The following is a 141,698-nucleotide window of genomic DNA, read 5'->3' on the forward strand; positions in this document are numbered from 1 at the left end:
GGGGGAACAATGGTGAGGCATTCCTCTCCCCTGAGAACTTAAGAATATGGTGAACAATTTTTTAAAAGGTGGCTCCCCAAGAGAGAAATACCAAGGTTAACACATGGCAGCACAGAGCAGAGATGTGTAGGGACCAAATGGCTTCCTGGTCTCTCAGACCTAGTAGCCTTCGGACTGCTCTAGTGTGCCACGGTAGTCTCCCTCTACTGGATGTATTTCCCTGCCCGTGTAGATACAGATGCTGCCTGTGGAACAGATGTAATTCTCATTGTCAGGTCATGATCTGGCATTCTGATTTTCGATTGATCCTGTGGTATGGATAAGGTGAAATTTTCCCAATAGGAAGAAGTGAGTTCTCTCTTGGTGAGAAGAGAGTCTGATCTCAGCCTAGGAGGATGGGGACTAGCATGGGTCAGCTTGCCAAGGCCTCTGGGAAGAAAGTCATTGGCCCAGACAGAGGGCCATATCCCTCTACATCTCCAGGTGGCATATGGCCTTTTGCTTTTTTGGAATTTTTATAAACTCCTATACTGCATTTAATTTCTATGTATCATATAGTTTAACCTTGCATTTGTATCTATGTGGTTTCATTATTTCTCCTCCCCACTGAGATGATAAGCTTTTTGAGGACATAGACCAGGCTGTGTTGTGTTTTGTAGTGGACAGTCATGGTGTTCTAAGAAAGAAAGATGAGGCGTTTTGTCGATTCCACAATAAGGAATAATGCAACCTATTATTTATTTGAAGTAGCATACAGAGTAAAGCAATAGACTGACCTGTGTGTTCTTAAGACTTTTGAAATGTCACCTTTTACTATTTTACTCAGTGGAAGAAAATGAATAAATGGTTATAGAACAGCTACCTAACTGTTTGATATGGAAATAATAGCAGATCTCTATTTAAACAAACATAGTCTCATAATTTTTTTTTAAATGAGCCTGTGAAAGTACTAAAAGAAAAAAGAAGCAGTATTTTTATGATCTGGTGCTGGGAAAGAGCTGAGCTTGATACCATAGGCAGAACTCTTTGATAGTTTGGACCACCTTGGCTGTGACACTGAAATTCAGTGAAAGCCTCTGACAGGAGTAGTAAGCTAAATCAACAGGAAGGAGACAACCAATCAGAGGGAGAAGAGGGCCAGGGCTGTGGAGAGTTTAGGGCAGTGGGCCCCAACCTTTTTTGGGCCACAGACGGTTTAATGTCAGAAAATATTTTCATGGACCGGCCTTTAGGGTGAGACGGATAAATGCACAAAATAAAATTATGCAACCGGCGTAAAAACTGTGGTATTTTTAAATATAATTGTCGAATTTACGATATTTATTGGGCTAAGTTAAAGGAGGAATAAGCATGTCCTCATTATTCAGGCTATATTTAAATTTGTTATTCTGACAACATTTCATGTTATTTATTCTTTCTCTGCGGACCGGTACCAAATGGCCCACGGACCGGTACTGGTCCGCGGCCTGGGGGTTGAGGACCACTGGTGTAGGGTATGTGTTGACTGTCTGTCATTGTATCTGCCAGTATCATCTCATATGCAAATATGTGTTGTCTCTTTCTTCCCAATTCTTCATTTTTCTTATTAAATTGACGAGGACCTCCTCAACAGTGATGAATAGTAACAGGAATAACAGGCATCCTACTCTTGTTCTTGACCTTAAAACAAAGCTGCTGTGTGGGTTTCTGGTTCTGGTAGGTACTTTTCTTTTCCTACTTCTAAGAGTTCTTATAAGGGATTACCTGCTGCTTATTGGCTCTCTAAAACAGCCAATAAAAAGCATTGCCAGCTGCATGTGAGACCCTAAGTTAGGAACTGTGGAAGAGTCAAAGGACTATTAAACAGAGTTCCTGACCTCAAAAAGCTTATCTCACTTAAAAGGGAACCAAAAGATTTAGAGATAATGGCCATTTGATGAATAATCATGATGTTGTTTTCTTCCAAAACAGATTTATTGTCATAGAAGAGCATCAAAGGAAGGTAAAGAACAAAGCTCAAGGTAAATATTAGGCAGTTTTTTTCTTTTAAAGCTTTTATTTATTGACCTTAGAAGAGGAAAGTGGGGAAAGTGGGAAGCATCAACTCATAGTAGTTGCCTCTTGTATGTGCCTGAACCGGGCAAGCCGGGGGTTTCAGACCTGCAACTTCAGCGTTCCAGGTCGATGCTCTGTCCACTTCGCCACCACAGGTCAGGCTAGTCTGGTAGTTTTTAAAGCAGAATATTAGAACTAGAGGAGCTTCTTCTTCTGGTAGGCTGTGAAGTGACCTCTGAAAATGGTTTGCTATTCACTTGACTCAAAACCCCACAAAACCATGCAAATCAAGAGGTTCAAATCTTTGGGTTCATTTTAAGAACACTCATGAGAACTGCAGATCCAAAAAGCCACCAAGTAGCTGGAGGATGTCACTTTACAGAAGCAATGTGTGTCATTCCAAAGTTACAATGATGGAGTTGGTAGGTGTGCCCAGGCCAGGAAGTGGGGATGGACACAGGGTCAGTGGCTCAAAAGAAGTGCTAAATTTTTGGTGCACATGCTTAAAAATGCAGAGGGTAATGCAGAGCTTAAGGCTTTAGATCAGGAGTAGTCAACCTTTTAATACTTACCTAGTAGTAAAATTTTCTAACCGCCCACTGGTTCCACAGTAATGGTGATTTATAAAGTAGGGAAGTAACTTTACTTTATAAAATTTATAAAGCAGAGTTACAGTAAGTTAAAGCATATGATAATAATTACTTACCAAGTACTTTATGTTGGATTTTTGCTGTTTGGCAGAATAAATCTTTTTTTTAATTTTATTTTATACAGGGACAGAGAGAGGGATAGATAGGGACGGACAGGAATGCAGAAAGATGAGAAGCATCAATCATCAGTTTTTCGTTTTGACACCTTAGTTGTTCATTGATTGCTTTCTCATATGTGCCTTGACCACGGGCCTTCAGCAGACCTTGGGTCCAAGCTGGTGAACTTTTTGCTCAAACCAGATGAGCCCGCGCTCAAGCTGGTGACCTTGGGGTCTTGAACCTGGGTCCTCCACATCCCAGTTTGACGCTCTATCCACAGCGCCACCACCTGGCCAGGCCAGAATAAATCTTTATAAAACAACTTACTATAGTTAAATCTATCTTTTTATTTATACTTTGGTTGCTCTGCTACCGCCCACCATGAAAGCTGGAACGCCCACTAGTGGGCGGTAGGGACCAGGTTGATTACCACTGCTTTAGATGAAGATTCTCTGGTCTTTGAGCACATCCAGGTGAACAAAGCTCTCAAGATCTGGAGGAGAACTCACAGAGTTCACAGGCAGAGTAACCCTTACATGAGTTCTCCCTGCCACACTCTCATGACTCATACAGAAAAAAAAGCAGACTGTTCTTAAGCCAGAAGAGGAGGCTGCATAGAAAAGAAGTTATCCCAGAAAAAAACTGAAGAAACAAAAACTTACAGCCTGAGAGCAAATTCATCATAAAATAAATGATGATAAAAGTAAAAAAGAGAGAGAGAGAGAACTAGAGGAGAACTTAGAACTCATCTATTATTTTGTACTGAGGAACCAAATTTGGAAAGAGCACGAATTTACCCTGATGCTTTGCCTGGATTTTGCAAAATTAGCTTCTAGCCAAAGCTGAGATAGAATGAGACTGGCCCAGATGTGTCTGCTGTCACCAGTCCTCTCAGGAGACAAGGTGCGGGGGGAGAGGTCTCCCTCAAGGCTGATGATGAAAGGCAGAATATGAGTCCTTCCTGTAAAGTAGCAGGAAAGCTTCCCTTATCCTCCTGATCTTTAGGCCCCTGCTTTTTTCTGTTCCCTTTATCCAAGTATCATAGAATTTTAACTGGGAGAGACCTTAGACGGTAGTTTGTCTTTCCCTTTAACAATAAGGAAATGAAGAGAGGAAGGGAAAATATCTTATCCCCTGGTCACACCGCTAGTGAGTGTCAGAAGATGGTTCTTTTCCAGTTGGGGACTTCTCCTTTGATTGTACTGTGCTTGGGCTGTGAGCTACATTTTTTGTCACAGCTCAGTATACACACACCATATAGACAGAAATAGTCCTCAGACAAAATTATTATACACTCTGACTTGTTTCTATTCTCTGTGTATTCAAAAAGAATATCATTAAAAAAAGAGTATCTTGTATTTAGTGCTGGCTATAAGTTTTAAACTGATTTCACAACTCACTCACTCATCAGTGACAGCCTGCAGTATGGAAGTCAGCAAGCTATATAACTTTGCTAGTTGGACTTGGGGATTTAGTTAGAGTGATTTAACTACAGGATAAAGCAGCTAGGAAAATAAAAAGCACCTTCTCCCCACCTCCCACCCCCAGTGAATGATGCATGGAAGGCTAAGTCCACAGGGGACGGAAATAAATGCTTCTGGAGAGAGTAGTCTGCCTCTGCCCGGGGTGGTTGTACATTTCTTTGCGCTGCATGAGGCTCTTGACCAAAGGCAGGTGAGTGGGGCTGAAAACCCTGCCTGTTCTCCATGCCAGACCGCATACAGAGGTCTCCCCAGGGACACTGCGGGCACATTTTAAACAAAGAACTTCTGGAAGCCCAGCATGCAAGGAATCATTCTCAAGGTCCCCGGTCTGTGGTGATTTTGCTAGTGGGTATGGACCCAGGTACCCATTTAATCTTCATAAGACCAAGCTGGACAGGAAATGGCATAAATCAGTGGTCCCCAAACCCTGGGCCGCAGACCAGTACTGGTCCATGGGTCATTTGGTACCGGTCTGCAGAGAAAGAATAAATAACTTACATTATTTCCATTTTATTTATATTTAAGTCTGAACGATGTTTTATTTTTTAAAAATGACCAGATTCCCTCTGTTATATCCATCTAAGACTCACTCTTGACGCTTGTCTCGTAAGTTCGACAATTATATTTTAAAATACCACAGTTTTTACACCGGCCGCATAATTTTATTTTGTGCATTTATCCGTCCCACCCTAAAGGCCGGTCCGTGAAAATATTTTCTGACATTAAACCGGTCCGTGGCCCGAAAAAGATTGGGGATCACTGGCATAAATGACTAATTGTCGGTATGCATTTTCCTCCAAGGGGCTCTTTTGTCCAATTCTCCGGCAGGAGAGATGCTCACGGGAACGCAATGTGGAGGTAAACTGAGGAGGAAGTACTGTGGTGGGAAAACAGGGGAGACGCAGAGTTCCTCTTTCCCTGTCTGTTTCCTAGGAGGACGTCCTCTGGAGAAGGCAGCCGCTTTGGCTTAGGGATCTGTACAGACCTGTCAGTGCCACACACATAAAGAACATGGCACAGAAGCTGTGTGACAAGGATACGGCTGCTGAGGACGAACTGTTGATTGGGAACAATTTAGAGTTCTTATCTGAAATGAGGAAATAACGAATAGTTTAATTGTTCCTTTCCAGAGTAAAATCCCTGGCGTTGCTCTTCCCCCAGGCTGCGTGGTGAATTCTCAGTGTTAAGGGTTGCTGCTTCAGACTCAGCTGCTAAGAGTCAGGTGACTCACAGCACGTGACACTGCCACAGTGGTGGGTTTCAGCCAGTTCACACCAGTTCAGCAGAACCAATACCTAATTTTTTGTTGAGTTCGGTGAACCAGTTTTTAAAATGGCATTTGTAATCAGGGTTCTCGCTAAGGTGGGCGCCTGGACAGTCACCCAATGTGGGAATCACAACTTTATATTCCTTACTCTTTTTTTAGCATTCATCTGTGCCACAGCATATTCTAAGCGCCCCTAGTAATGTTCATTCCATCCAAAGGTGAAAAAAACTGCAAGAGAGGGTGCCAAACAGGAAGCAATATGGAAATATCTTAACAGTTTTATTGGGTTTTTTTCAGGTATTATTTAATAATTTTTTTATAAATATTTTAAAACTCTTATAATCTAGTTTTGTTACCTCTTTTATTATTCTTATTTAAGTATTAAATGCATGAAATAAACTACCTTTTGGTATATTGTTTTTTTATACTTAAAACGGCCATTAGGGCAGAGAACCGGGTGATAAGTTATTTGAATCCCACCACTGCACTGCCACCAAGGGAGCCCCATCCTCAGGCTACCTGCAAATTTCATTGAACTATGTGTACAATAAATTGTGTTGTTGTTAGTTCATTATGCTGTGATTTTTTTTTCTAGTTTTATTGAAGTATAATTGAAAAACAATAAAAAGTTAACTCCATTTTTAAAAACAGAGAAACAGCTTCCTACAGCAGAACCTAGAACATTAGCTATTCCAGTATCAAGAGAGAGGACTGCATTAACACAGTGATGGATTCCGATCAGATGGCCAGGAACGATATCTCTGGGATTCAAGCAAGATAGGATCTCACTCCAGCGCTCAGAAGAGCAGCTAAAGGCGGGGATTGACTGGCCTGGAAAGGAGAGAATTGCCAGAACTGTAACGATAATAGCTAGTCATCTTCAAGTGCTTGCAACAGACCAAAAACTGTCCTGAGGATATTACTTTATTTAATCCTCACATCAGCTGATATCTTCCCCAATTTACAGATGAGGAACTGGGGCTCAGGGACATTGTGGAACTTCCCTGCGTTCACACACTCTGACCCCTCTTCCTGAGGCTAAGGGGCCGTGGGTGGTGAGACTTGACTTCTCTTTTCTGATCTGAACATCAAATTCAGTGACCTATGAAAACTAGACACTGTGGCAGTTGTCTTAGCCTCACGCTTACTGGGTTGCCCTAGGCCCAGAAGACAGCCTGGAGTAGAGCTGGGATTCAAACCTAAGCATTCCTGGCTCCAAAGCTCGCTTGCTCTGTTACTGAGGGAACTATACCACTTCTCCAACTAGAATCAGGAAGAGCTGGGTGAGAATCCTGCTTCTACCATTTATTAGTTGTGTGGTCTTGGGCCCCAAGTTGCTTCTCTCAAGCCTGTTATCTTATCCACACTAATGGGGATAAGAAAGGCACCTACCTTCCAGGTGATTGGTAAGGACAAATCACTGTTCTTACCTGGCAAACAGTAGGAACTTCTGTTTTCCACGAATGTTACATCTCTGGCCCCTCATCTCCTAGGTCAGGGCAGAGATCGTCATTTTACAAAGTGTTTATTTCTAATCTTCCTGCTCAACCATTAACTGTAGTTGAAGGCACTGAGCACTCACTTCTCTAGCCTAAGACATGGCGGGGGTGGGGAGCGGTTTTCATTCTCGGAGAGAGAATTAATTACTCCAAGGGAGTCAGGGCCCAACAGTTGATTTTGTAAGTGGAAACGCGCACTGGGACCTCGACCTTCGCGGAGACATGAGGGACGCTTCCCACAAAGGCCGATGGCGCATAGGAGTCCCGGGCAGATCAGTGTAGCTTCCAAGAACTGGTCTGTTCCTCAGGCAGCCCTGAGGCCACCCACAAGGACCCCTGGACCTGCCTCCAGCGGGACCTCCGCATCTCTGCTCACACTTGGGTCCCAGCTGACCAATGCCTGAGTCCCTCTGCGTCTGAAGCACCGCGGTACAGCCCCTGCTATTTTTGTTTGAGTCCATTTGAAAGAGAACTGTCACTTCTACGATGGATATCAAATTGATCTGCATAGCTACTGGAGCTTTGTGTTTCCCAGCTGATGGGCGGGTTGCCAAATGCCCAAGGGTCCTCAGGGCGCTTCCTTTTGGTGTAAGCAGTGGTCAAAACATGTGTTTTCCCTGAGAGCTTACAGGGAGCTCCAACCTGGACCTGAGCTCTGCCCGGGGGCTGCGCCCACGCCACCGCGGAGGCTAAAAACACGGTAGGCGTTAGTGTCCCGTTCCACAAGTGGACAACCTTCGCCGGAGGCAGAAGGAGAGCCGCACAGCGACGCAGGCGGTGCTGGGGCCAGGCGAGGTCGCGAGCCCCGACACCAGAATGTAGTCTGACGCAGACGCAGCGGGCAATGAGGGCCGGACGTGGGCCGCGGCTTTCCGCATCCCGCTCTGGTAACGGGTGCTGAGCCTCCTTAATTCACTTGGGAGCTGGGAACCCCGTCGTCCAGGAGCGCTAGCCCCGCCCCGCCCCGCCCCGCCCCCGTGCTCCTCGAGCCCCGTGATAGGCTGCACGGCCGGGGGCGGGGCGGGGCCGAGCCTGCGTGATGGCGTCAGGCGCCCTGGGTGCAGCTTGCTGTTGTCAATAACCTGGAGGCCGCAGCGTCCCGGCCGAGTTTCGGGGGCTGCCGTGGCCGGGAGTACGCCCGGTCCCACTCCCCGCACCCTTTGGTGAGTTAGGGGTCCGGGCCTGGAGGGCAGCAGAGGGACGGCGGGCTGAGACGCGAACAAGCGACGGGCCGGCAGCCCGCGCCGTGATCCCAAACCCCTGGTTGCCTTGACACTACCCTGCTTCGGAGCCCTCACCCTTCCCAGCCCAAACCGCGTGCTCCCGACTTCCCACTCCCACCCTAGCGTCTGGTCTGCAGTGCCACTGCTACTCGTCCTATCCCATCGTCCCCCACTCGTGACCTGACCCTACCCCTTCACCACCGGTCTTGCGTAAATGCAGCCTCACCCTTGACCCCACTCTAAGCCAGTTACAACCCCAGTCTGAGCCACGGCCCTCCGCCTCCAACACATCTCATCCTTTGGCATTCCTAAGGCCACACACGAATCTACTTGAGACCCACCATTCTGGTTTGCCTTTTTCTGGATTATCTTTCTTGTCCCAATCTCCCACACCCCGTGGTCTGCTCCCCAAGGTCTGCTCATCCTAAACACCCACCTCTAACCCACTCTCATTCAGGACCCACTACTAAAGTAGATGTGCTTTGAGTTCACCCCTTTCTTCTTGATACCTCTAACCACAGCCCTGTCCCAGGTCTTACAAGTATGTAGCTTCTTGTCTTCACAGACTCAACCCTAACTTCTTAGCTTATCATCTACTTCCTTTCCATCTCCAACCATCCTGAGGATTTTCTCCATCCATAAGTCTTGGTTAAACGGCCTCCAGCTCATGCTGTCCCAGTTCCTACCACTGTCACCCAATCTTATTTAAAACGGGGTCTCCGTATCCTCTCGCCTCTGCTGTCCCCACCTCATCTCTTCACCCCAATCCTGCACCCATTCTTCCCTTGACCCAGTCCCCATTCAGTCTGAGATCTTCGAGTGCCCTGCCAGCCCCACCAGCTGCCCGTCAGCCAAATCTAGGAGCTTGCTCAGAGCAGGGCAGTTAGACACTGGACAGCCTGACTGGTGCGTGCAGGGCCTCAGATGGTGAATAAGTGTGGAGGAGCAGAGATGCCCTCTTGGGCCAGGGGCTTTTCCTAAGTGTCTGGTCCTCTGTCCCAAGGATTATGATTCCAGCACTCATATTAAATTACTTGTGCTGGCTGCTAGAATGGTAGGTATCTTCCAGATGCCTAGAAGGTGAGTAATGGCCACTCATCCAGCGCATTCAGCCTACGGCAGCAGAAGCCTTCACCCCCCTTTGGCTTCTTTTGGCCTTGAAGAAACTCAGTACCTCTATACAGGATTGGCTGTGGTTACAGAACCATGTCCCCGTGTCTTGTCCTGGCACTTGGAAAGGACACACACAGAGTGCTCCTCCGCACCACACCTGATACCAGATCAGTCCCGGCACTGAACACGGGACACTACGGTACCAGAGGTGATGTTACATGTTGTAAAGAGTGTAGGTGAGTGGGTCCTGGGGAGGTGAGGCCTAGGTGGGTATGGAGGCTGTTGCTTCACTTCCTCTTTTGGCCGGGGCTGCCTCATTGACTTTGGCCACCTTAGTTACCTATGAACACAGGGAGCTGAGTTACTGCAGAGTAGCTGAGGTCGAGGGACATTCCTGAGGCATCCAGGCCCCATGCTCAGCATTTATAATCTGGGCTTTTTCAGTGCACATTACCTCCAAATTCTGGTGACCTGGTTTCAGAGGGTTGGCCAGTTGATAGCAATTATAAAGAGCCCCAAACAGGACCATTGCCTTTGCTCACCATTTGTAGTCTTGTTCCTTTGAAAACTGAATGCCCTTCTTCCTCCAGTATCTCCCCATTAAGGTGTGATAGATCTGAATGGTTTTCAGCCTGTTGGCAGCTTGGTTTAATGGAAGGAGTCCCCACCTCGGAAGAAGTGTATACATAACTTTCTGTAGTCTATGAACTGGAGATACTGCCCTGAGCCTTATTTTTATTTTATTCATCAGTTCGTTCAGCAAGTATATTTTTGAGCACCACTGTGTGCCATGCACTGTTCTAGGCACTAGAAATGCAATGGTGAATGAGTTGGGCAAAGTGTCTGTTTTTATTCACTCAGAGTTTGGCCCCTGCTAGAATCCTAACATATGTGGGACAAGAATACGGGGGAGATGGTCATTATTGGGTGGAAGGAAAGAGGAAGAAAAAAAAAGATAGCCGGTGTACACGGACTTTACAATGTTAGCGAGAAGTTTCTTTCCTTCCAGCTGGTATTCAGTTGCTTCTAACCACACACACCATAGGACATTGGACCAGAAATGCAATTTCCTTGGTGTAGGAGGTACTGTTTACTCACTCATCACTCACATGGCTGAAAGATCAGCTGCCTTTGTGAATCAGAAGATAACTTTGTCGTTGTTTTCCAGTTGAAAACCATGACTCATCAATTAGTACAGTTGTAGCTGGATGGCTTAAATGCCAGGCTGTTGTCTGAAAAGCCAGGTACAGGATTAAATTCAGGCTGCAGAGAGGAGATTGTTGGGAATGACTGAGAAGTCTCCAAGGAGGGGAGGTTGCTGTTTATTGATGGATGGAGTGTTTTGAAAGTGATGAAGCTGGGTCATCCATTTCTGTTTTTAATGTAAGTCTGGTGTAAGCCATTTTTCTCTTTTCTTTTTCCCTTGGTTTCTGGAGGAAGTGAAATTGGACATATTTAGAGAGCCCGGCAGTGTAACGAAAAAAAACAACCAGAACAATGCTTCCTAATTGTGTGTTAGAATGTTTAAGAAAGGACAGCTCTGAAACTTGGGTAAGGTGGACAGAACCTGGCCTCAGCTGGTTGGAGCTACAGATCTGATCAGCAAGATTGTTTCTTGTTGATTTTAAGCCTTATTTGATGAATGGAGTTTCTGAGTGCCTCTGAAGGGTCTGTAAGTAATAAGGTTGCCTGAAACTCTTTGAAACGAAGCCCTGAGTCAGTTTGGTCTGGTGAAAAGCGCAGGACTTAGAGCAAGGAAACCAGAACTCTGTTCCTTACCTGGGGCCTATTTGTAGTGAGCCTCAGTCTTCTCTATAAAATCCTCTCCCAGGACTGTTGTAGGAGCTAAAGAGATTACAGAAGCTTGCAGGGCTGTGTCAGGGTGAATCAGTACTTAGGGGTAGAGGTAGACTTAGCAGGGTTTGGGGTTTCCTAAAAGGATGAAGTCACCCTTTCTGGTCTGGTAAACTCCCCTGGTGCTGTTTGAAGAGCCCTTCGGTGGGATTGCTCAAGTTCTCTTTGCTCCCTTCGGCCTACGTCTCCTTGAAGCCACCTCTCTCTTTGGCTTGGTTCTTGGAGTCAGTGAAGAGTGTTCTGAGGACAGGGAATGAAACCAGCCCTATAGGACAGTAGACTGGGGCCGGGGCCAGCAGGAGAGTGATGCAGCGCTGACTCAGTGGTCAGGAGATCCGAAGCCCCAATCTGGTTCCACCAGCGGCTTCTCAGTCACAGGTGGTCAGCTTCCTGCTCCTGGGAGGTATTAGGGAACGCAAGCCACAGGTAGGAGGGTCCTTTGCCTTCCTGCGACAGAAGATGTGCCCTGGATTGTGACCCGAACTCCAGAGTTCCTGTCCTATTTTGCGAATTGTCCAGTGGCTTTCTCTTGTATTCCTCGGTGCTGTGGTCCTTTGTGGCTTTTCTTACACTTTGTTTTGGGTGATAGTTACCTGTCTCTTATCTGACCCTCTTTGACCTCTTAATGTCAGTTTACTTTGGTTTTTTAGTCAACTTTTACTTGGCCAGAACACCCACTTGTTCATAAGCTGCCCTCCCTCCAATGAATACACTATTATTTTCAGCTAATTAGTTAATGAGGCCTTCAAAGAGCTCAAGCTGAGCAGTCTGGTCCAGTGCCCAGTGTGCCTCGCTGGTTAACGGCACATTGAGATTAGAACCCGTGTTGTTCCCCTTTGTACGAGTTTCTGTGCTGCTCAAGCTTGACCCTCACCGCCCAGAGGAGAAGCAGATGTGTAGGAAGAGAGTCTCCCCTCTGAAACTGTTTCACTTGTACTTTTCACTGCTGTGCAGTAGAACCTGGACTGGGACAGGAGTCGGGGTGATTGCGACGCCCTGGCCCTGAATGTGACTTGTGAGGCCTGCTTCCTGCTCCCTGCGGGTTCTTTGCACCGACGGCTGCAGCACCCCCTTGCACCCTCGGCTCCGAGTCCAGATCCTCAGCCTTTCATTTCCTGCTTTTTGTGCCAGCAAAACCCCTTTCCGCCCACTCCTTGTGGCGGACCAACCCCTGGCACACAGCTCCTCACCTCCCAAGATCGTGCCCTCAGACTTTCTTCCTTCCTTGTTTCCTCCCTTCAAATCCACTCTCAGTTTTCACCTTTGTATTCAAAGGCCTTTTTTCCGTTGCAGTTGGAGTAAAATGGGCTGACCTCCTGCTGCCTGCTTGGGGGTGTGGGGATTGGCTGGGGGTAGTGGGTTGGGAGCTTGCTCATCTGGCCGCTGTCTGTCTCGGCAGGTGTCATGTGATTCTCCTGGGGAGCTGCTGCCTGAGTGGAAATGCTCTCAGCGCTGGAGAATGGACTGGACCCCCGGGCTGCCATCCCGGTAGGTGGCCGGGGAGGCCCAAGGACGGGGAAGGGCTGCACAGGACGGCCACTGCATGGGCACTGTCTGGGAAGAGGCCTCAGGAGGAGAAAAAGTGACTGTAGAAGCAAGCTCTGAGGAGGTCCTGCCCTTTCTAGATCATCTTATTGGTGATAAAATGTGAATTTACAAAAAGAAAAACAAAAAAAACAAAACAAAACAGTTGGGATCTAATATAGGTTCCCTGAAGATTAAGGATTTATCCAGAGAGATATACAAGTGACCAGTAAGTGCAATGTAAACCAAAACCATAATGAGGCCCTGGCCAGTGCGTCATCCTGAGACATCAACATTACAAGCTTGATCCTCAGTCAGGGAGAGACCAGTGAATATGCAACTGAGGCACAACTAGTGGAACAACAAATGAATGCTTCTTTGTCTGTCTGTCTCTCTCTCTCCTCCTCTCACCCTCCCTCTCTCTCTCCCTTTTCTCCCTTCCCCCTCCTCCTTTCTCTATCTCTCTAAAAGCAAGCAATAATAATAATTTAAAAAAAACATGCCTGACAAGGCGGTGGCACAGTGGATAGAGCATCGGACTGGGATGCAGAGGACCCAGGTTTGAAACCCCAAGATTGCCGACTTGAGTGCGGGCTCATCCAGCTTGAGTGCAGGATCACCAGCCTGAGCGTGGGTTGCTGGCTTGAGCGTGGGATCATAGACATGACCCCATGGTCACTGGCTTAAGCAAGGGGTCACTCACTCTGCTGTAGCCCCCCGGTCAAGGCACATATGAGAAAGCAATCAATGAACAACTAAGGTGCTGCAACAAAGACTTGATGCTTCTCATCACTCTCCTTCCTCTCTGTCTGTCCCTCTCTCTTGTCTGTCTCTCTCACAAAAAAAACCAAAAAACTCAAAAAACAAAAAGCATAATGAGATAGTTCTTCACACCCCCTACGATGGCTATAATGGTGACAATAACAAGTGTTGGTGGATCATGGAGAAATTGGCATTGCTGGTGGGGATGTAAAATGGTGCAGCCATTGTGGGAAACAGTTTGATAGTTCCTCAAAAAGTTAAACATAGTGTTACATACTACCCAGCAATTCCACTTCTAAGTATTATACATACCCATGAGAACTGAAAACATGACATATGTTTTCACAAAAATTTGAGCATGATTGTTCATAACAGCATTGTAGCAAAAAGTAGGAACAACCCAAATGCCTATTAAACCACGAATGGATAAATAAAATGTGGTGTATCTGTGCAATGAAATATCATCTGGCATAAAAAGGAATGAAGTACTGCTACATGAAGAATGCTACAACATAGAGGGGCTTGAAAACAAGCTAAAATGAAAGAAGCCAGACACAGAAGGCTGCCTACTGTATGTCTCCGTCTCTGTGAAATGTCCAAAATAGGCAAATCCATAGAGACAGGAAGTAGATTAGAGGTTGCCACGGTTTGGGGCAAAGGAGGGTAAAGGGAGTGACTGCTAATGGGTACAGTATTTCTTTTTAAGGCAACGACAATGTTCTAAAATTAGATAGTGGCCATGGTTGCACAATTCTGTGACTATACTAAAAACCATTGAACTGTACACTTGAAACCAGCGGACTTTATACTATTGTAAATTATGTCTCATGAAAGCTGTTATAAAAAAGAGACATTTAACTCTTCAAAGACCGTGAGCTGTTTTGTCTAAAAGAAAAAACAAAACAATAAAATATTTATTCAGAATCCTGTCACCTAACAATTCAAGCCAGATTTTGTTTTTTGCAATCCCTTTGAGTCCTTTTCCAAACACTTAGGTAGTTTTTTTTGTTTTGTTTTGTTTTTGTTTTTTTGTATTTTTCTGAAGCTGGAAACGGGGAGAGACAGTCAGACAGACTCCCGCATGCGCCCGACCAGGATCCACTCGGCATGCCCACCAGGGGCAACGCTCTGCTCACCAGGGGGCGATGCTCTGCCCCTCCGGGGCGTCGCTCTGCCGTGACCAGAGCCACTCTAGCGCCTGGGGCAGAGGCCAAGGAGCCATCCCCAGCGCCCGGGCCATCTTTGCTCCAATGGAGCCTTGGCTGCGGGAGGGGAAGAGAGAGACAGAGAGGAAGGAGGGGGGGGTGGAGAAGCAAATGGGCGCTTCTCCTATGTGCCCTGGCCAGGAATCGAACCCGGGTCCCCCGCACGCCAGGCCGATGCTCTACCGCTGAGCCAACCGGCCAGGGCCACACTTAGGTAGTTTTGACACATATTATGACAGAACTCTCTTTACTCTATATTTCCAGAGGACTTATATACTTTATTATTTATTTATTTATTTATTTTTAGAGATAGAGAAAGAGAAAGGCAGGAAGGAGGGGTGGGAAGCATCAACTCCTATGTGCCTTGACCGGGCAAGCCCTGGGCTTTGAACCAGCGACCTCAGCATTCCAGGTTGATGTCCTATCCACTGCACCACCACAGGTCAGGCAGGACTTATATATTTTATAACTTACTCATTTACAAACATTTATTGAGGAACCATGCCAGTGTTGAGGACAAGTTTGAATTAAAACCTAGTCCAGCCCTGGCTGGTTGGCTCAGCGGTAGAGCGTCGGCCTAGCGTGCGGAGGACCCAGGTTCGATTCCCGGCCAGGGCACACAGGAGAAGCGCCCATTTGCTTCTCCACCCCTCCGCCGCGCCTTCCTCTCTGTCTCTCTCTTCCCCTCCCGCAGCCAAGGCTCCATTGGAGCAAGGATGGCCCAGGCGCTGGGGATGGCTCCTTGGCCTCTGCCCCAGGTGCTAGAGTGGCTCTGGTCGCAACATGGCGACGCCCAGGATGGGCAGAGCATCGCCCCCTGGTGGGCAGAGCATCGCCCCTAGTGGGTGTGCCGGGTGGATCCCGGTCGGGCGCATGCGGGAGTCTGTCTGACTGTCTCTCCCTGTTTCCAGCTTCAGAAAAATTCAAAAAAATATATAAAAATTAAAAAATAAATAAATAAAGAGTAAAAAAAAAAACAAAAAACCTAGTCCAGTCCTCAAAGAGGACACCTCCTCAGCCCCTGTGCTATAGGGCAGGAAGTATTATTTCCATTGAACGGGTGCGGAAATTGAGGCTCAGAGCGGTTAGATGAAAGGTCTGCGGTGATCCAGCTGGTGGCTGACAGGGCAGAGACTAACCCTCAGCTGCCAGGTCTAGGATCTTTCTGGATGCCGACTGCTCCTGTTTTGTTGATCTTTTCATTGTTCTAAAGCAGCGCTTTTTGCCGCTTAGCTCCTTGTTTTCGTGTGGAATCTTGGTCACGTAACTAAGGTGGAAAGCTTCACCTCTGTACTAGATGGATTTACCCAAGTCCCATTGCTGTGACTATGATGGAGCCAACATTTAAACATTTATATGGTGTCATTTAATTGACATTCGGTTTAAAAAAACAAAATAAAGATACATAAATATCTTTGCACAAAAATGACAGCAGTACCTTTGGATGGGTGTGATTTTCCTTTTCTTCTATATGCTTTGTCTTTATTTTCTATAATTGACACATGCTAGTTTTGCAGAAGGCATATACAATACATACATACAGGTGTGTGCATGTGTAGTTGTGCATGTATTTTGTGACAGAGTTATATTCCAGGGGTCGTCATAGGACCTTCTAAAAGCATGTGTTATGTCTGACCCCGCCTAGGTCATCAAGAAGAAGCTAGTGGGATCCATGAAGGCATTGCAGAAGCAGTACGTGACCTCGGACACAGTGGTCACTAGCGAAGACGGAGATGCCAATGCCATGTGCAGCGCCCTGGAGGCCGTGTTTATCCACGGCCTGCACGCCAAGCACATTCGAGCCGAAGCCGGGGGGAAAAGGAAGAAGAGTACCTACCAGAAGCCTCTGCCTCAGCCTGCCTTCTGGTCCCTCCTGAAAGCTGTCACCCACAAGTGAGATCAGCTGGGGTGGTTTGGCTTTGGGAAGGAGCTCTGGGGTGTGTGACATTGGGCTCTTCATCCCCAGCTGTGTGGGAAAGCAACAGGCACTCTGTGTTCTAGAACAGAGATGGTCGAGGTAGGGGTTATGGTTAGACCAGCCCTCAGGAGCCCCTCATTTCTCTGGGACTGCTTCGAGCCCCTGGGCTGGTCACCTTCAGCAGATGCCGTCTTTTTGCCATACCCTGGTGGAGTTCGGTTGTTGCATAGAGGTTATGTGGCCTGCAAAGCCTAAAACCTTTACTGTCTGGCCCTTTTACAGAAGTTTGCTGACCCCGCCTTAGAGTGTTTGAACATCTGTGTGCTAAGTATTATACTCATCACAAGGTATGGGGGGTTTGTTTTGTAAACAAGTAGAATCCAGATGGAACGTCTGAATATTCACTCTGAGACACTTGTCTTTGTAGCCCTGCCCCTAACTGCCTGGGCTTTGGAGCAAGTAGCGGGCACTGTGCCTCCACGGGCTATTAAATGCCTCCTTCAGCTAATGGTGCCTTGTCAGTCTCTAATATTCCTTTCCATGCACCTACTGCCATTGTCCTATCTCAGATTTTGGGGTTTTTGTTGTTTTTTTTCTCGAAGTGAGAAGTCGGGGGGGAGGCAGGCAGACAGACTCCTGCATGTGCCCGACCAGGATCCACCCAGCATGCCCACCAGGGGGTGATACTGTGCCCATCTGAGGCATTGCTCCGCTGCAATTGGAGCCATTCTAGCGCCCAAGGTTGAGGCCATGAAGCCATCCTCAACGCCCGGACCAACTTTGCTCCAATGGAGCCTTGGCTGTGGGAGGGGAAGAGAGAGACAGAGAGGAAGGAGAGGGGGAGGGGTGGAGAAGCAGATGGGTGCTTCTCCTGTGTGCCCTGGCCGGTAATTGAACCTGGGGCTTCCACACACCAGGCCTACGCTCTACTGCTGAGCCAACTGGCCAGGGCCTATCTCAGGTTCTTACCTCACTCCTGGGTAACAATGGCTTTCGAATTGTCCACCTTATGTCATTCTGTCTTATCATTTACTGAGCTTAAGCTAACTGGAGCCAATCACCAAGTCCTACAGAGCATGGTCTGCCCTCCCATGGAGGAGACGTGAGCAGGGGACTGTGATAGTCACAGGAGGGTCATAATCAGGTCGAAACATTCAGCAACTGAGTTTGGTACACCTGGCGTCTGATCTTATCCACAGAAGCCTGTCTGCAGGAGTGAGTACCTCTCCTCCACTCCTGGTGGAAGTCTGCCTAGCTGAGGTCAAGTCACTTTCCTGTGACTCAGTTGGGGTCCCAGAATCTGTATCCTGACCAGGTTCCCCAGGTGAGGCACAGCCAGGTGTGGGGACTATCACCCCGCTCCGCCTTACCTGGCTGTGCCACCAAGTCACCTATCCCTCCTCTCTACTCCTGTTATGGGTCACCTGCTTTTCTAACCTTTATGCCATTTTTTCTGTTAGTTCCATGTGCCTAGAAGCCTAGGAGGTCCTCCTTGCATCTTGAAATCCCTCGAGGCCCGGCTCAGATACGGCCCTCTCTGGCTTCTCTTTGTACTCCAACCCAGAAATGATTATGCAGTCCCCACCCCAGCTCTTCAAGGGCAGCAGGTGTGAAAGCAGTTACCTGGGCAGAGGGCAGGGACCATGTCTTTACCCTGTGTCATCACAGCACCAAGGACCTTGCACTTAAGGACCCAGCAAACATGTTCTGGATGCAAGCAGATGTTATCCGGTGCCCAAGGGGTAGTTGTAATGAAAACGGCAATTTTCCTTCATGACACCAACCTCAAAACGTTGGGGATTATTGCTTAATATTTCTCAATTCCCCTTAAAACGCTGTTACCTAAGAATTTTTCATGCCTATATATATCTGCAGTCATTGTCATTGGCTCTCGCCAACCAGGGTAGAAAATGACACTTCAGAGATTCAAAGTCATTTCTTGAAATAATTCTGTTCTCCCCACGCCCAGACACACCATCTCGGAACTGGAGCACCTGGTGTTCGTGAGCACGGACGTGGGCCGCTGCCGGGCCTGGCTGCGGCTGGCCCTCAACGACGGCCTGCTGGAGTGCTACCTGAAGCTGCTGCTGCAGGAGCGGGCCCGCCTGTGCGAGTACTACCAGCCCAGCGCGCTGCTCCGAGACGCCGAGGAGGGCGAGTTCCTGCTCAGCTTCCTGCAGGGCCTCACGTCCCTGTCCTTCGAGCTCTCCTACAAGTCTGCCATCCTAAACGAGTGGACGCTCACCCCACTGGCCCTCTCTGGGCTTTGCCCGCTCTCTGAGCTCGACCCTCTCACTACCTCCAGCACCGAACTGCAGCGGAAGGAGTCTCTGGACTCCATTTCCCATTCCTCGGGCTCAGAGGACATCGAAGTCCAGCACTCGGGCCATAAGATCCCACGGAGCAGGCAGCTCACTGCCTCCTCCCTCAGCCTGGACACGGCCAGTTCGTCCCAGCTGTCCTGCAGCCTAAACTCCGATAGCCTCCCACTCCAAGAGAATGGCTCCAAGAGTCCAGATCATTCTGAGGAGCCCATGTCATACGACTCAGATCTGGGGCCAGCAAATGCTGACGATTCAGACCCGTCTCTGCAGGAGTGAGTACCCCTCCTCCACTCCTTCCCTCTCTTCTTCCCTCCCTCTTTTCCTCCCTCCTTCCCTTCCTTCCCATGCCATGTGATTGCTGTCCCTGAGCACTGGACTCTGAGGGCGTAAGGAAAGGCGAAGGAGCTTCTCCTGTGTGTACTGTCCCTTCCTCGGGGACTGGAGCTGCTGGGAGCTGGGCCTTGGGGCAGAGTGTGGCAGTGAGAAGAGTGGATTCAGACAGGGCTCAGCGCTGGTCCAAGCTCCAGCTTTGTCCTGGGTGACTTTTGACAAGTTATTTAATCTCTCTGGGACCCCGTATAAAATATTATTTTCTTCTTTATCTAGAGAAAAGGACACTAATAGTTCAAATCTGTATTTACAGCTTCCTTAAAACACAGTGAAACATGATGTATAAGGGTGATTTGCGACCTTACAGAGGACACAACCTGGATGAGGCCTGGAGGAAGTGGTAGACAAATGGGCCAAGCCCACATGTAGCACAGGAGCACATGGAGCGATGACATTGACTAGAGAAAGGGACCTGGACAGTGCCTTCTTCGCTGAGGCTTTTTTTTTTTTTTTTGTATTTAAGTGAGAAGAGGGGAAATAGTGAAATAGTGAGACAGACAACCGCATGCACCCCAACTGGGGTCCACCCGGCAACCCCCGTCTGGGGTCAATGCTCGAATCAACTAAGCTATTTTTAGTGCCTGAGGCTGACGCTTGGACCAACTGAGCCACTGGCTACAGGATGGGAAGAGGGAGAGAAGGGGTAGAAAGGGGGACAGAGAAGCAAATGGTGGCTTCTCCTGTGTGCCCTGACTGGAATCAAACTCAATCAGGATTGTACATTGGCCTTGTCAACAGATGGTATTATCAGACTTTGGATGTTTGCTCATCTAATAGGTAAAAAATGGTAACCTTTTTAAAGCATTTCCTTCCGTTGGGTCCATGCTCCATCAGCCTGTACCTCCTTTGTCACTCCTGCTGTTCCCCACCACCTCCTACCTTTGGTTCAGGTCTTTACAGGGCTCCCACCTGGTATGGGAATAATACCCGTTTTGGATAGTGTTGATTGGCTTGGAGCAGATCTAGTTTCAGGCCCTCTTCTACCACTTCCAAGTCCAATAATGTCAGGTTCTGTTTTTTCATCTTTAAAATGGAGTTCCCCTCGTAGGACTGTTTGAGGATCAAATCAGATGCTTGTTAGTGCGTCGCATACAACAGAATATCTGGTAGGCACCAGAAACAGCTTCTGAGCACTGAGCACATTAGATAGAATTTTCAAACGTCAAGCAGAAGGATTTAGATAGAACATATTGGGAAGGAGCTGTCCCTGCCCCGGCATTGGCTGGGCCTGTGGTGTGACTTAGGCTCATTCACATGTCTCAGTCCTTTGTTGCCTCTCCCTCCTCCAGCAGACCTGCCAGCCTTCTCTTTGTCATGTATCTCGCTTTTATCTTTCATGAGTCTTGTGATTGGAAAATTCCAGCTTAAAGTCATTGAACTAGTGCCCATCCACCCCGTGAGGTTATTATGGGGAACTCAAGGGACGAGGGTCAGGATGCACAGACCAACACTGCACAGTGATGTGAGAACCCAGCACACACTGAGCCCACAGGGGCACAAGCAGCACACGTCCAGCCTTCTTGCAGCTGGGCTTGGCGTTAGTCTGTGAGCATCCACAGAGACCAGCATTTCTTGGAGTGTCTGTTTTGTTTTGTTTTAATTTTTCCATTGATTTTTGAGAGACAAGAAGGGAGAGGGGGAAGGGGAAGAGAAAGAGAGAGAAGCATCAACTCGTTTCACTTGTTCCATTTAGTTGCGCATGCTTGGAGTGTATGTTTTAAGGGTAAAGATTCGCAACAATACGTAAGAGTTCACTTAAGCTACTTTCTTTATATTACTTAATGTAACTTATAATTACGTAAGAGTTCACTCTAGCTACTTTCTTTATATTATTTAATGTAACTTATAATTAGACATAAATACCTTGTTCTTATAACTCTTACAATGGTAAAATCAAAACATTACAAATTAAACAAAATTAAATAAAGTACAAAACACTAACATTCAGAAGGAAATGTGTTGATAAAATATTTTACTGAAACCAAATGGCAGTTTGCCTGTGAATAGAGGATTGACTGTCCTAAGTGGCTTCTTTGTGTTTGCTGGGTCTGAATTACAATTATCACTGAGAAGTGAAGGCAGAAGGCACCTTCTAGTGGTCAGAATGTGGACTCAGGACACAGACTGTTAGAGTCTTCCTTAACCCGCTTTTTGACCTTGGGCAAGTTACTCAATCTCTATGGCCTTGATGTCCTCACCTAAAATGGGGTTAAGAATGTTTCAGAGGAGTGCTGAGAAGATTAAATGAGTTAAGGTAGTGCTTAGAGCAGTTTCTGACACATGACAAGTGCCCAATAGGTGGTGTTATTGTCATTTACTGCTGAGTACTCTTTTTTTTTTTTTTTTTTCAATTTTCAGAGAGGAGAGAGAGAGAGAGAGGGAGAGAGAGAGAGAGAGAAAGGGGAAGAGCAGGAGGCATCAACTCCCATATGTGCCTTGACCAGGCAAGCCCAAGGTTTTGAACCGGCAACCTCAGTGTTCCAGGTCGACGCTTTATCCCACTGCGCCACCACAGGTCAGGCTGAGTACTCTTGAGAACTGATGACACCAGTTCTCCCACTACTTGCCTCTCTAAGCAGTGCTGCAGATCGGGTTAGCGAGATTTGTCAGGTGTAATCATGAGGCCTTCCTTTGGGGGAAATGACTCTAAGCACATACAGCCCACCTCTGTACATTTATTAGTCGCCCTTGAGTGCCATGTACCACCAATTCAATAGTCCACGTGTTCAGGAAAACCACAGGCTCAGAACCACTTGGCTGGCCACCCAGTCTCCAGGCCATGCTTTTTGTTTATTTCATACACACCACATAGATACAAATGCATAGAATACACACACTCTTTCGGATTGTTTTCTTTTGTATGTGTGTGTGACAGAGACAGAGTCAGAGAGAGGGACAGATAGGGACAGAAAGACAAGAACAGAGAGAGATGAGAAGCATCAATCATTAGTTTTTCGTTGAGACACTTTAGTTGTTCATTGATTGCTTTCTTATATATGCCTTGATGGGGGGGGGGGGCTACAGCAGACCGAGTAACCCCTTGCTTGATCCAGCGACCTTGGGCTCAAACCAGATGAGCCTGCGCTCAAGCTGGTGACCTCGGAGTCTCGAACCTGGGTCCTCCATGTCCCAGTCCGACGCTCTATCCACTGCACCACCACCTGGTCGGGCTCTTTCAGATTGTTTTCTAAGTAAAAGCACAAGGTTTTAATTTTTTTTTTTTTTTGTATTTTTCCAAAGCCAGAAAGGGGGAGGCAGTCAGACAGACTCCCGCATGCGCCCGACTGGGATCCACCCAGCACGCCCACCAGGGGGCGATGCTCTGCCCATCTTGGGGCGTCGCTGTGCCGCAATCAGAGCCATTCTAGCGCCTGAGGCAGAGGCCACAGAGCGCCATCCTCAGCGCCCGGGCCAACTTTGCTCCAATGGAGCCTTGATTGTGGGAGGGGAAGAGAGAGACAGAGAGGAAGGAGAGGGGGAGGGGTGGAGAAGCAGATGGGCACTTCCCCTATGTGCCCTGGCCGGGAATCAAACCCTGGACTCCTGCACGCCAGGCCGACGCTCTACCACTGAGCCAACCGGCCAGGGCAGGTTTTAAATTTTTTGAACAGAACATTTTTGAAAACCACTGCCCTGAGCCAAACAGAAGTAAAAAGACTAACAGTTTCCTGGTTTCATTTCTTTGTTGTATTTTCTTCACATTTTTTCAGAGTTTTCTTTCTTTTGCCTTTCCTTCAAAATCTCATCTTTAGCGCTTTTTCCAGTTGAGGTTCCTGTCTCTCTTATTCTCATTGGGTCTTGAAGACCAGAGCTGGTTCTGATGAAGCTCTGTGAACTTGATTTCACCTTGATCTTGGTTTCCAGTTGGTAGAAGTTCTAATTTATCACATGAGCTTCTTGCTTTTGGGTGGGATTTCTTTCTGCATAAGTCACTCATTCTAACACCCAGTCTACTCTAGCATTCAAATCTTTCCTATAGATTAGGATTCATTTATAACAACCATTTTGGTAATGCTAGTGAGTATTTCCATAATTCTCCTTTCCTTCCATTATACTCATGTTCCTAGAGGCTAAGCAGTCTTATCGATGATAATAAAAACAGCTACCACAACAAATTAAGGTTAACGTTTATGGAATATTTAACTTGTGCAAGATACTCTACTAAGCATTTCACCTATATTATCTCATTTAATCTTTGTGACAGTTATAAAAGTGAGTGCTGTTCCATGCCTGTTTTACAGATCAGGGAATTAAATCTGTGAACTTTAGGTACCTGTTGTGGGGCACTCGGCAACGTGCTAACCAAGGCCAGGAGGGCTCTGGGTCCCTGCTTTTAATCACACCACCTCCCACGAGCCCATGAGGAGCTGGGACTTCACAGGGGACATTGTTAAAAATCTGTCTCTAGTTCTTTTTATAGTGTGGCCCCATTCTGTCACAGTGGTTTGGACACATACAGCTGGTTGGCAAATGTACCTTCCTCCTTGGCCTGTGGAAACTGACCCTTTGCTCCAGAATGCACTGTTGCCTGTTCCCCGCAAGTTGCCCTCCTGGGTTTTTATCGGTCTGTTTTTAGAGTGAGGCCATAGAGCAAGAAGTGGCATGCCCTGCCTTCCCCACAACTATTCCACAAACACATTTACACCTTTCTCTGGAAGGTCACCTTTTTGTTTATGGAGATATGATTCACATATCAAATTCACCATTTTAAAGTGTACAGTTCTGTAGTTTTTAGTATATTCACAAGATTGTGCAACATCGCCACTATCTTATTCAAGAACACTTTCATCACCCTGTAGGGAAACCCCTTATCCATCAACCATGGATTGACTGGTTTTGGTCTTGTCATATCAGTGGACTCGTATAATACACGGCCTTTTCTGAGCAGTTTCTTTCACGTAGTAAGTTTTCACATTTTATCCATGTTGTAGCATGTATCACAGCTGAATATTCCATTGTGTATGTTTATACCACCATATGTTTATTTATCAGCCCGTGGACAGTTGGGTTGTTTCCCACTTTTTGGCTATTATGAATAATGTTAAGAACATTTGTGTACAAGTTTTTGTGTGAACATATGTTTTTAATTCTCTTGCGTATATACCCATGGGTAGAATTCCTGAGCCATGTGATAATTTTATGTTTAACTTTCTGAGGAATTACCAAACTGTTTTCCATGGAAGCTACACCATTTTATATTTCTACCAGCAGTGTATGAGTGTTCCAGTTTCTCCACATCTTTGCCAACTCTTGTTATTCTGGTTTTTTTAATTGTAGCCATCCTAGTAAGCGTGAAGTAGATCTCTGTGGTTTTGATTTGTACTTTACTGCTGTCTAATGATACGGAGCATCTTTTTTATGTACTTATTGGCGATTTGTATATCTTTTTTGGAATAATATCTAGTCTTATCCTTTGCCTATTTTTAAATTGGGTTGTCTTTTTTAATATTTATTTATTTTTAGAGGGAAAGGAAGGGAGGCAGACACAGAGAGTGAGAAACATCTGTTTGTTGTTCCATTTATCCATATTGTCATTGGTTTATTTTTATATGTGCCCTGACTAGGGATTGAATCCACAACCTCGGCTTGACAAGACGTTGCTGACCAACTGAGCTACCAGGCCAGGGCCTGGGTTATTTATCTTTTTCTTACTGAGCTGTAAGAGTGCTATATATCAGTGGTCCCCAACCCCCGGGCCACGGACCGGTACCGGTCCATGGGCCATTTGGTACCAGTCCATAGAGAAAGAATAAATAACTTACATTATTTCCATTTTATTTATATTTAAGTCTGAACAATGTTTTATTTTTAAAAAATGACCAGATTCCCTCTGTTATGTCCATCTAAGACTCACTCTTGACACTTTCTCGGACTTACTCTTGACGCTTGTCTCGGTCATGTAACACATTTATTCATCCCACCCTAAAGGCTCGTCCGTGAAAATATTTTCTGATATTAAACCGGTCTGTGGCCCAAAAAAGGTTGGGGACCACTGCTATATATGCTGGATACTAGACCCTTATTAGCTAGATGATAAGAGTTGCATATAAAATAAGCGTGTATTTTTCCTGTTCTATGGGTTGTCTTTTCACTTTGTTGTCAGTGTCCTTTGGAAGTATGAAAGTTTTTTATTTTGATGAAGTCCTGTTTTTATTGGCTGTTTATGCATTAGATGTTATATGTAAGAAACTGTTGCCTGACCCAAAGATACAGAGATTTATACCTACTTCCTTCTAAGAGTTTTATAGTTTTCACTCTTACCTTTGGGTCTTTGATCCATTTTCAGTTAATTTTTTAACATGGCGTGAGATAGGGGTACTACTTCATTCTTATGAATATTCACTTATCCCAGCACCATTTGTGGAAAAGACTGTTCTTTCTCCATTGAAATGTCTTGTCTTGGCACCCATGTTGAAAACTACTTGCCCACAAATGTGTGGTTTGGTCATCCGTTGTTGACTAGAATGTCTTGAAATTTTGTTTGGGGTTAAGATGGTATAGATAAGAGCAGAGTTCGGCCAGAAGATGATCAAGTAAAAACTTGAGTTCTAAAAGTTTGCTTTCCATAAACCTGCATTAAGGCAAGTTTGATGTGTCTTCTGGACCCAGTGTAAGTTTTGCGGCAGATGTGTGCAATCTCTTGGGCTCCAGACAGCTTTGTTGTCATCTGACCTGCATTTGTCCATGATGGACTCAGCTGAATTCATAAGCAGAAGAGGAGCCAGCAAATAGGTTCACTGCAGAAATGGAGCTTGGGTTCTCAGAAGCCTCAGGAGAGGGAGGGTGGAGCAGCCAATAGCCAGTGCGCATTGCAGATGGCCCAGAAGTATGTTTTTGTGTGCGTGTGTGTGCATGCATGTGCGCACGTGTGTGTGTGTACAAAGGCAGTAACACTAGCTTCCTGTGGCCCCAGAAACACCACTTAAGGACAAGAAGAGCTAGTCCCACTGGGAGGAGTGAGCAGGTGCACACCTTATGTATACTTGTATGCACACTCACACACCTTGTGTACACTGATCCCCCACTGCAACTTCCGGGAACAGGAGCCTTCTCTGACTCTGCAGCCAGTCCAGCTCTGAGATGGATGTGGACCAACCTTGCACCTCATCCTAAACCTGCTGCCCAGTTACTGTTCCAGGAACAGAGTGGGTCCTCCCTTCAGCTGAGGCTGTGTCTCAGGGGTGTAATCTTGGTGCCTCAGTGCTGTTGGGAAGCCCAGCCCGAGACGCTCTGTTCACAGGACTGTGCCACGGTTGGCTTGGGGAAATAATTGCCCATACAACCATTTCTTTGGCCGAGCAAACTTTCCAGGCCCACAGTTAGCCTGTGCAGAAAGTAAAGGTAATCAGTTCCCATTCACATCAAGTCCTTTTTCTCTGCTTTGTGAACTTTTCACCTGAATCCTGGGTAGCACACTCACCTGCCTGCCCCATCGGCCTCAGTCCCAGGTGGGGAGAAACTGATGGGGGATGTCAGGAGGAGGAGGGCTGTGTGTGAGCGAAGGAGTGCAGTGGGCGACGAAGTGTTATTTCTTCTTCTTTTTTATTCAGTGAGCGGAAGCGAGGCAGAGAGACAGACTCCCACATGTGCCCCGACCAGGATCCACCTGGCAAGCCCACTAAGGGGCAATGCTGTGCCCATCTGGGGCCCTTGCTCCCTTGCTCAGCAACCGAGCTCTTCTTCAGCACCTGAGGTGGAGGCCATGGAGCCATCCAGTGCCCCGGGCCAACTCACCCCAATCAAGCCATGACTGCAGGAGGGGAAGAGAGAGAGAGAGAAGTGAGATGGGGAGGGGTGGAGAAGTAGTGGGCACTTCTCCTGTGTGCCTTGACCAGGAATCAAACCTGGGACATCCACACGCCAGGAGGATGCTCTTATTACTGAGCCAACTGGCCAAGGACTATTGGTCATTTTTAAATCACAAAACGACAGTTTTCCATTTTTACCACTGCCCCAGTAACTTTGGGTATTCTAGCTCTCAACCTGTCACATAGGCTTCTTTGTTTAAAAATTTCTAGGGTGTTGTCGGAGTTCAGCAAAGCCCAGGTAAACTCTGTGCCAACCAACGGACTGAGCGGAGAAGTGGAGACCCCCACCCTGCGGGACTCGCTCTCCCTCCACGGCCTCTGCCGCGACCCCAGTGCGAGCCTGCACCTGGATGTGCCTGCAGGGCCCCTGTCTGCCCAGGCAGCCTCTGGGATGCCGGATGGTGGCCACAAGCAGGAGCTGCTTCCCCAGGCACCGGGCATCCTGGGCTTCCAGCATCTGGGCACTGCCCACGCTGTCACTTCAGGGCGGCCTTCTGACCAGCAGCCTCCTAGTCCTGTGAAAGCAGTCAGCCGAGGGAGCGGCCAGCAGAAGCCGTCGATGGGTGACGGAGCTGGACTGAGCCTCGTGGTATCCTCGCCCACCAGTCCGGTGAGTGGTCTTGGTAAAGTGTCTCAGAGCTGGGCAGGGTCTCCCCACCTGGTGACCCTGGTAGTCTCTGCTTTCTCCCCTTGTCTCCCCCTCTCTGCATGGTGTTCGTGTTCATAGCATCGTGACGGTGGAGCTCATGTGTCTTGGTGTGTAAGTAGTGGATATGAGCCAGGCACTGTGCCGATCACTTCCCCTGGGTACCTCCTGTCATCTTCACAATGACCCTGGGAGAAGATAATTCTCATTTGGCCACAGACCCTGTGCTCTTAACCATTGCCACTCAACAGCTTAAGGTCTTGGGCAAGACACTTCACCTCGCTGAACCTTAATTTCCTTCTCAGTACTTGTTACTAATACATTAATATTTTTATTTAATACCTTTGAAAATACTCATTTTGCAACATGATCCAGATTTAGAACCGTGCTCTCCAATTTGGCAGCCACTAGCCACATGTGGCGACGGAACACTTAAAATGTGGCTAGTCCACAATGAGCTAGGTGCTGTAAAACAAACTGGATTTTGAAGGCTTAGTTGTGGAAAAAAGAATGTAAAATTTCTCATTAAGGATTTATTGATTAAATATGAAAATGAAAATATTTTGATACAGTGGGTTAAATAGAATATATTATTAAAATTAAATTCACCTGCTGCTTCTTACATTTTTTCAAACGTGGCTACTAGAACAGTTAAACTGGCATATGTTCCTCACATTGTATTGCGGTTGGACAGCGCTGTTCTAGAATTAGCCAGTTCAGTTGGTGGATGACCTGAGGAAGTCCGCCCCGGGACTGTCCCGGAGAGCCGTGGGTGATGAGGCTTGCGCACTGCCGGCCCAGGGGGCAGTGGTCAAAGCCATGAACCCAGGCTCTTTGGCCATTGCAGTTTGTTCTTGTGTCATGGGACGCCGAGGTCAGAATTCGCTTGCACAGGGACACACGAGTCCTGGAGTTGATCCCAGCTGCAGTCTGAGGTTCATGTTGAGACATGGTCTTACTCTTCAGCTCCTTCCGTGCGCTTCCTTCCTGTGGCCTGCAGCTTCTAGATCCTATACCTCTGGATGGGACCAGGGCCTGAGACAGACTAAATGAGGCACACACACACATACACACACCCTTTTTAAAACATCTTTATTGAGATATAATTTACATATCATACAATTCACATAAAGAATATCATTTTTTTTAGTACATTCACAGGGATTTGCAACTATCACCACAATCTAATTTTTTTTTGTATTTTTCTGAAGTTGGAAATGGGGAGGCAGTCAGACAGACTCGCGCATGCGCCCAACCAGGATCCACCCGGCACGCCCACCAGGGGGCGATGCTCTGTCCATCTGCGTTGTCACTCTGCTGCAACCAGAGCCATTCTAGCGCCTGAGGCAGAGGCCACAGAGCCATCCTCAGTGCCCAGGCCAACTTTGCTCCAATGGAGCCTCGGCTGCGGGAGGGGAAGAGAGACAGAGAGGAAGGAGAGGGGGAGGGGTGGAGAAGCGCATGGGTGCTTCTCCTGTGTGCCCTGGCTGGGAATCGAACCCGAGACTCCCGCACACCAGGTCAACGCTCTACCACTGAGTCAACCGGCCAGGGCCCACAATCTGATTTTTTTTAATAAATATTTATTAATTTTAATGGGGTGACATCAATAAATCAGGGTACATATATTCAAAGAAAACAGGTCCAGGTTATCTTGTCATTCAGTTATGTTGCATACCCATCACCTAAAGTCAGATTGTCCTCCGTCACCTTCTATCTAGTTTCCCTCCCTCCTCCCCCTCCCCCTCTCCCTCCTTCCCTCCCCCTGCCCCCGTAACCACCATACTCTCCACAATCTGATTTTAAAACCTTTCAACTCCCATAAAAGAAATCCCCTTCCCATTAGCAGGCAGTCTCCAACCCATTCACCTCAGCTACCTTACCCCCCTCAACCCGTGGCAACCACAATCTGCTTTGTCTGTAGATACGCTGTTCTAGACATATAGCATAATAGATACTACGTACCTTTTGCAGTTGGTTTCTTTCACTTAACATGATGCTTTAAGGTTCATCCATTATTGTAGTGTGTATCCCTACTTCATTCCTTTTTGTTGCTAAGTAGTATTCCATTGTAGATCTCATTGTATGGATATGTCACATGTTATTTATCCCTTCATTAGTTGGTAGTCATTTAGGTTTTCCCCCACTTTTTGGCTATTATGAATAATGCTGCAATAAACATTCATGTAAAAGTTTTTGGGTGGACATAAGTTTTTAATTCTCTTGGATACATACCAGAAGTTGAATTTTTTTTTTTTTTTTTTTTTTACAGGGACAGAGAGAGAGTCAGATAGAGGGATAGATAGGGACAAACAGGAACGGAGAGAGATGAGAAGCATCAATCATCAGTTTTTTGTTGCGACACCGTAGTTGTTCATTGATTGCTTTCTCATATGTGCCTTGACCGCGGGCCTTCAGCAGACCGAGTAACCCCCCCGCTCGAGCCTTTTTGCTCAAGCCAGATGAGCCCGCGCTCAAGCTGGCAACCCCAGGGTCTCGAACCTGGGTCCTTCGGCATCCCAGTCAGACGCTCTATCCACTGCGCCACCGCCTGGTCAGGCGAATTTTTGAATCATATGGTAACTCTCTGTTTAACCTTTGGAGGAATTGCCAAACTGTTTTTCAAAGGAGCTGCCCCATTTTATATTCTCACCACCAGTGTATTTCTCCCCATCCTCACCAGCAGGTCTTATTGTCGTTGTTATTATTATTATTATTGCTATCATAGTAGGTGAGAAGTGGCATCTCATTATGGGTATTCTTATTTTAGGTTTTTTTCTTTTTTAGTGAGAGAGAGAAAAAAAGGCCAAAGGCAGAGGGAGGGACAGACAGGGAGAAAGATGAGAAGCATCAACTCATAGTTGTGGCATCTTAGTTGTTCATTGATTGCTTCTCAGATGTGCCCTGAGTGGGTTGGGGGGGACTCCGGCAGAGTGAGTGACCCCTTGCTCAAGCCAGTGACCTTTGGCTTCAAGCTAGTGACCTTTGAGGTCATGAGGTCTTGTCTGGCAATGATCCCATGCTTAAGCCGGTGAGCCCACGCTCAAGCCGGTGCCCTCAGGGTTCCGAACCTGGGTCCTCTGTGTCCCAGGCTGATGCTCTATCCACTGTGTCACTACCTGGTCAGGTTCAGTATGGTTTTAATATGTGCATCCCTGATGGCTGATGATGTTGAGCATCTTTTCATAGGCTTATTGTAATTTTTGTGTTTTCTTTGGAAAAATATCAATCAGAATCTTTGTCCAAGGTTTTCTGTCTTTTTATTATTGAGTTATATGTTTTTGTTTTTGTTTACTTTCTAATGAATTTATTGGATGACATTGGTTAATAAAGAGTCATAATGGCTTTTTATATATCCCGGATTCTAGACCCTTATTAACTATGTAATTTGCAAATATTTTCTCCCATTCTATAAGTTGTCTTTTTGCTTCCTCAGTGGTATGATTTGCAGCATAAAAGTTTTAAATTTTGCTGTAGTCTAATTTATCTATTTTTCATTTGTGTTTTGGTGCTGTATCTCTATCCATTTCCTAATCAACACCATCATGATTTACTCCTCTGTGTTCTTCTAAAATTTTTATAATTTTAGTCCTTACATTTAGATATGTGATACATTTTGAATTTTTCCTTTTTTTTTTTTTTTTTTTTTTTGCGAGAGAGACAGACAAGAAGGTAAAGAGACTCATTCTTGCAGCACTATAGTTGTTCACTGATTGCTTTCTCATATGTGCCTTGACTGGTGGGGGATCTCCAGCCGAGCCAGTGACCCTTGCTCAAGCCAGCAACCTTGGGCTTCAAGCCAGAGACCTTTGGGCTCAAGACAGCAACCATGGGGTCATGTCTATGATCCCGCGCTCAAGCCAGTGAGCCCGCGCTCAAACCAGATGAGCCCGCACTCAGGCTGGCAACTTTAGGGTTTCAAACTTGGGTCCTCAGCAACCTAGGCTGACACTCTATCCACTGCGCCACCGCCTGGTCAGGCTTGAGTTAATTTTTTTTTATTATTACTGAAAGACAGGGAGGCAGAGAGACAGACACTTGCATGCACCCTGACTGGAATCCACCTGGCAAGCCCCCTACTGGTGATGCTCTGCCCATCTGGGGCCACTGCTCCTTGCTTGGCAACTGAGCTGTTTTAACACCTGAGGCAAGGTCATGGAGCCATCCTCAGCGCCAGGGCCAACTTTGCTCAAACCATGTGAACCATGGCTGCAGGAGGGGGAAAGAGAGAGCAGGGAAAGGGTGGAGAACTCTATGGGTGCTTCTCCTGTGTGCCTTGACTGAGAATCAAACCCGGGACTTCCACACACTGGGCTGACACTCTACTACTGAGCCATGGGCCAGGACCTTGATTTCATTTTTGTGTATGATATAAGGATGAGGTTCACTTACGTTCTTTTGCATGTGGATATCCAGTTGTACCAGCACTATTTATTGAAAAGACTATTTCCCCCCTTTAAAATGTTTTGAGGCCTGACCAGGCAGTGGTGCAGTGAATAGAGCGTCAGACTGGGATGCGGAGGACCCAGGTTCGAGACCCCGAGGTTGCCAGCTTGAGCGCGGGCTCATCTGGCTTGAGCAAAAGCTCACCAGCTTGGACCCAAGGTCACTGGTTCAAGCAAGGGGTTACTCGGTCTGCTGAAGGCCCACGGTCAAGGCACATATGAGAAAGCAATCAATGAACAACTAAGATGTCGCAACGAGAAACTGATGATTGATGCTTCTCATCTCTCTCTGTTCCTGTCTGTCTGTCCCTATCTATCCCTCTCTCTGACTCTCTCTCTCTCTGTCCCTGTAAAAAAATAAATAAATAAATAAAATGTTTTGAGGAATGATGTATTTAAAGCACCCAGATCCTTGCTGTACACCTCAGTGAGTAATAATATGTGGTGTACATTCTGCAGTCACCATTCAGGTCAAGCTATGGGATATTTCCAGCCCACCAAAGGAATCCATAGATTCATTTTTCCTGTTGTTGGAATCATACAATATATACTCTTTGGCTTCTTTCACTGAACATTATGTCTGTGAGATTCATCTGTACATATAGCATAGGGCTATAGTTTGGTCTTATAGTATTTCATTGTAAGAGTATGTATGTCATAGTGTGCTTCTCCATGCTCCTGCTAACAGACATTTGGGTTGTTGCCATGTTTGGGGCTATTGTAAAGAAAGTTGCTGTGAATGTTCTTGTACTTGTCTTTTGGTGAGCCTGCATACTCATTTCTGTGGGTATATATTTAGGAATGGAATTGCTAGGTCATTGGGTAGGCCTTTGTTTAGCGTTAGTAGATACTGCCAAGCAGTTCTCTAACAGTGCTGAACTAAGTTATCCTCACGTTAGTAGTAAATGACCATTGTCATTTCTCTTCATCCTAGCCAGTGGTGTTGGGACAGGGCAGCTCCACTCCTCAACGAAGCTCTTCTCTGCTCACCAAGTCTTGACCCGCTGGCCTCCTTGCAGCTCCTGACAGCAAGCCCCCTCCAAGCCCCAGGCCTTTCCATCCTCTGTCCCTCTGCTGGTTCCTTCTCCCACTCGCTCCTGTCGCCTCAGCCTTCCCTGACCACCCTGCCTCCAAAGCACCAGTGACTCTCCCAGTCACCTGCTTTGCTTTGTAACACTCATCACTATGTGAAATTATATTATCTCTTTGTCTACTTATTTGTTTTCTGTCTTCCTGAGTAGAATATTGGCTCCATGATAGGAAAGACTGTATCTTCTCACTTTTGTATTGTCAGCTTCAAGCACTGTACCTGGGGGCGAGTAGGAATCAATGAATAGTTCTCGGACTCCCCAGAGACTCCTGAAATACCAGCTTGTAAGTGTTCGCTGAGAAGCGCACCATCAAGTGCAGGGGTGGGCAGGTTGGTCTGACCAGGGCGGGCTCTGCCTCCTCTCAGGCCTCAGGGGAGTCTGCTGGCCCGGAGGGCTGCTTGGCGTTCAAGCCCCTGCTGCCGAGTCCAGTGTGAGTTCTGCAGAGGCTTGTCCCTCCCAGAGCCCATCCTCCCAGGGGAGTTGTGGGTCCCTTCATTCTCCATGCGGTAGTCACTGCACGTCACTGCATGGCCTGTCTGCTCACACGGGCCTGGGGGGCCCCCTGCCTGTGCACAGGCTGGGCCGGGGCCCTGCACACTGCCTCGGTGGGTCCCATCTTTCTGTGCTTCTGTAATGTAGTGACTGCTGTTTTTACCACTTTGGGAAGGGGGTTTACTGTCAAGTTTTGTAACAGCAAGTCAGAAATTCAGTCTTCCTTTAAAATATTTTTAACTCTTTGAATAGTGCGGGTTTTTTTTATGCTCACTGACCCCCGGGAGTAAGTTTTTTTTTCAAGAATGAAATTAATTCCAGTTACAGTTTTACTAACTTAAAATCACGTTTGTTTGATAACTAATTTATGGAAACAGGAAGAACATACATTTGCCTTTTTTTAATGTTGCCTTACACATTTTTAAAACAAATCTATCATATTCTGGATGGTCAGGAGGCACGAGGACGTACATGAACGTTTGTGCTACTCAGAGGGTTAAATTCATTCGATTGAAAGCACGTGCTTGGTCCAGTGATGGGACAGCACAGTCACAGTGTAGTCATAGCTACGCTGTGGGAAGTGCTGGGAAGGAAAATGCAAGGCGTGGTGAGCTCGCCAGGGCACTGTATTTGTGGGATCTGGGGGTGGTTTGAGTTGGTTTCTCAGCTCAATTTGCAGGGGACAGTCTGAATTCTAACAGTTGGCCCTAATTACTGCCCTCAGGGACCACCCTCCTATGGCACGTGGTCCCCTCCTCCAGGTAGGGGTACAGGTAGTCCCTTTGCCTGACATAATGAGGACACACTGGACAAAAAGTGCTTTTTTGAAAGCAGTCCAGAGACCCTGGTATCTCACTCCTCGGCCAGACTCCTCTCTGGGTTTAGCTATTATATAAAGTGTCCTAATGCCTTTTGTGACCCCTAATGGCATTCCTCTGTCTTGGGTGTCCCTGGTGGCAGGTGCCATTCTTTATCCGTGGTGACTTTTCCCCATTGTTAAAGGGGTAGGCCAGATGTGGGCCTCTGAGTGCGCAGGAGGTTGGGAGGTGGCATGAAAGTGGAGGGAGAAGGGAGACAGTGGTGCGTTCCTCGCTCCCCCACGGCCCTCCCCACTTTATAACCGGGGACCCTGGTGTGGGGCGCCGCCACGGGGCTTAGTCCAGGCCCGTGTTTAGAAGCTCCAGGAACCCAGTGTTCCCACTGTTTTTCTACGTTGCTTAAGAGAACAAAAGGTTTTCCCTGGAGTATGACTTCCGGGTGGCTGACCTGTGGTCACTGGAGCACGTCGGGCCATTTCCTGGTAGCCCCCCTCTCTGCTGCGGACAGAGGAGCCCTCACCAGTGAGCGTACACCGTGTCAGAATCTGCGTCTGTCTCCGTCCTTCCAGTTTCCTCACCCCACCCTTGTTATCTTATCTTAAGGATGTTGTGGGGAAGTCAAGATTTGTTCTTTCATCTGTTATAACTCTATGCCAGGACAAAGAAAAATGACTGTTCCAAACAGCTTTGTAGGTGCTAGGATGGGGCTAAGTTCAGAATGCCGTGGAAGCCCAGGGTGGGACAGGGGTTTCCTCGCCCAGGCCAGGGATGGGAGGTGGGTGGGCTGGGGACAGGTAAGGAAAGCTTCCAGGAGGGGGTGGTAGGTGACCTCTGAGCTGAGTCGTAAGGAATAGTGGTGTCTCCCATTAGTGCCATTAGCAGGGCCTGGGAGGTCACAGAGTGTCCCAGTGTGTGTGCTAGGCCCCATGAGGCTGCCTAGACAGCTAGCAGGTTGCTCCGGCCCCTTTTCCTTGGGGAGTTCCCCTGAGTCTCGATGACCTATGACTTAGGCAGGCTTTGTTCAGGAGCCTGTGTTGTAAATGGTCCCCTGGAGACACCCTCGCTGACATGTTGTCCTATCGCTGGCAGAAGGAAGCACCTGCCAAGTCTGAGGGTTTTCAGAGGAAGCCCTGGAGGCCCAGCTCTGTGAGCCCCCACCCCCATCCCCCAGTTCCTGGCTCAGAACTCTCACTCTTGGCTGAAGGAGTCTAACAGCATCTGAATGAATTAAATGATGTAAACCAATCCTGGGGGAAGCCCCAGTCCTACTCCCCTTCCCTGTCTAGGGGAACAGGGAGGGCAGCCTGGATTTAAGGGTTGGAAATAGCAACATCAGGTTGAGGTTGGTGGTACTCACAGAACAGCTGGGCCGGTCCCACTCCCTGTGTGACTCATTTCCTGTGTGTAGACAACCGTGTCCTGTGGCCCAGCCAGCTTCCTTACCTCTGCGGTTACACACTTAGGCACAGAAAGGCAGAGAGTCCTTGAAATCATGAAAAAAATAAAGCTAGAATCCATTCTCAAAGCCCCTGACCCCAGACCCACTCCACTTCCCCCAGCCAGTGAGCAACTTCAGACTCGGAGAGAGAGCAGCCGAGGGAAAGGGTCAGCCCGGCTGCGGGGGCCGGGGGGCCTCCTCGGGAGTGCAGAGCAGAGGCAGGGGTGGCCAGTGAGGACTCTCCTTCCTGCGGAGAGGCGTAAAAACAGAAATGTAGTCTCTGCTACAAGTCCAAAATCCACGTTAGCAGGGTTGATTTCTTCCGGGGTTCAAGAAGAGTCTGTTCCGTGTTTTCTCTTAGTGTCTGGAGCCACCTGCAGTCCTTGGCATTCCTCGGCTTGCACATGCTTGAGTCCCGTTCCACCACATCCCTCTGTGAGTCTGTCTTCACTTGGCATTCTTCTCTCTGTGTGTGTCTTTTCTCCTCTTGCAAGGACACCAGTCACAGTGGATGGAGGGCCCACTCTAACCCACTATGACCTCATCTCAACTAATTGCATTTATAATTAGTTAAACCAGTTAAATTTGAAATTTGGACCAATTTCCAAATTAGGTCACAAAGTAAGGTACAGAGGGTTAGGATTTCAAGATATCTTTGGGGGAGGGACACAAATTTAAACCATAATACCATACAAGAACAAAAATATAAATAAACCAATTTTAAAATGTACAAAGGATTTGAATAGACATTTCTCTAAAGAAGATATGCTGGTGACCAGTAAGCACATGAAATGATGCTCGGTGTCATTAGACATTAGAGAAACGGAAATCAAAATCACAAGGTTGTTCTGCGCATCCGTCAGGAAGGCTTAAGAAAATAAAAAAGAAACAGATAACAAAAGTTGGAGAGGGCGAGGAGAAATTGGAACCCTCATATGTGTGTGGCTAGTGGGAATGTAAATGGTGCAGCCACTTAGGAAAAACAGTTTGGAAGTTTTTCAAAAAGTTAGACCTAGTTGCCACATGACCCATTGATTCCACTCCTAGGTACGTACACAAGAGATTAGATGACACATCCATGCAAAAATTTGTGCATGAATGTTCACAGCATTATTCGTAATTGCCAAAAAATGGAAAGAAACCTAAATGTCCATGAACTGATGAGTGGATTAACAAAATGTGGTACATTCATGCATCCTATTAATACCTGGTAATGAAAAGGAATGAAATACTGGTCCATGCCACAGCATGGGCGAGCCTGGACCTTGTGCTAAGGGAAAGAAGCCACATATTTTAAGATTCGATTTATACAAAATGTCGGAAATGGGCAAATCTGTGAAAACAGAAAGTAGATTCTTGGTTGCCTAGAACCCGAGTTGAGGGGAAATAGGAAGTGATTGCTAATGGGAATGGGGTTTCTTTATGAATAATGAAAATGTTCTAAACTTAGTGGTAATAGTTGCCCAATTCTGTGAATATATGAAAATTACTGAATTGTACACTTGAAATGTGTTAATTCTATGATGTGTGAGTCATGTCTCAATGTTTTTTAAAAAGTTAAAAAGCCTATATCTTTACTTCTTTCCCAACAGAAGAGCAAGAGCTGGATCTCGGAAGACGACTTCTACCGGCCTCCCCAAGAGCGACCCCCAGAGAGCCCTCCAGATGGCGCCATAGCTTCTTCCGGAGGGACTCCCGAGGCCAGGCCCAGTCTCCTCGGGCATTTTTCTCAAGGACCAAGGAAAAGCTCCTCCATGGGGGCCTTGGACAAAGCGTGTGCGCCTTCTGCAGGAAGCACAATGGGCGGGGCAGCCACGGTGCAAGAGCCCAGGAACTTCAGGGTGGTGCACCGCAGGCAGATGGGTAGGTGACAGCAGAGTCCCGGCCTCCCGCAGGGCACCGCGCTCTCAGGAAACGGCTCCCGAGTCCTCTTTCCCAGACCGGTCAGTAGTGTCTTCTCACAAGAGAATCCTCATCCCAAAATGTAATGAGGAACACCCTTGCTGAGTAATTCAAGAAAGCAGGAAGGGTACGGTATTTCCTCATACAATCTTGAAAAGTAATGCCCCAAATTGCCTACAGAATACCAAAGTACTATTTCATATATTGAAATGGAAAATGTTTTCCCAGAAACTACCCCGTAACTCTTTATTATACAGAACTCTTGGGTCTTTCTAGCCCAGAGCAAACTGTGCATCTTGAAGGCCCCTGAGTTGCACGTGCTTCTTCCCAAGGCCTCTGTCTCAGATTGTTAATAACTGATCTGGGGCTTTATCAGACCAGCTGTTTGTTTAGTGCCCTGTATGTTCTGTTTATAGTGAGGCCAGCTCTGCCTGTCCTCCCCACCCACTACTTTTTTTTTTTTTTTTTTTTTTTTACAAAGACAGAGAGTGAGTCAGACAGAGAGGGACAGACAGGGACAGACAGACAGGAATGGAGAGAGATGAGAAGCATCAATCATTAGTTTTTCATTGCGCGTTGCAACACCTTAGTTGTTCATTGATTGCTTTCTCATATGTGCCTTGACCGTGGGCCTTCAACAGACCGAGTAACCCCTTGCTGGATCCAGCGACCTTGGGTTCAAGCTGGTTGGCTTTTGCTCAAACCAGATGAGTTCGTGCTCAAGCTGGCGACCTCGGGGTCTCGAACCTGGGTCCTCTGCATCCCAGTCCGACGCTCTATCCGCTGCGCCACTACCTGGTCAGGCCCACCCACTACTTTTAAGGGCTTGATGCCAACAACTCTCCAATTATCTCCAGCATGGTCCTTGCCATTGAACTTCAGATTCAGATCTCCATCAGCTCCACACATGTCTAATAGGTTTCTCAATGTTGACATGTCCAAAAGTGACTTTCCGATTCTCCCACTCCAAACCTGCTCCCCTCCTGGTGTTTCTCAGCTCATAAAATGGCCAACTTCATCCTCACAGGTCTTGGGCTAAAAATCTTAGAGTTATCCTTGATTTTCTTTCTTTCACATCATGTACAGAATCTGCCAGCAAATCCTGTTGGCATATCCAGAATCTTCCACTTCTTACCACCTCCACCACCTCATGGGGTGCACTGGCATCCCAGCCTGGTTACTGCAGTAGCCTCCTACCTGCTCTCTCTCCCTGTAGTCCTTCCGCACATGAGCGGGATGGCGTCCCCATCTAGAATATGCAGATCATGTGACTCTGCCTGACACTCCGCAGTGGCTGCTGTCTCCCTCAGAGCAGAAGTGGCAGGCTGTGGTCTGTTGGCTGTCATCTTGTCTGCACCTACTACAGGACCTTGGGCTCCAGAGGTTTTTTTCTCGGGTGGTAAAGGGACAGGCCCATTGTCTAACGTGCTTCTTTCTGCCTCCAGGACTGTCCAACCCGTTCCGGGGTCTCCTGAAGCTGGGCACCGTGGAGCGGCGGGGGGCCATGGGCATCTGGAAGGAGCTCTTCTGCGAGCTCTCCCCACTGGAGTTCCGCCTCTACCTTAACGGCGAGGAGCGCACCTGTGTGGAGAACTGCTCCCTGCTGCGCTGCGAGTCTGTGGGGCCGGCCCACAGCGACGGCCGCTTCGAGCTGGTCTTCTCCGGCAAGAAGCTGACCCTGCGGGCCTCCTCCCAGGATGAGGCCGAGGACTGGCTGGACCGGGTGCGGGAGGCCCTGCAGAAGTGCCGGCCTCAGCAGGAGGACGAGTGGGTGAACATCCAGTACCCAGAGCAGCCCAGTGACCTCCCCGAAGGCCCCCAGGGTGGCCTCCCCTCCCACTCGGACCTGCTCACGGAGCCTGAAACCCTCCAGGGCATGCAGTTCGATTGGTCCTCTGCCCAAGTTCCCGAGCCAGACGCTATTAAAGAATCCCTCTTGTACCTGTATGCCGACAGGACCTGGACACCCTTTATTTTTTCCCTGTCCTTGGAATCCCTGAAATGCTTCCGCGTGAGAAACAATGAAAAGATGTTAAGTGACAGCCATGGAGTTGAGACCATCCGAGACATCCTGCCAGACACGAGCCTCGGGGGCCCAGCCTTCTTCAAAATCATCACGGCCAAGGCCATCCTGAAGCTGCAGGCGGGCAATGCCGAGGAGGCCGCCTTGTGGAGGGACCTGGTGCGCAAGGTCTTGGCGTCCTACTTGGAGACGGCTGAGGAGGCAGTGACACTGGGCGGGAGTCTGGATGAAAACTGTCAGGAGGTGCTCAAGTTCACCACCGGGGAGAACGGCTTCCTGCTGCAGTACCTGGTGGCCATCCCCACCGAGAAGGGCCTCGACTCCCAGTGCTGCTTCTGCGCAGGTGCGGACTTGCCCTCCCGCTAGCCGCAGCCTGCCAGCCCCCCTCTGCCTCTGCAGGGGTTCCCTCTTTAGGCTCTGCACCCCTTCCTGTCCCTTCATGAGGGGCCCCATCCCACCCGTGGAATGTTGCAGCAAATGAGACTGTTTGCAGCCATTTGCAGCAGTTGCAGCAAATAGCATCTGCTCCTCCTGGCAGCCCTGCTTGTGGGAGCTTCTGTCCCTTCCCCCTCCTGCCACCCCCGGTTCAGGGGTGAGACTGTGGGTGGCAGCTCCGCAGTGTGCCTCTCTCTGCTCAGGGAGTTCCAGGGAGCTAAGCTCTTCACTCCCTTCGTTATCATATTACAACATTATCATATTTTAGAGCAGGAGCATGGTACCCTTTCAAATAGTTTTGCACATTTTTACAGGTGCACACAATTCTTTTTAATTACAAAACCGGGCTCATCCTACTCAGCACTGTCCAATACAACTTTCTATGAGGATGAAAATGCCCTAGATCTGTGCTGTTCAAGATAATAGCTACAAGCCACATGGGCTACTGAGTATGTAAAATGTGGGTAGTGTGACTAAGGAACTGAATTTTTTATTTTATTTAATTGAAATGGACTTAAATTTAAAAGGGCACCACACAGTCTCATGGCCACCATGTGGACAGCATAGCCATGTATATTCTTCTGCAACTTGTTTTTTGTTTATTTTAACAAGAGAGACACAGGCAAGCAGGAAGGGAGAGAGATGAGAAGCATCAACTTGTAGTTGTGTCGCTTTAGTTGTTCATTGATTGCTTCTCATACGTGCTAGCCAGTGACTCCTTGCTCAAGCCACTGACCTTGGGCTCCAGCCAGCAACTGTGGGGTCATGTCTATGATCTCGCACTCAAGCCAGCAACCCAGGGGTTTTGAACCTGGGTCTTCAGCACTCCAGGTCAATGCTCTGTCCACTGTGCCACCACTGGTCATGCTGCAACTTGGTTTTTTTTTTTCTAGTTAAAAATTATGGATATTATTATGGATATTATTCTAAGTCAGTATATCTGCTATATCATTATTATAATCAAACCTAATTCTTCTATGCTGGGCACTGATGAGATGCTTTATTTGGATTGTCTTATTTAATCCTCACAACCGCCCTGTAGGGATAGGTATTATTATTTATATTACCTGTTTATAGCTGAGGAAACTGAGTCACCAGGCCAGTAAGAACTTGTCCCAGATTCACACAGCTGGTAAGTGGTGCAGCCAGGTGAGGACCATGTTTGTCCCGGTACCTGTGCCCTTCGCCAGGTCCCCACAGGCCCTACTTCCCAGTGTTCAAGGCAGCTGCACATTCTACGCTGACGTCCCTCTTTAGCTCTCCCCCCACCCCCAACCCCAGCCCCGCCTCCCCTCCCAGTACAGCCAGCCATTGCATGGCCCCGGGCCCTCCCGGTGGGCTGTGAGAAGCTTGCCTGCTGCAGGGCCCCAGAGCAACAGATGGGGCTGCAGCGGTTCAGGAGCTGTCCTATCAGGGCAGAGCCCGTGGGGCTGGAGGGGAAAGCCTGCTTCAGGCGTCTGGGAGGAAGTGGTCTGTGGTCAGTGCCCATGGAGGATGGAGGAAGCTAGGCAGAGCAGAGCTTCCTACGGAACACTGCAGGCAGCCCCCCCACCCCTACCCCTGCAAGGCAAGTCACGCTTGGTGTGAATGAATGCTCGCAGTCCCTGATACCCGCCAGCCTGTGGGTGAGACAGGAACTGGGGAGCCTGGGCTTTCTCTCTGTAAGCACAGTGCAGTGGCCAGGCAGACACCAATCACTGTCATTTGGCTTGTATTTCATAGTTTGCAGGGCACTTTCAAAACCTGTCTTAATTAAATATTGTAATAACCCCACAGAATAGCCAGTAGTGGCTGAATTGTACAGATACTGAAATGGAACCTGGCAAAAATTCGGTGAGGGTCAGGATGAGGCCATAGGTAAGCAGAGCAGCCGGTCTTCCTAGTCCTGAGGCCAGAGAGACTTTCCCCTGGCCCCGTGGGAGGCTGGCATGTGCTCAGGATTTAGGCCAGGCCTTTGCTTTGCCCAGGGCACACTGACGCCCACTCCCTCTGCTCCCTGCTTGGAGGGACCTCCAGCTGAGGGTCTGAAGATGGGCCCCACATCACTGTCCTGGCATCCAGCAGCTCTTCAAGCTGGCTCCAGGCAGTGTCCAGACTGCCCTGCCTGCTGCTGCCTTCCTGCCCACTCTCTGTGCCCGGCCCCCTGGCCCCCTGGCCCAGCCCCTTCCCTGCTTGCCAAGGCCCTGGCTTAGTTGCTTCTGTTTCCAGGCCCCAGCAAAGGGACAGACCTAGGAGAGGTTGGCATTTGTGAGCAAGCAGTGGGGACACTGAGGAATGCCGCTAGGTATAGGAGAATGTACCTCTAGGCCCAACCCAACCCAATTAGCATCCCAGCTGTGCTACCTAACCGCTGTGTGGCGGCAAGTTTCCTAACCTCTCTGGGCATCAGTTCCTTCAGCTGGTGAGGAAACTGCGTGTTTTGTTGTCAAGATTAATTATTAGGGTTGCTTCTAAGTGGTAGCTGTTCTTCTCTTTGTACTCTCCTTTTTTACCCTTATCCTTTCCGTAAATAGCAGCCCCTTTCCACCTTAGCAGCTTCTGTGTTACTCAGGAGCTGACGGGCCCGCCGCTGCTCACTGTCTCGCCGTCCCTCTCCCCAGGCTGCTCCCGGCAGATCGGCTTCTCGTTTGTACGACCTAAGCTCTGTGCCTTCTCTGGCCTCTATTACTGTGACTTCTGCCACCAAGACGATGCCTCGGTGATTCCAGCCAGGATCATCCACAACTGGGACCTCACCAAGCGCCCGGTAAGTCTTGAGCCCAGCCCGTCGTGACCACACAGGGCTGCTGAATGACAGAGAAACGCGCATTCCTCTTTGCTACTGCTGTTCATCTGTTGGGAGGAGTTTGGCTCTAGGGAGGGTAGGTTCACTGGTTCAGGCCTCACGATGTGGTCTGTCACACCTTCTGCCCTAATTCACATGATCAGGGTCCATGCAGCCTTGACATGTGATGTGTCTTCATCAGAACCCAGGGAGCATGAGCCAACCAAGAAAAAACTTGGTGCTGGTCTGTAGCCCCTGTGCAGAGCTCTGTCAGTGCCTGCCCTGGTCTTAGGCGGGAGTCTGAGGATGGTTTTCTGCAGCTCCCATTGGCTTTGGGCAGAACGGTTTAAGGCACCAGTAACCAGATGGATGGATGGATGGATGGATGGATGGATGGATGGATGGATGATGGACGGGCTAACTAGCTGGTTGCACTTCCACTTGGAGCAGTCAGCCTTTCTGTTGTCATCATAAGAACCTGACAACATAAGAAACTAATACAGTTACCAGGAATCAAGACCTCAAATGCTCAGAGAATGGCAGTTTGGCGCTTTCTTTTATATGTTGGAATTAAAGAGGGAAGGTAATGAAGAGGACATGAAGGTGGGAGAAAGCAAGGCAGGGATTGGGTTACGGGATAGCAGGATTATGTGATGTTTTAAGGGCTATAACACTTTAGAAGGAAGGGTTTGAAAGGAGGCATCTCAGTGTTAACCTAGATGGGCAGAAACAATAGATAGGGCTTGCTGAAGGCAAAGATAAGCCTTTTACTAAAGAAGTTACAGGCCTGGGGCATGACTACCCACCTGCCTGGTTAGGAATTTATGATCAGATCATCTTGTGAGGTTACTTACAATTAGATTTAGTGGCCCATTTTTGTCCACATCATGTTTCTGTTTACATACACATCTACTTTTTGTAAACTTGGGGTTATCCTGGACTCATTGCTTTATAACATGCTTTATTTACTTAGTGTTACATCTTCGGTACTTTCTTATGTTCACCAACCACTTTTGACAAAGATGTATTCTAAGACCGTTCAGGTTTTCCTCTTCTCCAGTTGAGCTCGCCCACTTTTCTGGCTGTGTTAACATGAGCAATTATTTCATTTCAGCCTCTTCATATGGAAATGGTGATTAATCACTGTCCATTCAGGCTTGTGTGAGGACTAAAGGAGACAATGTCCTCCAGTCACTTGCAATGTGCCCTTCCCCTCTCCTGAGGCCTGTCACACCTTCTGCCCCTAATTCACATGATCAGGGTCCATGCAGCCTTGACATGTGACATGTCTTCATCGGAACCCAGGGAACGTGAGCCTCAGAGTCTGTGCCACCCCAACCTCCACCCCCCTGGGGCGGGAACCCCAAAGATGTTAGCTTTACTCTGGCTTCTTTGTTGGTTACCGCATCACCACCCCTACACTCAGCATTAAGTGTTTAACTAATTACATGGAAAAAACTAAACCTCAGAATCACCACAAATGCAAAGAACCCTTTGAACATAAAACACACTCGGTATTTATGACACCTGGATACTTCTGTTGAGCCATTTCCTTATTCATTGCTATAATTCTCTGCCACTTCCTTCTTCCCCCTAGAAAATTGCATTACTTTTCTTGGCATAGCTGAGACTGGGAAATATCCAGCTCTCCTCTCAAAGACCCCTGGTTTGGCCTTGCCGGGTAGCTCAGTTCATCAGAGCATTTTCCTGATACGCCAACATTGCAGGTTCAGTCCTGGTTGGGGCACATACAAGAATCAACCAATGGATGCGTAAATAAGTGGAACAATAACTTGATGTCTCGCCCCGCTTTCTTAGTCTCTCTCTCTCACTCCCCCCCCCCCACTCCTCCTCTCTCTCTAAAAATTAACCAAGAAATAAAATTTATTGGAAAATAAAAAGGATCACTGGCTTGGAAAAGACAGGGAAGTTCAAACTGGAAAGTGCTGGCTCATGGGGTAGAGGCCTTGTTGCTCACCGTTACCACTCTGGCTGACCCACCGTGTGAGGCCTGCCTGGCACTTGGCAGGATGTGAGGCCAGGGCCGGGGCTGCTGTCTTTGTCTGTCTCCTCCACACCCACAGGATAGAAACAGTCCCTGGGAGCACAGAGCCCCTGCCCATCTGCCGAGCTTGGCAGTCTCAGCACACATTCCTTGTGTCATTTCATCTGAGCCTCACCCAAGGCCTGAGGCTGAGTTGTGGGCAGGGAGGGGCCAGGGCTAGGGAACAGCAGCTTGACCCAAGTCACCGGGGTTTTGCCACTGGGCTGCCCATTGGCTGGGGCACGTACCTCTGGCAAATGGGAAAGAAGGAGTTGTCCATTGCTAGGGAGGCGAGAGATACCACTGGAACTGGGAGACAAGAGGCCAGAGGCCTCCCTGGTCCCTCCCACACTGCTGTTACAGTCTCTTGAGGTCCCTGTTACATTTCCGACCCTGTGGAGGCAGCTGGCCCACCACAGACACGCAGAATCTGGTGGCTGCCCTATTGAGGATGTGCTACATGATGGGAGTTTACACGGATTATTTTTTAATCTCAACTCAATCCCAGGAGACAAGTGCTTTTATTTTGTTCCTTTTTACACATGAGGAAACTGAGTCACAGAGAGGTTAAGGAAGTTTTACAAGGTCCTCCAGCTAGGAAGTAGTAGAGCCAGGACTTAGATCCAACTCTGACCAGAAAGCCCGACTCCTAACCACTGCCCAGTAGTTGACAGTGGGGACCATCTCATGTCTTCCATTTGTCTTGTCACAGTGAGGGGATGACTGCAGAAGAGAAGCTTCTATTAGCTAGTGTGGTAGCCAGGTGTGCAGAGGTGACACCTTGTTTAGACCTGGTCTCCGTTTTGTACTAATGGGTTGGATAAACCACTTAGCTTCTCTGAGCCTCAGTTTCCTCAACAATAAAGTGGGGGTGATGCCACCTTCCCCTTTGGGTTGTTAGGAGGGTGAAGAAAGGATCTGGTCAAGGTTCTCAGCCTAGGACCTAGCAAATAGTAGGTGCTCAGAAACTGGCTTTGGCGTTAGGTTTTGGCCTGAGGGCGGGATGTTCACCGGCCTATCAGGTGGGAGAGGCTGAGATTGATCACTGAACTCTGCACAGAGCCCCGGGGGAGCCCTGGGGGAGGCCTGGGGGAGGCCTGGGTGGCACTGCCGGCAGAGCTGGAGGACTGGGGAAACCTTTCTAAGCTGTGTCTCATCTGTGGCTTCCTGTGCTTGGAGCCTGACTCAGACCAGTCACCTGGTTCCTGAGTCAGCCCAGAGGACAGTGCCCGTTTCCTTTAGGCAGGAAGCTGGGGGCTGGGGGGAGAGGAAGGAGTGGGAAGGGTCTGTGAAGCCCAGGGGGAGAGGGGCCCCTCCACCCAAGCGTGGTCTGGGAGGGGCAGCAGCTGGTGCCATAGAGGGACAAGGTTTGGGGGTCAGGTAAACTGGGTCCAACTCTTGGCATTTATGAGCTGTGGGCTCAGGACAAGTCACTTCACCTCTCTGAACCTCAGTCTCTTCATCTGTAAAGTGAAGAAGGTGCCACCACCCTTGGAAGGTGGTTGCAGGATGCGTGAGCAGGTACTGTAGTGTCCAGCCCACAGGTGCTCACTGAGTGGCCTTTCTGTTTTGCCTCCGTTGCCTGGTCTTGTCCCCAGATCTGCCGGCAGGCCTTGAAGTTCCTGACACAGATCTGGGCCCATCCCCTCATCAACCTGCAGCTGGTGAACCCGTCTCTGTACGAACATGAGGAGCGGATGCATCTCATCGGGAGGAGCCGGGAGCAGCTGAAGCTTCTGGGGGATTACCTGGGCCTGTGCCGAAGCGGAGCTCTGAAGGAGCTAAGCAAAAGGTGAGACCCTGGACGCGAACACACAGACGCGCTCCGCCATCCTCTTGGAGGAGTGCCAGGGCTGGGCGGAGAGCTGCCCACTGTTCCTGGGAAATTACCACGTGCTTTAGTAGGAGTGGCTTTTATTTGTGCATGTATTCACTCACTAATTCATTTAACAAATATTTACTGAGAACATTCTATGTGCCCAACACGGGGCTAGGTGTATGGGCTACAACACAGAACAAGGTAGGCCGGGTCCTCCCCTCCTGCAGGGAAGGCAGGTGAAGCAGCTACAGCTGGGGCTGAGGGCTGGGAGAGAGCAGTAGGGGGCCCCAGATGTGCAGCCCCCCATTGGTGGAGGGGAGGGAGAGGCAACACTTCCTGGAGGAACTGACGTGTAAGGTGAGACTTGCAGAATGAGTAGGAGTTACAGCGGGAAGAGAAGCAGGAAGGTGTTCAACACAGAAGGAACGATGTGCGTGGGCAATGACGGCCTCATTCGTGGACAGCACAGGGAGAACTTTGGAGGAGCAAGGAGCGAAGGGGCCTGTGGTGAGAGGAAGGCTGGACAGGCAAATGAGGGCCAGACCACGAAGGCAGGGGTAGTCAACCTTTTTATACCTACCGCCCACTTTTGTATCTCTGTTAGTAGTAAAATTTTCTAACCGCCCACCAGTTCCACAGTAATGGTGATTTCTAAAGTAGGGAAGTAACTTTACTTTATAAAATTTATAAAGCAGAGTTACAGCAAGTTAAAGCATATACTAATAATTACTTACCAAGTACTTTATGTTGGATTTTTGCTAAGTTTGGCAGAATAAATCTTTATAAAACAACTTACTATAGTTAAATCTATCTTTTTATTTATACTTTGGTTGCTCCGCTACTGCCCACCATGAAAGCTGGAACGCCCACTAGTGGGCGGTAGGGACCAGGTTGACTACCACTGCACAAAGGGCTGGTTGCCTGGCTCCTCCCTTCCCCCGGCCAGCCCTCCATCCCATGGCTGCTGTGCTGCCGTCCATGGCAGCAGCCCTCCCGAGAGGGCAAGATTGGGTTGGAACCCTCAGGATGCCCTTCAAGAAACGTCTGGGTCCCGGGGCTTGCACAGGGAGGAAAGGTGAAGCTGGGCTTCATTCAGCATGGACTTAGAGCGTCTTTCCGTGCCTGGCACCCAGGTCACAGCCCAGGCTGTGGCCCCTGTGGGGCCGTGCTGTCCTGAGAGCTCCAGGAGAGCAGGCTGCAGGTGCAGCTGGTGCCTACTGCCCAAGTGGGCTTCACTGCTGAGTTTCTAGTGACTGAGAGCAGCTCACAAGCCCCTCCGCGTTCCTCCTCCAGCACTTCTCCCCCAGGGCTGGCACAGAGACCCCTTGTCTGACGGGCTGTGCCTCCCCAGTCCCAGCTGCCAGTCTCCCAGACCCACTTGTGCACAGGTCTTTGGGGCCAGGGTGGTGCCCAGGGCAGGTCTCCTGGGCCTCCCAAGGAGGGGCTCCAGCAGAGAGCTCTCTCTTAGGCAGAGGTCCCCTCCACAGTGCCGGGAAGAACAGAGAGCCCTCTGAGGGCTGCCATGAGGGACCCCGGAAGGCTGCTTCCCTGGGAGGCTGTCTGCCTCCGTCATCAGCGTCCAGCTTGGCTCACTCCCATCCTTTCTGAGAATCTAGGACCCAGGGCCCCTGCGCCCCCCCCATGACCAGGGTCGTGAACTCCCAGGTCAGATGGGAGCTTGTCCCCTGACCCCGGTGTCGAGGAGCCTCTGCAGGCCTGAGTAGCCCAGCTGCCTGCAGAGTGGGCCGGGGGTGCGGGCTTCGCTCCTTTGTCCCCGCTCTGCTGAGTGGTCTGGTCATTAGCCGGACTGACCCATCGGGGCTGACCGGTGCTGAGTACTGGGTAGTCCCGCCTCTCTCCCTGGCCGGCCTCCAGTGGGCCTGCACACCTACTGAGTGCCTGGCCTTCACGAAAGCAGGGCGGTGACTGTGGAAGTCCATTGCAGAAGCAGCACAGGCAGGAGAAAGAGCATGAGAGGGGCCTCTGCGCGGCTCAGACCCGCTGTGTGTCTTAGGGAAGTTGCTTCACTTCTCTGAACCTCAGCTTTCTTGTCTGTAAAAGGGGCGAGTCATCCCTGTGTTCATGTGGCCTTCGAGTTGTGGTGAAAGCTGCGTGAGGGGCTCAGAGTTTGGGAAGGGGCGTAGGCAGACAGCCCTGGTCACATGGCATGTGCCACCTAACCCAGCCGTGGCAGGGCCTGGAGGGCCAGGGGAGCTCCTGGTGGAGATGGCATCTGAGCTGAGGGTTTGTGGAGTTCTTTCTTTTCATTAAGGAAAAAAACAAACACTTTCCTTCTTTACAAAGATAGTATTGAAGCAGCATGAAGGAGGACCAGACAGAACGCCGGGCCAGCCCTCTCCTCACGCTCTCCGGTACTGTCAGAGCGCTCCAGACGTCACTGTCCGCACAGGAAAACAGCGTTCCCAGTGACCTGGGCTTAGAACACTAAGGAGAACAAAGGGGAGGGAGGGCCCGGCTCTGGGGCTAAGGGGACCAGTAGCACGCAGGGGCTGGGAGTGGGGCTCACCAGCGCCCAGGAAGGGCTCAATGCAGCTGGACCGTGGGCACAGGGGCAGACCTGGAAGGTCCTGTGTGCAACACCAAAGGTGTTTGGGTTGTGTTCTGCCAGCAGTTGGGAGCCATTAAAGGGTTTTGAGCAAGGGACCGTCACATTCTGATCAAAAGTTTAGAAACCCAATTTGGCAGCAGCAGTAGTAATTGGCCCGGGAGGTGAGGCCTGCACTGAGTCATCCAAGGTAGAGGGTGAGAGGACGAGAGGGCTGAGAAGGAACAGACAGGTCTTTCTCTCAGGGGACCCAGCCAGGGGCTGTGGCCAGCAAGGGGAACTCCTCCCTGACTTCACCTCCCACATCAGTTGTCAGGCCTCTCTGAGTGTGACAGGCCCAGGGCACTGCGGCTTACAGGGAAGGCCCTGGGCCTGGCTGGCCCCCGGGGCTTCCGTGACTGTGAACAGAGAGCATATGCCAAAGGTGACTCTCCATCCACATCAGCCCCACCCTTCCTGCCAGCTCAGGGACAGCTTGTGCACCCCTCACCCCCTGTGTTTTCCTGGTGATAAATGGCGGCTTCCTGTTCCCAGAAAGCTGGGATTTTCTTAGGGAGAGCAGCATAGTGAACTGGGCGTCCCGTTGGGGGCATCCTCACCCCACAGAGCACAATGTCATCTGCCTGGCTGCTTGGTGGGACTTGCCACCTCCACCAGGATTGGGTTCCCCCTGGCCCAAAGCTGAGGCTGTGGAGTGAGCCACGGTCAAACCCCCATTCCAGACAGCCCAGGGCCTGGCTGCATCCTGCCCCCGGATGTTTGGAGCATCCTGGGCAGGTTTCCAAACTTCCTTAGACTTGGAGCATCTTCCGTAGAACCCCCAGCACCACGCACACAGCAAGGTCAGGCGGGCTTTAGTACCAGGGGCTTTCTGCAGGTGTTTCCTCTCCATCCCTCAGGATATAGCCCCTGGACTCTCCACCATTAGCAGCGGAGAAACCAGAGCCCGGCTGGTGGTTGAGCCTCGTCGTCTGTCTCCCCGCTTCCCCACCCGCCTCTGAAATGGGATCTGCTGTGGTGCTTAGGACAGGTCAGGTCTCACGGGGTTCCTCTCACATGACACTGAAATCAGATGCTTGAATGTCTGTCCCTCAGCTAGACCAGCGGCTACAGGAGGGCAGAAGCCACATCTGTGCATTTCTGTCCCAGAGCTGTCCCTGATATATGATAGCGGCAGCAATGACAACAGCTAACACCTGTAGGCATTCACCAGGTAGATAAGGAGGCAGGCTCTGCCGCTTACTAGCTCTGTGACCACAGGCAAGTTATTTAACCTCTCTGTCCTCCATGTGGTCTTCTAAAGTGAGTGTTATAATGGTGCTGGCCTCCGCGGGCTGTTGTGAGGATTAAATGTGTTTATTTATATATAGATATTTTTTATATATAGATTAAAGCTCTCAGCCCAGTTCCTGGTACCACTGTTAGCTTTCATCATCCTCTTCCTCATTATTTTTTATAGATGTTTAATTTTTTATATATTTAAATTGAAAAAAATATTTTTAGCCTTATTGAGGTATAATTGACAAAATTGCAAGATATTTAGAGTGTACAGTGTGACGATTGTACACATTGTGAAAGGATTTCTCCCATCTGCTTAATCAACCCATTCATTACCTTATTTGCTTATTTATTTATTTATTAATAAGTATTTTGGTAGAACATTTAAGTTCTACTCTTAGCACATTTCAGTTATGCAATACAAGTTTATCAACTATAGTAGGTAACTGTTCATTGTTTACTGTGTGCTAGGCACTGTGCCAGATGCTTTAAGTAAATTATTTAATCCTCAAAACAGCTCCATTTCTCAGGTGAGGAAACCTGAGGCTCGGGGAAGGTAAGTAACCTGCCCAAGGTCTCGACAGCTAGTCAGTCACCTGGAAGCCCAGGTTCCAGCCCAGGCTGGCTGGCTGTCCTCGCCACCACCCCACCCAGGCCCAGGTGGGAGGTGTTCACGCCCGGTTAGCAGTGCTGAAGGAATGGAAACAAACACAGGTTGGCCTGGGCGGGGAACCTTCTAAGGAACCTCTTGTGTTTTCTTTGAAGGCTCAACCACAGGAATTATCTCTTGGAGTCTCCCCACAAGTACAGTGTTGCTGACCTCCAGCAGGTGAGAAAGTCGTCCTCCCAGACCTCTCCAGAGGGACCCCATTCCTGGAGAAATCAGAAAGGGAAATGGGGGTGCGCTTACCTAGGTTCACAAAGACAAGACTGCAGTCTTCAGCTTTGCAGGACCTCAGAATGGGTGTCCCGCTGTCCCTTGCTTCCTGGGGCAGTGAGTGAGCCCTGAGCCCCCCTGGAATAAGCGGGCACTACAGCAAAGCCCAGGATCACAGGAGTGACAGTTTGAGACATTCCTTTCCTCAAGGGAGGGAGCAGTGGGTTTGGCTCTCATCTGTCAATCTCGTTAGCCCCAGTGTGCCCAAGAGCTGGATGCCTGTATTGCTGGCCTGGTTTGGGGAGAATTTCATGCCCAGGTGGAAAGACACCTCCAGTGCAGTGGGAGTTCCTTAGGCAGGTTCCATGAGCAGTAGCAGGCCACGGTTCGCAGATGGCCTTCGCCTCAGCACAGCTCCCTGAAGGGCCTGCGGCTTGTGTTCCCCTGTAGATCGCGGATGGGGTGTATGAAGGATTCCTCAAGGCCTTGATCGAATTTGCCTCCCAGCATGTCTACCACTGTGATCTGTGCACCCAGCGCGGCTTCATCTGCCAGATCTGCCATCACCATGACATCATCTTCCCCTTTGAGTTTGACACCACAGTCAGGTATGCAGGGCACCCAGCCAGCCACGCCACCCCCGGCCCTACCCACAGCTGGCCCCAGCATTCTAGGGTGGCAGGCCACACGCTATTGTATGGGAACACACTTATCATCCCCTCTGCCAGTGCCACGGGGTGGTGAGGTTGTTCAGAGCAGCTGATGCCCTGGGCAGTCATGGCCAGTCCCAGGCCAGCTACGGGGACAGGACAAGACCTCACAGAATGCTGTTGGGGACCTTCCTGGGCCTCAGTTTTGTCATCTATGAATGGGTTGAGGGAGGGCTAAATGAGTTACTGCCCTGGAGTGCGGGTCAAGGACGGACACAAAGTGGCCCCCTGGTGGGTGATACCTGCCACTGCCTCTGCTTCTATCGTGATCATTCTTGTCCCCAGTTATCATTTTTTGAGACGTCTCTAAATGGACAGATTCATCCACCAAACCATCACTCCAGCCCACGTGGGAGTGGGAATCTGAACTGGTGGGAGCACTAACTCTCTTTCAGGAGGTGTTCCCTGGCCTAGACTCAGCCCCTTAGCAGACCTAGGCCTGAACTTTCTAAACTGCAGTGTCTTAAACATAGGCAAGAAGTCATGTAGTGAGTCTCAGCAGCACTTATAAAAAATGAAGAGAGGGAACCAGCATGCATTGCATGGCCTTGGTGAGCTTTGCTACCAGAATCTTTTGTCGCCAGAGGGTGTGGTGCCTGCAGGCCTGACCGTGGGCTCTGGTCAGGAGCACTGGGCAGCCTCGGGCCCCGGGGAGGCCTCCGGCCTGTTGGCACAAGCAGCGCTTGCCCCTTTCTCCAGGTGTGACGAATGCAGGACAGTCTTCCACCAGAGCTGCCAGGCCGTGGTGAAGGGCTGCCCCCGCTGTGCCCGCCGGCGCAAGTACCAAGAACAGAATGCTCTCGCCTAACCCAGACGCCTGTCCCCACCTCGGAGGCCTCGGGCGGAAGGTTCGGCTCTGCCATCCGGGCCACATTTGCCATCGGACTGGGCTACTCTCTCTGTCACAGCTGTCTCCCTTGTCAGGAAGATGCTCTAGGAGAGGGAGCTTTGATGTTGTCCCCATCTGCTCCAGGAGGAGGGGACACCAGCAGGCACTGCCTGTCCCTGTCCGGGGTGGGGTGCCAGGAAGACAGCTTTGCACCAGGCAGGCTCCAGCCCACCTCACTGACAGGGCGCCCCTTCAGGGCTGTTCACACACTGTGGAAACAAGATTAGGGGCGCATTTTCAAATCTACATTCCTGATTAAAAGGTCTAGTTTTTTAAGGTGGGTTTTTTTCCCTTCATATTTCAACAGAAAATATTTTTTTATTCTTAACCCTACACAAGTCACCCAAGAACTCCAGGCATTCTCACCCTGAGCAGATGTGCGGGTACCACGGAGGCGGGTCCACAGACAGGTGGGCGGGGCAGAGCCCTTGGCCTCGCCTTCGCTGTTGCCTTGCCTCCCCTCTGGGACTGGACGCTTGCTGCCAACAGCTGAATGCAATGTGCCAAACCGCCCATGAGGCTGGGCGGGGTCAGTCCTGATGACCACCTTCTTCCTCTCCCTCTTTACTCCTGCTGCTTCCTCCCCACCTGAAAAGCCTGTCGTCTTTCTCTGTGTCAGAGCCCCTGGCTCTTCTGTAGCCTGGATTTTGGTCCCTGCAGGAGAAGCAGAATGACTTGGACCCAGCACTGTCAGCACTTTGCATCTTCCTTGGTCCAGGGAAGGCTCATCACTGCCCACGGCGCAGCGCCTTGCCCTCCTTACTCCTATCCTACCCAAGCACAGGGTGCTGCTGCAGACAGTCAGGGGACCCGCCCCTGCCTGCCGCAACCCTGCTGGGGCAGAGATAGGCTGGCCCCACGGGAGAGGACCACGAGCCTGGGGGGGCAGAGGGGCGGCCTGAGCACACACTGGAGCAATGACCCCGTCCTTCCACAGAGTGTCAGCCATGCTGCTGAGACGTGCAGGGACCTGCGGGAGAGAGGCCATGGAGGGTGCTTCCCCTCGGTTTACAAAGCCATGAATCTGCACAGCTTCGCTGGACTGGCCCAGGAGGGCAGTGTCGGAGAGTGGAAGCTTCACTGGGGCACCACTCCTGTGAAGGGGTGCTGGGGTGGGGCAGGAGCCTGGAATTGTTTTCAAATGATGTTTAGACCCTTGGGGTTTGGGGGAACCCGGATGTGGTTCCTCTGCTGCCTTCCCCCACCTCTCCTGAACCCAGCGGCCCCCTCAGCCCTGGGATCCTTTGCACTTAGCTTGAGGTGGGGGGCCTCAGACGGAGAGCCGCCTGTCACTGTCGAGATGAACTTACTCCCACCTCTCCTTTGGGATGATCTGACTGCTGAGTCACCTGCCTAGCCCTGTGGAGCTGGATGAATTGTGCAATAGAACAGAGGAGGTGCTAGGCAGGTGGAGGAGGGGGTGCCACACAGCCTTGTTATCCTGTCTCGGGAGATGGTACACACCTGAGCCCGGCACATCAAAGCCTCTGGAACTGGAAAGTGGGTTCTCATCCCACCTCTCACAGCAGCACTGATGCTCCACTGAAGACACAGCCTGATTGGAGCCGGAACTGCCCCCTGGGGTAGGCACTGCCACCTAATCCTGGCCCTGTGTCCTCGGGCCTGAGTGCATTCTATATTCCAGAAGGTGCCCCTGGAGGCACTCACCTCAGTCCATCCCACCCCCGCCCTCCCAGAGGTTAGTAGCATTAGAGCTGACTCTACCCTTTACCAGAAGTTGCTGATACTTCCAGATGAGCTGACTTTTACCCCCTCATCTCCAGTGGAAAACTGATGTGAACCTCAGTAGTGGTCATACTACTTTTAAGGTGTCATTTTATGCAATAAACTGCAGTGTGGGGCCTTGGCCCCAAGAAGTGCTTTGCAATGTACTGAAGGAACTGCTGCTGTGTGATTTTTGAATGATTTTTACAGTAAAGGCCTGATCTTTCTAATCTCTGGTCTGGTTGTTGAATCCTAGTGCTGCCGCTGATGTAGGAAGACCATGGGCTATCTATTACCAGTCTGGTAGGGCCTCCACTTTCCTGTTAGTTCCTAGGCACAGAGGGGAGGGGCAGTGGTTGCTAGCAGGGGGCTTGTGTGCCAGTGGGGGGCATGGAGGAGAAGGACAGTAAAAGGTTCAGTATATATTCCACCCTTGCCACTTCAAGGATGCAAGGCCTGGCGGGTGTGTGTGTGTGTGTGTGTGTGTGTCAGATTTCAGGGCCTTTGGGAGATTTACTTGTGTACACTCATACATAACTGAAGCTGATGCCTGAAATTCCACCTCCATGACTTCTTCTCTGTGCCTTAAATGTCAAAGCACAGACCCCTGACACCGGGAGATGCGAAACCTCAGGGCTGTATTACCCACTGGATTGAGAGGGAAGGAATCTCAGGAAGGACAGGGCCCCTGGTTCAGGGTTCGTGGTTTGAGGCCCACAGTGGTTTTACTTGGCTGCAGACCTTCCTCTGAAGTTCCAGAAGAAGTGCAGGGGCCCTGCAGGGAAGTCCACCACTGCCCTCTGTAAGGACAGAGGAAGGAAGCGTTAATTATCGGGGAAAGCAGGTCGCAGGAAAACGGGACTGAAAAAGCAGACATCTCGATCTCCAGTTTCTTGTCCTTTCTGCTCAGGAGGGAGCGCCCTCTGCACATCCCATGAGCCCAGCTTCCTTCATGGGCCTCACCTTCCTCCAGGGGCAGTAGAGGGTGTGGGCTCCAGGAAGACAGGAGGAACCTGGTTTGAGGACTGGGGACAGCAGGCCCACCAGAGCAGGGGCAAGTGACCTCTCTTGCCTTTGGACTCAGCGCCTTCATCCTCAGCAGAGTGCCTCGGGGAACACTAGTTTCTTCCTTTCCCCTCCTGCCTAAGGGAGGTTTGGAGACCTCAATCCAACCCCAAAGAGGAGGATGGCTCATCTCATTATAAAAGTAGTGATAATCATAACTAATATATTGTGTGTTCTTATGATAATGTGATAATGATAGCATTTCATTCTTAGTGCATCTCATTTCATCTTCCCAACAATCCTACGAAGTAGGTGTTACTGTCCCCAGTGTACAGGAAAGGAAACAGATGCAGAGATAAGGTGAGGATCTTGAGCTCAACCCCAGGGCATTGCTCTGACCTTACTCTAGAGACAGATTGGAGTGTGGCCCTCCTACCTGAGGAGGAGGAGGTGGGGATCAAGCAGTGAAATCTGGCCTGAAATTAGTGAGGAGGCTCCCTCGCCGCCTCATCCCACCACCCCGCTCCTGCTGCCTCCACCTCCCGAAAGACGCCAGGTGTGGCCCAGGATCCCAGGAGGTGCAGGGGGAGGGGGTGGTGTCTCAGCTCCTGGGGCGCCGGCCCGGCCCAGAGGGGACAGGAAGCCAGGACACCGGGGATTGTCTCTCGCAGCCGCAGCCGCAGCCCAGCCCGGGAGGAAGTTCTGCCTGGTGCTCTGGGCTGGTGCCTCCCTCGCTATATTGTTGAACAGGAAACCCGGTAGCGCGGGAGCTGGGCGGTGGAGGAGGGAGAGCCGGACGCCGAGCTCACGCGCGCCCTGCCGGGACAAGTGGAGGCCAAGCTAGCGAGTGGACACCCCGAGGTGCCAAACCCGGGCCAGACCCGGCGGGGGATGCTGAGCCGGGGGTGGGGGGTGGGGGACCGCAGGTGGCGGCTTCTCACCAGGGAGCCTCGGGCGGCTGCTCCTCTTCGTGCCGCGATACGACTGGAGCTGCGCGGGCCCGGGAGGATGCCGCGTGGGACGGTCCCCTCTCCTCGGAGGACGGGGGAAGAAGGGCGGCCCTCGGTCCGGGGAGAGGAGGGGTCCCGGCGCAGGGCCCCAGCGCCCACACAGGCTCTAGTCGCCAGGGCACCTCCTGGCGACAGGTCTGTCCTCGCGCTCCCGGGGTCTCCCCACAGTCCTCCCTTTCTCTTCGCTCCCCTCAGGGTCGGCGAAGAATCCGAGGCCCCGTCCCCTCCCTCCCCATCCTAAGACGCTGCGCTCGGCGGGCGTCCCTTGCGGGAACCCTGCCCCGAGTTTTACCAAGCCCGGCTGAGTTGCCCCGGGAAAGGGGCTGGGGAGGGCGGCGGTGCGCCCGGAGCGGGTAGTGCCTGCAATGCGGCTGGAAAGGGCTCGTAGCTGGTGATTCAGAGTGCAAGTGGCCTCGCTCGGAATGGGAACGCCCCGGGCAAGCCAGCGAGCCAGGGTCCAGCAGTCCCCGGGACGCAAAGGCTGGCGGACAACAGATCTGGCCTGGGAGGGTGGAGGCGGGGCAGGGGCGGGACTCTACCTTCCCGAGGCTCTGCGACCCGCCAGCGTCCCTTCAGTTGCTGCCCTCCCGGCCGGTGTCCCTCCCTCATGCTTTCTCCTGCGCCGGAACCAACTTCCAATGTCCCCGCCTGCCCAGACAGACTCATTCAGGCTCCCCCTCGCCCCTCCCAGACACAGCTGCTTTGGGGATTGGGGACAGCCCTCCAGAGGTCCCTCTCTCTCTTTGCTTCCCTTGCCAGCTCCTGCTACCCGAAATCTCTCCAGCCCAGCCCTTGAAGCCCGGCCCAACAAGATGGCAGGGGCCTAACCTGCATCCGTCCGCTGGCTCAGCCCATCCAGCCCATGGGCTCCCGAAGGCCCGCCCTGCCAACGTGAGTGAGCCCGCGGAAGGGGTGTCGAGACGGGGTATCCTCCCCAGGATTTGTCGGCTTAGTTCTGGGCAGCTCACTGACAGTGCCTCTGAGGCCCAGTGTGCTTAGTGATTTAGTTTACACCCCTTTCCCGATCGAGGAAAGCTTGACAAAATAAAGGAGGGCTATGCACCCCTCAGTGGGACCCTGTTCCGTGGGTCCCTCAGCCTCAGCAAGCAGCCAAGCTCCCAGCTACTGATCCTGGGGCCACCATTGTGGGGCAGGAGGTGTGATCAGTGTAAAAGGCTTGGAAGGACTAGCCACTTCCAGAGAAGGCCACCGACTCATGGCTTTGATGGAGGGACACAGGCAGATTGAGAACTAGGTTCTGACACCAGGCTGAGCCAGCATAGGATGGGTGAGGGCTGTAATGGTCACTCCAGGAGAACTTAGGGAACCCCGGAGACAACACACGAGTGGTCACTGACACAAAATGCATTCTCTAGGGGCCACTGTCCTGGGGCAGTGGAGAGATCTCAGGGCAGGTAGACAGGCCGGGAGGGCCGAGCGGAGCCCAGCCTGTCGCAGGAGGTGGAGGTGGGAGCTGGAGAGCAGGGTGGTGCGGGCCGGTCTGGGCGGGCCACGCTCCCGAGTTCACCGCTGTGGCAAAGCGGCTGGGGAAGGAAAGAAAAACCGAGAGAACCGGTTCTCTGGCTTTGGCAGTCACGGGCCCTTATGCCAAGCCTCTTGAAATAAGCAGGGTGGAGACACTCCCATGGGTTGAGTGCCTGGCAGGGAAGAGGCGCTGTGGACACGCGCTTCCTGGGGTCTAGAGGCAGCAGAACCAGGACGGGGTAGGGACTAATTGGGCTGTTCTTCCCACTTCACAGTCAGGAAAACTGTGGCCCGGTCAGCTTTTAGGCAAATTGTAGCGTCAACTTGATCTTGGGCAATCACCCTATCTCAGCGATTTTAAACTGGTGTGCCGCACAAAATTTTAAAACATACAATACCTATTTAGTCAGGGGCACTGACCACTTTTCCCTTAGATTGTCAATTTTTAAAAATGACAACAGCCAACACAATAGCTGGCTGATGTGAATGAATCAAAATTATACCTTTTTTTCTGTCATATTGGCAAATATATATTTTTTCTGTGTGCCACAGAATTTTAGTAGTTTATATGTTTCATGAGATGAAAAAGGCTGAAAATTGCTGCTATCTCTTTGAATTAAGGTTTCCCTGGCTGTGAAGTTGAACAGTACTACCCACAATCTTCCCACCAAGGGAATGAAACAAGGCTCAAATCGTAAAATCAACACCACAGAATGAAAGGGTTGCCATAATTCCATCACTGTGTATAAGAATGAGAACCTAAGATCAAAACCCCGAGGTCACCGGCTTGAGCACAGGCTCATAGACATGACCCCATGGTCGCTGGCTTGAGCAAGGGGTCATTCGATCCGCTGGAGCCCCCACACCCATCCTGTCAAGGCACATATGAGAAAGCAATCAATGAACCAAGGAGCCGCAATGAAGAATTGATGCTTCTCATCTCTCTCCTTTCCTGCCTGTCCCTATCTGTCCCTCTCTCTGTCTCTCTCGCTTAAAAAAAATGAATGAGAACCTAAGAGATTATTTTATACAAGTCTCCCATTTTAGAGATAGGAAAACTGAGGCCAGAACGCATAAGACGACTGCCGCATTGGGACTCAAGCCCAGGTCCTTTGTCCCGCTAGTGCTGTGTGCTTCCTGGATCCTTGGCCCTGACCTCCACGCCCCTGCGTGTTGTCCACAGGGGAAGGCCGCTCGCGCGATGGCTGCGGACGTCGAGGGGGACGTGTACGTCCTGGTGGAGCATCCCTTCCAGTACACGGGCAAGGACGGGTGCCATGTCGCCATCCAGCCCAACGAGCGCTATCGTCTGCTGCGCCGCAGCACCGAGCACTGGTGGCATGTGCGGCGGGAGCCCGACGGACGCCCCTTCTACCTGCCCGCGCAGTACGTGCGCGAGTTGCCAGCGATCGGCGACCCTACTACCGCCTCCAGGCCGCCCGCTCCCCATCCGGGCCGGGCAGCCCCGGAACCGCTTGCCTATGACTACCGCTTCGTGAGTGTGCCGGTGCGTGCGGGCCCCGACGGCGTGCCGGCGGAGCCCCGGGGCCGTGCGGGCTCCCTGTGCGGCCCTACGCGGCGCGGCGCGGCCACCCAGCGCAGCAGCCTGACGCCCGGCGCGCCCGCCTGCCTGTACACGCGGCCCGCGGCGCGGGTGAGGCCCGCGCAGTCCCTGGACGACCTGGCGCGCACTGCCGCCGCGCCCCCTGCCGGCCTCCTCGGGAGCGCGGGCCGCTCCAAAGCCTGCAGCGTGGCGGGCTCCTGGGTGTGCCCGCGGCCCCTGGCGCGCAGCGACTCGGAGAACATGTACGAGGCCCTCGAGGATGTGCGCGGACCGCCGCGGGAGGAGCGTCCCGAGCAGGTATGTCGCGGGCAGCCGGAGGCGGCGGTGGGGGTGAGCGGCCTGCGCCCGCACAGGGCCGGGGTGTGAGGAGACCGAGTCGGCTTAGCGTCCGGCTGGACGCGGAGCAGCAGTGCCCGCCGGCCTGGGACCGGCTCCCTCACACCGAGCCTCGCTTTCCTAAACCATGAAACGAAGGGTACACGCTCAAGATCTCTTATCTGCAATTCCAAAATGCCAAAGTTTCCTGGAGCCCAAAGGTTTTTCGTAACAACATTGGACTTGAACCGTCTTGAGGCCGTTGGTGCTCTTTATCCCGTTTAGTGAGAATATTCAGCTCTTGCTACAGATGAGCTTGATTACAGGGTGCTGGCCCAGGCCTTGCTGGGCGCGTTATGCCATTTATGGCAGCAGGTGTGTGCGCCGTGTTATTGTAAAATCCGAACCATTCAGAAACGCATCTGGTATGAAATGCGGGGTTGTGGACCTGCAGCCGGCTCTACCTGCCTCGCCTTTCTCACAGGAGCTTGGGGGGTACGGAGTGTCAGACAAGATAATGGATATGAAAGTCAGGAAAGTCAAGGGTCTGCTTCCCTTTTTGGCTGTTCCCAATATTTCAGTTCCCTCTTTAAAAAAAAAACCGCTTGATAAGTTTGTTTCAGAAAGAAGTCCAGTCATAGTGGGTTTTGTTTTTGTTTTGTTTTATTTTCGCTTCAGAATCATTATGTTAGTTTAGGAAATCGAAAACAGAGCACGTTTTTAAAACTCTTACATCCTCAGAATTCTGCCCGTGTCCCTAACATCTTGAACTTCAGAAACTTTTCAGGGAAGGGAGAAGAGGGGAGTGAATGCACAGACATCTGCCACCTGCTCTATAATGATGGTCAATTTGCATCCTCTCTCGGGGTCTCAGTTTGTCCTTCAGCCCAAAGAGGGGCGGGGAAGATGGCTGGATGAGCCTTGAAGCTAGTAAAGCTGTGGTTTCTTTCTTTGTAGCTGATATAATTTCAATAAACATTGGTCCCTACCAAGTTCCAGTATAGAGTCTGGTATGCCCAGAGGAAGGAGGCACTGTCACCGTCAGCAAGTTCCGGGTCTTCCATCCCATCTGGTTACAGTACAAAGAGCTCAGGATTTGAGGCTACAGAGACTCGGATTTAACTGCTGAGTCACCTGCCAGCTGAGTCATCCCCCAGCCCCCGGGTCATTGTGTGTAAACATAGGACAATACCTAAGGATTAAGGTTGTTGACAGCCTTCAACGAATGAGACTCGGACGCGCCTGGCGTGTAATAGTCCACCAAAGACTGGCAGGGGTCCCTCTTAGTATCCTTTAACTTTGGGTCTGCACTTCCCTCGCTCCGGTTTCTTAGAGGGGCAGCCCGCCCCCTTGTGGCCAGCGTGCAGATCAGCACTGAGCGGGTGAGAAAAGGACGCGACCTGACTGGGAGAATGAGGTTGCGGGCTGTGGGGGACGGGAGGGGCAGAAAGGAGGAGACGGAGGGATCCTGGTGCCCGGTGCCCTTGCCGGCCAGCCAGACAGCTTCTCTGGAATAGATGACTGGATGCCGGCGCTTCTTCTCCCGGCGCCCCTCCGTTTCCCGGTCAGATTCCTGAGCCTCCACATTCTGTGCTGGTGCTGGTGCTGGTGCTGGTGAGGTATTTGTCTGTACCTCTGAGGTGCGCCCCTTGAGGTGGAGGACTGGCCTTGCCCTCTGAACCCCCGCGTCCCACCGGGAGCCTGACCTGGAGCGTGTGCGAGACTGGGGAGGAGGGGGTGCACTTCCCTCCCCCATGAGCCCAGGCTCTGCAGGTCTGCCCAAGGGACCCCACAGAGCCCAGGACCAGGGTGGAAGAAGGAGGGGGAGAAGACCCCCAAATCCGGTACTTTCTGAGAAATCACCCCAGCAGCCACAGTCACTGCTAGGTGGTATCTTTGCCCAGTGGTATGCTGGGGAGGGGAGCCCTCAGGGAGGAACTAGGGCCTCTGCTAGAGGCCTGCATATTGGCAAAGAGGCTCTGCCTGCTCCCACTTCTGGCCCAAATTCACTGTGTGACCTCAGCACGTTGCTTAGCGTGTCTGGTTCTCTTCTCTCCAGTGTGATGGGTGTATACCACACTCCTGGTGAGGGGTCTTTATCCAAGTGTCAGCTGAGGGTCTCCCTGACAGCCAGCCCATCCCCAGCAAACTCCAGGGGTGGGGAGTTGGTTCTCCCATGGGAAGGAAATTTCACTCTGCTCTTAGCTGCTCAAAGGTAGCATTTAGAGAAGGAATTTCCTGAAAGGTGAGTCTGCCTGTTTTCTTCTTGGAGGAGACAGGAGAAGCAGGTCCTACCTTTCCCCTCCATTCACCATTCTCTAAGCATGAATTGACTGAACACCTGGCAAACACCAGGTGAGCCTTGAGATCTGAAGGTGACTGAGGCACAGCCTGGTCCCGGAGGCCCCACCATCTGGGGCAGAATATTACGAGGGGACAGATGCCCTATTCCAGCATGCCACAGGCCGTCTGTGACCTAGCTACACTCGGGTTCCTGGGCAGAGGTGGAGGTGTGAAATGTGGCACCTTTGGGCCTTGCAGCCCCACCCTTACCCTGTGCAGCCGGGCTCAGGAATGGGGGTTCGGGTGGGGAGTAGGGAGGACCTGGGCGCGCAGGGCTCATGCGCTCTCACCAAGAATTTGGGCTTTATCCTGCAGCACTTAGAAGACTCTCAGCAGAAAAGGAAGTGGGTTTGAGAAAAGACCCCGGTGGCAGGTGCCTTGAGGATGGAGGACCTTTATGGTCTCCTGGATACTCCGTGGTAACAGGAGATTTGGGAGGTAGACTCAGCAAGACGTGGTAGCCCATCGGCTGAGGGCAATCAGTTTGAGCACCAGCCTCCCAGTTGGCACACTGCAGGGGTGGGGGCAATGCGGAGGAGCGGAGGGGAGGAACGAGGCTAACCCCCTGCGGCCCTGCGGGGCTGGGTCCAGGAGGCAGCTGGAGAGCTGGGCTGCTGCTCAGAAGGTCTTCAGTGTGTGACCTCGGAGCCATGGGTGTGGAGGGTGGACATGTCTCAGCAGTGCCTGAGACAGCCCTGGGGCCACCACTTTTGGGTGACGGACAAACAGAGGAGAGAGTTGGAGAGGAAGAGGAATAAACCAGCAAGGAACAATGAGGAAAAGCAGGAGAGTGCTGGCCCCAAAGCTGGGAAGTGTCCAGAAGAAAGGGGGAAGTTACATAAAAGCCATTAAACATTTATCGGAAGTAGCCACCAGAAGTCAGTGGTCATCTTATGAGGAACTGGTCAAGCTGAAGTCAGAGGGTCAGGAGAAAGAAGTGAGCACGTGGACTAAGAGTATAGACAACTCTCAGAAGCTTGGCGGGGAAGGGAGGCACTGTGTGGTCAGAGGCCGGTGTAGGTAGAGGGCAGAGACTCCCCCGAACCTAAGTGAATGGGCAGCAGCTGGGAGAGGGGAGACTGAGGATGGTGAGGAGGCGGTTGGTGAGATGGGGACCCTGGGAGAGGGGGTGAGGCAGGGACCCAGAGCAGAGGGGGAGGAAGGTCAAGATTGTGAAGATGGCGGTGACATGGGATCTTTGGGAGAGGGTGGGAAACAGCATCCAGTCAATGGACCACTGGGCAAGGGGAGAGGGGTGTGGAGGGCAGGACACTCGGCAGAGGCAGGGACTCCCCTACGCAGAAGAGAGGAGCCCCTACACTGTCCAGCATTTTACATCCTGTCAGTCACCAGTCACCCAGCTAGCACGTAATGAATACCCAGTGTATGCTGGTCACTGTGCTGGACACTGGGGACACAAAGGATGGTGAGATACAGTATGGTCCCGTGAGCTCTCACTCAAAGGCTCATCCTCCCCGCAGCTGGGAAGGCAGACAGACACAGGTACTGCACTCGTACAAGTGCAAATAGAAGTTCAGAGAGATTCAGTGCCCGGTTGGAAATCATACAGCCAGGAGGTGGCGGCATTCAGGTCAGTTCCAGGTCTCCTGACCCCAAACCCCACTCTGGCCACCATGCTCAGTCAGCCGGGTGGCCTTCCAGCTTGGCCATGCTGTTCCACTCAGCAGGGACAGTACAAGCCAAAGGCAAAGAGGCGTTCATTTTTCTGAGTGCACTGAAGATGTCCGGCCCTGTCATGGGCATGGGCGACAGGGAAGGAGGCATGAATTCTAAACGCTCACCTGGCTGTCTGCAGCTGAGCGTGCAGCAGGAGTAGAGAGGTCCCAGGAGAGGCCAGGTGCACCTGCTTCTGAGGAGGGAGACATGGAGGGTGGTGAGGTAAGCCCGAGCGCACTCCCTGCCCCTCCCAGGAGGTAGTCCAGGAGCCCAGGGAGGCCTGGGGAGGAAGGGGCCTGAGACTCCTCCTCTGTGGCTTGGGGCCCACCCCTGGCCTAGGGGCCCCGCTGACGGGGATTTCTGGATGAGGTCGCCATCCCCGCCCAGCCCAAGCAGGCCGTCTGGACTGTAGCCCGCCCCTGCTGCCCTGGCATTGGCCACAGGGAGGAAAGAGTTACAGCCCTGGCCTCTGAGGCTTCTTATGCAAACAGCCCAGGAGGCACCTCACCTGAGTAGGCAGCCTGGACTGGAAGGAGCCCCAGGGCCCTGGTTTCTCTCTCCTCTGCCAGGAACTGTGAGTGACCCTTCAACTCCAAATGGAGTGGGACCCTGGGGAAGAGGGCCGTTTTCTCTCTCCCCTCCCGCCCTGGCTCCCACCAGTCTTTCCCTGCACCGTGCTAGAACCCACCCAGTGACCACTGTGAGGTGCCCTGCCTGGATCCTAGGCCTCGCACCCAGTCTCTGGGACAAACTCCAAGGGCAGTCAAGGCAGCTATGATTAGAACAAAAGAACCAGCCTTGGACAGAGCTACCTGGATCCTCCTTTGGGGCCAGGCAGGCAGCCTTTAGGAAGGGGGGCTGGTAAGAGCAGGGAGCTGAGGCCAAGAGGAAGGTCCAGTGAGTCCCCTTGACTATACTCCCTCTTCTCTACAACTCTCCCCACCCCCCACCCCCAGTGAGGAGCGACCTGGGGTGGCCCAACCTGTTTGTTCACACTTGACCTGACCTTTCCCCCCATGATTCACCTGCAGCCCCAGGCTGGCCCAGGATCTCCACTGTCCAGCCAGCGTCCTGGCTTGTGAAAGAGCACGTTGTTGGGTAGACCTCTCCTAGCCTTACCCCACATTCCTGGCCGTGAAGAGCGCTCCCCACCCACAGTTCACAAGGCAAAAAGGAGCAACCTGTCACCCCGCAGGCTGGAGGCAGCCCCTCTGTCCCTTGGGCAGAGTCTCTTTCAAGCCTGGGCCTCATTTCACCTGCAGTCTCTGCTTTCCCTTCAGCCCCCGGGCCTCCTGAGATGGCCCAGGCTGAGCCCACCTGCCTCCCCACTTCCTTCCTGAGCTCCAGCACCCGGCATCCCTCTAAATTTATTTTCTCTGTCCTTCCTGGATCTGGATCCAGTAGTGGGAGGACCTGGGCAATCAGTCAGTGCTGGATGTCGGCCCCCGTGGCTGCTCGGGGCCAGGGCCGGGCCATGGAGAAGCCCGTCATCATGCCGGGTAGCTGATGGTCAGAATGTGCTCAGGATTCCATGCCGGAGTGTTGGGAAATGAGTGTTGATGTCGGTTGGTGGAAAGGGGGATGGGGATACCAAGGCTGGGTCCCAGGAACACGGGGGTTCTTACTAAAATTCGGAGACTCTGTTTCCAAACTGAACAAGGATGGTGATGTTGAGGGGATTTCCAGAACCGCTAGGCAGAGTGAGCCCTGCCAGATCCCTGTGTCCAGGCCGGGCGCTGGGATCTCGTGGGTGCTGGTCCTGCCTGAGGCATGCAGGTGAGTGGGGCAGGGGTCCCTGTCTAAGCCTCCATCTCTGTTCTGGGGGCTAGCTAAAGTCGGGCCCAAGAGAGGAAGCTAGGTGCCAGAGGGGACCTGCCTCCAGATGTTCTCAGCCATCATCCTCTCTCTCCTACACAACTGGACGACTCTTCGCCTTGTCGGAATTTGTAAATTGCTATTCTCCTTACAAAAATAGTTTAACCCCATTACAAGTATTTGGCTAATGGGGGGCACTTTCGATCTAATGACTATTATTAGCATTTTGGTTTCTTTTCATTCTGCTTTCCTACGTGTTGGGAGTTTTACAGACATAGGGACATGGTGGTGTGCCAACAATTATGCTGTAATTTTTCCCTTCCTGTATTCATTGAATCTATAAAGGGCAGGTGTTGTACTGGGCATGGGGAGGCAATAAAAAATAAGGCATGGCCTCTTCCCGCAGATAGCTTACTGTCCAAGAGGAGATACTGGCAAGCACACAGATAGTTATGGTCTGGTGTGGTGACTGCTCCTACAAGGCACTGTGGCGGGTGGAGGGGGTCGTTTGGAGGATCCCACTCACCAGAGGGAAACCTCGGATCACCTCCTGGCCAGGAAGGTGATATCAGAGCTGAATTTCTTTGTGACCAAGTTAATAATTTTTCTGAGTCTTTCATGGAAAAGTTCTTATTTTCTAGCTAACCCTCCTATGGATCAAATCTAGTTTATTGATTGTATTATTCAAACTTGCATTTCTTTTGCATACTTCTTTTTTTTCTTTTTTGTCCTTTATTTTAATTCTGATAGAGGTTTATTAAATCTCCCTCAAGTTTTCTCTATAAAGTTCTTCTTGTACTTTTAATAGTTTTCGCTTTTTAAAAAAATATTTATTTATTGCTTTTCTTTTAAAGGTAGACAGTGATCATGTGAATGGGTGGAGATAGAGATCCTTTTTAGGGAAATGGAATTCCATGTAGAGAGGCCAAGACTATGCTAAACTTCAAGACTTCAAACAGTTTAAAATCACTGGGGATGCCTGACCTGTGGCGGCGCAGTGGATAAACCATCAACCTGGAATGCTGAGGTTGCCGGTTCGAAACCCTGTGCTTCCCTGGTCAAAGCACATATGAGAGTTGATGTTTTCTCCTCCTCTCCTTCCTCTCTCTCTCTCTTTCTCTCTACTCTCTCTCTAAAAATGAATTAATAAAAAAATTAAAAATAAAATCACTGAGGACCTAGAGGGGACTGGCAGGGATGAGTCTAGCGTGTAGGAAGAGATCAGATGACTAAGAAGTACTAGGCCCATGCTTAGGAACTGAGCCAGAATTCCATATGTAACAGGCCCTAAAGAGAGGTTTTCAATGTCAGCAGATGGTTGATGATCGTTGGCGCCAATTCAACACCAACAGGAATCCCCAATTTGGGGTGTGGTGACGAAGGGAGCGTTGTTATTCAGTGTACACAGGTCAACAGTGCTACAGTACAGTGCAGCGGGGGACACAGCAGGGATGTAGAGCAGCTCTGCGGCCGGTAGGCCAGGCGGTCTCGGCCCCACAGTTCTGCTCCGCTCCTGCTGGTCTGCGTCACCTTCTCCGAGAGGCATCCTGGCTGTTTGAGCCTGGGAGCAGCAGTCCTCATCTTCCCTGGAAAGGGAAAGTGCGCTCCCGTGTTTGCTTTTAATACTTAACAACGATGTTGTTAGGAGCATCCAGATTTTGACTGTTCTGTCATCACAAATTGTACCTTTGTGTCATTACTTTGTGTCATTAACCTAAAATTCCACCTTTCTGTTATTAATATGGTGGCTACTCTCATTTTTTATTTCCTTTCATTTTATTTTTTTGCACTTGCTGGTATCTCTTAGTATATCCTTTTATTTTCAGCCATTACCACTTTTTTATAAAGTGTGTTTCTTATATATATCAAATGACTATATATATATATTTTCTTTTTTTTTAAGTGAGTTAAGTGAGAGGAGGGGAGATAGAGAGACAGACTCCCACATGTGCCCCAACCAGATCCACCTGGCAACCACCAGCAACCCCTGTTTGAGGCGGATACTTGAATCAGCAGAGCTGTCCCCAGCTCTGGGGGTCCAACACTTGAACCAATTGAGCCAATGGCTGTGAGAGGGGAAGAGAGAGAGAGAAGGGAGAGGGAGGGGGAGAGAAATAGATGGTTGCTTCTCCTGTGTGTCCTGACAGGGGATCGAACCCAGGACGTCAGCACACTGGGCTGATGCTCTATCCACTGAACCAACTGGCCAGGGCTTCAAATGACTATATTTTTAAATCCTAGCTGACTCTGTCTTTTAATGGAGTAATTCAATCTGTTCACATATAGTTTAACAACTGATACACTTACTTGATTTTATTACGGTTTATTTTACATTTATTGGTTTTGCTTGTAGTTTTCTTTTTTCCTTCAGTCCGGTTGCTATTGATTCTCTTTTTCTCATGCTGTTACTCTGTCTTCCTGTTAGACATTCCGTTTCATTCATGGCGTCTGCTTTCCTCTGGACTCCTAACCAAACACTTTCTATAGGCTGTGCAGAGATGGGGGGTTTTCCCTCAGCACTCCCATCCAAAACCCCGTTAGCCTGTTGGTACGGGTCTTTTTGCAGCTTAGAGAAATCTATGTGGTGTGTGATTTTGTTGCATGTTGTGTTTCTTTCACTTTTTCTTTTATTTGCCTGTTCGTTCTCCTGACCAGATCCTCCCAGTTTCTTATCTGCCCCTTCTTTATTTCTGTTTCGATGTACTTTTTCCCTGAGGCTTAAGGTATTTCTTCTGCTTGCTCTTCTAGGCCACAGATCCGAGTCTCAGGAGTGCCCAGCCTCTCCTTAAATTAGTAGTCCATGACACATTTTAAGTTCTAACACAGTCATTTTTTCCCCTTTGGTGCTTTACTTGAATCTCCTTATGAGTTCTTATATTTTGTTCAAGTTGTAATTATATTTTCTAGTCTCTCTCTTGCTGATAGCCTCAAAAAAATTTAAAACTAGGTAATATATGGTTTTGAAAAAATCAAAACAATATTTTAATATATATATGTATATATAAATTCTCAAACACTCCATGGCTTTTATGCTTCTCTCCATCAACTCCAAAGTCTCAGCTTTTATTAATTCTTCCTCTATTCTTTCAGATTTTCTTTACACAAATACAAACTAGTATGAATATATTTGGTTACTTAATATTCTGTCTACTTTACATGATGGTAGTAGGCAGTATGCATGGCCCTACATTTATTTATTTATTTATTTATTTATTTATTTATTTATTTATTTATTTATTTAGTGAGAGGAGGGGAGATAGTGAGACAGACTCCTTCAGGCGCCCCCAACCGGGATTTACCCGGCAACCCCAGTCTGGGGCCAATGATTGATGCTCAGATCAACTGAGCTATCCTCAATACCTTGAACCTCTCGAGCCACTGGCTGCCAGAGGGGAAGAGAGAGAGAGAAGGGGTGGGGGAGAAGAAGAGAAGCAGATGGTCACTTCTCATATGTGCCCTGACTGGGGATTGAACCCAGGACTTCCACACGCCAAGCCGATGCTCTATCCACCAAGCCAACTGACTGGGGCGGTCCTACATCTTGTTTATCTTTTGCCTTTTTGGTTTAACAACGTATCTTGGAGATTACACAAGAGAACATTCATCTCCTTCCTTATAGCCAAGTGGTTTTCCATTGTCAAGATGTATTACAATTCATTTAACAGGTCCATTGTTAATGAACACTTGATTTATGTCCAATCTTTGGCTATTACAATCAATGTTAGAAAATATATTATCTTAAGGTAGCTTGAATATGCATTTTCATGTCTTTAAAGACTGCTTTTCTTTTTCTGTGAATGTTTTGTTCCTACTGTCTGCCCATTTTTCTATTGAGTTATTGGTCTTTTCCTTATTGATTTTTTTGGACATTTTTCTATATTAAGGTAAATAGCCCTTTGTCTGTGACATGAATTGTAATCTCTCTGCCAAGCTTGTCTTTTGACTCTGTTAATGGTATTTTTTAGCCACACTAGTTTTTTTAAAAATACATTTATATAATAAAATGTTTAAATTTTGTCCTTGTGACAAAGGCCTTTTTAAAAAATATACAATTTTACTTATGTTTCCCTCTGAGTATTTTTTTTTCAAATGTTTAATTGATTTTAGAGAGGAAGGGAGAGGGAGAGAGACAGAAACATCCATCTGCTCCTGTATGTGCCCTTACAAGGGATTGAACTGGCAGCATCTGTGTTTCGGGATGATGCTCTAACCAAACAAGCTATCTGGCCACAGGGTACCCTCTGAGTATTTCTATGACTTCAATTTTCAAAATTTTTTATTTATTAATTTTAGAGGGAGGGGATGTGGGGGAGAGAGAGAGAGAGAAATAATTGATTTTTCATTCCACTTATTTATGCATCTACTGGTCGAGCCTTGTATGTGCCCCGACAGGAAATCGGACCTGCAACTTTGGCATTTTGGGAACAATGTTCTAACCATCTGCACTACCCAGCCAGGGCATATGGCTTTACTTTTAAAATCTAAATCTTTGGTCCGTTGTGGAGGGGAGTGGTATAGCTGAGTGGGACAGAGTGAGATGTAGACCCATCCTTAATGATTTTTTCTGGATGACCATTCAGTTGTCCTGTCACTTTTTATTGACAGATTCCTCTTTCCACCATGATTAGTGAGGACGTCTTTTAGCACGTCATGGGTCTCAGCCTTATTAGGGGCTCATAGCAGTGGCTGGTTTGGTGGTTGTGTTTGTCCCCTGTCTCCAGCCACTGGGCTGTCAGAGGAGTGGACTTTATATGAGTTTCCTCACTGGGACTGGGGTTGGGCTGTTGGAGTACCCACTTGGTGAGGGGCTCTAGAGCAGAGAAGGGGCGGTGGTCTCTACCAATGGGCCTGTGGGGCTAAGCTGGCCTGCGGGCTAAGACACCAGCAGGAATAGTGCCTGGGCTCACCTGCTCGTTGTGCTCCCAGCATTAATGGCAGAGAGAGTTTAGCCCACCTGCTTGGCCCCCCATCAGCTCCTCAGGGCAAGGGGTCTGGTACAAGGGACCCTGCCTACCTACCCCCTGCAGTCCCATGGTGGGTCCAATCTGCCCTGGGTTTCTCGGTGTGCCTGCCAGTCCTGCCCACCCAGCCACCCAGCCCCTGCTTAGCTGGGGTGTAGAGCATAGCAATCGGGAGAAGAGAAACAGGGCATGTTTAAACTGCCATCCATATTCCCAGAACCCCTGGCCCCAGAGCTGCATCTTAAAGGGAGAGAAATACTTAGTCTATGACAGGTCGGGGTAGGAGAGAACTGGAAGGGCCAGTCTGTCTCCAGATAAGAAATAATAAATCCCTTGCAGAGTAGTAACACTGAGGATGCGAAATAGTAATAAAAAAAAAAAATGAAGAAGAAAGAAAAAAAAAATTTAAGGGTATTTTTTATTATGAAATTTTTTAAACATACAAAAATGCTTAAAAATTATTAAAATGAATACAACTATACCTATTACCTAGATTTAACAATTACTATTTGCATTGGTTGTTCTTTTTTCCCTAAGAAATAATAAATCTAAACTTCATATTTCATCCCTAAAAACTTCAGCATGCATTTCTTAAAAATTACATTTTTCTCCATAACCACATTATCATTATTATGTCTAACAAAATTAACTTTTTTTTTTACAGAGACAGAGAGAGGGATAGATAGGGACAGACAGATAGGAACGGAGAGAGATGAGAAGCATCAATCATCAGTTTTTTGTTGCGACACCTTAGTTGTTCATTGATTGCTTTCTCATATGTGTCTTGACCGGGGGGCTACAGCAGACCGAGTAACCCCTTGCTCGAGCCAGCGACCTTGGGTCCAAGCTGGTGAGCTTTGGTCAAACCAGATGAGCCCATGCTCAAGCTGACAACCTCAGAGTCTTGAACCTGGGTCCTCCGCATCCCAGTCCGACGCTCTATCCACTGCACCACCGCCTGGTCAGGCAACATTAACTTCTTGATGTCATCTAAGATCCAGGCCATAATCAAATTTCTCCCCTTGTCCTAAAACAAGTCGGTCACAGCCGGTGTGAACGAGGGTCCAGTCAGGGACCATGCATTCATTTGGTTGTCTCTGAAATCTCTCCTGCCAACCGCTCCCTTTCCTTCTTCCCGGACAGGGACTAGTGAAAGAGACCAGACCAGTTGCCCTGTAGACTATTTTAGATCAGAATGTTTGCTTCCTTGTGGCAACGTTCCCGTGTTCCTCTAACCCCTGTGTTACCCGAGGACTGGTAGGTCCGAGAGGCTTAGGCAGGTGAGGTCACCAGGGTTCAGGGACAGATGATCCAAGAGAAGCAGGAATCAGGGGTGACTTCAGGTCTCTTTGAGCCACAGAGGTGATACCGAGATGGGGAATCGGAAGGGCTGAAGATGAACTCGGCCCGAGGCAGGCAGCTGCTCACTGTGTCCAGGACAGACAGGTGGGCAGTTGGGTTTCTGAACCTGGAGAGGCAGTGGTGCGTTGTTAACCTGATGAGGTCGGCTGGGCTTTCCCAGGACAGTGGAGCGAAGAGCAAAGTCGAGACTCCAGAGCGTCGTGGACATGGGCCGGGGAAGAGACGCGTGGGCCCCGAGCACTGAGGAGCGGCAGGCAGAGAGAGAGAAAGCTGACCCAGGGGCCCTGCCGAGGCAGTGTAGGAGGGAGTGGATTGTGAGGACTAAGTACCAGAGAGGAATCAGGCCGGGCAAGGACCAAAAATGTCATCAAGGAAGTTGTGGGAGACCGAAGCGTGGGCTGGGTGTTTGAGTGAGTGGACGGCGAGACAGTGGGGCACACACACTCTTTCAAGAAGTTGTCTTTGAGAAAGAGGAAGGGAAAGCTGGGTCCAGGGGCACACTTTCTCTTTTCAAGACGGAGAGAACTTGAACTTGAAATGCCAAAGGAACAAAGGCAGTCAGATAGAAGAGGTGGGAGATGTGAGGCGAGGCAGCTTCTGAGCAAGTGAGAGGCGTCAAGGTGCCCCAGGCCCGGGAGGTTGGCAGGGACAGGAGGACCCTGCAGCCTCCATTAGGGGAAGGAGAAGGAATGGGGGGTGCAGAGGCAGACATGTTTGAGGGAGTGAGCAGAAGGTGCCCACCACCACCACATCTTCCCACCCCGTGAGGCTGGCTTATAACCACAGCCTCTGCTGGCTGTAGCTTCCTTGACAGCATTTCTGACTCCACCCGGCCCCACAGCAGGAGACGTCCCCTGTCCGCCAGCCTTACTCAGAGCACAGGGGCTGTGAGCCGCCGTGAAGGGGCTCCACCCTAGGACCCACCCTCCCCGGAGGAGCAGGCCGAGCAGGCAGCCCTGTGAAGTCACGGAAAGGCTGGGGCAGAGGCCGGAGCCAAGGATGCACAATCAAAACCCAAAACCGAAAAAGCAGAAGAGTACAGCCAGCCCTGCTCAGTGACCCACGTGCTGGTGGGTGTGGGAACTCAGGCCCCCACCCCGCTCACCTCTTTCCCAAAGACCAGCCCTACAACGGGGGAGAGAAGGACAGCCCATTCTATGGATAAAAAAACTGAGGCCCAGAGATTCAAGAGGTTGTCCAGAGAGACACTGAGGCAGACACAAGAAGCCAGGTCTCTGGACTCCTGCTCCATTCTTTTTTTCCTTTTAATTGAATGCTGCTTCTGCCCCAAACCCAAAAGAAGAGCCTCCCCCCAGGCCAGCGTGGCGGGACTCTCATGCTACATGTATGCGATAACATCACACTGAGCCGCCTGGGCCTTAACACAACCTGCACGGCCCAGGCCCCGTGAAGACCGGGGACATCAGACTCGCAGGCTTGTGTGGCTCCCCTAGTATCCTAAGGCTTGCGGACCTGGATCCTGTGGGCGACCCCTAGCCTCCCCACTGCAGGTGCAGACGTCACTAGAGGTGGGGTGGATACTGCGTGAGGCCCGGGTTCTGTTCTGGAGAAGGCATGATCGGGAGGGACGGACACTGGAACAGTTCTATGCCCTTGGCTAAGCTCCCAGCATCAAAGCTCACAATTCATTCCCCCTCTCCCTCCACCCAGCCCAGATGGCATGGAGCAGGCTCAGCATCAGCAAAGGAGGTCCTGTCTCTTCCTCAGCTCCCTGAGCTAGGCCCTGGGCCCCAGGTGAGGGTTTGGTGGGTATTTCTTTTGCCTCTGGCCCCAGAGAGCTGAGAGGGTTTTCTGGTTGCACCTGCTCCGGTTGCCCTGACACTCCAGTGAGGGTTTTGGAGAGAGGTGAGGACAGCGGCTGGAGAGAGGAATGATGTGCAGCAGGCTTGTTCATCCCCTCCCCTGCTGTGTGTGTACCTCTCAAGACTTAGGGTGTGGTTGAAGGAAGAGGACCCCACTGGGAAGTGACTGTGGTCACTGCCTCCTCTTGCTGGGGGAGGGGAAGGTCAGGCAGGAGGTCTGAGGAGCCAGCCCCAGTGACCAAGAGCCAGCTAGAGCTGTGAGGGTTTTGCTCAGTCGCTGTAGTGGGGCCAGAGTCCTTAGGGAGACCCTGGGCAGGCAGGCCAGGCCTCTTACTGGGGAAAAGCAGCAGGTAGGGTTCTAGTTGCCTTTTGTGTGGTCCCAGCCCCCTACACTGTCACTCCTGGTCCCTGCCACATGAAGACCCTGCTTCCCAATCCCAAGTGCAAGGCAGAGCTAAAGGCCTGGGTTCCCACACCTGCCCCCCCTCCCCCATCCCAGCCCCTCCCTGGTGGCTTGGAGTTTCTGACTGCTTTGGAATTTACAGCTCTTCCCATCTCTTAGGCTTGGCTCTATCAATCTTGTTGACCTGTCGTGTGTGTGTGTGTGTGCGCGCGCTCTCTGGCCCTCAGGGTGGGGCAGTGTGGGGTGTCATGTGTATGACAAGTGTGAGGACTGGGGGTCAGAGCCTAACCTGGAAGCTGGACAGCCCATGTGGGAGGGCCTTAGGGATGGCAGGTGGGTGGGCAGGGTGTTGCCTGGCACTTGGGACGAGGGCGGAAAGGGCTCTGGCTTCTCACTAAGGACATGCTGTGTCCACTGTGCACAGCCAGGTCTGCATACCCACCTGCAGTAGAGGGTCAGGCAGGAGAGGCCAGGAGGAGGCTCTATGGTAGGTTTCAGGAGCTGGTTCCCGTCCCCCTTCTCTGGGTCCTTGGAGGATGGGGGAGGGGCACAGGCAAACTTGTTTATGTATGTGGACATGCAGCAGAGGTGGACACATGCCTCTTGGTGACCAAGGCCGAAGGAGGCAGACCCGGGTGGTCAGGCGGGTAGATGGTGATGTGGTCAAAATCCTTCCTGTCCTCCACGTGGCTGGAGGAATCCAGAGACTGGTTTCTTCTGATACCACATCTGCCCATACCCCTTCCTCTTTGAGCCACCCACCCACACACAAGCTTCCTCTTTCCCGTCACACCCTCCCTGGGCCTTGAGAGAGTTGATGGCCACTCATTGTCCTGTCTACACCAGTTCAGGCCCCAGCATCCAGCTGCCCCCATGCTTGTCCCCATCTGTGCAGCCTCCCCCTCCCCCACCCATTGCTTGAATGCCATCCTCCGTGGCGCCTGTTCAGTGGATGTGTCTGGGCCTGGCATTCAGAGCTCACTGGTAATCAGAGCACTGAATGGAGCAGCCGGTAGTGTCCCTGGACACATAAAGATCACCCTGATCTGAGCGATCGCCCCATACCCCCCCTCACACCCTGTCTCAGGCAGCACTTCCGCAGCCCTGACAGGAAATGGGCTGGAGGCTCAGCCTCCCACCATCTCGAGACAACTTCTTGTTTCCCTGTTACCCTGTGCCAGCCCCGGGGTTGTGCCCCGTTGCTCCACCCCCAAAGCCTTCCCAGGGCTCCATCCCAGCAGCTGAGAGGGGACAGGATGGTGGACGTGATTGCTAAGCTGACCAGGAGGCAGAGTCGGGCCCTGCGGGTTCAGGTAGGGGACCTTGGCGCTAAGAACTGAACTTGGCGTCTGATGGTATAGCAGTGGGGCCTATGGGCTCAAGGAGCCAGCAGGGACCTGCATCCCTGGCCCGGTCAGGAGCTGGGGGCTGGGGTTTGGAGCAGGGAGTCTCAGGAAGCGTGGGAATCCTCCCTTCTTTCCTCTTTCCTTCTCTGAGGCCTTGCCTCCCATTCAAAGGAGGCTGAGAGGCGGTGATCAGCTGGGAGAAGAGAGGCCGCCTGCCTGTCACCTGCTTGTGGGTAGTTGAAGATAAGAGGAGTGCTAGGGGCCGGGAACTGAGTGTGGTGAGAGCCGGGCCCCTTGGGCTCCGTGCTCTGGCCTGAGGTGGGAGGACACTTCCTCTTTCCCACTAGGTGTCCCCTGTGTCTCTATCAGGACAGGTCGGGGGGCCCCCAAAACCCTTGGGGCCCTAGTCAGACCCCTGTCGATGGGCTGGGGCTGGGTCTTGTCTGGGCCTCCAGGAGTTGGGGTGGGGGTGGCAGGCCCTGCTCTAACCTCGGCAGCTCACCCTCAAAGGCCAGAGGCTGGGAGAGACTGGCCCCACCTGGCTTCCAGAAGCTGGTCTAACCCAGGCAGTGGCTCTGCCACGGAAGGAAAATGCCTCTGTCTTAGCCCTGGGGGGACTCTGTAGAGGATTCTAGAGTCTGAAGGGTCCTGCTGTAGTCCAGCTCCCTCACAGGACTGCCACATCCCTCACAGGGTGGGACTTTGCTTGCTCAGCTCCAGTGAAGACCCCTCACTACCTCCTGGAGGGGCCCCAGTCCAGAGAATGTGCCTCTTTCAAAGGGGCATTGCCTTGCCCTGATTAAACCTCCGACCTGCAGTCTGGAGCCCCCCCCCCCCCCCCCCGTGTGATTCTGCATCTTCTCTTCCTCGTGACAACCCTGTCATGCTGGCAGCCTGAACTTCAACCTCCCAGATCTCCTCTGTACCTGCTGGGAGTGTTCCTTGTGCAAGATTCCCACCAACCCAGCCAGCCTGGAGCTCCCAATGAACTCAGAGCCAAGGCCAGCAGCCTGGCTGGGTGGAAATCCCTGCTGCAAAGAGCCTGGCTCCTTCTTGGCTGGTCCACTGCTCATGCGGCCTTTCAGCCCCTGACCCAGGGATGGGCAAGACCCCTGCCTCAGTGGGGTGCCTAGGAGGTGTGTCTGCTCACCCACCTTTCTCTACGGCCTCCATCCTGTCGTCCCAGGGAGTCTCCTGTTCCTGTGTTTGAACCCTCATTTTCAGGAATTTCTTGCTCATAGCTAACCCCACTCTCTCCTGTAGTGTCAGGTGTGTTTGTTTATTTGTTGCTGAAGTCTGGCATGGAAATGACTTGTGTATTCAAACAGTAAGTGCTTTTTGTGGATCTGCATTAGACCACCTGTTGGAGGTGATTGGTGTCAGTGACATCATCCTGAGTCTTGCTCTCAAGAAACTCTCGCCTTTTAGGGCCAGAGAAAATAGGCAGATGGGTGGACAATGAACTTACCACCAAGGCAGAATGCCGTCAGGCCCTAACGGAGCAGAGTGATAGCAGGTTAGACTTTTCTCTGGAGGGAGAAGGCTGCACCCAGGGAAGGCCTGTGAGCGGAGCTCCAGCGGAGGAGCAGGATTTGGATAAGCAGGGAGTGAGCGCAGGGAGTTTCAGGCTGAGGCACGGCTGGAGCAAAGGCACAGAGGGAGGAAGATGCCTTTGTGTTTGGGGCTAGTGTGGTTGGGATACAGGATGCCACAGGAGGGCTGTAGTGGGTGGAAGGAAAGGAGAAGTGGGGTGCAGGGTCCTCTCAGCCATGCCTGCTTGGGGGGGTGAGGGGGAGGAGTGATGAACTGACCGGCTGGTGTGCCCCACTCTTCCTGCCCCCTGCATGCCTGGGACCTGACGCCCTGTGTAAGATGGCCACACCCCTTCTTTGGCAGTGATTTCGTTGCTTTGCCAGCAGCCATCATCACTGACGTGCTGTGCATTTCACTTACCACCCTGCTTCCTCCCCTCTTCCTCCCCTCTCCCACCATTGGCACACAGGAGCGGCTGCCAGGGCGGGGATCTGTGTCCATGTCTTCGCTGCTGCATTCCCATGTCTAAAACAGTGCCTGGTGCAGAGCAGGCAAATCTCTGTTGGACAAATGAGTATTTCTATAGACACCCGCCTAAGGTGCAGGGAGAGGCCTTCATGAGCTGGAGGTGCTTCCCCTCTTGACGAGTTTACAGCTTAGTGAAGGTGTCACCGCAACAGAGAAATTTCTGTGATTAAAAAAAAAAAAAAAAAAAAAAGCAAGCCTGACCAGGCGGTGGCGCAGTGGATAGAGTGTTGGACTGGGACGCAGAGGACCCAGGTTCAAGACCCTGAGGTCGCCAGCTTGAGCGCAGGCTCATCTGGTTTGAGCAAAAGCCTGCCAGCTTGAACCCAAGGTTGCTGGCTTGAGCAAGTGGTTACTCGGTCTGCTGAAGGCCTGCAGTCAAGGCACATATGAGAAAGCAATCAATGAACAACTAAGGAGCCGCAGCGAGGAACTGATATTTCTCATCTCTCTCCCTTCCTGTCTGTCTGTCCCTATCTGTCCCTCTCTCTGACTCTGTCTCTGTCACCAAAAAAAAAAAGAAAAAAAAAGGTTTATTGTACAAAATGTAGAGGCTGCAGAAAAGTTTAAAGAAAAAAACTAGCCCTGGCCGGTTAGCTCAGTTGGCTAGAGCATCAGCCTGATATTTCAAGGTTGCAGGTTCGACCCTCAGTCAGGGCACATACAAGAAACAACCAATGACTGCATAAGTCAATGGAACAACAAATCAATGTTTCTTACTCCCTAAAACCAATAAATAAGAAATTTAAAAAAAAACTAAACAAAATAAACCTAATCCCTGTAATTACACTGCCCAGAAATGACCCCTGTTAGCATTTTGGAGGGTTTCTTAAATCACAATGCTGTATTGGAATTATGCTAAATTTACCATCTTGAAATCTTGTTTTCCCTTGTAGCATTCTGTATGCTGGGTTTGATAGTATAGCTATCTATCCCTCTGGTGGGCTGAGGGCTAAGGCTTGTGGGCACACAAGAGAAATCTTCGGAAAGGTCTTGAACTTGACACATGAGCTGAGTCCTAAAGGACTGGGCGTCAGCCAGGTGACAAAGGGGTGGGGATGGGCCTGGGCAAGCTGTGAATGAGCTGAGGCCTGTAGGAGACACAGCAGAGAGTGGCAGTGCTACTGGAGCTTAAAGTTCAAGTTAAGGAGCAAGGAGTGGCAGGAAATAAGGTGGAAGACAAGCAGGTGATGGGCGGCCTCTGGTTAAAGCCTTAGACTTTGCCCTGCAGTCCGCAGGGAGCCTTGAAGGTGTTGAGCACAGCCAGGCTAATATTCTGTGTGACTGAATCCTCTGGCCCCCTGACTTTCCTTTGGGGAGAGTGTGGGGAGGAGGGGCGCCTCCCCCTCTCTCCCTCCCCTCTGGCTGTCTGCCTTTTCCTTGTCTGGAGTTGATTCAGAGGCCTGTAAACCCCATACCCAGGAAGTCCTAGCCCCAAATCCAGAGGCGGTACTGATTCTGGTCCCAGAGCTTTCCTGGCCAGGAAGAAATGGGGGGGGGGGCTCTGTTGGGGGCTGGCTCCCTGTGACCTGAATGCTGACAGAGAAGGGGTGGGTCCTAGGCCATAACTCTGCTCCTGCCCAACCTTTGATTCACCCCTGTGAGTGCAGAGGTGAACCACAGCTGGGAGAATGTGGTTATCAATATTTTATTAATAAATAATTCATAACTGCCCCACGCACCTGGAGCATTTCATACGTCACATACCGCTTTGAAGGACATATCTTTCCTCATTCTCTCTTCACTACAAAATCCAGAACAAGCAGGGCAGGTATTTTGCAGCGGGGGGAACTGAGGCAGGGAGGTATGGTGACTTGCTGAAGGTCGCCCAGGTGGCAGGTGGCGGACTATGTGAACCGGGAGCTGACCTGTCTTCTTTCTGGCACAGGTGGACGAAGCCCCAGAGCCGGTGTATGCGAACATAGAGAGACAGCCTCCGGCCACTTCACCTGGCGCCACCGCGGCTCCTCGTCCCGGCCAGGTGTGGGAAACGCACACGGACGCGGACACCGGGCGGCCCTACTACTACAACCCAGACACAGGTGTGACCACCTGGGAGTCGCCTTTCGAGGCTGCTGAAGGCGCCACCAGCCCAGCCACCTCCCCGTCCTCGGTGGGCAGCCGCGAGAGCCTCGAAACAGAGTGGGGCCAGTACTGGGATGAGGACAGCCGCAGGGTGTTCTTCTACAACCCGCTGACGGGCGACACGGTCTGGGAGGACGAGGACGAGGAGGAGCTGAAGATGCAGCCTGGCCTGAGGCCCGGCAGCGCCAAGGACCAGAGGGTGAGGGGCGGGACCTGGCCTAAGTGGGCGGGGCTGGCGCTTAGGACCTCTGACCCCGCCTCCTTCTCCCCTGGGCACTTGGGGTGAGAGGTGGCGCCACGTCTGAAGGAGCCGGGCCTGGCCAGGGGTGGGTGGGTCTGCTCTGAGGGCCTCTGATCCAGCCTTCTTACTCCCTACAGCCTCCCACCCCCGAGACGGACTACCCTGAGTTACTGACCAGTTACCCCGAGGAGGACTATTCCCCTTCAGGCTGCTCCAGTGAGCCCCGGCCCGCCTCTCCCCTGGCCACGCCCCCAGGCTGGTCGTGCCTTGTGGACCAGGAAGGGCAGACGGTCTACACGAACCACTTTACCCAAGAGCAGGTAGGAGCAACAGACAGGCGGACCCAGACAGCCTCGGGGACACGCCTCCAACCCTTCCTTCCTCACGAGTAGCTCTCCTTAACACTAAACTGCAGCTCCTGCTGGGCTCTGAGCCAGCCCAGCACACTGCCTCACCAGCGCCTGTCCTTCCAGACTCCTCGGGTCTATGTTGTGCACTGGTTAGAGGAACCTTTTCCTCCCCTCTCACGAAGCCAGATGGCAGCCCTGACCTTTCCTCTCCCCGCAGTGGGTGAAGCTGGAGGATCAACACGGAAAGCCCTACTTCTACAACCCAAATGATGACTCTGTTCGGTGGGATCTGCCCCAGGTAACCAACTGGGAAGGGATAGCCCTGGGGAGACAGGAGGGAGTTATATATGACAGTGTCTTCCTCCCCAGGTCCCGGTTCCTGCTCCTCGAAGCATCCGCCAGTCCAGCCAGGACAGCGAGACTCCAGCCCAGGCCAGCCCCCCTGAGGAGAAAGTAAGGGAAGGGGTGTGTAAGCCCGGGTATGACCCCACAGAAGAGATAGAGGAGTTCTGGCGATCCTGGGGTCTGAAACTGGACCAGCGTGTCTCCCCCGTAAGCCCCAGCACTAGCTGGGGCTGAATGAACAAGGATCTAGGTCATCCTAGGCCCAGAGTTGGGTGAGGTTGGGAGCTGGGGGAAATCTCTGCTGCTGCTGCTACTGTGGGAGCAGGTACCCCACCACCAGCAGCAGCGAAGGGGTTCAGTGGAGATCAGGCCCAGCCTGGGGGGCATTGCTGGCTGATGGAGACTCACCGTGGCTCACCCCCTTAACTGCCTCCTCTTTCCCCTTCTCTCTCTAAGATCAAGACCCTGGAAAAGGCAGGTGTGCTCCATCGCACCAAGACGGTGGACAAGGGAAAGCGGGTCCGGTGAGAGCCTGTCCACACCCCCGCAGTGCAGGGTGGGCCTTTGGGACCACGCTCACTGAGCACTTCCCCTATGTTAGGCTCTGTTAATCCTCATGACAACTTTATAAGAGATCCTCTGAGGACACTGAGGTACAGAGAGATAAAGAGAGTCCACCTCTAACGGTTGGATGTCCCAAGCTATGTTGTTAAGCTCTGTGACCTGCTCCTGGAGGTGGGAAGGGGGCTTCAGCCCAGGCCCAATCCAAGCCCCGCCACCCCCCACTTCTCCATGCCCCCTAGGAAGAAGCACTGGAGTGCCTCCTGGACAGTGCTGGAAGGCGGGGTCCTGACATTCTTCAAGGACTCGAAGTCCTCAGCTGCAGTTGGTCTGGTGAGGCCCAGGCCCCACGGCAGGGGTCGCCCCATCTGCTCCTGACTCCTTTGGTCTTTACCTGACTTGGCTTGTCAAAGGCCAGGTTTGAGGCAGTGGAACGTGAATGTCCAGGCAGCTAGGCCTTTGGCAGGGGGTGACAACAACAGATTTGCCTTGGGACAAACAATTGCAGCTACCCTGGGCATGGGGAGCTGTCCTGGAGGGCAGACAGCTCCAGCCTGCTGGGCAGGCAGCTGGGGACTGGGCTCCCAGCTTGCAGGGATGGGGCTGCACACCTTTCCTTTCCTCTCCTGGGTGGGCAGGCAGCAAAGGACCAGACAACTCACAGGCTCTGAGGACCCCACAGCTGTGACCCATCCTGTCTCGAGAGCCGGGGGAGCCTGGTGGACTGGAGCCAGCATGCCGCAGCAGGCCTGTTTGAGCTGAAGGCTCCCTCTCCTGTCTTTCCTCTCCCACAGAGGCAGCAGCCTTCCAAGCTCTCTACCCCTGAGTACACGGTGGAGCTGAAAGGGGCCTCGCTCGCCTGGGCCCCCAAAGACAAATCCAGCAAGAAGAACGTGCTGGAGGTGAGTTGTGGGGGTGGGGAGAAGGAGGAGGGGCTTACTGATGGCCTGGGAGTCTAACTGGGCAGGCCCTAAGAAGGCGGGCCTGGGGAGAGTTGGGCTGGAAATCTTAGAGCTCGAAACCAAAGTGGCCCCCACCTTCGAGATCCATCCACAGTATCTCTGGCATCATGGGTTCTGTCGTTACCTCTCCAGGAGCTGAATTCACCAAGCCTTGGCCCTGGAGGGTGATGAGAAGTAGGGGTCTCTGGGGAACTAAACTTGTCATGATTAGAAAGGCAGCAGAACGGGAGACTCCCGCCCCTGGCCACTCACTCTGATAGGCCGGGAGACCTGGGCTGGCAGGTGGGACTTCCAATTGGACTGGGCTCCCAGTGAATAAACCAGGGCAATGGACACATTTTTCAGTCTCCCCCAGCAGATAGAGGGCGTCCAGGTGGCATCCTGGCAAGGACCCTCACAGTGTGACCCCTATCACTGTCCTTGGGTTGTCTTGTTTTTAAATTACGTTTTTACTATCACCTCCATCCCCAAAAGTTTTGAGGCAGCTCACTACAAAAACACGTAAGGTGAGCTGGTAAAACCCACTGAAAAGGCAGGACCAAGCAAAACGAGTTAGAGAAGTGGGTCAAAGTGGAGAGGGATTAGGGGGCAGATAAAGTAGAGGTGTTACGTTTGTCACTGCTGAAAAATATTAGCTCCGGGTCTCCTGGTAGCCAAAGCAAAAAGAGAAGGGCGATCAGTTACATGGCTTTTATTAACTGGTTGTGGGGGTGGGGAACCTTCTCAGATTTTAAAGGTGAAATCAAAGCTTTTTTCTAAGCCTTAGCTCTTGAAGAAATTTTTAGTGTGCAGCTCCATTCTAGTTTAGTAAGGAACTCTTGGGTCTGCTTCAGGTGACATTATGAAGGCCCAAAGCATGACCTTATATCTCAGTACAGAAAAGGTAATTCTGCAAGGAGCTTGAGGGTGTAGTTTACTGATGACTCACCAAGCTTTATTCAGTTCTAGAACCGCAATATCCACAGAGCTGGGTTGGAGAACTGGTTCCATCTCATGAGCTACTCTGATCAGTAGGTCTGGAATCTTCTCCAGGCTTAGCAGGATAGAATGCTGTGATCAACTAGCAATGTCTGCCATGGGTGTCAAATTGAGAAGGGACCCCACTTGGCTAGGCATGTTCCTTCCCTGACCCAGAGGTACATCCTTCAACCTGTGCTCTATAAATGTCACCTCTCCGGTGGGGTTTTTGATGAAACTTTCAGAGTAAACATTTCTAAGTATCTTTCCTGGCAGGATTGGAAGGCAGATGGTACTCTTGGAAGCTACTCAAGCTGAGGGGAAGGCTGACAGTCTTGAGTGGAAGTCGAAGAGCCCCCTGCTTCCCAGTGGGCAGATGTCTGTCCTCCCTCCACTCAGGGGTGGTCTGCAGGCAATGCTAGGATGTTTTCAAGAGACTCTCCCCAATTCTGTATCATGCCCAGGTTAGCAGGGCCTGGCAAAATTACACACCAGCCCTTCCTAGTCACCCAGAGCCACAGAAAACTTCAGTAACAGTCTTCAAAAACAGCTGGTTTGGGCAGCTTAGCTTGCCTACCCATTTGACAAGATGAATGTTTTGTGAAATATATTGCTATACAGCTTAACCTTCTGTATGAAACTTTCGAATATGAATTGATTAGGTGTTGAGAGAGCTGTTTTAGAAGTACCGTTCGGCCATTTTCTGGAATAACCGAGGCAGGGTTATGTCATTTTAAAGTTGTGCCATGCTATCTTCCTGCTGAAGGTTCTCTAGTCTTTGTAGGAATGGGTGTGGTTGGAACATGCAAGTTTTCTTTTCTTTTCTTTTTAAAAATTTTTAAAAGCTATTTAAATAGCATTGAAGTCTAAATTGAAAAGGTGGCAGTCAAAGACAGCCTTGATTCTGGAAGTTGGACTCCTTGTCTGAGACAGTGTCTGCTGACTCTGACTCTCACTGGCCCCACGTTTGGTGGGAGCTGCCGAAACCAAACATTCACATTACCCTTGAATGCTTGGTCCTCAGAGCCTCAGGCTGATGAGCGATTTATTCAAGGTGCTAACTAACTGCCTTATACTGTTCTTTGGAGGTTTGTTAGGGGATAAGGACACTCAATAGCAGGCAATTTGAAGGCAGCCTAGGCTGTTGGTATCTGCTTATTCCTCAATATTATAAAATAGTGGCTTTGGAAATCCAGACTTTGGGGCTCTTAAGGAAGATTATGGCCGGTGGTCAGGACGGAGCATTCAGGACACTTACAGGGTAGTGCTTCCTCCAGCTCACAGACCTCGCCAAACCATGTGTGCATTTCCTGGGAGTGAATAAGGGGGTTGCTACTCCCAGCCTGCAAGTCAGAAAGGGTTTTGAGTGGTCAGAACGTTTCCCCCTTGAGCATGTTTAATTTACGCTTCTTGATGAAGTGGGCTGTAAGAGGATGTGTTACCCAGGCTGGAGGGAAGGACAGGGGGAGACTCGCAGCTGCGAAAGGGGGACAACACTGCTAGGCCCCCAATGTGTGTATTTGGGGGGGCTCTTTTTTCTCCGAGATCAGCCATGCCCTGTTATTAGAGCTTTTCACCCAACATTTTTTTCGCTCTTGATTCTAGTGACCAGGGGCCTCCACAGGAAGTTTCTTTCCCTGATCTTATTTTTTTTTCCCCTGCATGCTCTGGGTGAGGCCTGCCATGTTCTGCGGCTCATGGGGAAGTGGGATGGGACGGGGGAAGGTGTACTGGATGATTGAGCCATGCAGATCTGCTTCACTCAGATCCTCCCTCCATCATTCACTAGCTGTGTGTCCACAAGAAAATTGCTAAACTCACTGAACCTTAGTTTGCTTATCTGTAACACAGAGATACTGTCATATACTACTTTTTTTTTTTTTTTTTTTTTTTATTTTTCTGAAGCTAGAAACGGGGAGAGACAGTCAGACAGACTCCCGCATGCGCCCGACCGGGATCCACCTGGCACGCCCACCAGGGGCGATGCTCTGCCCACCATGGGGCGACGCTCTGCCCACCAGGGGGCGATGCTCTGCCCCTCCGGGGCGTCGCTCTGTTGCGACCAGAGCCACTCTAGCGCCTGGGGCAGAGGCCAAGGAGCCATCCCCAGCGCCCGGGCCATCTTTGCTCCAATGGAGCCTCGGCTGCGGGAGGGGGAGAGACAGAGAGGAAGGAGAGGGGGAGGGGTGGAGAAGCAGATGGGCGCTTCTCCTGTGTGCCCTGGCCAGGAATCGAACCCGGGACTTCTGCACGCCAGGCTGATGCTCTACCACTGAGCCAACCGGCCAGGGCCCATATACTACTTTGAATGAGGTGCAATACCTTGGCCTACAAGGAGGCCCTTCCTCGATTAGTCTGATCTGAGGGCAGGGACAGACCCAGGGAACCAGAGATGACCGAGTGACTTGTGTCTTTCCAGCTGCGAAGCCGAGATGGCTCAGAGTACCTGATCCAGCACGACTCAGAGGCCATCATCAGCACCTGGCACAAGGCCATTGCCCAGGGCATCCAGGAACTGGTAGGCAGAGCCTGGAGCCTCCAGGGCTGGTAGGGAAGGGATGGTCTGCCATTATGCAAGGTATTCGTGCCCACTGGGAGTGGGGTCCCCCACTCAGGCACTGGGAGCAACGTGGCACCAGTGGGTAGTTCCCCTCCCTGCAGAAGCAGCCACCACCATGGCTGGGTGGTAGGAGGGCGGCTGAAGAAACAGCCTTTGGCCCTGCATGCAGACTCTCCAGGTAGGGTGGAGGCACATCCTGAAGGAATGTCCCATTCCAAGGCAGGCAGAGGGAAAAGAAAATCTGAGAAACAGCCTCAGGCTGAATGACAGGCTGAAACTAGAAGATAAAATTTTAAAGGGTTGAAGAGTCTACCATTTTTTTAAGTTCAAAATATCAATTGCATAAGTAGAGATGGGACAGGCCCCTTCTGACAGCTGTTCACCTAGAAACAACCCGAGGCTTTCTGACCCTTCATTCCCTAGGACCTAACGCTGGGTACAGCATTGGGCTGTATTACTAGAGGTAGGAATCCAGAGTCAGGGAGGTGATGCTGGTGTGGTTTTTGGCTCAGGCCCCAGTTGGAACTGCAAGCTCAGAACTGGGAGCCACATACTGAGGAATGCTGGCCTAATGGAGTGTGGAAATTTTCCTCAGATTTGCTGAGGAAAATGTGGGAAAAGGGCGGGCAGAAACTGGGAGAAGGGTAGGGCAGAACAGGATGACTGTCTCCCAACACCTGAAGAGCTCTGTGCAGCTAAGGAAGATGAATATTCTGAGGTTCCCTGGTGAAGGTGAGGGGAGTTAACCTGGTTAAGGGAAGCAAGAACTGCAGGGTAGGGGGTCACCAGGCCTGCTGGGAGGGTACTCGGGGTCCCTCACCCCACCCCAGAAGGACCCCCAACTGGCCCCAGGCTCTGCCTCTGAGGCTTTGCGATGCTAGTCTGCAGACCTGCCCCCGGAGGAGGAAACCGAGTACAGCAGCGTGGAGTTCGGGTCCAGTGAGCGCCTGGGAAGCTGGCGGGAGGATGAGGCTCGGCCTGGAGCAGGTGTGTGCAGAAATGTGGTGGTGGTGATGGTGGGGGTGGGTGGAGGAATGCAGGCAGTGGAGAGAATCTTTTGGTGGGGATTGGCCACCGGGATGGAGCCTGCTGGGCCACCTGGCGGCACCGACTGACTCACCCCCGACTTCCCTGCGGCAGCCGCGCCCACCCTGAGCCCTGGGGCCCAGGAGAGCGACTTGAGCAAGGTCCGGCACAAGCTCCGCAAGTTCCTGCTCAGGCGGCCCACACTGCAGTCGCTGCGGGAGAAGGGCTACATCAAAGGTATCAGAGGGACCCAGAGAGCCGGACGCGGGCGGCTCAGGCGAGGGCGGCGCTGACGAGCCTCTTCCCCCAGACCAGGTGTTCGGCTGCGCGCTGGCCACGCTGTGTGAGCGCGAGAGGAGCCCGGTGCCGCGCTTCGTGCAGCAGTGCATCCGCACCGTCGAGGCCCGCGGTACGGCGGGCTGGGCGGGCCTCCCGGGGCCCGTGATGGAGACCTCTGGGTGGGCGCAGGGTCAAGAGGAAAAGACCGGGAGTTCCTGAGTAGGACTCATAGCTGGGGCTTTAGCCTCCTCCCACCAGACCCGGAGTCAGTGCCTCCCTCTCCCCAGGGCTGGACATCGACGGGCTGTACCGCATCAGTGGCAACCTGGCCACTATCCAGAAGCTGCGTTATAAGGTGGACCACGGTGAGGCTCGTCCCCAGCCCCTGCCTCCGGGCCTGAAGGCTGGAGGGGTGCTGACCTCCTCTTCCTCCCGACCCCCTTGCCGCAGATGAGCGTCTCGACCTGGACGACGGACGCTGGGAGGACGTTCACGTTATCACCGGAGCCCTGAAGCTCTTCTTTCGAGAGCTGCCGGAGCCTCTCTTCCCTTTCTCGCACTTCCGCCAGTTCATCGCGGCCATCAGTGAGTGCCCAGAAGGTTGGGTGGAGTACCGGTGCAACTGGCTTGCCTCAGGCAGGAACCCCCCCCCCCCCCACCACCCACACACAAACACACACTGGGAGTTAGCCCCATCCGTTCCCGTTCCCCTCGCTGAGCCCACTCTTCCCTTCCCCAGAGCTGCAGGACCAGGACCAGCGCAGTCGCTGTGTGCGGGACCTGGTCCGCACGCTGCCCGCCCCCAACCACGACACTCTGCGAGTCCTCTTCCAGCACCTGTGCCGGTGAGCAGAGGGGCTACGGGAGGGAGGCGGGCACACTCCCCCAGCTCTGGGCCCTCATTGCACCCCATCCCACCCCCGCTGCAGGGTGATTGAGCACGGCGAACAGAACCGCATGTCCGTGCAGAGCGTGGCCATAGTGTTCGGGCCCACGCTGCTCCGGCCCGAGACGGAGGAAACCAGCATGCCCATGACCATGGTGTTCCAGAACCAGGTGGTGGAGCTCATCCTGCAGCAGTGCTCAGACATCTTCCCGCCGCACTGACCCCACTGCCGGCACTTCGGACCTGGGACTGGGGGTGGCGATGTTGGACTCTTATTTCTGAGACCTTCCACCTCTCACCGGTCCGCAGGCTGCTGGGAATTCTGCACCCCTCAATTCTGAGGGTATGGTGACCCTTGGTGGGCAGTTCACAAAAATGTGATTTTTCCCTCACCTGTTCTGTTTTGGGGTTAATTGGGTTCTGTTCTTTGTTACAGCGCCACCTACTGTGCGTGTGCGAGAATGTGGGTGGGGCAGTGAGGGTTGTTTTCTGGGATGGCCCAAGTCCCCTGCAGAGAAGAGGAATTTGGCTGCGCCTGGCTTGAGGCCTTAACAGAGACCCTGTGGGACCCTGGGCACTGTGCTCATCCTGAAACAACTTCCTGGCTGCGAAACAGGACTGACCTGGGTCTCTAACCTACCTTTCCTCAGGCCTCACAGATGGAACTCCTGCCCAGCCCTCTAACTCGCTGGCTGTGGACCATTTTCATCCACTTTCCTGTTTGGGGTTCCGAGAATCTGTCCTCCTTGACCCACTTGTGTTCTGTGCAAGGGTTCTTCCTTTTCACTAAATGTGTATGTACCTGGTACCTGTCACCTGACATGTACTATTTCCACACACAATCCCATTTTACAGATGAGAAAACTGAGGCTTGTAGAGGCAAAGAGACTTGTTCAGGGTCCAATGGGCGATCTGACTCCCCAGTTCCAACTCCTCTTACACTAGAACACAGCCTCGTGGGAGGGTAAATTGATCCTTTCAGCAACCACCCAACCACAGCATGGGATTATGGGTAAAACAAAAGACAGTAAGCCGGGTGGGTTCTGTCTGGGGGTAGGGAGATATCTGAAGGTGAAGAGGGAACCTGCCCAGCTGTTCTTCCCTGGGGGGAAGGGACATTGCACTAGCAGGCACCCCTATCCCCTCTTGGCACCTGGCTGTCAAGTATGCCTACTTGGGACCCACCTTGTCAGGTGAAGCTGGGAGAGGCCTGTGGGGTTGGGGGAAGGAGAGCATAACCTCAATAAAGAAAGTATGGCCCCTGGGGTCAGCAGCCCCCTTTCCCTCCTCATACACAAGCCACCTCGGTTTATGGGTCCGCCCTGCCCCATCCACCCGTTCACTTATTCAACAAGCAATAATATCTAATATTTATTAACGTTTGCACCATGCCAAGCATTTTACCTGGATTACCTGTTTGTTTCTCACAGCCAGTATTTATTATCTGCTCTTCTGTGCTGGGCACTGTGCTCTGGAGCAGGGGTACTACACATTGCCTCCCTGGTGGAGCTATGGTCTGGTGGATGAGGCTGACCCAAACCCATCCCTAATGCCAGCAGGGCTTGGGCAAGAGTACAAATGGAGGCCACATACATCGAAATACTGTAAAGTTATAAATCAAGCTAACAACTGTTCAATAAAATATGTTCTATTCTCCTACTTGGACAAATACGCTTTCATATTGACCTGGAAGGCCACTTTATAAAGTAAACTTTGACTCTTCTGAGTTCCGTGCCCAAATATGGTGGCACAAGAAGAGCTGGCTCTGCTCTCAGCCTACTCCCTGCTTCTTCCTACCTGCAGATCCAACTGCCCTGAGGAGAAGTTTCCATGAACATATGTGGACACTCTGGTCCATGAGTGCAGACTGACGTACCCGTGGCAACCTGTGGCTTCTTGGCCACTCCACCTGGTCCACCCTGAGGGGATGGGCCTGGGGCCACTGAGGCAGGAGATCCTGGGGTCCCACGAATCAAGTGTATGGTCTAAAGGAAAGGGTCTAGGCTCTAACAGAGCCCCACTGATGCCTTATCCTTTGGGGAGAGGCAGAGTAGGAGGACCCATGGCAGGGCAGTGACCCCCGCAACCAAGTTTGAGGTTTGGAACTGGATACATATTAAATACCTGATTACTTGGTTAACTATGTTTATATGAGAGCTAAGAAAAAGCACAAGGCCCTGGCCAGTTGGCTCAGCAGTAGAGCGTCGGCCGGGCGGGCGGGGTACTCAGGTTCAATTCCCGGCCAGGGCGCATAGGAGAAGCGCCCATTTGCTTCTCCACCCTCCCCCTCCTTCCTCTCTGTCTCTCTCTTCCCCTCCCGCAGCCAAGGCTCCATTGGAGCAAAGATGGCCCGGGCGCTGGGGATGGCTCCTGGCCTCTGCCCCGGGCGCTGGAGTGGCTCTGGTTGCGGCAGAGCGACGCCCCGAGGGGCAGAGCATCGCCCCCTGGTGGGCGGAGCGTCGCCCCTGTTGGGCGTGCCGGGCGGATCCCGGTCAGGCGCATGCGGGAGTCTGTCTGACTGTCTCCCCGTTTCCAGCTTCGGAAAAATACAAAAAAAAAAAAAAAAGAAAGAAAAAGCACAGGGTCCTCTGCAGCGGTGTCACTGGGGTGTGACTGTCCCCCAGGGACCTGAGATGCCTCTGCAGAAGCTACTTTGAGCCAAGCACTAAATAGTGAAGAGGAATGAACAGGTGAGGAATTAAAGGAAGAGTATATAGTTGGAGGGAACAGCATGAGCAAAGGCTGTCAGGCAGGAGGCTTGTGGGGAGAGATCTAAGGCCACTGTGATTAGAGCTCAGAAATTCAGTGGGCATGGGTGTGAGGTGCTATGGGAGAGGCTGACAGGGGACAGAGTGTGGAAGGCCTCGTGTACCACAATAAATGGGGTCCTGTGGCAGCCACTCATCATCAGGACAACAGGCAGGAGGATCCTTGGGCAGGGATGTCTTGGGAAATGTCAGCTCAGTATTAGGATATTTACACTTACCGCAGAGACTTCTTACAATGATAGAAGGAGACGTGTACAATATATATGGCCCAGAACGTAGTGCAGGAACGTTTATAAAGGCCTAGCTTTCATTCTCGGGCCTCAGGATAGTCCGAGATCCTGGGATGAAACAAGCTGTGTAGTGGGACCAGTGGGAGCCAGGTGTGAAAGTGTCCCGGAGGAGCCCCCAGGGTACAGCCAGAGTACCTGGTGGGCAGAACAGCACACTGGACTGTGACTGTTTCCCAGAGCTCCAGAGCAGCCTTTTTTCAAGACTTTGGCCTGATTCCCAGTAGTGCTAAGGGTGGGGTACTTAGTCCATTTTGGCACCAGAACATCAAAGATGGACAAAATCCCCCCTCAGGCCAATATGGGAGAATATCCACTGGGATTACCAGGGAGGCCCTGCCAGGTGGGATTGGGCTGTGATGCCCAGTCCCTCATCCCACCCCATCCCTAGGGAATATTCTTCTGTTGCCAGCCTCCAGAAGAGGGTTAGTTTATTAAGGAAGTTGGCAGATTTCCTTTCATGGACTCACCCTCTGCAGCCCACTGGGTACCATTAAGTAGACATGAGCAGGTGGATGATATGGCTAGGTGTGCTTTTTTTTTTCTTTTCACAAACTTTTTATTGTGAAAGAATTATTGACTCACAAGAAGTTGCATAGCAGACGACATAATACTGTATATAGAGAACTAAAAAAATCCACTAAAAAACTACTAGAACTGATAAGTGAATTCAGTAAAGTGGCAGGATACAAAATAAATATCCAAAAATCAGTTACATTTTTATACACCAATAATGAATATCAGAAAGGGAAACTAAGAAAACAATCCCATTTACAATTGCATCAAAAGATACCCAGGAATAAATGTAACCAAAGATGTAAAAGACTTGTATTTGGAAAATTATAAGACACTGAAGAAAAAAAACTGAAAAAAGATACAAATAAGTGGAAGCTTATACTGTGTTCATGGATAGAAAAAATTGACATCATTAAAATATTTATACTACCCAAAGCAATCTGTAGATTCAAAGCAATTCTTACCAAGATATCATATATTTTACAGAACTAGAAAAAATATTCCAGAAATTTATATGGAAACACAATAAATCCTGAATAGCCACAGCAGTCTTGAGAAAGAAGAACAGACCCTGGTTGGTTTGCTCAGTGGTAGAGCATTGACCTGGCATGTGGATGTCCTGGATTTGATTTCCAGTCAGGACACACAGGAGAAGTGACCATCTTCTTCACCCCTCCCCCTCTCACTTCTCTCTCTCTCTCTCCCTCTCCCTCCCTCTCTCTATCTCTCCCTTACGCAGTCATGGCTCTATTGGTTTGAGCCTATCAGCCCCAGGCAATGTGGATGGTTCTGTGGAGCCTCTGCCTCAGGTGCTAAAAATAACTCCCTTGCGAGCATGGCCCCAGATGGGCAAATATCAGCCCCAGATAAGGGTTGCCAGGTGAATCCTGGTCAGGGCGCATGCAAGAGTCTGTCTACCTCCCCTTCTCTCACTTGGAAAAAGAAAAAAAAATAGAGAAAGAAAAACAAGTTGTAAGAATCATGCTACTTGTTATCAAACTTTACTATAAGGCCATAGTAATCAAAACGGCATGGTACTGTCATTAAAGCAGACCTACAGATCAATGGAACGGAATAGAGAGTCCAGAAATAAACCTATGCTTTTATGGTCAATTAATATTTGACAGAAGAGCCAAGAACATATAATGGGGTAAAGATGGTCTGTGCAATAAATTATGTTGGGGAAAATGGACAGGTTCACTCACAAAAAAATGAAATTAGATCATCTTCTTACACTATGAACAAGAATAAGCTCAACATGGGGTAAAGACTTAAATGTAAGACTCAAAACCATAGAAACCCTAAAAGAAAGCATAAGCAGTAAAATCAGACAAGGGAAACAAAAGAAAAAATATACAAATGCAACTACATCAAACTAAAAAGTTTTTTTTCCTTTTTATTGAATTTATTGGGCTGACACTAGTTAACAAAATTATACAGGTTCAAACTAAAATGCTTTTGCACAGCAAAGAAAACCATCAACAAAATGAAAAGACAACCCACTGAATGGGAGAACATAGTCACCAATGATACAGCTGATAAAAGGTTAATATCCAAAATTTATAAAGAACTTACACAACTCAACACCAAAAAAAATCCCAAGCCGTTTAATTAAAAATTGGGCAAAAGACCTGAATAAACACTTCTCCAAAAAGGACATTCAGATGGCCAATAGACATATGAAAAGATGCTGAACATCACTAATCATCAGAGAAATGCAAATTAGAACCAGAATGAGATATCATCTCACACCTGTCAGAATGACTATCATCAATAAATCAATAAACAACAAGTATTGGCAAGGATGTGGAGAAAAGGGAATCCTCATGCACTGTTGGTAGAAATGCAGATTGGCGTAGCCGCTGTGAAAAACAGTATGGCCCTGGCCAGTTGGCTCAACGGTAGAGTATCAACCTGGCGTGTGGAAGTCCTGGGTTTGATTCTCCGTCAGGGCACACAGGAGAGAGGACCATCTGCTTCTCCACCCCTCCCCTCTTCTCTCTCTCTATCTCTTCCCCCTATCTCAAACAGCCATGGCTCCATTGGTTCCAGTGCGTTGGCCCCAGGAGCTGAGGATGGCTCCATGGAGCCTCCACCTCAGGTGCTAAAAATAGCTGGGTTGGGAGCATAGCCCTAGATGGGCAGAGCATTGGCCCCAGACGGAGTTGCCAGGTGTATCCCAGGCAGGGCACATATGGAAGTCTGTCTCTCTATCTCCCCTCCTCTCACTTGGAAGAAGAAGAAACAAAAAAAGAAAAGAAGAAAAGAAAAACAGTATGGAGTTTCCGCAAAAAATTAAAAATGGGCCCGGCCTGTGGTGGCACAATAAAGCATTGACCTGGAACACTGAGGTTGCTGGTTCAAAACCCCAGGCTTGCCTGGTCAAGGCACATATGGGAGTTGATGCTTCCTGTTCCTCCACCCTTCTCTCTCTCTCCCTCCTCTCTAAAATTAATAAATAAATAAAAAATTTAAAAAAAATTAAAAAGAGAACTACCTTATGACCCAGAAGTTCCACTTCTGGGAATATAGCCAGAGAAACCCAGAACACTGACTCAGAAGACTACGTGCTCCCCTATGTTCAATGCCGCGTTATTTACAGTAGCCAATTTTAGAAGCAGCCCAAGTGCCCACCAGTACACGAGTGGATAAAAACACTGTGGTACATTTACACAATGTAATACTACTCCGCTGTAGTCTTCTTACCCTTTGCAACAGCATGGATGGACCTGGAGAGCATTATGCTAAGTGAAATAAACCAGTCTGAGAAAGACAAGTACCATATGATTTCACCTATATGTGGAATCTAATGAACAAAATAAATGAACACTCAAAATAGAAACAGACTCATAGATACAGAGAACAGATTGGCAGATGTTAGCGGGGAGAGAGTTCGGGACCTGGGTGGAAAAGGTGAAGGGATTAAGCACAAAGAAAGAAAACTCATAGACACAGACAACAGTGTGATGATGACCAGAGGGGAAGGGGGGTGGGGGAGGAAGAACAGGGTAAAGGGGAATAAATAATGACAGAAGGGGACTTTGGATGGTGAACACACAATACAGTATACAGATGACATATTATAGAATTGTACACCTGAAACCTATATAATTTTATTAACCAATGTCACTCCAATAAATTCAATTAAAAAATTTTTAAAGAAGTTGCATAAATAGTACAGAGAGGTCCGTGTACCCATCATTAGCCTCTCCCAGTGTTGACAGCTTACAAAACTGTACTGCATTTCACACCCGAAACTGCACCCCAATAAATTCAATTCAACAAATTAAATATTTTTTGAATTTTATTTTATCTTATTTATTTTTTACAGAGATAGAGTCAGAAAGAGGGATAGACAGGGACAGAGAGACAGAAATGGAGAGATGAGAAGCATCAATCATTAGTTTTTCGTTGCACATTGCGACACCTTAGTTGTTCATTGATTGTTTTCTCATATGTGCCTTGACCGTGGCTCTGCAGCAGACAGAGTAACCCCTTGCTCGAGCCAGCGACCTTGGGTCCAAGCTCGTGAGCTTTTGCTCAAACCAGATGAGCCCACGCTCAAGCTGGCGACCTCGGGATCTCGAACCTGGGTCCTCGGCATCCCAGTCCGACACTCTATCCACTGCGCCACCACCTGGTCAGGCAACAAATTAAAATTTTAAGAAAATGTATTGCATTATAAAAACCAGAAATGTAACGGCACTATACAATTAACTAGACTTCAGACCTTACTTGATTTCACCTTTTTTTGCATGCACTCATTCTTTTGTATTAAATTCTATGTTTTTCTGTTTAATTCTATGACATTTTATCATATGTATACACATATAACCACCAGAGCAATCAATATAGAGAATTGTTTTATCACCTTAAAAGAAATCCCCCCTTAGGCCCTGGCCCAGGGGTCCCAAAACTTTTTACACAGGGGGCCAGTTCACTGTCCCTCAGACGTTGGAAGGCTGCCACATACAGTGCTCCTCTCACTGACCACCAATGAAAGAGGTGCCCCTTCCCGAAGTGCAGCAGGGGGCCGGATAAATGGCCTCAGGGGACCGCATGCAGCCTGCGGGGCCCGTAGTTTGGGGACGCCTGCAGCCTGGCCTGTGGGCTCAGCGGTAGAGCATCCATCAGGAGTGGATATGCCGGGTTTGTTTCCCGGTCAGTGCACACAGGAGAAGTGCCCATCTCCAACTCTCCCTCTCTTGCTTCTCTCTCTCTCTCTCTCTCTCTCTCTCTCTCTCTCTCTCTCTTCTCCTCTCTTCCTGTAGCCATGGCTCGATTAGAGCAAGTTGGCCCTGGGTGCTGAGGATGGCTACAGGGCCTCGGCCTCACATGCTAAAAAATGACTCTGGTTGCAATGGAGCAAGATTCCCAAATGGGCAGAGCATCGCTCCCTAGTGGGCTTGCTGGATGGATCCCGGTCCAGGCGCATGTGGAAGTCTGTCTCTGCCTCCCCTCCTCTCTCTAAAGGAAAGAAAAGAAAAAAAAAGAAAAAGAAAGAAACCCCACCTGGCCTGTGGTGGCGACCTGGAGCACTGAGATCGCTAATTCAAAACGCTGGGCTTACCCAGTCAAGGCACAAACAACAAGCAAACAATGAACACCTTAAGCAACTACTTCTCATTCCCCTACCCTTCTCTCTCTGTAAAATCAATACATAAAATCTTAAAGAAAAAAAAGAAATCCCTTATGCTACCCCATTACAGCCACACCCTCCTTCCCCTTCCCTAATGCCTGGCAACCTTGTCTGCTCTCCATTTCTTTGTGTCATTTTGAGAACATATGTAGATGAAATCACAAAATATGTACCACTTGAGATTGGCTTTCAGCACTCAGCACTACGCCCTTAAGATCCACTCAAATCGTTGTGGGTAGCACTAGTTCATTACTTACTATTACTAAGTAGTATTCATTCCACAGATACACTTTTTAAAAGATTCTCCCAGCTGTGAGGGGAGGAGAGAGAGGGAAAGACCATTTAGGAATGCAGGTAAATATCGCAAGCCAGATCTCCACCCAGCCTGGCCTCTGCATTTCCTCCCTCCTTATTACTCAAAGTGGCCGCAGATGTGTTCAGGCCACAGGGACCAAGGGATTGAATTGTTGACGCAGAGATGCCAGTAGGGGGTGCCAGAGGTCTTTTTTCCAAGGGATGATTCTCAACTGAATGGCAGAGTGGCTTCCAGGGAGCTTTTGGCCCTCTGTGTGTGTGAACCAAGAGAACCCAGGAGTCTTGCCCCCCTCCAGAGCCCAGCCCCAAAGTTTCAGTGCAGATGTGAGTTCCAAGGCTAGGGGATGAGGCTGATGACGTGTAGTGAAGGAGGAAGCAAGGTGAGGCTGAGGCCGGGGGCAGGAGGAGGTGAGCTGACGTGATGCAGAGTGAGAGTGCTCCAGCCCTCCGCTGGTCCAGGGCTTCTGTTCAGAGTGTGTCTCTGAGCTCAGCCCGCCAGGCTGGGCCTTGGCCCTTCTGCCCTGCCTGCCCATCCTTCCTTACCCCTGATAATTGCCCTCAGCTCCTTACCCACATCTCCCAAGAGAGTGCTCCCAAGACTCTGGAGCGTCTGCTAACCCCTCTGTTTCCATAGTCTATAATATCTGTTTCTCACGTGCCTCCCTGCTCCACCACACCCTCCTGAGTGAGCCCACCCGCTGATTCAGGGCTTATCCAGCAGGCGCGGGATGTGTGGAGCTGGCATTTGTGAAGCATGCAGAGTGGGCACTCCCTGGGCGTGGGTGCCTGCTAATCTGAGGTCCGGGAAGGGAAGCTCGCTACGGCGTGTCCAGGTGGAACAGTGCGGAGTGGCAGGCTCTTCTGGAAACCCACGCTGGCCCCATCGCCTTCTGAACTCAGCCCACTCTCTTGCCATCATCTTAATCCGGTTCCAGCCTCTTTGTTCCCCAGGTGTGTGTAGACGTGTGGCTGCCCGGCTGCTGGGACATGCCCAGCAGCTTCCCACCTCCACTCCCTTGCTCAAGCCCTTTCAGCTCTGTAGCTCCATGTCCACTCCTCCAAGAAACCTTCCCAGGGCCTGAACAGAGTAAGTGGGAGAGAGAGAGAGACAGATGAGAAGCATCAACTGATAGTTGCAGCACCTTAGCTGTTCATTGACTGTTTTTTCATATGTGCCTTGGCGGGGAGAATGGGGCTGAGCCAGTGACCCCTTGCTCCAGCTGAGCCAGTGACCCCTTGCTAAAGCCAGTGACCTTGGACTCAAGCCAGCAACCATGGGGTCATGTTGACAATCTCACACTCAAGCCGGCAACTTCACGCTCAAGCTGGTAAACCCGTGCTTGAGCCAGCAACCTCCGGTTTTGAACCTGGGTTCTCAGTATCCCAAGCTGACTCTCTGTCCACTGTGCCACTGCCTGGTCAGGCAATAGAATCTTTATCATGCAGCCTTGCCCAAGAATTTGTATTGTACACACGTGCCTTGCTAGACACTTATTCATCAATTATTCCCTAGAGCTTGATTCCCTGAGTTTGAATAAATGAATGAACATGTCAATTGACAGATCTTTGAAACTTTCTTCCTGTGACTTGCTTCTGCCCTCTACCCCCTCTGATTACTCCTGGGTGCTTTTCTTTGTTACTTTGCTGCCTCTAAACACTGGCATTCCACCCTGCCCTCTGCCAACTCACTCTGCTCCTCACCCGAGGCAAGCTCACCTACAGTGACAGCTTTAGATGCTGCCCTTACTCTGAAGGGCTCAAATCCTCCTCGCAGTCCAGAGTCTAGAGCCCTGAGTCCTATGCATTCCTTCCTTGTCCTTATGTGTCTTCCCAACTATCTGTCTGAACAGTAAGCTCCATTAGAGCAGGAATTTTATCTGTTTGATCGACTGCTGCACCCCTGGCGCCCGTACATGCTCAGTAAACATTTGCGAAATGAATGAATAGGAGATTCTCCCTCTGAGGTCTTGTGAACAGTTCAAATTCAACACATCTCTAATCAATGTCATTATCTCTTCCCTCTCCACAATTTGTTTCTCCAATCTTTGCTGCCTTTCTCCTTTCAGTCCTTCAATCTAGAAATTTCACAGTCACCCCAGACATCACCTTTCTCTCTTTCTCTCTCTTTTTTATTTTTATTTTTCAAGAGGTAGACAGGAAGGGAGAGAAATGAGAAGCATCAACTGGTAGCTGTAGCACTTTAGTTGTTCATTGGTTGCTTTCTCATATGTGCCTTGACCAGGGGGCTTCAGCTGAGCCAGTGGTGACCCCTTGCTCAAGCCAGAGACCTTGGGCTCAAGCTGGCAACCATAAGGTCATGTCTATGATCCTATGTGCAAGCCAGTGACCCCGCACTCAAGCTGGTGACCCCAGGATTTTGAACTTGGTTTCTCAGTATCCCAGGTCGACACTCTATCCACTGCGCCATCACTTGGTCTGGTATCTTCTACTCTCTTAACGTTATCACTCAGCCATTACTTTGCCCAGATTCTACCTCCTATATTTCCAAGTCCCACACTCTCTCCAGTTCCTAGCACAACCCTAGTTTAGTCCCTTAACAGCACCTAGACCTGATTAACTGCTCCTAACTTGGGTTCTTCACCTCTATTTTTGCTCTTATCCACATGGCCAACTGAATGATTTTTCTAAAGCATCAACCTCATTATGTTGACCCCTAGTTAAAACCCTCGCTGCATCCATGTCCCTTACAGTTGTTTCCCAAAGTGTATACCTCACAGTGGGTGGCACAGGACATAATTATAGGAGAATCAAGGACAATGGGTGGGAGAGGGTGTCTGTGAAAATTATGACAATTAACAAAAAAATTGCAAAATGAGAGTTATTTCTTTTCTGATTTTTCCAGCCTCTGGAAGACATCAAGGAGAAAGGCTCCATGTCATTCTAGAATGTCTTTAACTCTTCCTTTTCACTTGCTAATCTCTTCACAGGAATCAGGACTCTAGCCATTGCTGCCAGCCACAGGATATTTAGCTAGAATGCAACCACATTGTCTTATTTTGATTTTGTACCTACTATCTGTGGTATGTGATACTGATATTTTAGTTATAGTAATAATGGTCCATGAAATAAATTTATTTGGCAAAAGATATTGCAAATGCCTGACCAGGCGGTGGCACAGTGCCTGACCAGGCAGTGGCGCAGTGGATAGAGCATCCGACTGGGATGCAGAGGACCCAGGTTCGAGACCCCGAGGTCGCCAGCTTGAGCGCCGGCTCATCTGGTTTGAGCAAAAAGCCCACCAGCTTGAACCCAAGGTCGCTGGCTCCAGCAAAGGGTTACTCGGTCTACTGAAGGCCCATGGTCAAGGCACATATGAGAAAGCAATCAATGAACAACTAAAGTGTCGCAAAGTTCAATGAAAAACTAATGATTGATGCTTCTCATCTCTCCGTTCCTGTCTGTCTGTCCCTGTCTATCCCTCTCCCTGACTCTCTGTCTCTGTAAAAAAAAAAAAATTATAAAAAAAAAGATATTGCAAATCATATATCTATCAAAGGAAAAACATCCAGAATATATGAAGAACTCTTACTTAACAGTATGAAAAGTCAATAGAAATTTAAAACTCAAATAGAAAAATGAGCAAAAATCTTAAACAGTTCATGAAAAGAGCATATATATATATACATACATATATATGTGTATATATATATATATGGCAGTAAACAGATGAAAAGTACTCAACTACATCAGTCTTCATAGAAATGTGAATTAAAACCACAATCTAATAATATCACTGTATACCCACCAGGACTACAGTGAAAAAGACTTCCAATATCAAATGTATGCAAGGATGTGGAGTAACTGAAGCTCTGATTCACTGGTAATGACAGTGTAAATTATAACAACTATTTTTGGGAAACTAGCCATATTTACTGAAGCTATGTGTAGTCATTCTACCCTCTGACCCAGGAATTCAACTCCTGGGTATAATTTTAACAGAAATGAATACATGCATTCACCAAGAGTCATGCATAAGAACATTCATAGCAGCTTTCTTTATGATAACCAAAAATGGAAAACAATCTCTATGTCAGCAGTGGAATGGATAAATAGATGATAGTATGTTCACATAATGGAATACTGTATCAAAGTGAGAATGAATAAATTAAACTATACAAGTGTTGAGCCAGACATAAAAAAAAAGTCTTTTTCCATTTATATGAAGTTCAAAAGCAAACAAAACTAATCTATGCAGTTACAACTCAATGGCCAGTTACCTATGGGGCTGCGTACCTGGGAGGAGGCTCGGTGTTAGCTGCTGAGGAGCTCAGAATGTTATGTTTTGACCTGGGTGAAAAATTAGTTTGTTATATGAGTGAAAATTATTTGATTTGTGTACTTCTTCGTATGTGTATTACACATCAAGAAGAAATTACTTAAAGTTTTTTTAAAAAGTGAAACATTTAGCCTGACCAGGCGGTGGCGCAGTGGATAGAGCGTCGGACTGGGATGTGTAAGGACCCAGGTTCGAGACCCCGAGGTCGTCAGCTTGAGCGCGGGCTCATCTGGTTTGAGCAAAAGCTCACCAGCTTGGACCCAAAGTCGTTGGCTTGAGCAAGGGGTTACTCAGTCTGCTGAAGGCCCGCGGTCAAGGCACATATGAGAAAGCAATCAATGAACAACTAAGGTGTCGCAATGCACAACGAGAAACTAATGATTGATGTTTCTCATCTCTCCGTTCCTGTCTGTCCCTGTCTATCCTTCTCTCTGGCTCTCTCTCTGTCTCTGTGGGGGGAAAAAAGTGAAACATTTAAAGACAAGCATTAAGAAAACAAAAGTCTGAGAACACAACAGATTTTCTCTCTCTCTTTTAATGACAAATCTCTTGAAGGTGGAATGTGAATAGCATGTGTTCAGGGCACTCTGCCCTCTACAGTCAAGCCCAAATAGTCATCCCTGGTTCCTCAGATCCTGCATCATGTCACAGGGCAGTTCCTGTGATGGTTAGAAGTACAGATTTGAGAATCTGATAAACCTGAGTTTGAACCCGAGCTTGGGGAGGCTAGGTAACTTTTTCAGAAACAAGTTACCTAGCCTCCCCAAACATCAGCTTCTTTATCTATAAGTCACCTCAAAGGAGGCACTGGCCAGTTAGCTCAGTTGGTTAAGAGTGTCAACCCGAAACAACAAGGTTGGGGGTTCGATCCCCAGTCAGGGCACACACAGGAAGCAGCCAATGAGTGCATGACTGAGTGGAGCAACAAATGAATGCTTCCCTTTCACCACCCTTTCTGGTCTCTCTGAAAATAAAAAAGAAATTAAGCTCTGGCCAGATAGCTTAGCTCCGTTGGAGCGTCTTCCCAGAACACAGAGGTTGCCAGTTCGATTCCCCGGCCAGGGCACATACAGGAGGAGCTCCATGTTCTTGTCTCTCTCTCCCTGCCTCTCTCTTAATAATAATAATAATAATAATAATAATAATAATAATAATAAATCACCTCAAAGGTGATGGGCTTGATTAGTGGAATGAAATGACCCAGTGTTGACAAATAAAGCCACACCCAGCTGCCTCTTGCTGCCTAAACAAGCCCTACTTGTTCATACTTTCTGCACTCCAAGTGTCTGTGCAGTTTGTTCCCCTGGAATGCCCTTCCACCTGGCGATCACGTTCTTTATCCTTCAGTGCCCAGTTTAAGCGCCTCCTCCTATAAGATGCCTCACCTCTCATGAGGTTAGCTCCACCCACTCTGCTCCACACCCCTCATGGGAGGTTAGCCCCACCCACTCTGTGCCATCCACCCATGAACACATACTGTTTACATGGTTTGCTAGTCCTTTAGGGGTTGGCATTTGCTTATAGAAGAAGGCTCTCAATATATACCTGCCAAATGAAAAAATGACCAGCTCATTAAATGTTTCTAATTTCTCTGCAGTTTCGTAGAAGAGGGGAGAAGGTTCCTTTTGCATGTTCATGCAGCCCTGCGTTAGGGACTTCGTCCCCCTCTATGGAAACTAGCACCATGAGATGTGTTGTGGGTGAGTGGTTATCACCATGATGTCAGCCTCAAAGGTTAGGGATGTCCCCAAGCCATCCCAGTTCCCTTTGTCACCCTGTACGGATAGGTCACCCTGAGAGAGCCTCCAACATCTACTTAACCTTCTGGTAGTTTAACAGGTTCCCTAAGCCAAGCACTTGCTGAGTGAGATAAGGATACTTTGTTTTAAACTTTTGTAAGTCATTGGTAAAACAGGGAGGAGATGGGGCAACTTGTTCAGATATGACTTCACATGTCATTGAATCCATGACACCCGGCCCTGGCCGGTTGGCTCAGTGGTAGAGCGTCGGCCTGGCGTGCAGAAGTCCCGGGTTCGATTCCTGGCCAGGGCACACAGGAGAAGCGCCCATCTGCTTCTCCACCCCTCCCCCTCTCCTTCCTCTCTGTCTCTCTCTTCCCCTCCCGCAGCCGAGGCTCCACTGGAGCAAAGATGGCCCCGGCGCTGGGGATGGCTCCTTGGCCTCTGCCCCAGGCGCTAGAGTGACTCTGGTCGCAACAGAGCGACGCCCCGGAGAGGCAGAGCATCGCCCCCTGGTGGGCGTGCCGGGTGGATCCCAGTCGGGTGGATCCTGGTCGGGTGCATGCGGGAGTCTGTCTGACTGTCTCTCCCCGTTTCTAGCTTCAGAAAAAATACAAAAAAAAAAAAGAATCCATGACACCCTTGGTGGTTTAGAAATCAGGACATATTTTCTTAACAAGACAAATGCGATAGAATCCCATTTGAATCCTGCACCAAAATCTGGTACCAAATAGCACACCACTTCACCCCACCCTCTTGCACCCTGTGTTCTCCCCAAATATGCAAGCACCTACACAGCACTGAGGCTCTGCCCCTGCCAGTCCCTCAGCCCAAAATATGGGACTTCAACTTTTCAGCCTGCAGAGTTCAACCCAAGGGTATAATTGCTAAGTACTGGCCTCCTGCTGGTCGGGCTAAGAGATCCTAAGTGGAGACAGTTACAGATGCAAATTCCCAGTACAAGGTGGTGAGTGTGACTGGGGAGGGGAAGTCAGAGAAGGGGCACTGATTTGGAGAGGGGAGGTTAGGGATGGCTTCCAGGAAGAGGTTAATAGTTTGCTGATCATTTGCTCTCTGTCCCACCCATAGATTATAAGGTCCTTGAGAGCAAGGACCTCACTCCTGTCCTCAGCTGTTTTCCCAATGCCTAAATGTCTGGGACAGTGAAGTGTCAGGCTCAAAGTAGGTGTTCAGCGAACATCCGTGAAGGAATCAGATAATGTCTGAACTAAGTTGTGAGGGATGAATGGATAGTTGGCCTTCCTGAAGGCATTCTAAGAGGGAGGTACCTCATGAACAAAGGGCTGGTGGTGGGAAACATCAGGACATGTGAAGAGAATGAGATGAGACAGGCAGGGACTGGCAGGGAAAAGGCAGGTAGGGCAGGACAATGGATACCTCCTTTTCCCCATCTTCTTCCTCTAAAGAGGCCCCACCTCCCCCTGGCATTTTGTCTACGCTTCCTTCACGCACTAAATCCTGCTTCCTGCCACACGAGTTTATTCATCAGCACTTACTGAGCACCTATTATGTGCTAGGTGTGGTGGTGAAGCAAAACACCTCCCATGTGCACCACGGGCCAGTTTCCAGGGTGACTTTCCACCCAGTGTCACGCTCATCCACAGAGCAACCCTAGAGAAAGAAACACATTCATTCACTCAGTCATACATGCAACAAATGTGTAGTGAGTGTTTAATATGGGCCAGCTGCCAGGAATGTAAAGCAAACAAGACGAACAAGGCCCCCTTCATTGGGGGGTGAGGAAGAGGAAACTCATGAACAAACAGACAAGGTAATCTTAGATTATAAATCATTTGAAAGTCATGACAAGCAGGGTGATGTGACGAGAAGTGACCTGGAGTGATGGCGGGCTGCAATGGATGTGTGGTAGGGAAGGATCTCTGAGAAGATGACGTCTAAGAAGCCACCAGCCATGGAAAGAGCATGGCAGGCCCAGTGTGCAGCAAGTGCAAAGGTGCTGGGGGGTGGGACAGTGCCCAGGGCTCTAGAGGAGCAGAAGGGGGCACTTCTCACAGCTGAAGAGCTGAAATATTCAATGGGGATGAAGTGGAGGGTGGAATGAATGAGGCAGAAGAGGAAGCCAGCAGCCAGATTATGAAAGAGTTATAGACATTAGGATAAATTCTACAGTGAGATGCATTAAAAGGTTTAAGAGGTGAGCTGATACATTCTGACTAATGTTTTAACAAGACCACTGGGTGGAGGTGGAGGCAGAGATGGGGAGCATCTGCCTTGACTTCTGTGGGGGTAAAACTGTCAGAACCGACCGTGGGAAGCCTTGTTTTCTGTTCCAAACCACATTTTCCCCATCTCAGAAAGTGGCACCACCTATGGCCCCAGCCAGAAATTTCTCAGTCCTTCCTGAGTCCTTTCTCCCTTTCTCCCCCCGTGCCTGGTCAGTTCTGCGCATGTTCACACCAGGGAAATAACAGTTTCCAGGCAGGGTTGAGTGCCATGGAAGTGAGGGTGCCGCAGGCCCCCTGGCTACGGGATGTCTCAGCAGCTTCCTGCTTCTCTGGTGCAGGTGGGAGAAAGTGTCGAGTTGGCTTCAGCCACAGTGAGGCTCTGCCAGGCAGGAATGACAAAAGGAGCAGGGGACAAGAGTTGAAGTTGTTGCAGGAGAATCATCAAGATGGTAGGCTCCAGGGTGGGAAGGAGAGAAGGGAAAAGGGGGCGGGGTGATGGTAGGTGAGACAGGGGGGAATAACTGGGTGGGGGGTTCAGAAGGAGCCTACCTGGGAGAACATGATTGGTCGGGGTGGGAACTCAGGGATGGGACTGTCAGCAGTGAGGACAAAGGCTAGGGTGTGACCCTGAGAGTGGGCAGCTGGGCAGGGTGGAGAAAGTCATGTCTGGAGGCAATGAGGTCAGGATGCTGATGGGACATTGTGTGGATCATTGAGAATGAGTCCGGGTGGACAGCAGGCAATGAGCGCCCCCAGCACGCAGGGGAGTGGCTGGGAGGTGGTGGCCCCAGCACTGGCCGGGGCATGGGTGGCATAGCTGGTCTGTGTGTGCTCAAAGGAGCCAGGGTGTTGGAGGAGGAGGAACAGTTTGGAAGCTGCACTGAGACGAGGAGGATACCTCTTCCACCTCCTGGCCCTGAGGTGCCTCTTCTTGAAAGGGCTGCTGGGAAGTCTCCACCAGGGCCAGGAGGTGAAGGGAGGCCCTGCAGATACCAAGGCCCCAGAAAGGGCTGCAGAGGAGTCAAGAGAGAGGCCTGGACAGGGAAGTGGGCCAAGCTGAGGCCATACTGGACAGACTTCCCAACCAGCTGGGGAGGACGGGAGGCAAAGCGGAGGAGGTGGAGACCATAGGCTGTGGGGTAGAGGGCACAGTGGAGGGAGGAAGGGTCCCAGGGAAGGTGAGAAGTTAGCCAGCTTTTTTTAGTACAGGTTAACTAGCTTTTCTAGAACTGTCTTGATTCCCCAAACCACCAGAACTGAGGCTTCTAGCCTGGCAGTCTGTCCAGGCAGCAGCACTAACCTCCCCCAGACCACTCCCTCCTTCCCTCCTTCTGGAAGGTGTTTCCCCCTCACCTGGAGCCTGGAAACCGGGCAGTAGGTGAGGGGCGCAGGGAGGGCAGGCCCCATCTCCCCACCCCACTCCTTTGCAGTTATAATCTCTGCAGGCACCAGAAAGGCACTACCTAATGGCACAGAAATGCCCTTCAACCATGAGAAGGGTTGGTGGGGAGCCAGGGGCGCTGGATTACGCATGCATGTGAGCGAGAAGAAAAGTCACATCACAACACTTCTTTCATACTTCATCATCACCCTATTCTATAAGATTGGCTTAGCTTCGAGGAGAGAAGACATAGGCCTCACTTCTCAATGGGTGGACTGCCAAAGAATTGGTGGACATATTTTAGAACTGCCACACCCAGGTAAGAGTGGTGGTATCAGAAGGTGAACTTGGGATATCTGATAGCAGAGTCCACACATTAGGCCATAGAGCTTCACATGATGCCAGGCTGCCAGAAAGGACAGGGAAGCGTCTTCACTGAGGCAGTAGGTGTGGGCATGGAGATGGGACAGAGAGGAGAGACACATGAAGGCGAAAGCTCTGTCCTGTCCTTTTTGGACACCCCAGCCTGAGCGTGCAGAGGACCGGGCACTGCTAGGCTGGCTGGCTGGCCTAGGGGCTGGGGTGCGCATGCCCAGGGAGTCCCTCCTCCAGGATTGGGGACCTGAATCAGTACCTGGCCTTGGGCAGAGGGAGGAGGGGTCCTACACTCAGTGAGCCTGGATGGGTCACAGGCCCAACTCCTCGGGTTCCTGCAAGGAGCTGGTGAGGGAGCACTAGGCATGGCAGACTGTAGCCACCACAGCGAAACTTGGGAAGTGAAACGTTTTCAAGGCCAACTTTCTCACTTGTTGTTTGAGGTTAGCTTTCGTGGCTCCCTGCTCTGAGCTGCAGGCAAGACCCGAAGGCCTCCATCAGGGGTGTAAAAACACACCGAAACTTGCCTAGGGGATGTGGGAGAAGGGGTGCTGCGGACTCCTGGGTGACCTTTTCGGGATTCCCAGTTGGGGGAAGGGCAGTGAAGTCACAGGGTCCTTCTCCTTTAATGCCACTGTGGGCGGTGGAGGGGGGGTAGGCAGGGACTCTGGCCTAGGAGTGAGTCTGGGCTTTGGTGGCAGTTTCACCAGGAAAAGATCTGTGTGATCTTCAGAAGTCACTTCCCTCTCAAGTGCTCAGTTTCCTCATCCATCAAATGTCAGGTCAGTTGATATTTAAGGAGCTCCGCTCTCCTGACATCATCAGCTGATTGCCCTAGCCGAGAGAGAGAGAGAGAGAGAATGAGAGAGAGAGAGAGAGAGAGAGAGAGAGAGAGAGAGAGAAACACGCCATTTACCCCAAACCCATTCTCCTAGCCCCGCCCAGAGCCTGCTCACTGGACAAACACAGAAAGATGTTCCTAAAGATGCAGGCGTGGCCTGACCTGTGATTGCAAAGTGGATAGAGCACTGACCTGGAATGCTGAGGTTGTGGAATCGAAACCCTGGGTTTACCTGGTCAAGGCACATACGACAAGCAACAAATGAACAGCTAGAATAAAGCAACTACTTCTTGTCCCTACCCCCTTTTCCTCTCTGTAAAATCAATAAATAAAATCTTTTCTAAAAACCCTAATCTGAAAGTCTTAAATAAAAAATAAAATAAAGATGAGGGCACAGATTCAACCCAGACCCACCTAGATCTCAGGCTGGGTCTTCAACTAGACCCGCCACTTCCCAGCTCGTTCCATTCACAGGGAGGATGAGGAGAGAGCATGAATAGCTTAGAGTGGGCCAACACCACTGCAGGGACGCCGCTGGACACATCCACCCTCCTTCCCCAGGGACCAGGAACATGCTCGCCAAGCCCTTCTCCATCAGCACCACCATCCAGCCACCCACCAGCGGGACCCTGAGGGTGGGAGTGTGACAGAGGAATGCAAAATCTGAGGCTGAGGCACTCGCCCCAGACCAGCTCAGACTCCCATCACAGACTGTCCTTGTGGCTAGGACTTCTCCTCCGGGCTTGTCACAATGCTTATTGATCCATTTGGGTAATTGGTGGTTGATACTCATCTTCCTTGACAGACTGGAAGCTTCATGAGGGCAGAGGCCAGGTCTGGTTCACTGCTTTATCCCCAAAGCTTGGAACCCTGACTTGCATACAGTAGGTGCCCAATAAATAACTGTTAAGTGAATGAATCAATGTATGTACAAATAAACACTTTTCAGGCGGTTTTAATCTAGTAGGGAAGATTAAGCACATACAAATACTATAATAAAAAGCCTCCTGTTTTTTGTTTTTTGGATTTTTTTTCTTAAATGAGAAGCAGGAAGATAGAGAGACAGACTCCTGCATACGCCCTAACAGGGATCCACCTAGCAAGCCCTCTACCCGGCGATGCTCTGCCCATCTGGGGCCGTTGCTCTGTTGCTTGGCGCCTAAGGTGAGGCCATGGAGCCATCCTTAGCGCCCAGGGCCAATTTCCTCCAACAGAGCCATGGCTGCAGGAGGGAAAGAGAGAGATAAAGAGAGAGAGAAGGGAGAAGGGGAGGGGTGGAAAAGCAGATGGTCATTCCTCCTGTGTGCCCTGACCGGGAATTGAACCTGGGACAACCACGTACTGGGCTGATATTCTACCACTGAGCCAACTGGCCAGGACCAAATAGCCTCCCATTATATCCAACATTTCTTATTACTATACCAGCTATGATATACTGGGGACTAACTCTGTGCCAGGATATAGTTTCCAGATTTAGCAAATAAAAATACAGAACACTCAGTTACATTTGAATTTCAGATAAACAATGAATAATGTTTTAGTGTTAATATATTTCATACGATATCAGTGCCCTGCATTTTATCTGGCAGGCCACATTCTCCAATCCTCACTCCAACCTTATGGGAAGGGTATTAGTATTACGCCCCTTTACAGATGAGGGAACTGAGGCAATAGAGAGATAAGTAACTTTCCCACGTGTGGAAAATAGCCATACCGGGGCTGGGTCCTGGGTAGCTGGAGCCTCGGTCAGCCTGCAGTCACTGTACTCTTGCCTCTCAACAAAGTGCTCAAAGTGGTGGGCACTGGGCTAGGCTCTGGGACTCAATAGGGAAAGGTCATTTGCCAAGAAGGGCAATGACTTTGACTGGGTAAACAAGAAAAGCTTTCCAGAAGAGGGTCAGGAGAGGGGATGGGACAGAGAGGGAGGCGGATTCTTGTGGAAGGCAGGTTAGGGAGACCTCCAACTCACTTAGTAGGCTCACCAGCCCGTTCCCAGCTCTGAGTGGCCTTCCTGAGTCCTGACTCGGCTAGTAAAATGGATGCAAAACAGAGCCACAATAATTTCCCTAAAATCCTGAGGGCCAGCTGGGTGTGGAAATTCAGAATTTTTCAGATTTTAGAAAGAAAGTCAGGATGTGAACTGTACGTGGTACGTCACCTCCTGGGACAGCCTCCCGGAAGCAGGCGTGCACATTGCTGCTGAAAAACATATGAGGGGCACACTCAACGGGACAAACTGTGCACCTGAAACTTGTATGGTTTTGTGAACCAATGTCATCCCCATAAATTCAATTAATAACAAAAAAATTAAGACTGTAACTTAGTCTCTGGGGAGCAGTTCAGGTCAGATTTTGCCATCCGTACATTTAGTTTCCAGGCATCTGGGGATTCTGGAATGGGGATAAGGTGCTGTGGATCCGTTCTAAGACCTGCGGGTCCGTTCTAAGACCTGCGGATCCGTTCTAAGCCCTGCGGATCACTGCGCAGAGGAGGTTTTTGTCCTGAAGCTTCCCTGCCTTCCTTCCCCACGTGCTGGGGACCAGGGAGGAGAGCGGCAAAGCCGTTTCCAAACAGGAAAGCCAGCGAGCGTCTGGGGGCCCCAGGATGAGGCCAGGCGTGCGTTCCCGGGCTGCCTGGGCTGCGAGTCAGAGTCATGGGCTGGGCAGCAGGCAGCTCCAGGAATGTGTCCGGGCCAACGGGACAGGCGGCCAGCAGGGAAGGGGAGGGCTGCGCTGGCCCCGCTCAGGACGAAGAAAGACCCTCTCTGCGGACTTCCACCAGGACTTCTGCCAGTCCCCAGCGGCTGGATGGCTGGACCTTGTCCTGCCAGCAGCATGGGAATGGAGGGGGGCAGGGCAGGGAAGACACCCTGGGACCAACATTCCCTTGGAAACCACGCAGGGGCTTCTGAAGGAGATGTGGGAGGAGATAGCACAACTTCCATTCCTATTGATTTGTATTCTATCCTTGGAAATTTTTTTTTTTTTTTTTTTTTTCAGAGACAGAGAGAGTCAGAGAGAGGGATAGACAGACAGGAACGGAGAGATGAGAAGCAACAATCATTAGCTTTTTTGTTGCGCATTGCGACACCTTAGTTGTTCATTGATTGTTTTCTCATATGTGCCTTGACAGCGGGCCTTCAGCAGACTGAGTAACTCCTTGCTTGAGCCAGTGACCTTGGGTCCAAGCTGGTGAGCTTTTGCTCAAACTAGATGAGCCCGCACTCAAGCTTGCAACCTCGGGGTCTCGAACCTGGGTCCTCCGCATCCCAGTCCAACACTCTATCCACTGCGCCACTGCCTGGTCAGGCCTATCCTTGGAAATTTTAATTCAATTTACTATCTTTTCAAATAATAGCACATACATGTGCTTTAAAAATGTAAAGATGTAAGGATCTAGAAGAGACATGTCTATCCCTGTATTTATTCATAGCAACATTATTCACAATAGCAAAAAGGTGGAAGTGAAGGTGTCCATTGAGGATTAGATAAACAAAATGTGGTATATAGACTGGAATATTATTTCCTAAAAACTGAAAAAGAAGGAAGCCCTGACACAGGCTACAATATGGATGAACTTTGAGGACACTTACACTGTGTGAAAGAAGTCAAAGACCAAGAGGCAAATACTGTATGATTCCATTTGTATAAGGTGTCCAGAGTGGTCAGACTCACAGGAACAGAGCGGTGGTTGCCAGGGGTTGGGGGAGCAGGAACAGGTGCAGAGTTTCGGTGATTGCCCCAATGGCGAGAGCTCTGTGTCCCCAGGGATGTGTCTGAAAGACAATGCGAGGCTCCGGAAGACTTCCAGGCACTTTGGCTGGCATCTGGAGAAGGGCCCGTGGCGTCTGGGCCTTGGCCTCTGGAAGCTGTCTGCTGGGAGTGGAGACAGAGATTCTGTGCCAAAGGCGAGAGGCTTGGGAAACCAGCAGGCGGGAGAAGCCTGAGGCCTGGCGGAGGAAAAACCAGAGCAAGAGGCCAGGCCTGGAGGCCCCTGCTGGTCAGGGAGCGCATGAAGATCCCAGGACTCTCCTGTCTGCTGCTGGTAGCTTGTCTTTGGTAGTTATTCTTACTCTGGGGGCTACACTGTTCATAAAACCAGGTGTCTGAGGGACACTACCTTATCAGTAGCTAACTGGATGGAAGGTAATGTATATAGAACCCTCCTCTGCTGTGTTAGCCTAGATAGTCTGCTGTGGTAACATATGATTCTCCAAGGCTCAGTGGCCTAACACAACAGAATGCATTTCTCATTCACCCAAAGCAGCTACACGTTGGGCAACTCTTCATGTCAGCTGTCCTTTGTATCATGACCCAGTGATCCAAGCTGCTGACTTCTAGTGGCTCCTCCATTTCAAGCCATGGCTTTTATAGTCACCTCTAAAGGAAAAGAGAGAACAAGAAGGGTAGACTCTACCGCTTAAATGCTTTACTCCAAATATGATACATGTCACTTCTGTTCACAGCCCATTGGTCAGAATTAGTCACGTGGCCTCGACATGCCTGCAATGAAGGCTGGAGGGGCGCATGGCTATTCAGCGAGCATTCGGGGCCTCTGCCACACAAGGTGTCCCAGGGTAGAGGGAGATGTAGCAGATTTTGAACTTGGAGATCTAGATTCAAACCCAAGCTCTTCTATTCATTAGCTATGCAACCTTGGGAAAGTTGATTATCTGAGCCTTACTTTCCTCATCTGCAAAATGGGGATAAAATATCAGCCCTACCTCATTAGGGAAGATTAATCAGATAACACTCATGAAATGTGCTTAGTGATGCTTGGCACAGGGTAAGCACTCATAAAGGGGCACTATTTGATTAGTCTCATTTTGTTTTTAAAAAAAAAGCCAAAGATACTCAACCTACAATTGATACTCAACCAAAGATACTCAACCTACATATTTCTCCATGTATAAGACATGCCTTAATTTTGGGGCCCAAAATTTGAAAAGAAATGTATTACATAAAGTTATTGAACTCAAGTTTTATTCATCATAAAACTCATACAATTCCTCATCACTGTCAAATCTCCCATCCTTAGCTTGTCCTCACCTGTGTCTGATGATGAATCACTGTCTTCAACAATGAGCACAAAAACAAGCGTGAAAAAGCAGGAAATGCAAGTAAAAAAAACTACAACCACTGTATAAGACACACCCAGTTTTTAGACCCCAAATTTTTCGGAAAAGGGTGCATCTTGTACATGGGGAAATACGGTAGTTGAGACATCAGCAAATCAACAGCTCCACCTTCTCCAGCTGCTCTTCCTCTCCTCTCTGTTCCCCTCCATCCCCTTCAGAAGGGTGCACAGGGTGTGGGAAGTCTGCCCCTCTGCCAGGCATGTTTATCTGAAGGCTTAATGTTAACTGTGGGGAGGAAGTCTTGGTCTTCAGTTAAAGGAATGACAAACCTTACAAGCAGATGAGGAAGGGGGAGACCTGCTCCCAAACATTGCTTCAGCTCATGTTTATGGCAAATAAGGTGCCCAGAGAACGGAAAAACCTCAGCAAATGACTATTAAGGTCCCTGAATAGCTTCTTGGAAGAGGTTACATTTTGGCAAGGATGTAGAAGCAGGGGAACTTGAGGTGGCTGAGTAAGGTGGAAAGCAACTTCAGAAATAAAGGAGACTATGAGAACCCCAGGTTGGGGACAACCCAACCTGTCACACAACTGGTTAAAACTCAGCAGGACTCAGTGGCAGGGGCAGCAAAACCTAAGCTCTCCTATCCGGGGCCAGATAGCCGCTGGGAAACAGCTGCTGAGCCAGGGGCCACATTTCCCAGGCTCCCTTACATCTAGACGTGGTCCCCTGACAGGTTCCTGCCAGTGAAATCGAATAAAATATGTGTGGCACCTCTGTGCCAACGGTGATGCCTTCCGCAGGATTTCTTTCCTCTCCCGCTAGATGAATGTGCCAAGGATGACGGTTAGGCCATGTGATGGTAGAGCCTCTAAGGCAGAAAGCCTGGTCTCTAAGTAGCTGTACAGAGGAAAACCACCTGCAAACCAGGAACAGCTGCTCTGAACTGGTACATGAAGGATGAAAAGAATATATTTGGGGGTTTACTTGTTATGGCAACTGGCATTGTTTTATTTATTTATTTATTTATTTATTTTTTCATTTTTCTGAAGCTGGAAACGGGGAGAGACAGTCAGACAGACTCCCGCATGCGCCGGACCGGGATCCACCCGGCACGCCCACCATGGGGCGACGCTCTGCCCACCAGGGGGCGATGCTCTGCCCATCCTGGGCGTCGCCATATTGCGACCAGAGCCACTCTAGCGCCTGGGGCAGAGGCCACAGAGCCATCCCCAGCGCCCAGGCCATCTTTGCTCCAATGGAGCCTTGGCTGCGGGAGGGGAAGAGAGAAACAGAGAGGAAAGTGCGGCGGAGGGGTGGAGAAGCAAATGGGCGCTTCTCCTGTGTGCCCTGGCCGGGAATCGAACCCGGGTCCTCCGCACGCTAGGCCGACGCTCTACCGCTGAGCCAACCGGCCAGGGCTGGCATTGTCTTAAAGCATAGTAAATACATCTTTCTTTGAAGGGGCTTTGGAAGCACCAGGGGAAGTAGAGAGGAATAGCAGTGCCCAGTGAGGCTGTCACCTCCTCCCCTGGCCCGGTTGCCTAGCAACAGGGAGCTTCCCAACCTTTCTCCCTTCCCTCCCCTCACCAACCTTCCTGATGAAACAGGGATGGGCTCAGGATGGGTGGTGTTTGGGATTGTCCAGTTTTCTGCCTCTTGAGAATCTTTCCTCAGAGTATGAGTGGGAAGTTTTGGTCCTTGTGGGAGGTGTGGGCAGCTGACTGTGTAATTGGGTGGGGCAAAATGGTGAACCAAGGCAGGAGAGACCATGGAGGGAAGCAGTTGATGGGGGAGAGCAGAAAGCCAGCCCAGGAGTTTGGCTGTGATATTTTTAGCAGAGTAAATCCCAGGAGTTCCAGCCCCCATCTCCTTCCCGCAGGCTAAGCCAGCTGAGGACCAGAGGCCATGGCAGCTTCTCATAGAGAGGGCAGAATATACCACGCACACCGCCGAGGCCGGCTTACTTGTTCACAGAGGGCCACAGTGGCAGCAGCCCCACCAGAGAGCTGGTTGAATAATGCAACTCTGGAGGTTGGGGAGGAGGGGCACAGGGGTACTTTCCCAGGGCCCTTTGGCACTGCCCAGCCTTCCCTTCCCGGAAGAGTGTTGCGGAAGGACATCCCTTCTCGGGAACAGAACAGAAAAAGGAAGTCGGTCTTCCAGACCACATTGTGCATCTAAGCTCCCTCCCATCACCGGGCCACATGATAATTGACCCTCTCAGACCCTCTACAATTGCCTGTAAGTAAATGGTACCTCCCTCTCCCCCTCCTCACACGAGGGATCTTTTGATGGACCATCTTCTTGTCCCTGTTCTGGCTTTCAGCTCTGCTGCCAGCAATAAAAAAGAAAATTAGAAAAATTGCTATTTGCAATAGCATTAAAAAAAACACATGAAATACTTAGAAAAAATTTTTACAGAATATGTATAAAGCCTCTGCACTAAAGACTACAAAATATTGCTGAGAGAAATTCAAGAAGACCAAGGGAAATGGAGAGATATAATCATGGGTTGGAAGACTCAGTTTTGTTGTCATGTCAGTTCTCTCTACCTGATGCAACTCAATTTTTATTATAATCCCAGTAGATGCTTTTGTAGACCTTGATATGTTGAGTCTAAAATTTTATGGAAATGCAAAGGACCTAGAATATCCAAAGCCTCTCGAAAAAGAAGAACAAAAATGGAGAATTTACCTTACCTGATTCTAGGACTTATTCTAAGGCTCCAGCAATCAAGACCTTGTATCACTATCTACAGGATAAACACATAGATCAATGGAGTAGACTAGAGAAGCCAGAAATAGACCCACAATTAAACAATCATTGGATTTCTTTTATAAAGTCGCCAAAGCAGAGCCCTGGCCAGATAGCTCAGTTGGTTAAAGCATCGTCCAGAAGCGCAGGTGTCACTGGCTCAATTCCTAGTCAGGACACATACAGGAGCAGCTTGATGTTTCTGTCTCTATCTCTCTCTCTCCTTCCTCTCTCACTGAAATCAATAAACAAAAATTTTAAAACTAAATAAAGTCACCAAAGCAATCCAATGGGAAAATGAAAGTCATTTCTACAAATGGTGCTAAAACAACTGAATATTCATACAGAAAAAAAAATTAACGTTAATCCCCTTGTCACACCATTCACAAAAGTTGATTTGAAATGGATCATAGACCTCAGTCAAAAGCTAAAACCATAAAGTTTCTAGAAGAAAACAGGAGAATATCTTTGGGACCAGGAGATAGGCAGCTCTCTTAAATAGATAATAGAAAACAATAACTATTTCAAAAAGATTGATAAACTTAACTTCATAAAAATTGAAAACTTCTGCTCATAAAAATGCACCATTAAGAAAATTATAGCCTGACCAGGCGGTGGCACAGTGGATAGAGCGTCGGACTGGGATGTGGAAGGACCCAGGTTCGAGACCTCGAGGTCGCCAGCTTGAGTGCGGGCTCATCTGGTTTGAGCAAAAGCTCACCAGCTTGGACCCACGCTCGCTGGCTTGAGCAAGGGGTTACTTAGTCTGCTGAAGGCCCGTGGTCAAGGCACATATGAGAAAGCAATCAATGAACAACTAAGGTGTCGCAATGTGCAACGAGAAACTAATGATTGATGCTTCTCATCTCTCTTTGTTCCTGTGTGTCTGTCCCTGTCTATCCCTCTCTCTGACTCTCTCTCTCTCTGTCTCTGTAAAAAATAAAAATTTTTTTAAACCCAAAATTAAAAAAAAAAAAGAAAATTATAGCAAGCCTCAGACTGGAAGGAAATATTTGTAAAACATATCTCACAAAGGACTTATACATGGAATATATAATATAAAGAACCCCTACAAGTCAGGAGTAAGAAGAATGTAATTTTAAAAATAGGCAAAAGAGTTGAATAAAAACTTTGCAAAGGAAGATATACAGATGGTAAAGAATCACAATTTTTTTTTAAAAGTGCTTAACAACATTAGCCATCAAGAAAAAACAAAAACAAAATAAAACCAAAAAGAGACACAAACATACACCCACCAGAACAGCTAAAATTAATGACTGACAACATTAAACGCTGGCCAGGATGTAGAGCAATCAGAACTCTCCCACGTTGTTAGTAAGACTATTAAATGGTGCAACCATTTTTGAGGACGATCTGGTAGTTTCTTAAAACAAAAGCTATCTATGAATCATCAGTTGCACTTCTCAGTATTTACTTAAGAGAAATGAAAGCATATGCCCACAAAAAGACTCATGCAAGAATGTTCGCAGCTGCTTTATTCATAATCACTAAACCTAGAAACAGCTCCACAGACTATAATAGAAGAATAAGTAATTCTTTTGGTATAATCGCATAATGGAATATTACTTAGCAATCAAAGGAATTAACTGCCAATACATGCGACATCATGAAGAAATCTCTCACCATGTTAAGAGAAAAAAAGCTAAACACAAGGGAGTACATATAATATGATTTTATTTATATGGAGTTTGATTTTTTTTTTTTTTTTTTTTTTCTGAAGCTGGAAACGGGGAGAGACAGTCAGACAGACTCCCGCATGCGCCCGACCGGGATCCACCCGGCACGCCCACCAGGGGCTACGCTCTGCCCACCAGGGGGCGATTCTCTGCCCCTCCGAGGGGTCGCTCTGCCGCGACCAGAGCCACTCTAGCGCCTGGGGCAGAGGCCAAGGAGCCATCCCCAGCGCCCGGGCCATCTTTGCTCCAATGGAGCCTTGGCTGCGGGAGGGGAAGAGAGAGACAGAGAGGAAGGAGGGGGTGGGGGTGGAGAAGCAAATGGGCACTTCTCCTATGTGCCCTGGCCGGGAATCGAACCCGGGTCCCCCGCACGCCAGGCCGACGCTCTACCGCTGAGCCAACCGGCCAGGGCTACAGGCAAAATGAATCTCTGGCGAGAGATCAGAGCAGCGGTTGCCTGGGTGAGGGAAGGAAGAGGCTGACTGGGAAGGAGTGGGAGAAACTTTCTCAGGCGGTGGCAATGACTAGATCTTGACAGGCACTCGAATTTTACAAGTACAGGCATTTGTCAAAATTCATAATGTATAATTAAGATGTATGTGTTTCCTGTTTGTAAATTTTACCTAAAAAGATAAACAAACATTGAACTCTCATTAATTATATACATCTTTAAGTATTCAGGGGTAAAATATACTGATGCCTGCAAGTTTTTTTGAAATGGTTCAAAAAAATAAAATATGGAACGATAAGTGAATGGGGTGGATGGATGGAGAGACAGAGAGATATACAGTTATATGATTAAGTAAATAAAATAAAATATTAACTATAGAATCTAGGTGCTAGGTATAGGAGTGCTCATGTACAATTCTGTCAAATTTTCTTTTTTTATTTTAAAACATTTTATTTTTAAATTATAGTTTACATTCAATATTTTGTATTATCAAATTTTCTGTATGTATGAAATTTTTCATATTAAAATGTTTTGGGGGAAAAGGCAAACAAATCTTCATCAGCAAGTCTTGACTATTTTCTTTCCTTCTACGAGACTAGTGAGACTATCCCACCAAGCCCCATTCACTTGTTCACTGAGTTTCTGTTGATCCATCATCGCTCGGACACTTGTCCCAAGTTGCCCAGCCCCTCTCCTGGTCCTTCCAAACCTTCCTCCTAGGCTCTCTGTAACTCCTATCCTACAATGCCCTCATCTCTTCTGGAAATTTACCACCACCTCCTGGTCTAAGTGGCAATGAAGCAAGTGTCTCAGACATTGCCTCCCACTCAAAAGGCTATTTTTCTCTCTCATATTCCAAGTACCTCAGAGCCTGGAGGTCAGAATGAGTGGGTGTTTCCTTGCTTTCCTCTGCTTCTTCCAAATCATTTCTCTTCCTTTCTCGCTCAAAAACCCCAGATCCTTGGAAGGTCACACCAACTGGCTAAACCCCAATGCCTCTCCCAGGGCACCCACCTGGCTCCAGACTGTCCTCCTAGTTCATTTTAAACTCTGGTTCCAGGCACGGTCTCCACTCCACCTCCACGATGAGCTCAACATTCTTGTGAACTCGCCGCACACACGGATGACTCTTCAATACTCTGGCCTCCCAGGTACTTCACGTCCTCACCTCCAAAATTCTTTTCCTCCTTGTCAACTCAGCCACCTATTCCCATGGCACATTCCAGACCTTGTCCTACCTGTGCCACATCGATGTCAGGCATCCCACCCTTGAACACCATCACCCCTCCCGCCGCGCCAATGCTCTGGGACACTCCAATCCCATCACCTCCCTACGGTTCCTCCCCAGCCCCTCCCTTAGTCCCTTAGTCCCTTCCTGTCTTCCCACCCAAACACCCTACTTCCTTTCCTGCTGTAGTTTTCTCCACAGCATTTATCACCTTCTAATGTCAGTAAAACTTACTCATTCATTTTATTAGTTGACTCTTCACTCAGGAGAATGTATGGTCCACAAGGAGAAGTGTTTTTGTCTATTTTATTCACTGCTGTAACCTCAGCCCCTAGAACAGTGCCATGGCATGCAGTAGGTGTTCAATAAATGCTGAGTGAGAGAGAAAAGAAAGAAAGAGAGAGAGAGAGAAAGGAAGGAAGAAAGAGAGAGAGAGAGAGAAGGGAGGGAGGGAGGGAGGGAGGAAAGAAGGAAGGAAGGAGGGAAGGAAGGGAGGGAGGGAGGGAGGAAGGTATGAGAGACAACTTCAGTTAGAAACTAGAAGCAATCCCTTAAGAGTACCCGCACCTTCCCATGTCCCCATCTGTACCATGTTCTCCTTCTCCTGTGACAATTGGAAGAGATCCCTGCTCCCCACAAGACCATTTGCTCCATATTGGCTGTAGATGCCACCTCCTCTCATCTTCTCAGGAACTGGGCTCCTGGGGTGTTCTACCCTCTCTGCCATCCTCAACTTCTCTTTCTGAATCAGATCATTTCACTTACCTCTCTATCTCCCATCTTCTCAAGTTCCTCTTTTGACCCCACACACACATCCAACTACTGTGTCATTCCTTTGCTTACTTTGCCTCAATTCCTGTTCATTTTCAACCCACTTTCAGCAGCCATATTGGCCCAGGAAGTGGCCCTTAGGATGGGAAAATATCTTACTAGAGCAAAACAGAAAGGTATAGAGCTTGGGTCCTTTGTGATCCCGGACAACCTAACTCCAAACTTCTGTTTGGTCTGAAAGAAATAAATTTATCTTTAAGTATTTTGAGTTATTCTCATATTAGATCCTAAATGATTGATCTTATCTCTCCTACTAGACTGTAAGAAACTGAGGCAATGGCTATGTTTCTTTTCTTCAAAGTGCTTTGCAGAACATGGATTCTAAATAAATGTTTCTTGAAATAAAGGAGATCGTGAAAATTGCTCAGAGGCATCAACACAGAAGAACACCTTGAGTATCAGCCTAAGGTTTGAGGCCAGGCTTCCTTTGCTACGTCAACAAGTGTGGTCAGGGGTGGGATGACCAAGGCAAGGGAAAACATGCCGAGGAAGTTAGAGGAAGCGAGAGGCACGTAATGATTCATGTTTGGTTTTGTTCTGTTTGTGTCAAGCTGATGAACTTTATCACTCAGAGGGTATAACTGGAGCTCCATCTCTAGGTTTCTTTTCTTTTTGTAACAGCTTTATTGAGATATAATTTGCATACCGCACATTTCACCCATTAAAGCATATGTTCGATGGTTTTTAATATTCACAGTTGTGCAGCCATCAACACAATCAATTTTACATCTTCCTCATCTGAAAAAGAAACTTCATAACCTTTAGCAGTTGTTCCTCATTGCTCCACCGCCACCCCACCCTCAAACGACCACTAATCTACTTTCTGTCCCTACAGATTTACTTTTCTGGAAACTTTATGTAAATAGGATCTTTTGTGCGTGTGTCTGACTCCTTTCACTTAGCATATGTTTGCAAGGTTCATCTATAGCATGAATGAGTACTTTATTGCTTTTCACTGCTGAATAATATTCCATTGTGTGACAATACCACATTTTATTCATCTCTTCATCAGCTCGTGGACAGGTGGGCTGTTTCCACTTTAAGTTTCTGTGTGTGTGTGCATATATTCTTAATTCTCTTGGATACATACCTAGGAGTGAAATTGCTATATCATATGGCAACCCTGTGTTTAAACTTTTGAGGAATTAATCCCTCTGCCTTGCAGCTGCTGTGTGTGTTACCATCAGTCAGAGGTCTGTCAGGGCCTTAATTAGGATTAGATGAGGTTTTTTTTTTTATCATTTTCCAAGCAGCTGCACCATTTATACTCAAACCAGTAGTTTATTTTTCCACATCCTCACCAATAATTATTATTGTCTGATTATTATTATTATAACTATCCTAGTAAATAAAAAAATGGTATCTCATTATGGTTTTGATGTGTGTTTCCCTTATGACTAATGATGTTAAGCATCTTTTTATGTTTATTGGCCGTTTGTATATCTTTCAGGGGGAAATGTCTATTTAGATCCTTTGTTTCTAAATTGGGCTATCGAGTTTTTTCATTATTGAATTGTAAGAGTTCTTTATATATTCTAGATACTAGGCCCTTATCTGACACATGATTTGCAAATATTTTCTCTCATTCCATGGATTGTCTTTTTCTTTCTTTCTTTCTTTCTTTCTTTCTTTCTTTCTTTCTTTCTTTCTTTCTTTCTTTCTCTCCTCCTTTTGTTCCTTCCTTCCTTCCTTCCTTCCTTCCTTCCTTCCTTCCTTCCTTCCTTCCTTCCTTCCTTCCTTCCAACAGAGACAGACAGGAAGGGAGAGAGATGAGAAGCATCAACTGGCAGTTGCATCACTTAAGTTGTTCATTGATTGCCTCTCATACATGCCTTGACCGCGGGTTCCAGCCAAGCCAGTGACCCCTTGCTCAAGTCAGCGACCTTGGGCTCAAGCCAGTGACCACAGGATCATGTCTATAATCCCACGCTCAAGCCAGTGACCTCAGGGTTTGGAAACTGGGTCTTCAGTGTCCCAGGCTGACACTCTACCCACTGCACCATCACCGGTCAGGCTTTCATTTTCTTGTTTTTCTTTTAGTGAGAGAGACAGAAATGGGGGGGGGGGACAGGCAGGAAGGGAGAGAGATGAGAAGCATGAAGTCTTTGTTGCAGCACCTTAGTAGTTCACTGCTTTCTCATATGTGCCTTGACTGGGGACCAGGGGGTTCCAGTCTAGCCAGCAATCTCTTGCTCAAGCCAGCAACCTTGGATTTCAAGACAATGACCTTTGGGCTCAAGCCAGCGACCAAGGAGTCATATCTATCACCTCATGCTCAAGCTGGTGAGCCCTCACTCAAGCCAGTGACTTCGGGGCTTTGAACCTGAATCCTCTGCATCTCAGGCCCACACTCCATCCACTGCTGGTCAGGCAGGCTTTCACTTTCTTGATGGTGTCCTTTAAAGCAGTGGTCCCCAACCCCCGGGCCACGGACCGGTACCAGTCCGTGGGCCATTTGGTACCGGTCTGCAGAGAAAGAATAAATAACTTACATTATTTCCGTTTTACTTATATTTAAGTCTGACGATGTTTTATTTTTTTAAAATGACTAGATTCCCTCTGTTACATCCGTCTAAGACTCACTCTTGACGCTTGTCTCGGTCACATGATACATTTATCCGTCCCACCCTAAAGGCCGGTCCGTGAAAATATTTTCTGACATTAAGCCGGTCTGTGACCCAAAAAAGGTTGGGGTCCACTGCTTTAAAGCATAAAAGTTTTAAATTTTGAGGAGGTCCAATTTCTCTATTTTATCTTTTGTTGCTTGTGCCTTTAGTGTCATATTTAAGAAATCATTGCCTAATCTAAATCACAAATTTACCCCTATGTTATATTACTTTCTAAGAATTTACATTTCGGTCTTTCATCTATTTTGAATTAATTTTTGCATATACTGCAGTGTGAGGTAAGGATCCAATTTCATTTTTCTGTATGTGGATATTCAATTGTTCTAACACCATTTGTTGAAATTCTTTCCTCATTGAATTGTTTTGGCATCCAGGCCAAAAATCAATTGACCCTAAATGTAAGGGTTTATTTCTGGACTCTCAATTCTGTTCCAGTGATATTTATGTCTATCCTTATGCATCACACTGTCTTGATTATTTGATTACTGTAGCTTTGCAGCAAGTTTTTAAATTGGGAAGTGTGAGTCCTCTAACTTATTTCTTTTTCAAAATATGTTTTACTATTATGGATCCCTTGAGTTTTCATATGTATTTTAGAATCAGCTTATCAATTTCTGAAAATAAGAGGGTTTAAAGTATAAAGTCTTCAAGAATACAAAGTTTTCACTGCTTTTATTAAATTTATTCCTAAGGTTTTTATTTTTTTAGATGCTACTGTAAATTAAATTATTTTCAGGTTGTTCATTGCAAGTATAGAAAAGTACAACTAATTTTTTTATATCCTGCAACCTCACCGTATTTGCTTGCTTATTAGTTCTAATAGTTTCTCGCCTGACCAGGCGGTGGCACAGTGGATAGAGCATCGGACTGGGATGCAGAAGACCCAGGTTCGAGACCCCGAGGTCGCCAGCTTGAGCGCAGGATCATCTGGTCTGAGCAAAAGCTCACCAGCTTGTGACCAAGGTCGCTGGCTCAAGCAAGAGGTTACTCGGTCTGCTGAAGGCCTGCGGTCAAGGCACATATGAGAAAGCAATCAGTGAACAACTAAGTTGTTGCAACGCGCAACGAAAAACTAATGATTGGCCCTGGCCGGTTGGCTCAGCAGTAGAGCGTCGGCCTGGCGTGCGGGGGACCCGGGTTCGATTCCTGGCCAGGGCACATGGGAGAGGCGCCCATTTGCTTCTCCACCCCCCCTTCCTCTCTGTCTGTCTCTTCCCCTCCCGCAGCAGGGGCTCCATTGGAGCGGGGATGGCCGGGGCGCTGGGGATGGCTCCTTGGCCGCTGCCCCAGGCGCTGGAGTGGCTCTGGTCGCGGCAGAGCGACGCCCCGGAGGGGCAGAGCATCGCCCCCTGGTGGGCGTGCCGGGTGGATCCCGGTTGGGCGCATGCGGGAGTCTGTCTGGCTGTCTCTCCCCGTTTCCAGCTTCAGAAAAATGCAGGGGAAAAAAAAGAAAAAAAAAAAAAAAAGAAAAACTAATGATTGATGCTTCTCATCTCTCCATTCCTGTCTGTCTGTCCCTGTCTATCCCTCTCTCTGTCTCTGTAAAGAAAAAAAAAAAAAGTTCTAATAGTTTCTTAATGGATTCCTTAGGATTTTCTTGCTAAATTTAGAAAGAAACAGACAGACAGACAAGAAGGGAGAGAGATGAGAAGCATCAACTTGTAGTTGCGGTTCCGTAGTTGTCCATTGATTGCTTTCTCATACGTGCCTTGATGGCGGGGGGGGGGGGGGGGGGGGGGGCGGGGGGGGGCGGGGGGGAGGGGGCGGGGGGGTGCTTAGCTGAGCCAGTGACTCCCTGCTCAAGTTGGTGAGCCCATACTCAAACTGGCAACCTTGGGGTTTCAAACCTGGGTCCTCAGCATCCCAGGTGGACGCTCTATCCACTGTGCCACCGCCTGGTCAGGCTTCCTTAGGATTTTCTATATAAAATGTCATGTCCTCTGAGCTACATAGTTTTACTGCTTTCTTTCCAATCTGGATGCTTTTTATTTTCTTTTTCTTTCCTAATTGCTCTGGCTAGATCCTCCAATTCTATGTTTCGTTTTGTTTTAAAAAAACAGCTTTATTAGGGTATAATTTATACATAAAAAACAGCAGATACTTTATGTATATAATTTGATGAATTTGTACATATACATATACCTGTGAAACCATATACTATCACCTCCAAAAGGTTTCTTCACACCCTTTTAGTTTGTTTTTGGTTTTGATGGTAAGAGCTGTTAACATAAGATCAACCCTCTTAAAAAAATTTTAAGGTGCACAATACAGTATTGTTAGCCATAATCACTACGTTGTACAGAAGATCTCTAGAATTTATTCATCTTGCATAACTGAAACTTTATACCCATTGAACAACTACCCCTTTTTCCTTTTCCCAGCCTCCAGCAACTATCATTCTGCTCTTTGCTAAGTACAATACTGTATTAAATAAAGGTGACAAGAGTAGATATCCCTGTTTCTTTCTTCCTGGTCTAAAATTATTCCATCTGTCACCATTAAATGTGTTAACTGTGGTTAAATGCCCTTAATCAAATTGAGGAAGTTCTTTACTATTCTTAGTTGGAGTGTTTTTGGCATAACGAGATGTTGGATTTTGTTAAATGTTTCTTTCATATTTATTGAGATAATAATAGGGTTTTTGCTTTTTATTATGTTGATATGGTATATTATATTCATAGATTTTTTTGGCTTGACCAGGTGGTGGTGCAGCAGATAGATCGTCGGCCTGGGATGTTGAGGACCTAGGTTCAAAACCCCAAAGTCACCAGCTTGAGCACAGGCTCATCCAGCTTGAGCACGAGGTCACTGGCTTGAGCATGGGGTCATAGACATGACCCATGGTTGCTGACTTGAGTCTAAGGTCATTGGTTTGAGCCCAAGGTTGCTGGCTTGAGCAAGGGGTCACTCGCTCTGCTGGAGCCCCCCCCCCCATCAAGGCACATATGAGAAAGCAATTGATAAACAACTAAGATGTTGCAACAAAGAATTGATGCTTCTCATCTCTCTCCCTTCTTATCTGTCTGTCTGTCTGTCTCTCTCACTCACTAAAAAGAAAAAAGAAAAAGATTTTTGGATACCAAATCAACTTTGCATTTCGGGGACAAATCAACAAATCTTACTTGGTCATAGTGTATAATCCTTTTGATACGTTGCTGGATTTGGTTTGCTAGTATTTTGTTGAGAAGTTTTGCATTTCTAGTCACTACATATTTATTGGTCTGTAGTTTTCTCTTCTTGTGATGACTTTGCCTGGTTTTGTTTATCAGGGTAATATGGCCTCACAGAATGAATTAGGAAGTGACAACATTTCTTTTTGACTAATACTTTGGTCAAGTTTATGTCTTTTTTTTTTTTTTTTTTACAGAGACAGAGAGAGAGTCAGAGAGAGGGATAGATAGGGACAGACAGACAGGAACAGTGAGATGAGAAGCATCAATCATTAGTTTTTCTTCACACATTGCGACACCTTAGTTGTTCATTGATTGCTTTCTCATATGTGCCTTGACCGCGGGCCTTCAGCAGACCGAGTAACCCCTGGCTCGAGCCAGCAACCTTAGGTCCAAGCTGGTGAGCTTTTGCTCAAACCAGATGAGCCTGTGCTCAAGCTGGCAACCTCGGGGTCTTGAACCTGGGTCCTTCATATCCCAGTCTGACGCTCTATCCACTGCGCCACCACCTGGTCAGGCAAGTTTATGTCTTTATCTTTACAACATTCTGAGAAAAAGCCAAGGCTTGGGAAGATTTATCTGAGTTCTCAGCTTGACCATGCATCACATATTGATACTGGGAGCTTGTTCAAAGCAGAGTCCCAGCTCCTGGTTCCAGAGACTCTGACTCAGAAAGTCTGCAGCAGGTCTGGGGCTCTATATCTGACAAGTACCCCCAAAAGATTCTGAGATAAGGGTCCTCCCATTTCACTTTAACAAACATTGATAAACTTGCCTGAGCTGACCCAGCGAAGTAGACACAGGCTAGAAAAGTAATGTTTCTGCATGCAGGAGTCTGAGAACCTTCAGGGTACATATGTCCATTGTAAATATCTAACAGGGAAGCTAGAGTATGCAACGTTTCCCAAACATACTTGTCCACAAAATCTTTTCTTTTTGGACGAGCACTGCACAGGATTGATGTTTCACAGAACACTTTGGGAAACACTTCCCCTATTACTCAAATGTCCCAGTCAAGTCTCACGGGGCTTGGTTCCAAGCACTCACTCCTCTGGCCTGCAGCTGCTTGTGTATGTGTGGCCATCAGTCAGAGGTCAGTCCGGGCCTCAATTAGGGTTAGATGAGTTAGGCATTTGCTTCAAGAGCAAAATTTCAGGAGGTGCCAAAAAAGCCTCAGTAATCAAGATAAGTTATTATTTGGAGGTTGGGTCTACCAGATGGCCCATCAGGCAGCCAGTGGGATATGAGAGCCTAAGGATTATTGTGAGAGGAACTCAGAACCAGAATCCATTGTCCAGTTGGGGTCCAGTCCCAGGGCAGCAGGTTAGTCAAGCCAGATCTGTTGTCTGACTTTCAAGGACTGTGAACCCCTCCAGAATATGGGTATTTCTGCACCTCTCAGTCCCCAGTCTGAATTCACAGTGTCTGGAACACAGAATTGTTCAATTCTTTCTCAGGGAGAGGACAGAGATAATGTCAGGTTTACTTATCTGCCAACTCTGATTTAAGCATCTGACCTAGTGTTAGGCAAGAGGAGACTCAGCTAATGCATATTTTGAAGTCATTGAGTGGATTTCATCTAGAAAGTTCTCCTGGGGCATCTGAGCAGTCTTCATGAGGTTGCCTTGCTTTTTGTTTGTTTGTTTTTTGTTTGTTTTTTTGTATTTATCTGAAGCTGGAAATGGGGAGAGACAGACAGACTCCCGCATGCGCCCGACCGGGATCTACCCGGCACGCCCATCGGGGGTGATGCTCTGCCCCTCCGGGGCGTCGCTCTGTTGTGCCCAGAGCCACTCCAGCGCCTGGGGCAGAGGCCAAGGAGCCATCCCCAGCGTCCAGGCCATCTTTGCTCCAATGGAGCCTCGCTGCGCGAGGGGAAGAGAGAGACAGAGAGGAAGAAGAGGGGGAGGGGTGGAGAAGCAGATGGGCGCTTCTCCTGTGTGCCCTGGCCGGGAATCGAAACCGGGACTTCTGCACGCCAGGCCGACGCTCTACCACTGAGCCAACCGGCCAGGGCTGCCTTGCTTTTTGAATGTGATCCCATCTCTGAATTGGGGCGGAGGGGGATGGGTGCCAGAGAGTTTCTGGAAAAAGTCTGTTCTTTCCCGAATACCCTTTCTCTCTGTGTCCAACGGAGTTTGACCTCAAATGTGCAAGTTCTAACATTTGAAAAAGTTGGACATGGGCCTGATTGGGCTGGCACTAGATGGTTGTGATTTGTGCAACCGTCGGGACTGGATTGGGCTTCATAGCTGGAAGGCCCACAGCCCTGACCTTGGAATAAAATCTGAAAGCCAAAAGCGGTTGCCCAGAGATACCTTCCTGGGCCCACCCTTCGGGCTGGTCCCAAGACATTCCCTTACCTCACCCCTACTCACCCCTGTATCTCTCATGAATAGTGCTTTATAAAGTTCCTGTCTCTTTCTTGGAATTTCCATTTTCTTTCTTCCAATAACTATAAAATCTCGTCAATTAATTAGAGACCACAGGAACAATAACACAGTTCCCTTTAAATAGCTTCTATTAAAAAAGTATTACAGTGGCTCCACAGTGACCTACTCAAAAGAGGAAGTATTTTTACTCTTAGGCAACATCTAACTGCCAACAAGCTTCCAGCTGATTATAGAAGATTCTTGTGTATGCAGTAAAAAGCTGATCCCTCACGACCTCTACTTGTCAACACCTCATAAATTTACTTTGAGTTGTTTCATAACCTTAAAAGTACAGTGGTGTCTTCTGGGAATTAAGCTTTATAATAACTCAGTTGTGTTAAACAAGTAAATTTTAGAAAGCAGAGCAAGCTAGAGTCCAGGGGAGCTGCATGGATGCGCAGGTTTTAGGATCGCTGGCAGGCTGGTTCTTGGGGCTTGTGGAATTGGTCCTAGCTCTGGGATGCTGGCTGTCAAAGGAATGTCATTTTATGGAGGGGGAACTGAGACTCAGGATGAGGGCGAGGGGCGAATTGTCCATATTGACAGAGTGGCAAATCTGAGGTTAGGACATGGGTCTCCAGACCCCAGGGCCTATCTCCCTTTCCCTTCCCACTCCCAGGACCCAGTCCCTCTGCTCTAATCCCCTTCTGGCTAGGAAGGCAGACAAGAATCTGACAGCTGACTGATGGAGCACATGTGGGAAAGAGATTCAGCTATGTCTCTGTTCAATTGTTCTTTGCTCTTTAAGTCATTTCTCTTTTATGTGCCATGAAAGCTTTTGTGCTGTGTCAAATAAATTTCAGGCAGGTAGAAAGAAAGTGGTGAGAAGTTAGGAGGCCCCTGAAGTCACATCTGGAGTAGTTCTCACCCTTGGCCACCCTGTAGAATTACCTGGGTTATTTAAAAGCCCTGATGTCCAAGCCACACCCCAGAATAATTATATAATTACATCAGTATCTCTGGGACTGAATTCAGGCATTAGGATTTTTTTTTAATTTTTAAAATTTACTGACTGATTAGAGAAGAGGCAGAGAGGGAGAAAAACAACAATTTTTGTTGTTCTATGTATTTATGCATTGACTGGTTGATTCTTGTATGTGCCTTGACCAGGGATCAAACTTGCAATCTGGTGTATCATTACAATGCTCTACCCCTGGTTGGCAAACTGTGGCTCGCAAGCCACATGCAGCTCTTTGGCCCCTTGAGTGTGGCTCTTCCACAAAATACCACGTGCGGGCGCTACCTCGATAAAGAATGTACCTACCTATATAGTTTAAGTTTAAAAAAATCTGGCTCTCAAAAGAAATTTCAATCGTTGTACTGTTGATATTTGGCTTTGTTGACTGATGAGTTTGCCAACCACTGCTCTAACCAACTGAACTACCTGACCAGGGCTCAGGCATTAGGATTTTTTTAAAACTCCCCTTTGATTTCAATACACAGCTAAGTCTGGGAACCATGACAGTAATACCATTCTAAATCAGACAAAGCCAACAAGGGGTGGAACCGCTTAGGTTGTGGTGATGAATGTCCACCGTTTACACAAAGTTGTGGGATCTTGTGCAATAGATCCTGGGCCTTCACCCTCACCCATTCCTGTCACCAGAGGGAATTCTCATCACAGCAGCGGCGTTTGCTGAGTGTGTGCTCTGCCCCACCAGGTGTTTCTGAGCATTGCCTCATTTTCTCCACAGTTGCCCAGTGAGCCAGGTACAATTATTATCTGCACTTTGAAGAGGGCAAACCTGAGATGGAACACAAACCCCAGTCCATGAGACCCCTAAGCTGTCTTCCAGTACATGTTTGATGAAGTCGTTATTATGGATTACTACAGTATGCTTCAGTGAAGCAATGACTTCAACACACATTTCCTGGGTGCCTCCTGTGGGCTGGGCACTGGGCGTGGAGTGGTGAGCAGGACAGGACAAGGTCCCACCCTCAGGGAGCTTACAACCAAGTGGGGCTCTATTCAAAGACTCTTCTTAATCATTCATGCACATAAAAGGGTCATTTCTAGACACAGAAGGCTGTAAAGGAGGCCAACAGGAGGCTGGGATGGGGAGTAACGGCAGCAGGACCTGCTTCAACCAGAGTGGCGAAAGTGAGAAAGCCAGACTGGAGGACATACCAGCCAGGTCTCAGGGGTGGGGGTGGGGGTGGGGGTGGGTTGGAGTGGGTGATGGCTCACCCTGCTGGGCTGGGGAGGGGTCTGGGTAGGCTGCCAGCCTCTCCCTCTGTTGGGTGAGCCAGAGGATTTCAGGCAGAGCAGTGACATGATTAGATTTGGGTCGTTAAAAGACTACTTCCCAGCCTGGCTGGTTGGCTCAGCAGTAGAGCATTGACCCAGCATGTGGAAGTCCCAGGTTTGATTCCCAGCCAGGGCACATAGGAGAAGTGCCCATCTGCTTCTCCACCCTTCCTCTTCTCTTTTCTCTCTATCTCTCTCTTCCCCTCCCACAGCCAAGGCTCCATTGGAACAAAGTTGGCCTGGGTGCTGAAGATAGCTCCATGGCCTTTGCCTCAGGCGCTAGAATGGCTATGATTGCAGTGCAATCGGAGCAACGCCCCAGAGGGGCCGAGCCCCTGGTGGGCATGCCAGGTGGACTCCTGTCGGGGCATGTGGGAGTCTGTCGGCCTCTTCCCTGCTTCTCACTTCAGAAAAATACCAAAAAAAAAGACTACTTCCCATCTTGGAATTTAAAAAAGACCATCTCCCAGCAAGAGAATTCACTGTCAGTCTCAGCACCAACTAGCTGGGTGACTTTTCTTCCTCACTCTTCCTTTCATCCTCCTCTGGCAAAGGAGATGCTAGACCAGAGGCATCTCAGACCACCAGCGCAGGGACTCATGGGTACAGGGCTGAGGAGCACTTTGTTACCCAATCCCAGCTCAGATTATTAGGAAATACCAAAATAATGAGAGCCTAAAGTGGCCTAATTCAGCCAGAGGAGCTGAAATGTTTTAATCAGAAACATCACAAATATAAAAATCTTAACCCAAGTCATCCCCGCCAGCTGGAAATTCAGTCTCCGTCAGGTTTTCAAAGAGTTCTCTAGACACTACATAGGAGTTACTTTTTGTGCTTAAACAATATTTGTGGGCTGGGACTTCTTCCTCAGGGTTTCTTCAGTGAAGTCTAACATGAATACCAGCTTTCAGTATATTTCTATTTGTGAGATTATGTATATTTAAAAATAATAAATTGGCCTGACCAGGCGGTGGCACAGTGGCTAGAGCGTTGGACTGGGATGCAGAGGACCCAGGTTCGAGACCCCGAGGTCGCCAGCTTGGGCGCAGGCTCATCTGGTTTGAGTAAAAGTTCACCAGCTTGGACCCAAGGTCGCTGGCTTGAGCAAGGGGTTACTCGGTCTGCTGAAGGCCCGCGGTCAAGGCACATATAAGAAAGCAATCAATGAACAACTAAGGTGTCACCACAAAAAACTGATGATTGATGCTTCTCATCTCTCTCCGTTCCTGTCTGTCTGTCCCTATCCCTCTCTCTGTTAAAAAAAAAAGAAAAGAAAAGAAAAAGAAAAAAAGAAATAGTAAATTGCCTGACCAGGCGGTGGAGCAGTGGATAGAGCATCAGACTGGGATGCGGAAGGACTCAGGTTCGAGATCCCGAGGTTGCCAGCTTGAGCGCAGGCTCATCTGGTTTGAGCAAAGCTCACCAGCTTGGACCCAAGGTCACTGGCTTGAGCAAGGGGTTACTCGGTCTGCTGAAGGCCCGCAGTCAAGGCACATATGAGAAAGCAATCAATGAACAACTAAGGTGTCTCAACGAAAAACTGATGATTGATGCTTCTCATCTCTCTCCATTCCTGTCTGTCTGTCCCTGTCTGTCCCTCTCTCTGACTCTCTCTCTGTCTCTGTAAAAACAATAAATAAAAATAGTAAATTGTTTTCCAATAAAACGTTTAAAATTAAAGATGACTCTAAACTCTGACATAAAATAGTGGCTGTTCTCTTAAGCCACATTCTTCCCTAAGCTCTGCACCCAGGAGACGCCCACACTCTGTGGCCAGGAAGGAAACAGCTTGTGAGGAGAAGCAGGAAGGTAGAGAGGGGAGTGCAGGGCACCCAGCAGGGCACAGACAGAGTCCAACCCTCAGGGACGTCTGTGGGGAACGGTAGAGACCTGCTGCACTATGACTCCCCTGCCAACATATCCCAGCAACGTCCTCAGCCCTTCCACAGTCACTGCAGTCCTTGTCACCTGGCCTATCACAAGAGCCAACCCTGGTTGGCATGAACATCTTGGGGTTTCAGATCTAAACTCTTGTCCCAACTCTGTCCCTTTGAGCTGTGTGACCTGGGACAAGGAGCATACCCACACTGATGGTATCTTCTCAGAGCCAGCAGGGTGAAAAATCACTTACGACACTCCTACATGACCTGTGGTGGCACAGTGGATACAGCATCGACCTGGAATGTTGAAGGCACCGGTTCAAAACCCCAGGCTTGCCCAGTCAAGGCACATACGAGAAGCAACTACTATGAGTTGATGTTCCCGCTCCTCTCTCTAAAATAATTAAATAAATAAATAAGATACTCCTCATGGGGGTGTTGTGAGGACTGATGAAGTGATGGGTGGTTTGTGAGCCGGACCCACATGATTTATTAGCTCATTGGTGCCTTGGGTCTGACTCTGAAGGGTCCAAGAGAGACAGACGAGGGAGTACAAAAATATTAAAGATGTAGGAACTCTGGAGATGTCCCCAAACACCACGGTTGGTACCTGGCAGCTGTTGTGGTCTCCAGGGCTCTGAGGCTCACATAGGCTGTGAAAACTAGAGGGACCCTTCAGGGCAGGCTCTGGGCTAGACTATTTTTATAGGATCATCTCGTAAGAGCACCAGGAGACAGATGCTTTCATTCCACAAGAGAGGAAGCTGAGGCTCAGTGCGGTTGTATTTCTAGAATGAGCCAGGCTTTCCCCTCGAATGTCTGGTGCTAATCCTCGTGCTAGATGGCCATGGGTGCGGGACACAGCCCCTGTGGGACGGGAAAGCGCTGGGAGCTTCCTCCGCAAAGCAGGCTTATCCTTGAGGCACAGGGCCCATGAAAGTTTTAGGGGCCCATGCAAATGTTTTTATTTTAATTTCCTTTAAAATCAGAAGATAAATTGAATAAATTAATAATGACTATATAATCATGAATCCAGCTTGGATTATATTCATCTTTATATCAATGCAGCTGTATAATATACTTTTAAATACTTTTTATGAAGGAAGGAGTCCACAAGCAAAAGTCTTATGTGGCTGTGGTGCCCCAGAATTCTGTCCCCACACAGGAGAGAAAGGCCAGGAGTTCCTCCTCCCGACCCCCCACCTTGCTGATTCCTATTGGCCCCTGGGGGGTGCGGCAAGGCCAGGCCAGAGCAGACCCAGCCTATGAAGTCAAACTCCTTGGCAAGGTGGCGAGGCCCAGGCCACCTTGGCTTGGCCTGCAGAGCCCCTATCCCGCAGCCTGGCCCGTGTCCTGCCCCCGAGCCCCCCACCATCGCAGTGTCCTCACAGCCCAGGACTGAGGAAGGGTGTGCTCCGATTCCTGGCAGAGCCCAGCTTCCTGTTTTTCTCCAAGTGGACGAGGTCAGGCTCTTGCTGGAAAGGAACATGGGGACCAGATACGGGCCAACAGATCCCAGCCGTGCTGATGGGCTCCGTGGCTGAGGGAAGAGGGTTGGGCATGCAGGCCACACTTGGCTCCAGGACCCAGAGGAGGCCTGTTCTTCCTGACACGCCCACGGGCCCCCTACAGACCTCAGCAGGACCTCCTCCTCCTCTCTGCCCTCCTGGGCTTCTCTGTGAAACAGAGAGGAAGGTTTTGCAGTGCCTGCCCATCTGCTAAGGGGATCCAAGTGAGCCTGAGATGGGAGCAGAAAGGGCTTTGCCAATCGTAAAGACCCCTCAGCCATCAGCGCAGTAGAGCTAGTGACCAGAGGCCATAATGATAACAGCGTCCATTTATTGCCTCCTTGCCTGGGCAGGGCTCGTCCCCTGTGCAATTTCATCTCCACAACCCCACATGATGGACTAGTCCTCTTTTGTGATGGAGAAAACTGAGGCTAGGTGCCTTGCCTCTGGTCCCAGTGGTAGGATGTGACCAGTGTCAAGTTGTGCCCACACAATAGCCATCTCCTCCTCACACAGGTGGTAGAGGCAGAGCTGACACACAACTGCTAAACCCAGGTGTCCCTCTGGCCAAAATGGCTGAGGAATTACTAGGCAGGGCGCATCAGATGCTTCACTGGTCAGTGCCAACAGACACCAGAGATCTGTGTAAAGAGCCAATCCATAGCCACCAGGCCCTACCCCCTGCTCCACCATCCATTCAACACATTCATTGCCTACCAGCTACATGCCAGGTGCCTGTCCTCAGGATGTCCCTTTGGGACTTTTGTACCCTTCCATTTCCAGAGCACTTTTGAGTTTAAATCCCAGCTCGGCCACGTATGAACCATAAGGCTTTGGGCAAGTTTCATAAGCTGTCTTTGCCTCAGACTCCTACCTTTTGAAATGGGGGTGATAACAGTCCTGACCTCATAAGGCTAGTATGTGAATCAAGGCATCAAATGCACTAATTCAGCAGCAGTAGCCTTTCATCCTTCTGCCCTTTCAACCCCTCTTCTCACTTGGCCTCACTTCTTTCTTCCACTTGCTCTGTCCCCTGCTCTTTCTGGTTTAATCCTCCCCCATTCCTTCCGGGGGCCTTGCTGAGATTGGGAGGGACATCCAAGAAGAGAAGGCACAGGCCAGGAGTACACAAGGCCACAGCCAAGGTCAGAACCATGTGGAGATTGCAGCCATGTGAGAGAGCAAGTTCCGTGCTGCAAAGGCCTCCTTTCCCACTGAACCCTTTTGAGGCCAAGAGAAAGGACCCACAGGGTCATTCATGATGCTCACTCTCAGCCAACAGCTGAAGGTCCCAAAGGGAGGACGGTGGTAGCTGAGCCCCAGGGAGCTGGCTTTTCATCTGGGTGATCCTGAGCATCAACAAGAAATGACAGGGGACAGAACCTCCCATCTCTAGCAAGAGCAAACCCAGGGCAGCCTGACCACCAGCTCAAGGACTTGTGGGGTGTGGAAGAATAAAACAAGAGTTCAGTGCCTGTTATACCCACAGGCACTCAAGAAATATTTGTTGAATGGATACATGACTCTATAGTAATTTGGTAGAGAGTGTTAAGAGACAGGAACAGAAGGAAGATGGGGACCAGAAGAAACACTAATAGCCACATCTGCCATGCTGAATGGGGACCAAGATAGCAGTTCATAGAGTAATACCACTAGCTAACCCCGGTAGAGCACTTCCCGTGTGCCCCTAACACTGTTCTAAATGTCTTACCCATGTGACTCATTACTTCTCCTAACAACCCTATATAACAGTCTGCTATCATCACCTTGTCTTACAGAGAAGGAAACTGAGACAGAAAAATCAAGAAGCTGACCTGTGGTTACACAAACCCAGGCACTCTGGCCTCAGTGGCCATGCTGCTAACCACTGTACCTCCTGCCTCTTGATTTAGTCTTAAGAGAGCATATCCTCAATGCTCAGGTCATGTGCTGATTTTTTCAGATCAAATGTGTTTTGGGCCTCCCTGAAGATTGTTCTACTTGGGGCTCCTTCAGTGTTCTTTTTTGTTATTCACATTGTCACCTGTATTTTCATCAGTGTCATGCTATTGGCTCCTTTGGTTCACAACCAAATTCATGTCAACAGTTAGGACAGAGGTGGTGGTGGTTTGCAAGAGGGTGGAGGTGGTAAAGATGGAGAAAGTAAACGGTTTGAGACTCCACTTTGGAGGTAACGGTGAAAGGATGCCCTGATAGATTGGATGTTGGGATGAGAATGATAATTACACCCACCTCACCACCGATTAAATGATAGGATAAGCACAAAGTGAAAGGAGTCATGCATGCGAAAGACACAATGGTCCTAAAAAGCAAAGGAAACAGGTGAGGGAAGAGAGGTGCACTATCGATGAAAAGGTTGCCAATTGAACAAGCCCTGAGTTTGTTCCTTTGCCCAGAGTTCTATGACCCAGGGTTCCAGCCAGCGGTGGGATTCAGCCAGTTCACACCAGTTTGGCAGAACCGATACCTAATTTTTTGTTGAGTTTGGCAAACCAATTGTTAAACTGGCATTTGTCATCAGGGTTCTCTCTAAGATGGGCACCTGGGCAGCCACTCAATGTGGAAATCAAAATTTACATTCCTTACTGTTTTTAACGTTCACCTGTGCAACAGCATATTCTAAGCGCCCCTAGTAATGTTCATTCCGTTCATAGATGAAAAAAATTGCAAGTGAAGATACCAATCAAGAAACAATATGGAAATAGCTTAAATAACAGTTTTATTGTTTTTTTGTCAGGTATTATTTAATATTTTTTATTAATATTTTAAAAGTTTCTTATATCATAATCTAGTTTTGTGCACCTTTTTATTGTTCTTATTTAAGTATTAAATGCATGAAATAATAAACTACCTTTCCATATATTGGTTTTTTATTCTTAAAACCATCATTAGGGCAGAGAACCGGTTGTTAAATTATTTGAATCCCACCACTGGTTCTAGCCCAGAGACCCAGCAGCTGCCCTACTGTGAGCACCAGGGACAGCCTGGCTTACGTCTAGTCTGCCCACAGTTGTCATCAGTGCCCCAGTGGTGGATCCATGAGGCACCACCCAACCCCCAGCTGTCAGGAATGCTGCCAGAAGAAGACGCCTTCACCTGTCAGCCCTCTTTGGAGATAGAAGAAAACAGCCTCACCCAAGCTCACACCCCCCTCCAGAGGCAGCCAGTATCCAATGAGTGATCAACATGCAGGTAAACAGCCAGGCCCCCTCGCCCAACTGGAGATGAGGCTGCAGGGCCATCTCAGCTCTGGCCCCTGCGAGCTTGACTGAGGCCTTCATGGAGACTGTGTCACACCTCAGCTTCTCCCTCTCCCCAGTCTGGCTTCTGTCCCTTCCTTTCAACAGGTACCGATGCCCAAAGCACACCGTATAAACTTTCTGCATGTGCATCCCATTCTCAGAAACTGCTTCCTGGGGAGCTCAACCTGCAACTATCACTTTAACTCTCAAAAGTGTCCCAATTAGGATAATAAATTATACAGTCACCCTAGCTCTATGAGACCTACCAGGTCACAGAACTTGTCACAGCTCATTATAATTACTTATTTACTAACACTAGACTGGGAGCTCCCTGAAGGCAGGCAATGTGTAGGTCTCCCTCCGGATTACACAGAACTCAGGGCTTGTCACAGCAGGCGCTCAATAAATATTTGTTGAATGGATGGATTAACTACCTTATCTGAGCGTTTAGAGACCAGGGCTGCTGTGGGAAAGGGGAGGAGAAGGAGGAGGAGGTAGCTGCTCTAAACCCCTAAAACAATGTAAGTAGCAGCAGACACATGCATCCACCCCTCCTCCCCTATCTGCCTTTGCTTTTAGCTCCTCCTGGCTGCACTGCCTCCTCGCAACATCTCACCTTTGACCATAGGCTTCATGTTTGTGGCTTTATTCTTTCATTCATTCATTCATTCATTCATTCATTCATTCAGTGATACCTACTGAGCCTTCCCTGTGTGCCAGGCCCAGTGCTGGACACAGGATACAGAGGTGAGTACAACCCAACCTTCTGTCTTCTGGGAGCTCGCAGGTTCAATGGGAGACAGGTAGGTGAATGACTCTTGTGACAGCATGTGAGAAGACATAATAAAAACCAAGGCTACCCTTGATTTTTATTTTAGCGAGATGATACCTGCACTAATGTTGGGTAGAGGGAGGAAATGGGATCCTTGCTTTTGTCTGCAACCTCTGGTGGGCATTGCTTTGATCCCAACTGTACCTATTCCTTAAGAACTACCCCCACTCCTACTCCACTGCTGTTCCTGCTCCCTCCTCCTCCACTCCCCTACTGAAACCCCTCAGGCCCCTGGGCCAGGACAGCCTTCCAAGATGACAACTACCAAATCATAGAAATGGTCCTAGAGTCAAGGGTTCCTTCCCATGTAAGAGTCATGTTTTAAAGATGGCCTTCTAGAGATAACAGCCTCAGTTCAGTTGCCTGCTCCAGACCAGGTGGGCAGAAAGCTTGGTCCTGGGTGGGAAGGAACCTGACTGCTTTGCCCCGCCTCCTGCACAGCAGGCAGGCAGCCTGGGTCAGCTCCCAGAGGGACCCTGGAGCTGTCTATGCCGGGCTGGCAGTGCCTGGGAGAGCTGTCAGCGTAGCTGCCTCTCCACCCACCCTCTCACTTCCCATTCTCATCTCCTGTTAGTCAGAGGTGCCTTGGCTGCTGCTGGTAGCTTACACACAAAGCAGAATTCCAGGAACTCCATGCTGAGCTGACTTCTGGCTGATTTCTCAGTTCCTTTTCGCTGCTTCTTAAAGGTTTCTGGTGCTGGAGGTCAGCCTCATGACCTTCCAGGCAGAATCCTGGTTGATTGTTTCTGCGCTGTCTCTCTCCCTCCCCCACAATCACACTTCTCTTCAGGGGCTTCTGAGAATCCTAGAAGGTCACTGCTGGAAAGGACCGAAGACAGAGTGAAAGAGGAAGCTGAGAGGCTCTAGCCCAGTGAAATGGGCTCCATCTAACTGTCTTCACCTGCTGCCAGGCCACTTTCTCCCCAGGGTCCCCAGCCTCAGAAGTACAACCATTAATTAGGCACCAAATTGTGTGAGACACTGGAGCAAGAACAACTCCATTCTTCCGTGCCTGACCCTTTCTAGAGGAGATGAGATAAAAGGTTTAGCTGTTCTAAAAAAGGGTAGGGAAGTTGCTGATATTATACAAAGTCCAGAATATGAAGGAAAACGCAGAAAGTTCCCTAATCCTACCCCTCAGCAGCACAGGGGGAGATGCAGAATTTTCTAGAAAGGTAAAGAATGTCTGGAAGGACTACTAAACTGAGTGTCTGAGTGCCAAGTACTAGGCATATTGACTGTAAGTAACTCCAGACAAAAAGGGGATGATCAGAATGCTTTGCAGAATTTAGGAGGAGGTTTTTCTTAGTCTGTGATTAATTCTGCGATTATAATGATGCAACAGGCTTGGGCAAGTATGTACAAGTGCACCATAACCCCCTTCTCCTCTCCCATCCTTGTTCCTCTCCCCATCCCTGGGGCCACAGAGAATTCTGGGTAGGATGGATTGTATCCTGCCTTCACACAAAATGTCTCTGCATTTATTTATTCATTTCTTTCTTCAGCAAAGATTTTCCAGCACTCTGTTCCAGACCCCAATGAAACAATTATAATCAAGGGAGATGTGGTGTCTGCCCTCATCGAGTGTTCAATACAATAAGAATGATTAAACAATACCACAGTAGCATAGGATACAGTACTATGCGAGCAGAAAAAAAGAGAGAATGCTAAGGACACACAGATAAAGAACGCATCAGAAAGGAAGTCAAGTTTAATCCAATTTAGGGGATGACAACAGGCTAATGCAGTGGTTCCCAAACTTTTTGAAGTCGGGGTGCATTTAAAATCCTACAAATAATTGTAGGTGCACTATATACAAGTTTCTGAGAAATATGTTATAATAATTAAGTCAAATATTAAAGAAAAAAATAAAGTCCAAGTGTGCTTTTATGGTAATTAAATGAAATAAATATGACAAAACTAAATTTATTCTGACATTAAAAAAACATTTTTATGTTACATTTTTTGAGTTATGCTTTTTAGAATTTGTAAAAAAGAGGGGTTAATAAATTTTTTAAAACAACAAAAAAGTTATCTTTTTATATATATAGATACTTTCTTAGTAAGATCTAGTAAATTTGGCAGGTCCAGTGCAAGTGTGTTAAGTTTTTTCATTCTTATGTTTATGAGAAACATGAACCTGATGTGTCCTAGCGATTTCTTCAATGTTTGGGCAACTATTTGAAAGGAAAACTCTCATTTCCTCATCAGTACATTGAAGAATTCCTCTCTTTTAACTCTTAATTGTGTTGAGTGCAGAAACCCCCCCACCATACATATCATCTTAACTTTACACCAAACAAAGGGTAGAAGAAACTTGCCTCCAGTCTTTCCAGGGAACATGGGGGGTAATGTAAACAATCCAGCACCACAGCTTAACAGCCTTTTGCAACCTAATCAGGCAAGTGAGGTGCAGGGTTGGGCAGACTGTCAGCTTACAGCCAATTCCCCACACCTCTGTCCCCCAAAAATCTAAACTTCAAAAGCCCTGTTGGTTTTTTGGTCCCCAACAGGCACATATTTCTCTGGAATACCATCAGGCGCACCTGGAAATCTTCTAGGGCACACCAGTGTGCCCTGGCGCACACTTTGAGAACCACTGGACTAATGAAATGATAATGCTTCAAGCTCAGAGAGGCTGATTTTCCCCAACATCACACACTTAGTAAGTGACAGTCACCAACTCAATCCCATCTCTATAAACTGATTTGGTTTGAATTCTGACTGCCACTTTCTAGCTAAGTACTCTTGGGTAAGTTACTTAACTTCTCCATACCTTAGTTTCCCCATCTGTAAAATCAGGATAATTAGAAACCTACCTCTTTGGGCTGTTTGGAAAATTAAACACATTAGTAAAGCAATCCTCAAAGTGTGGTCCAGGGACCCCTAGAAGTCCCTAGGACTCTTTCTGAGAGTCCATGAGGTCAAACTATTTTCATAGTAAAAGTAAGACATTATTTACCTTTATTGTTCTACAGTGTTTACCATATGGTGTGTGACATCACAATAGATTGAATGCAGATGTATGAATCCAGCTGTCTTTAATTAAACTAGACATTAAAGGGAGTTGCAAACATATATATTTTTAAAAGTCACTTTTTTAACTAAATATTTTTATTTTGGAAAATATAGTTATTTTCACAAAGAATATTACTGTATTTTTCGCTCCATAAGATGCACCTGACCATAAGACACACCTAGGGTTTTAAGGAGGAAAATAAGAAAAAAATATTCTGAACCAAATGGTGTGTTAATATATTTAATAAAATACCACATTTTTCGCTCCATAAGACACACAGGCATTTTCCCCTCCACTTTTTGGGGGGGATGCGTCTATGGAGCGAAAAATACAGTATTTGTATTAACATGATTTTTGTTAGGTTTGTTTTTAGCATTTTTAATGAATGCATATTTTTTAATTTTCTGTTTTAACTTCTCATACCTTAAATATCAATAAATATTCCAGCAGTGAGCTGAAGTCAGCTTGAACTGGCTTGGGAGAGTTATCTCTTCACAATTGACATTTCATCAGGTTGGATTATTTTTTTTTTTTTTCTGAAGTTGGAAATGGGGAGGCAGTCAGACAGACTCCCGCATGCGCCCGACCAGGATCCAACTGGCATGCCCACCAGGGGGCGATGCTCTGCCCATCTGGGGTGTTGCTCTGTTACAACCAGAGCCATTCTAGCACCTGAGGCAGAGGCCAAGGAGCCATCCCCAGCGTCCGGGCCATCTTTTGCTCCCATGGAGCCTTGGCTGCGGGAGGGGAAGAGAGAGACAGAGAGGAAGGAGAGGGGGAGGGGTGGAGAAGCAGATG

General features: G+C 49.5%; 2 protein-coding genes and 1 long non-coding RNA gene across 10 annotated transcripts; 2 read left to right on the top strand and 1 right to left on the bottom strand.

Moving 5' to 3' along the window:
* The first annotated feature begins 8,064 nt into the window (after window positions 1-8,064).
* On the top strand, window positions 8,065-53,667 carry PLEKHM1 (pleckstrin homology and RUN domain containing M1). 3 transcript variants are annotated; one of them, XM_066363894.1, is made up of 12 exons: window positions 8,065-8,196; window positions 12,623-12,711; window positions 16,360-16,607; window positions 18,602-19,228; window positions 27,365-27,764; window positions 37,677-37,947; window positions 39,432-40,352; window positions 43,045-43,190; window positions 46,851-47,044; window positions 51,681-51,744; window positions 52,243-52,400; window positions 53,202-53,667. In XM_066363894.1, exons 2-12 carry the CDS (start codon window positions 12,664-12,666, stop codon window positions 53,308-53,310), a joined length of 3,186 nt encoding a protein of 1,061 aa, XP_066219991.1. In that variant the 5' UTR covers window positions 8,065-8,196; window positions 12,623-12,663; the 3' UTR covers window positions 53,311-53,667. The 3 variants fall into 3 exon arrangements, with proteins under 3 accessions (XP_066219991.1, XP_066219993.1, XP_066219992.1); XM_066363896.1 differs by having other exon boundaries at window positions 8,071-8,195; window positions 12,619-12,711; XM_066363895.1 differs by lacking the exon at window positions 8,065-8,196 and adding an exon at window positions 10,599-10,752.
* A 383-nt stretch (window positions 53,668-54,050) lies between these two features.
* On the bottom strand, window positions 54,051-57,616 carry LOC136391966 (uncharacterized). Of its 2 annotated transcripts, XR_010748903.1 has the most exons (3): window positions 57,063-57,616; window positions 56,080-56,937; window positions 54,051-55,916 (listed from the first exon to the last, which is right to left on the bottom strand). It is a non-coding gene; the product is annotated as an uncharacterized lncRNA (long non-coding RNA). The 2 variants fall into 2 exon arrangements; XR_010748902.1 differs by having other exon boundaries at window positions 54,051-56,937.
* Window positions 56,619-90,194, top strand: ARHGAP27 (Rho GTPase activating protein 27). 5 transcript variants are annotated; one of them, XM_066363898.1, is made up of 18 exons: window positions 56,619-56,677; window positions 57,891-58,022; window positions 59,800-60,477; window positions 80,172-80,567; window positions 80,747-80,929; window positions 81,177-81,257; window positions 81,329-81,412; window positions 81,761-81,828; window positions 82,108-82,198; window positions 82,660-82,767; window positions 86,204-86,302; window positions 87,226-87,331; window positions 87,485-87,607; window positions 87,681-87,779; window positions 87,937-88,014; window positions 88,100-88,234; window positions 88,389-88,494; window positions 88,579-90,194. In XM_066363898.1, the coding sequence occupies exons 3-18, from the start codon at window positions 59,818-59,820 to the stop codon at window positions 88,754-88,756; spliced, it is 2,595 nt and encodes an 864-aa protein (XP_066219995.1). In that variant the 5' UTR covers window positions 56,619-56,677; window positions 57,891-58,022; window positions 59,800-59,817; the 3' UTR covers window positions 88,757-90,194. The 5 variants fall into 5 exon arrangements, with proteins under 5 accessions (XP_066219995.1, XP_066219994.1, XP_066219999.1 ...); XM_066363897.1 differs by lacking the exon at window positions 56,619-56,677 and adding an exon at window positions 56,849-56,982; XM_066363902.1 differs by lacking the exons at window positions 56,619-56,677; window positions 57,891-58,022; window positions 59,800-60,477 and adding an exon at window positions 61,763-61,877.
* The last annotated feature ends 51,504 nt before the right edge of the window (window positions 90,195-141,698 follow it).

This window comes from Saccopteryx leptura, chromosome 2 (genome assembly GCF_036850995.1).
Source record: "Saccopteryx leptura isolate mSacLep1 chromosome 2, mSacLep1_pri_phased_curated, whole genome shotgun sequence".
Classification (NCBI taxonomy): Eukaryota; Metazoa; Chordata; class Mammalia; order Chiroptera; family Emballonuridae; genus Saccopteryx; species Saccopteryx leptura.

What these genes read in the sequence shown, in the direction of transcription:
- PLEKHM1 (XM_066363894.1), top strand. Translation starts at nt 12,664, where the DNA reads ATGCTCTCAGCGCTGGAGAATGGACTGGACCCCCGGGCTGCCATCCCG. An exon ending in ACCCCCGGGCTGCCATCCCG is followed by an intron (nt 12,712 to 16,359) that starts GTAGGTGGCCGG and finishes GACCCCGCCTAG; the next exon opens with GTCATCAAGAAGAAGCTAGT. An exon ending in TCAGACCCGTCTCTGCAGGA is followed by an intron (nt 19,229 to 27,364) that starts GTGAGTACCCCT and finishes AAAAATTTCTAG; the next exon opens with GGTGTTGTCGGAGTTCAGCA.
- ARHGAP27 (XM_066363898.1), top strand. Translation starts at nt 59,818, where the DNA reads ATGGCTGCGGACGTCGAGGGGGACGTGTACGTCCTGGTGGAGCATCCC. An exon ending in CCAGCCCCCCTGAGGAGAAA is followed by an intron (nt 81,413 to 81,760) that starts GTAAGGGAAGGG and finishes TCTCTCTCTAAG; the next exon opens with ATCAAGACCCTGGAAAAGGC. An exon ending in GCGTTATAAGGTGGACCACG is followed by an intron (nt 88,015 to 88,099) that starts GTGAGGCTCGTC and finishes CCCTTGCCGCAG; the next exon opens with ATGAGCGTCTCGACCTGGAC.